This window comes from Hyla sarda, chromosome 1 (genome assembly GCF_029499605.1).
Source record: "Hyla sarda isolate aHylSar1 chromosome 1, aHylSar1.hap1, whole genome shotgun sequence".
Lineage (NCBI taxonomy): Eukaryota > Metazoa > Chordata > Amphibia > Anura > Hylidae > Hyla > Hyla sarda.
Genome location: NC_079189.1, coordinates 43,504,431 through 43,648,609, shown reverse-complemented (window position 1 = coordinate 43,648,609; position 144,179 = coordinate 43,504,431). Strand labels below are relative to the sequence as shown.

At 42.2% G+C, this 144,179-nt stretch overlaps 1 protein-coding gene and 2 long non-coding RNA genes across 4 annotated transcripts in view; 1 reads left to right on the top strand and 2 right to left on the bottom strand.

Moving 5' to 3' along the window:
• Nucleotides 1-38,804: 38,804 nt before the first annotated feature.
• LOC130300728 (uncharacterized) lies at nucleotides 38,805-71,500 on the bottom strand. Its single transcript, XR_008851560.1, has 5 exons — nucleotides 71,411-71,500; nucleotides 54,727-54,910; nucleotides 52,934-52,995; nucleotides 39,461-39,666; nucleotides 38,805-39,369 (listed from the first exon to the last, which is right to left on the bottom strand). It is a non-coding gene; the product is annotated as an uncharacterized LOC130300728 (long non-coding RNA).
• Nucleotides 71,501-78,053: 6,553 nt separating this feature from the next.
• On the bottom strand, nucleotides 78,054-99,068 carry LOC130300712 (uncharacterized). 2 transcript variants are annotated; one of them, XR_008851543.1, is made up of 5 exons: nucleotides 98,912-99,068; nucleotides 85,553-85,657; nucleotides 85,313-85,444; nucleotides 85,065-85,204; nucleotides 78,054-78,498 (listed from the first exon to the last, which is right to left on the bottom strand). It is a non-coding gene; the product is annotated as an uncharacterized LOC130300712 (long non-coding RNA). The 2 variants fall into 2 exon arrangements; XR_008851549.1 differs by lacking the exons at nucleotides 78,054-78,498; nucleotides 98,912-99,068 and adding exons at nucleotides 78,716-79,170; nucleotides 92,983-93,137.
• A 37,996-nt stretch (nucleotides 99,069-137,064) lies between these two features.
• The window catches only part of NKX1-1 (NK1 homeobox 1), an 8,736-nt gene continuing 1,621 nt past the window's right edge, over nucleotides 137,065-144,179 (top strand). Inside the window, exons 1-2 of the mRNA XM_056551565.1 lie at nucleotides 137,065-137,522; nucleotides 143,895-144,179. The exon at nucleotides 143,895-144,179 is cut by the window's right edge and continues 1,621 nt beyond it. Of these exons, the coding sequence (XP_056407540.1) occupies nucleotides 137,084-137,522; nucleotides 143,895-144,179 (724 nt within the window). The 5' untranslated portion in view covers nucleotides 137,065-137,083. The remainder of the gene's footprint in view (nucleotides 137,523-143,894) is intronic.

Sequence of the window (144,179 nt, the reverse complement as noted above, 5' to 3'; positions counted from 1 at the left end):
ATCTGTGAGTTCCAATCCCCCTACCCTGATGTCTCACAAACGAGCTGCCAACTTAAGTGACAAACTTGTCAAGTCCGATATATCCACCAAACCATTTTCATCACAACGCTACCTGACAGTGCAAGCTAAGGGATCCTATCCCTGCTACAATTGCATAACCTGCCCCCGTATGATCAAGGGTACTCACTTTACACACCGAACTACTGGTCAACAATTCCCTATTAAACACTACCTAACATGCTCCTCTAGATTCGTGATATACATCCTTCTCTGCCCATGCCAACTCCTATATGTGGGAGAAACCACAGGTGAATTAAAAGTTAGGATGAACCAACATGGGTACACGATTCGGAAATCCAGAGGGGACTTACCGGTCTCCAAGCATTTTATGGAGGCCAGACACTCCGAGCGGGATCTGAATTTTGTTCTCGTTGACCAAAAGGGCGGAGATCACACTCTTTTGCTCTTGAAACGAGAATCAATGTGGATTCACAAACTTAATACTTTACGTTCACATGGTCTTAATGTAGATTTTACTATTCCATATAATCTCACTTGATCCCATCTCTAGTCAGCGGTAGATTGTAGATTGTAGATAGTCTAGATAGGTTGGACCTTAAGCTATATGTGTATTTTAACCTCTTTCCCTTTTCCCTTCCTCTAGAGATGGCACTGGAACTCCCTACATGGAAACTGTCCCTTTCACCCATTTTCCCAATTCACGGAAGGACCGGGATGCACTACCCACGACCTTACAGCCTACTGCCTCAGTACACTCACACTGGTGATGCCATGCGTTTAGTCTAACAAGTTGGTGATGCTATGCCCTTTATCTTTCCTGGTTGTGCTTATGCCAAGTTACTTTGTCTTGCCATTGTCCCGCTTTTCCCCAGGTGACCGTATGAGTGGGTGGATGTCGGAATTGGGATCATTTTGTGGCCTCTCCATGTGGGTTTCCTACATCCAGCGCCACCCCTAGTAAGATTTAATGAGTATTTTCACTGTACACTTTCACTACACTCCCTTTGGGATTATACACTGTATATACTTTGATTGTATTTTGCATATTGTACTGCCTTTGTTTGCCTAATTACTTCTGTATTCCATGTGCCCCACCTGAACTATGTATACTAATTAACCAATCACGTTTGTGCACATATATGCAAATGTACACTTGTTTGTTGCTTGAAAATGGTTACAATTGTGTAACCGAAAAGTAGCCACACTGTGATGGAGTAAAGCTGCTCCTTCACCTCATCTTCTGAGTGCTATGGTAATATTTTGCTCTGTATACATCCTGGCCCTCAAACCGGGACCGTGTACCTACAGCACCCAAATGCAACCAATATTGACCAGAGTGTTGCTGCTTCTCCTTCTCCAGTGTGTATCTATCTATCTACCTTTTATCTATTTACATATATATATCTCATATCTAGCCATCTATCTACCTACAGCCTTAGCTCCAAGTCTATATCTATGTTTCTCCTACCTAACTCTTGCCCAGATGTTGACGTACAACAGATACAGATCAGAGTAGCAGACAGGATGTCACTAACAATATGGCACTATGAATACACTGTATGATGTAAGTATGAACAGATATGAGAAGTCTATTGCAGTAAACCAGGTATATTTCAGGGCAGTCATAATGAATGTACTCATCTTTCTCTTGCCTTTGGAAGCATTCGTCCCGGTGGGATTCCTCTTCCGTGGGATTTCCAGGCTGTTGGTCCCAAAACAATCACACCCACTCAACTATCTGCAAATGAATAATTATTGATCTTTTGCCAGAAGTCATTTGCTGCAGATTCTTTATCACAGGAGGTGACACGACTGAGCGCTGGAGCTCCACATGATGACTTAGACACCTCCAGGAAACTGCTGCAGAAAACTAGTGGTGAGACCATCACATTCTACACTTTTTCCTGCTGCTTACAGCTGGCTTACAAAAGTGTTCTCCTGTATTTTAAAAAGGATGGTGCCTAGATCTCTTGTATGCCTCTGGGCCAGAAACTGATATGGCTGAACAGGGTACATCATGCCTACCAGCCTCTAAGAAACAATTATTCCCACTGCTTCCACTGCCGGTAATGACCATCATTAGACTTCAATATAATGCCAGTAATTTAACCAGGGGTGGACTGACAACACTCAGGGCCCCCTGCGATGCTCTTCTGCTGGTCACACTTCTGCCCCTATTCTAGCAAAATCCCTCCACCAGCCCTAGACACAAAATAACAAATTTTTATATATAAGAAACACTTTAAGGTAGGTAAAATAATTTTCCATGGCCAATAATACCAGTATCCAATGAATAAATACTGTATACACTACCACACAATAACTGTATAATATCGCCATATTGTACTGAATAAAACCACTATACACAGACCAGTATACTATACAGGATCTGTATACTACATAAGTGATTACTTACAGGACCATATAGTGGTAGATATCAGCTGTACACAGGATCTGTCTACCATATAAGTGATAACAGTTACATCAAGGGACTCACAATTACATATTTTATGATCGGCGGCATCCTCTTTACTTTTCTTCTCCATCCGGATCAGACTGCCATATCGATTTCTTAACATCTGCAGGACAAATATGTTAGACTGTGCATTTTTCCAGTGCCCTCCCCTCCTCTACACAAACTTCCCATCTATAGGCGCACAAACGGTAATAATGCCCTCCTTGGTATCCTGCACAGTAAAAGGGCAGGAAGGTAGATAGCCAGTTAAATAGTTAACTAGGTAGGTAGAAAAGGAAGCCAGATATGTAGGTAGGTGACTAGCAAGGTAGGTAGGTTGCTAGCTAGGTAGATAGGCAGCCATGTATTAAGGCCAGGTATGAACATAGTTAGGTAGCCAGGTATGTAGGTAGGTAGCAAGATATGTAGGAAGGTAGTTAGGCAGCCAGGAATGTAGGTAGTTAGATAGCCAGGTATGTAGGTAAGCAGTTAGGCATCCAGGTATAAAGTTAGGTAGCCAGGTAGTTAGTCAAGTAGGTGGCCAGCACCCCCCCTCCACCCAGGGCAGATCCAGAGTCTAGTCTTGGGAGGGGCACTATCAGAGTATTTTGTGTTAGCGGACAGAAAATAAGGTGTTGCTTACGGAAGTTACAGGTAGGTAATGTCCCCAGGAGGTAGTGGCCCCTAGTAGATCATGCCCCCAGGTAATTAATGTCCCCCAGGTAGGTAGCCCCCTCTAGGTAAATCCCCCAGATAGCTGCCCCCTGTATGAAAACCCTCTATGTAGGTAGTAGGTAGCCCCCCTATTAGTTTGGTAGTTTGTCCCCATATTAGCTAGGCAGGAACATAGTAGACCGTCCCTCACATTAGGTGTAGGCAGCAGAGCTTCCTCACATTAGGTGTAGGCAGCAGAGTTACCCCATAGTAGGTGTAGGCAGCAGAGTTCCCCCATAGTGGGTGTAGGCAGCAGAGTTCCCCCACAGTGGGTGTAGGCAGCAGAGTTCCCCCACAGTAGGTGTAGGCAGCTGAGTTTCCCCACAGTAGATGTATGCAGCAGGGTCCCACCACAGTAGGTATAGGCAGAAGAGTCCTCCCCCCCCCCCACAGTAAGTGTAGGCAGCCGGGTCACCCCACAGTAGGTGTAGGCAGCGGGGTCCCCCCATAGTAGGTGTAGGCAGCAGGGTCCCCCCCCCCCACAGTAGGTGTAGGTAGCAGGGTCCACCCCACAGTAGGTGTAGGTAGCAGGGTCCACCCCACAGTAGGTGTAGGCAGCAGGGTCCCCCAACAGTAGGTGTAGACAGCAGGCCCTCCCCCCCAAGTAGGTGCGGCAGCAGAGTTTTTCCCCTAGCCCCCCCTTTCTGGTAGCTGTAGGCAGCAAAGTTAGAGTCCCCCAGAGTAGGTATAGGTTGGTGCCTGCACTGTGTGCTGCGTGGGGGCGGAGGTCACGTCTCCTCTTTGTAGGCTGCAGATTCTCCTGTATTTGTGTGTACCGCACATACACCAGAAGGCAGCACTGTCTGCCTGGGGAACTGGGACAAGTGTCCTGGATCCTCAGTAGTGGCGGCGGGCCCTTTACCTGGCCAGGCCCTCGGTCCACGTCCTATCAGACCAGCTGGTCAATCCGCCCCTGCATTTAACTGCTTAAATCCAAGAGCAATAGCGAGTTCAAAATTGAAACAGTTTTTGGCGCAGATCCTTGGTGTTTAGTGGTTCGTTCAGCGCCCCCGCAATATAATGGGGGGGGGGGGGGGTTGTGATCAGTTGTGAGGGCAGCCTGGAACTATTTTTAGGACAATGTATGGTAGAATCCTCTTGGCATTATTTGTATTGGGAGATTATTTGGGTACTGTATGGTAATATTTTGTGGACAATGTATAGTAGTGTTATCTTTTGGCAACTGTACGGCATAACTTAATGCAGGGTGTCAGGATGGTCAGACAGGCCAGGTCACCAACACATAGGCAGATATGACCAAAAAAACAGCAGATAAGGGGTTAACCAGCAAAAAGTTCAAAACGAAGAGGGCAACTTAGTACAAAATCACAAACAAGAGGCAATGTCAGGACAGTGCAGGATCAAAACTAGAGCAGAAAAGTACCAAGTCAGCAGGCAAAGGGATGATAAGGTCACACGCAATTATCAGGTCACAGGCAAAGGTCAGGATGCACAGGTCAGGTCAAAGATAAACAAAGAGCAAGAACGGAATACCGGAATAGCCCTCTAAAGGTATACTTGCTTGTACTTTTAAAAATCAGGTGTATTTGTAGAATGTCTAAGCTAAGAATAACACACTTTTTAAGTTATCCCCCCCTACACTGTTTTCAGTTACAAAAACTGCAAAATGATCCAAGATACAGCATCTGTTGTTAACCCCCACCAATTATATCACTTATGAGAGGCAAAATTCCTTATCGTACTGCAGATACATTGCTAGTTTGCGCATAAAAACATGTTTTCTCGGACCTATCAAATCTTCTTTACCAACTAAACCTTTAGGTTTTTTTTTCCCTTGGCATAAGATTTGTTCAAGGGACGTAATAAAAGTCAGGAAGATATAATACTAGGAGCAGATTGAAAGAACACACCGCAGATGAGAAGATAGCAAACTACACTAGGGTCATAAAGATGTTAAAAGACGTGTTCAACAACAAACTACAGCTAAAGGTACAAGAATGGGAAAAATTAGACAATGTTACAGGGAGGGCAGAGAACTAAAATATTTAAAATGTGGCTACTATCGACATCTTCACTTTCATCATACATCTAAAATGTTAAAATTGTCAAATGACTCACAAATATATAAATGACACCTGATGTTCACGGTCATTCTGGAAAAATGGACCGGTGTATCTGGTTATATGTTTTTGTAAGAGTCATGTGCAAACTGTAACATTTTAGATGTGCCTTACAGTGGCAGCCCTGATTAGCAGGGGCGTAGCTATAGAGGTTGCAGAGGTAGCAGTCGCACCGGTGCCCTGGTGCATAAGGGGGCCCCAAAGCACATCTGCTCCATAAGAGACCAGTATTATAACTGGCATATGGGGCCCTGTTGCATATTTTGCATTGGGGTCCACAAACCACAAGCTACGCCTCTGCTGTTTAGATTGCTCTCACATGTGCACAGACCATTTACTAAAGGTAGGGAGCCACCTCTCTGCCTCTAGCTATTGCAGCACACACGCAGCGCAGTGAGCCTGACAGGCCGACACTCACAGTGCATGTGCTTCAATACCCATTGATGGCGCATGTGCAGGCCTGAAGAAGAGCAGGCCTGATGTCAGAGAAGAGAGGAGTTGCTACCTGGGGCATAGTCAGTTCTTCATATATGTCTATTTTAGAAATTAGTAAAATCATTCTGAAGCATAGTTTGTTTGTTTTTTTAATTGCTTTGTGCCATCCTTCTGTTATTCCTCCCCATCAACAACTGGGTGTTACAAGTCATGTAGCACCCAGTTACATGAAAGCTCATAATCACCTCAGTTGTTGAAAAGAAAGCTCATAATCACCTCAGTTCCCCCGCAGTCATCCATTTTTTCTCCAGCTTCTTTCTGCAGCCACTAGAGGCTGCAGAACGGTTCTCTACCTGCATGCATGATGACATCATCATGCATGCAGGTAGAGAACCGTTCTGCAGCCTCTAGTGGCTGCAGAAAGAAGCTGGAGAAAAAACGGATGACTGCGGGGGAACTGAGGTGATTATGAGCTTTCTTTTCTTTTCTCCTTGGGGGTGGGACTAACTACAGGGGGCAAGCTAACAACAGAGGGCACTGAATACAAGGGGAAAGCTACAGGGTGCCCCTAAATATAGGGGCAAGCTTACTACGGGGGGGGAGGCTATATACTGGAGGAAATCTTCCTAAAGAAGGGCAACCTAACTACATGGAGCCCTAAATACAGGGGACAAAAGCTACATTCAGGGGGCAAGCTAACTACAGGGGACCATATAAACACAGACCAGCTAACTTAAGGGGGGCGGCTATATATACAGGGGGAAAGCTACCTACACATGGCAAGGTAAATACCGGGGGGGGGGGGGAAACAAGCTATCTACAGCTTATTTTTCACATAAGGTATGTGTGGTAAGGGGGCAATGAAAGGGCAGATGTTATTACCCTAGGGGCAGATGGCATTAACCCCTTGTGTTTGTGATGCCAGGGTGTGGTTATCCTCTACACCACCCGAGGTATGGCCGCTGGTTCCTGGGCCAGGCGCAGGGCAAATAATCACTCCGATGCAAGGTTACAGAACAACGGGAGCTTTACTGAGGCAGACAGATGGGCCCAAGGAGATGACCAGTGACTTTAGGAGACTTGAGGGCTCACTGGGACTTGACTGACTAGACTTCTCCCCTGTGGTTGCTTACCAGGTTTTGACTTTCACCTGAAGGGGTACACGCTTGATGGAAGCGTGGCTGCGTGATTGTTACGCCGAGCGCTCCGGGTTCCCGCTCCTCCCCGGAGCGCTCGCTACACTCTCGCTCCCGCAGCGCCCCGGTCGGATCCACTGACCGGGTGCGCTGCGATACCGCCTCCAGCCGGGATGCAATTCGCGATGCGGGTGGCGCCCGCTCGCGATGCGCACCCCGGCTCCCGTACCTGACTCGCTCTCCGTCGGTCCTGTCCCGGCGCGCGCGGCCCCACTCCCTAGGGCGCGCGCGTGCCGGGTCTCTGCGATTTAAAGGGCCACTGCGCCGCTGATTGGCGCAGTGGTTCTAATCAGTGTGTTCACCTGTGCACTCCCTATGTATACCTCACTTCCCCTGCACTCCCTCGCCGGATCTTGTTGCCCTTGTGCCTAGTGAAAGCGTTCCCTTGTTTGTTTCTAGCCTGTGTTCCAGACCTCCTGCCGTTGCCCCTGACTACGATCCTTGCTGCCTGCCCCGACCTTCTGCTACGTCCGACCTTGCTTCTGTCTACTCCCTTGTACCGCGCCTATCTTCAGCAGTCAGAGAGGTTGAGCCGTTGCTAGTGGATACGACCTGGTCACTACCGCCGCAGCAAGACCATCCCGCTTTGCGGCGGGCTCTGGTGAAAACCAGTAGTGACTTAGAACCGGTCCACTAGCACGGTCCACGCCAATCCCTCTCTGGCACAGAGGATCCACCTCCTGCCAGCCGGCATCGTGACAGTAGATCCGGCCATGGATTCCGCTGAGGTGCCGCTGTCAAGTCTTGCCGACATTTCCACGATGATCACCCAACAAAATCACCAGCTGGCATACTTGTCCTCCGTGACACAGCAACTGAAGTCACAGTTACAGCAGATGCTGTCACTGACACAGCAGCGGCAACTACAACAACCATCTCCTCCGCCGGCTCCTGCAACTCCTCCGCAGCGTCCGGCGGCTCCTAACCCCTGCTTGTCCCTGCCGGACAAATTTGATGGGGACTCTAGACTCTGCCGTGGTCTCCTTTCTGGAAAGGCCTTGTCTTGGGCCACACCGCTCTGCGACCACAATGATCCTGCCACAGTCACAGTCCAGTCCTTCTTTGTTGAGGTCCGTAGTGTCTTCGAGGAGCCTGCCCGAGCTTCTTCTGCCGAGACTGCCCTGCTGAACCTGGCCCAGGGTGTTTCTTCCGTTGGCGAGTACGCCATTCAGTTCCGTGCTCTTGCTTCCGAGTTGTCCTGGAATAGTGAGGTCCTCTGCGCGACCTTTAAAAAGGGCCTATCCAGCAACATTAAAGATGTTCTGGCCGCACGAGAAACTCCTGCTAACCTACATGAACTCATTCATCTTGCCACTCGCATTGACATGCGTTCTTCCGGATGGCGTCTGGAGCTCCGCCTGGATATGGACTTTGTTCGCACAAGGCGTTTTTTCCCCCCGACTCCTCTCTCCTCTGGTCCTCTGCAATCCGTTCCTGTGCCTCCCGCCGTGGAGGCTATGCAAGTTGACCGGTCTCGCTTGACACCTCAAGAGAGGACACGACGCCGCATGGAGAATCTTTGCCTGTACTATGCCGGTACCGAACACTTCCTGAAGGATTGTCCTATCCGTTCTCCCCGCCTGGAAAGACGTACGCTGACTCCGCACAAAGGTGACACAGTTCTTGATGTCAACTCTGCTTCTCCACGTCTTACTGTGCCTGTGCGGATATCTTCCTCTACCTTCTCCTTCTCTACTATGGCCTTCTTGGATTCCGGATCTGCAGGAAATTTTTTTTTGGCCTCTCTTATCTACAGGTTCAACGTCCCTGTGACCAGTCTCGCCAGACCCCTCTACATCAATTGTGTTAACAATGAAAGATTGGACTGCGCCGTGCGTTACCGCACGGAACCCCTCCTAATGTGCATCGGACCTCTTCACGAAAAAATTGAGTTTTTGGTCCTCAGGTTCTTTGGCCCCAAGAAGAGGGGGAGACCCAAGGGGGGGGGTACTGTTACGCCGAGCGCTCCGGGTTCCCGCTCCTCCCCGGAGCGCTCGCTACACTCTCGCTCCCGCAGCGCCCCGGTCGGATCCACTGACCGGGTGCGCTGCGATACCGCCTCCAGCCGGGATGCGATTCGCGATGCGGGTGGCGCCCGCTCGCGATGCGCACCCCGGCTCCCGTACCTGACTCGCTCTCCGTCGGTCCTGTCCCGGCGCGCGCGGCCCCGCTCCCTAGGGCGCGCGCGCGCCGGGTCTCTGCGATTTAAAGGGCCACTGCGCCGCTGATTGGCGCAGTGGTTCTAATCAGTGTGTTCACCTGTGCACTCCCTATGTATACCTCACTTCCCCTGCACTCCCTCGCCGGATCTTGTTGCCCTTGTGCCTAGTGAAAGCGTTCCCTTGTTTGTTTCTAGCCTGTGTTCCAGACCTCCTGCCGTTGCCCCTGACTACGATCCTTGCTGCCTGCCCCGACCTTCTGCTACGTCCGACCTTGCTTCTGTCTACTCCCTTGTACCGCGCCTATCTTCAGCAGTCAGAGAGGTTGAGCCGTTGCTAGTGGATACGACCTGGTCACTACCGCCACAGCAAGACCATCCCGCTTTGCGGCGGGCTCTGGTGAAAACCAGTAGTGACTTAGAACCGGTCCACTAGCACGGTCCACGCCAATCCCTCTCTGGCACAGAGGATCCACCTCCTGCCAGCCGGCATCGTGACAGTGATTAGGCCTAGGTCTCCCTCAGGACACCAGACACTCTCAGGTCTTGACTGTACTGCTCCTCTCACTCATCTCTCAGAACTAGCTCCTCCCTTGGTTTATAAGGGAGCAATTTGGAGGGGTCCTATAGGTCACCCACAAGTCACCTGGTCACTGACACCTTCCCTGGTTACATGACTTGGTAACAACATTTAAAGGCACATTAACATCAGAAAGACAAATTAACAAATAACATAAGTCATAGTTAACCATTTAGGGTCTGTAAAATGGAGGTGGACTCTGGGACACTGAAACAGAGTCAGACAAACAGGACGGAAAAGGGTACAGGAGAGCAACTCCTGTACTGGGCCACTACATATGCTTTATATTTGATTTTATCATATTGTAATTCTATTATTGTGTTGTAGATTTTTATAACTCAGTTTGAACTATTCTACGCACCATCAAAATGCATTTATACCAAAATAACTCACGTTGAACACCAAAGAAACCCATTTAGAAACACTTTCTCATATCTTGACAGAGCAAAATATTGCTTAATGATTTAAGGCCGATCTCTGAGCAAACTTCCTATTTCTGTAAAGTCTCTCATGAGCTGATGGTATTTTTTCCTGTGCTTGGTAATATGGCATATAATCAGATTGACGCCATTTCTTTGTCACAGGCATTTATAGTTAAAGGGGAACTATGGTGGGGGAAAAAAAATTCAAATCGACTGGTGCCATAACGTTAAACAGATTTGTAAATTAATTCTTTAAAAAATCTTAACCCTTCTAGTAGTTATCAGCTGCTGTATACTACAGATATACTTTAGAGAAATTTGTGAAGATCTTTTCAGTCTGACCACAGTGCTCTCTGCTGACACCTCTGTCCGTTTCAGGAACTGTCCAAAGCAGGAGAGGTTTTCTTTGGGGATTTTCTTCTAATCTGGACAGTTCCTGACATGGACAGAGGTGTCAGCAGAGAGCACTGTTGTCAGACTGGAAAGAACTTCAAAAATTTCTCTGTAGTATACAGCTGCTAATAAGTACTGGAAGGCTTCAGATTTTGAAATAGAAGTAATTTAGAAATCTGTTTAACTTTCTGGCACCAGTTGATTTGAAAACATTTGTTTTCTACTTGTTTCCACCGTAGTTCCCCTTTAAGTGTATTGTAGGACTTTTCCAATAAAGTGTCTTTCATATGAACTTTGAAATTAGTTAAATAACAGATAATCATTAAAGAAAGTTCTTCATGCATTTAACTAGTTGCCGTATAAGGACGTGCCGGCTCGTCCTGAGGTGTTAATAGCCGACATGCGGCCGGCTATTAACCCTTTAGATCGCCGCTGTCAAAGTTGACAACGGCATCTAAAGGGACATTTTACCACTTAAAGACGCAGGGCTTATCCGTACGCCCCCGTTCATGAGTCCTTATGGTCTCGGGGCATACAGGTACACCCTGCGTTTCTCTGGTCTCTGCCGCTCGCCGGGAGGGGACCGGACCAGGATGCCTGCTGAAATCATTCAGCAAGCATCCTGGCACATCGCTGAGGGGGGTTATGAGACCCCCCCATGTGGGAAGACCGGCGATCTGCGGCGATTCTGAGTCATACGGGCCTCCGGTGACCCGGAAAATAAGGGGGATTGGGTGTGTCCAAGACACCCACGATCCCCCTGAAGAGATAGGAGTGAGATGGCAGGGGTGCCACACCTCCTATTCCTGCTATTGGTCGGTCAGAAGCGACCGACCAATAGCAGATCGGGGCGGGGGGGGGGGGGGGTTTAAAGCTCGGTTCCCCGGCAATGATGTGCGGCTGGCTCCCTGGTCCCTGGTGCAGACTACGGAAGTCGGTGAGTTGCTAGCAACATTTGGAGGGCTACAGTTTGGAGACCAATATACAGCTGTCTCTAAACTGTAGCCCTCCAGATGTTGCAAAACTACAACACCCAGCATGCCCAAACAGCAGTTTGCTGTTTGGGCATGCTGGGATTTGTAGTTTTGTAACAGCTGGAGGGCAACAGTTTGGAGATCACTGTGCAGTGGTCTCTAAACTGTGGCCCTCTAGATCTTGCAAAACTACAACTCCCAGCATGCCCACACAGCAGTTTGCTTTCTGGGCATACTGGGATTTGTAGTTTTGCAACATCTGGAGGTCCACAGTTTGAAGATCACTGTGCAGTGGTCTCTAAACCGTGGCCCTCTAAATCTTGCAAAACTACAAATCTCAGCATGCACGAACAGCAAACAGCTGTCTTTCCATGCTGGAAGTTGTAGTTGCGTACCTCCAGCTGTTATATAACTACATCTCCCAGCATGCCCTTTGGCGATCAGTTCATGCTGGGAGTTGTAGTTTTGCAACAGCTGGAGGCACACTGGTTGGAAAATACTAAGTTAGGTAACAGAACCTAACTGAACGTCTTCCAGCCAGTGTGCCTCCAGCTGTTGCAAAAGTACAACTCCCAGCATGCACGGTCTGTCAGTGCATGCTGGGAATTGTAATTTTGTAACAGCTGGAGGTTTACTCCCCCACCATGTGAATGTACAGGGAATATTCACATGGGCGGGTTTAGAGCGAGTTTCCTGCTTCAAGTTTGACCTGCGGCAAATTTTCCACCACAGCGCAAACTCCTAGCGGCAAACTCCTAGCGGGAAGTGTCAACTACCGCCTGTGTGAATGTACCCTAAACTGCAATGCTCAGAAGAGATGGAGCGCCATTGGGCTTTTGGAGAGAAAATTTGTCCGAAATTGAAGGCCACGTGTAATTACAAAGCGCCCATAGTGCCAGACCCCCCCCCCCCCCACACACACACACACACACATCAAGAAGTCGGGGGCCTTGTGCGTTTACAAAGCCCCCTGTGGTGCCAGAACAGTGGACCCCCCACATGTGACCCCATTTTGGAAACTACACCCCTCACGTAATGTAAAAATGTAAAATTTAATTTTTCATTTGCACAGCCCACTGTTCTAAAGATCTGTCAAACGCCAGTGGGGTGTAAATGCTCACTGCACCCCTTATTAAATTCTTTGAGGGGTGTAGTTTCCAAAATGGGGTCACATGTGGGGGGTCCACTGTTCTGGCACCACAGGGGGCTTTGTAAACACAAAAGGCCCCCGACTTCTATTCCAACCAAATTCTCTCTCCAAAAGCTCAATGGCGCTCCTTCTCTTCTGAGCAGCAGAGCACTTGACATCCACACATGGGGTATTTCCATACTCAGATGAAATGGGGTTACACATTTTGGGTTGAAGCTTTTCCTATTACCACTTGTAACAATGTAAAATTTGGGGGAAAACCAGCATTTTAGTGAAAAATATTTTTTTTTCTTTTACACATCCGACTTTAACAAAACGTTGTCAAACACCTGTGGGGTGTTAAGGCTCACTGTTACGTTCCTTGAGGGGTGTAGTTTCCAAAATAGTATGCCTTGTGTTTTTTTTTTTTTTTGTTTTTTTTGCTGTTCTGGCACCATAGGGGGTTCCTAAATGTGACATGCCCCCCAAAACCATTTCAGAAAAACTCACTCTCCAAAATCCCGTTGTCGCTTCTTCCCTTCTGAGCCCTCTAATGCACCCACAGAACACTTGACATACATATATGAGATATTTCTTTACTCAAGAGAAATGGGGTTACAAATTTTAGGGTGATTTCTCTCCTTTTACCCCTTGTAAAAATTTAAAAACTTGGTCTACAAGAACATGGGAGTGTAAAAATGAAGATTTTAAATTTTCTCCTTCACTTTGCTGCTACTCCTGTGAAACACCTAAATGGTTAACACACTTATTGAATGTCATTTTGAATACTTTGATGGGTGCAGTTTTTATAATGTGGTAATTTATTGGGTATTTCTAATATGAAGGCCCCTAAATCCACTTCAAAACTGAACTGGTCCCTGAAAAATTTTGTGAAAAATTGGAAAATTGCTTCTATACTTTGAAGCCCCCTGATGTCTTCCAAAAGTAAAAATATGTCAACTTTATGATGCAAACATAAAGTAGACATATTGTATATGTGAATCAATATATAATTTATTTGGAATTTTCCATTTTCCTTATAAGCGGAGAGTTTCAAAGTTTAAAAAATTTAAAATTTTCATAAAATTTAGCAATTTTTCCCCATGAAATGATACAAGTGTCAACAAAAATTTACCAATAACATAAAGTAGAATATGTCACGAAAAAACTATCTTGGAATCAGAATGAAAAGTAAAAGCATCCCAGAATTATTAATAATTAAAGTGACAGTGGTCAGAATTGCAAAAAAGGGCTGAGTCCTTAAGGTGAAAAACGGATTTGATTTACAGTGGATATGTTGTTTTATTTTATACTGTGCATTGTCTGGTTGTTCTAGTATATAATATATGGGTATTTTGTTAGTGGTAGCTTTACCTGCGCTGCAGTTTCTACAAGGAAAGAAACCTTTATTTTGAAGGAGGAAGGTGGATGTTGAGTTAGCCAATTTTTTTACACTTATTTTTGACCGTGGGAGCTATTTGGTTTCCCAAATTGGAAGCCTTTTTGAACACAAATGAAGGTTTATTTTAAAAAATAATAAAACGCCATTGGGATCCATAAAAAAACGATAAAACAATAGGTAACCTAATCCCAACTAAACCTTCATTTGTGTTCAAAAGGCTTCCAATTTGGGAAACCAAATAGCTCCCATAGTCAAAAATAAGTGTAAAAAAATGGCTAACTCAACATCCACCTTCCTCCTTCAAAAGAAAGGTTTCTTTCCTTGTAGAAACTGCAGCGCCTGTAAAGCTACCACTAACAAAATACCCATATATTATATACCAGAACAACCAGACAATGCACAGTATAAAATAAAACAACATATCCACTGTAAATTAAAGGGGGTGATATACGGGATCCTATGCCCATGCAAGAAAATATATGTGGGCCGCACAAAGAGGCAATTAGGAAAACGAATAAAGGAACACCAGTATAATATTCAGAGAGGATATGTAGGACACCCTCTGTCCACACATTATCTTGAAAAACATAACCAATCATTCACAAACTCCATATTCTTTGGGATAGAAACTGTAACACCCCATTGGATGGGAGGTCAGGTAACTGCATGGCACAACTTTCAAGAACAGACTCTAAATGGATATATAACCTAAACTCCATGATCCCACACGGACTTAATCATGAATGGGAACTCTTTGGATTCTTACAGTAGTTTACAGGAAGATGCAGTATGGACAATGTATGCCTATTATAACTAGAAACTTTATTGTGCATCAACTTCATTATTTTTATTTATATCGGAGTATGTTTTTCTATGCGTTTTTTCAAGCGTTTTTCACTCGTTTTTTCAAGTATCCCTAAAGAACAAAGTGGGGATATTTTGGAAAAATGTGAGCAGTGTAAAAATACCCCCTTGCTAAGGAACAAATAAGAATACTTCATCACAGGCCAATAGTAGTTTAACTAACATGAAGAACCAGATCAAAAAAATTAATGACTAAGGTTCCTAACTCTAAATGAATAGACAGCGAACACTAATTGGTGATCCAGTGGTCCACAAAGGGTTAAGACTCCGAATTACTGCGCTACCGCATAAATAACATCAGAGTCTCCTCTCAATCCATTCCTCCTGACGAAGGAAACCGAATGAGCAGTTTCCGAAACGCGTTGAGGTGTTTGGGTACAGAGGAGCGCCTGTAGTGACGTCACTATGGTTCATACCCGGAAGTCGCAGGCAGCACGGGCTAGAGACGCCGCCGGCCGGGGCGTACTCGCCCCTGCAAGGAGAAAACCAACAAGAACCTCAAAAGAACTACCGGAGAACACCACGGAAGGCAACGGCATTATTCAGACAAACAGAATAGCAAGACACGGACTGGTAAAGTTCCCAAACTAACAAATAAGGATTATTATTGTTTAGGGCCGGTAGGGTGAAATACTGCGTATATACAAAACCATACAAAACAGTACAAAGAAACCTACCGCAATTTTTTTGGGTTGTTTAGTTAATGGGATTTGAGAACCTGGTTTAATACATGAAGGACAGCCATAAGTAAAACTCTGGACTTGGGAATCTTTTATACCAACATAAAGCATATACGGCAGGTATAGCATATAGAAACAACACTGTATGCGATTATCCCCAATCCATGTGTACAGATTTTGACTTATACTAATTTACTCTCTCTCCAGCCAAAAATAGCGCAGCTTCAGAATTGCAGTTATACCACATCACTCAACCTACAGCAACTTCTTTATACAGGTACGACATTTACATATTGCAATAAATCCGTATCAGCGCGAACTATATATGTTATTAATTTACAAATCTGTTTAAGTTTCTGGCACCAGTTGATTTTAAAAAATGTCTGCCATCAGAAATTTTGGGGGCCACCTACCCTTAAAGGTAATGTGTCACCATTTTATTTTTTCAATAAATAAAATTGTTCTATCACGATAAAGCATTTCATTTATGTATTTAGCTTTAGGACAATGTAGTTTTCATGTTATTTATTAATAAAGTGTGTACCGGGGACGGCCATATTGTAGCCTCTTTGTGGTGTGTCACTTCACAACACTTACACGGTTGCTTTGTGGCAGGCATAGGAAAGTTAAGGCTGAGAGGGTCTCATAGAAAAGCATTGACTGCACAGGCTAGGTGAAAAGAAAGGGGGAGCTAGAGCCATTTTCTTGAAGTCCCTGAGGAGCAGTGACTTATCAATGGAGCAGAAAGGATCAGAGAGGTGGATGGGGAGGGGCAGCACACAGTCCCACACGTTACACAGTCCTGCCTTGGTCTCCTCTCAGCTCACTCTGCAGACATCAGACAGGAGAGATTATACAAAGTTTAGAGCTGCAGTCCCTCCCGCCCTCCTTCCCCCCCCAACCCCCCCCCCCCCCCCCCCCCCCGCTGACCTCTGTGACCTGCCTGTCAGTCGTGATCAGCTCCCTGCACAGCCCCGACCTCCTCAATGTGTAGACTTCCTCACTGATTGTCACACACAGCTTTCCAAGGCTCATGATCTGCTTAGCACTGAAACATTTCTGGCCATTAAGGAGCCTGGGAAAGCTGTGTGGCAGTCAGACCCTATAATGACTCATGGCCCCGTAATGATAATAGAGCCTGACTGTCACACACAGCTTTCCTAGGCTCGTGAATGTCCAGAAAGGTAAAAGTACTAAGCATATCACATGTCATTCAGGAGCCTGGGAAAGCTGTGTGAGATAGTCAGGCTCTGTTATCATTACAGGGCCATGTGTCCTTACAGGGCGTAACTGTAACACACAGCTTATTTAATTATTATAAACGTTTCAGTACAAAGCATATCATGTGCCCTTCAGGAGCCTGGGAAAGCCGTGTGTGACAGCCAGGCCCTGGACAATGAGTCATAATGGGTCAGATTTAAAATTTCCATGCAGACATTCACTAGACAGCGGATCACAAACAGAACATGCTGGTGCTAGGCCCTCTTGGAAATGCGTTGTCTCATAGACAGCAATGCATTTCCGTGCAGAGTCTGCAGAAAAAATAGACATGTCTATTCTTTCTGCGGAGCCTGAAATCAGGATTTCCGCAGCAGAAACAACTGCAGCAGAAATTCTGCTGTGATGTTACGGGATATGCATCTCACAGTCCTATCAGCTTGAGTCCCTGCACGTCCCCAGGGCTCACCTGCATTGTACCCCTATAATCTGTATAATTTTTTATTACGTGTAAAGGACCTTTGATATGGTCACATGGTTATTGATCACATGATAATGATTGTCATATGTTAAAGTCACATATTTTGTTACCCAGAGAGCACCAGGTGACCAGATGACCCACAGCTAGCCTATGGGCTCCTTGCTCAGCCCCCTTTATAAGAGGGGGAGTTATTACAATCTGCCTCTTCCACAACACTTTCTGCTGAGGTCAAGTCCAGTCCAGACGTCTCAGAGCCAGTGTCCAGCACATCTGGAGGCCTCAACCTAAATTACAGGCAAAAATCAGTAAGTCAAGTCATCTCTGTCTGCTGTCACTATCTTCAGTCAAGTCAAGTCTATTATAGTCAGCATGGCTGTCCTAAAGTCTGTCAAAGTCATTGCAAGTCCCAGCAAGCTGCGAGGTCCCTTGTGTTACTGGTCACCTCTCTGGGATCCTGGCCTAGCTGTAAAGACTGTACTATCTGTCTACCTCAGTAAAGCTACCGTTAACCCTAACCTGGCCTTGGACTCTTATTTGCCCTGCCTAACTAGGACTAGCGGTGCTACCGTTCGGGTGGTTCTCTGTAAAACCATGCCCTGGCGTCACGAACATTTAGGGGTTAACTCCATCTGCCCCTGGGCTACAACATCTGCCCCATACACCTCACATTGCACCTCCATGGCACACCACAGCCCACACGGTGCAGCAGAATCCTATAGTGTGTGCATGTGTCTCTGTATGAGCGTACATGTGTACCTGACTGTATTTAGTGTGCATGTGTCTCTGTATGAGTGTACATGTGTACCTGACTGTATTTAGTGTGCATGTGTCTCTGTATGAGCGTACATGTGTACCTGACTGTATTGAGCAGACATATATACCTAATTGTGTGCATGTCTCTGTACTGAGCATACGTTTATACCTGATTGTACTATGTGTGCATGTGTATGTGTCTCTGTACTGAGCATATGGGTATACTTGACTGTACTAAGCGTGGGTGTCTCTGTACTAAACATATGTGTGTACCTGACTGTATTGAGTGCGCACGTGTCTCTACTGAGCATGCATGATTGCAGTTTTTTGTTGATGGGTTGCAAGCTTTGCTGCAGGGTAGCGGGTTGTCTGCGGGTGAGTCGCCATTACCTGTGTGGGGCGCAGCGAATATGTTTGGGGGGCAGGTGGCTCCGGGGGTAGCGGTAGGTGTGGCTCCTGTAGGCAGCGCGGGGGTTAAGCAGGTGGGGACTCCCCCTGTGGTGGCGGCTTCTGGGACCGGTGGGGGGTTAGGTTGGCGGACGCTGCTCGGGGGGAGGTTTATGTGTGTTTTGAGGGCCCCTTAGGCGCGCATCTTAAGGCCGAGGGGAGGGAAAAAATTTGGAAGCGGGAATACATGGATATTTTTTCGCTACTCCCGCTTGAAAAATTTAACCTAGATAAGGTTAGACCGGATGAGTCAAAGCGGATGGAGAAGGTGGAGGACGAGGAGCGTCGGCGGTATTGGCTGATACCGCGGACCTTCTCGAATTGGCTTCAGGCTTTCGCTATTTTGGCTAGCTTGGTGGGGGAAAAGTCGCCTGAGCATTGCTCCGGTCTCTATTGTTATATGGATGCGGTGGGGAGGCATACAGAGTGTACGGGGGTTCGGCGTGGCTTCGGTACGATGAACAATTTAGGCAGAGTATGGCGGTGCATCCGGATCTGCGGTGGGACCATAAGGATATAGGGCTGTGGATGCGGCTCATGGCGGCTCCGCGCAGTGGGGGTGGCTTGCAGTCCTTTCGAGACGGCGCCAGAGGGGCTGGGTCCGGGACCGGGCGGGAGGCCGAGGGAGGCAGTGGTGAGGGCGTGTCGGGTTTGCAAATTGCAGTTGCGGGAGGTCTAGTCTTTGTTGGGTCGTCTCAATTTTGTGTGCCGGATCATGCCTATGGGGAGAGTTTTTTGCAGGCGTCTTGCTGCGGCTACGGCGGGTGTTTCTCGGCCAAACCACTGTGCGATTTTCGGTGGGGTTGCGTGCGGACCTAGGGGTGTGGCAGGAATTTTTGGGTCGGTATAATGGGCGTTCGGTGGTGATGGGGAGGCCGGTGTCTAGTGTGGATTTGGACTTGTATACCGATGCGGCCGGGGGCTGCGGGTTTGGGGCCTACCTTCAGGGTCAGTGGTGTGTAGGGCAATGGCCGGGTGAGTGGCGGGATGCGGGGTTGACGAAAAATCTTGCGTTCCTGGAGCTGTTCCGATTGTGGTGGCAGTGTTTGTGTGGGGTGAGATGTTTCGCAATCGGAAGGTGTGCTTCCATTGTGATAACATGGGGGTGGTCTTGGCCATTAACAATCAGACGGCGAATTCTCCGCCTGTGGTTACATTGCTGCAGCATTTGGTGTTGAGAGTGTTAGAACTTAATTCCCAGGTGGTGGCGTTGCATGTACCGGGGGGTGGATAATTCGGTGGCTGACGCTCTCTCTCTCGTCTACAGTGGGACCGTTTTCGGGAATTGGTGCCGGAGGCCGAGGTGACCGGCCTTCCGTGTCCGGAATGGCTGTGGCGACTGGTTTAGAGGTGGCGCTTGCTTTGGTCTGTCAATCAGTGTGCCAGGATACTTGGGCTTCTTATCGGACTGGGAGAAGCTGGTGGGGCAGTTGTCATTTACGGGCGCCCCCGCAGATTGGGAGGCAGCCTTGTTGTTTTATATTGGTAGGGCGTTTTGCGAGGGCGTGTCTCCGGCGGGAATTGGTCCACGGATGTCGGCTTTGCCGTTTTGGTTTAAAGTTAGGGGTTTGCCGGACGTATCTAAGTCATTTTTGGTTCGTCAGGCGTTGCGGGGGTTTCGGAAGGGGGCGGTGTCCAGGGATCTGAGGCGCCCGGTGACTTTTCCGCTTTTGTGTCAGTTAGGGGTGGCGTTAGGGGGATATGTTTTTTGGACTATGAGTGTCGTTTGTTTCGGCTGGCGTTTGCTTTGGCTTTTTTTGGGGCGTTTCGTATTTCGGAACTGGTGGCCCCTAGTCGGCGGCGTGTTGGGGGTTTACTTTTTCGGATGTTAGTCTGGCTGACGGGGTGTTGCGGTGTTTGCTGCGCCATTCCAAGACGGACCAGGAGGGTCGCTTGGCGGCTTTGCGGGGCTCGGATATGTGTCCGGTTTTTTGTTATGCAGCGTTTTTGGAAGTGCGGGTGGGGGTTGTGGGTCCTCTTTTGGTACATGCGGACGGGGGTTTCTTATCGCGTTTTCACTTTGTTGGGGTTTTTCGGAAATGTTTGGCAGCGGTGGGTTGCGTTGCACGGGATTATAGCTCTCATTCGTTCAGCATTGGGGCGGCCACCGAGGCGTCTCGGTGGGGCTTGGGTCCCGAGGTCATTCGGTGGATCGGGAGGTGGGAATCGGAGAGGTTTCAGTTGTATGTCCGTCCTCATTTGGTGTGATTGCTGTGTGTTGTGGGAGTGCGGTTTGTATTTCGTTCTTGTTTTTTTTTTTTTGTCTTTCAGGTGGCGGCCTGGGACTGATTTGGTTTGTCGGCCACTCCTATATAGTGAGGGGAGGGGTGCGGGCCGGTGTTTGACCGGCAGGCCGGCAATTGGGATTGGCTAGTTCGGCGGGACAGGTCCACTGGTTGGGGAAGGGCGGAATGCGGTGGGCTGAATTGTTGGCCAGGGTACATTTCTTTGTCCAATTAGACAGAGCCCCTGATGTCCTTGTCATACACCTGGGAGGTAAAGATTTGGGTGTGCGGAGATCTCGCGATCTGATCAGGGACATCAAACTAGACTTGCTGAGGTTGTGGTCGTCTTTTCCAGGCCTGATAATTGTGTGGTCCGAGATGGTGGCTAGGGGTAAGTGGAGACAGGCACGGTCGATTGTTGCCTTAAATAGGGCTCGGATAAAGATTAACAAAGTTGTTAGCAAATTCGTAGCCCGGAATGGGGGCCTAGTGGCGGTGGCAGGAGAGAGACCTGGAGGTACATGTGGATGGCATGGAGGTGATGGGATACAGTGTGAAGGTGGGCTGGGAGCAGTTCCCAGCCCAATGGAAAAATTCTTCAAGGGGACATGGGTCCCAGGATGGTCGGGGGGGCCTCACAAACGGTGCTCCTGTGCAGGTGCTCACGGCTAGGAGTAAGGCCCATTCTAGTTTGGGCTTGGTAACAGTGCCTTCAGGTCCTCCTCCTCCTGTATTAGGGACATGTTAAATTATGTTAAATTATGTTTAAGGATGTTTATACAATGTTTTATGTATGATGTTCATACAATGGTTGCCTTACAACATTTTAATTGTGTTATTTAATAAAGGGGCTGCTGTGGCCTTGTTACCACCAACATTGTGTCTGTCGTGTTTAAGGTAAGGGGTTTTATAGGGACACTTGATGGTTGGTTTGGGAGATAGGCCATAGCAGCTATAATATCCCCAAGTCATGTAGGGGGAGATGTTTACACTAGACTGTGAACCATGGAATAGATCTGTTAAAATGTCATCCACTGGTATTGTAATATGCTACAGATTTTTTTTACCTGGAAAATCCGCAGCAGATTCTTCCTATGTGAATATACCATTAGCCTGTAGCAGCTGTACCACTATTCAGTCACCAATAAGATGGCGCAGCACAGTGGAATTTCTGTCCCTTGTCTTGCACAGACATAAGAGGAAGGGAGGTGTGAGGTCACCAGCAGGGAGAGAAGTGGGTCAAATTTGCATCATCCAAGTTTCAAGTTACTTTCTTCTAATTTTAGCTCCCTCTACTGGAATATAAAAAAATAAAAAAAACTTTAATAATTATTTTTCATATTTTCTGACAAGTGATTTTTTTTTTTTAAAGATTTACAAAAATATTAAAAACATGTAAACAAATGTATTTAAACTTGAAGAAAACAAATTATAATTTGGTGACACATTCCCTTTAAGTTTGCCCTGAGTGCCCACCCCCAATTTTATTTTTTTTCTATTATTTTCTTTAGCACCACAAATTAATGAAGACAGAAAAAGTGAGTCAGACCCTTATCGGTGCTTTCAGTAAAAAAATTGCCTTCCACCATGACAAGGTAGACTCTTTTGAGCAGGACCCTACACTAACTACACTACCATTTCTAATCTGCCCTAGCAATCTTTCCCTGGCACCCAGGTGACTGACAGGTGACAGGTGTTCTTATTGGAGTCTTCACTTCACCTTTTCCTTCTTTCAGAGCCATGACGACTTCTTTCAGCTATGACTTCTCTCCACAGAACCTGTCAGAAAAAACATTTTAGGCTCTGGACTTTTCCAGCACATAAAGTGCCCCATACAGTAATAATTCCCCCTTGGTGGTCTACACAGTAAAGTGGGTAGATAAGTGGGTTGGGGGTAAGTAGGTACCGTATTTTTCGCCATATAAGACGCTCCGGCATATAACACCCAATTTTGAAGAAGAAAAATCTAGAAAAAAAGGATTCTGAACCAAATACAATGTAAAGTATAGGACAGTGATCTTCAACCTGCGGACCTCCAGATGTTGCAAAACTAGCACGGGCATGCCAGGAGTTGTAGCTTTGCAACATCTGGAGGTCCGCAGGTTGAAGACCACTGGTATAGGAGGCAATACTCACGTGTCCCCGCCGCTCCGGACCCGTCACCGCTCTTCACCGCTGCCCTGGATGTCGCCCTCAATCGCTGTCGCCCAGGGGTATCCCCGTCGCTCCAGAACGTCTCTGCTGCCCGGTATCCTCGCTCTCCGTTGCCGCCATCACGTCGCTACGCACGCCGCTCCTATTGGATGACGGGGCGGCGTGCACGACGACGTGATGACGACGAAGGAGAGCGCCGGCCATGCTGGGGATCCAGACACGGAGATGTCATTCGCTGATCGGACACCGAGGAGGCAGGTAAGGTCCCTCCCGGATTAGTGCCACTTTCACTTCAGATGCGGCGGTCAGCTTTGATCGCCGCATCTGAAGGGTTAATACAGGGCATCACCGCAATCGGTGATGTCCAGGTATTAGCTGCGGGTCCCAGCTGTTGATGGCCGCAGGGACCGCCGCGATAGGACAGGGTTTTAATGTGTATTTGCCGTATAAGACGCACCAACTTTTACCCCCCAGTTTTGGGGAAGAAAAAGTGCATCTTATACGGTGAAAAATACGGTAGGTCCTCTTCACATAGTTTTACCCATTATGTATGTGCCACTTATATACTGGATCAACCCCTTTTACTCTCTCCTCCCCTCTTTCTCTTCACCAGTCCCAGTGAGAGTTGTTTTTATTTTCAAATTTCAGAACCAATAAGCTGCTAAATTAGGTGAAAGGTCCTGGATAGGCAGAATTAAGCTCCTCCTAAAAAAAAACTAAAAAAAAACTCTTTAGCCTTTACTTTCAATATTTTGTCTTTAGACTTTTCTCCTAGAATTTATGTTTTCTTTTAACAGAAGACTTCTTTAAAAAAAAATCGTACTTGTTATAATACATAAAATGCCGAGATGTGGCGTTAGCGCCAAGGTGAGTCACACACATGACATTTCATTTCCAGGGGTTAGCAACATAAAAGGCTCTGATGTAAGAGGGAGGAGTTAGGGGCCCCTTGAGAAAGTGGTTCAACGAAATGACGTAGGGGAACAGAGGAGCATGACACTTATGGGTGAGCACTCAGTAGGGACTCATTAGGAATAAAGGTTGAACTTGATGGACTCTGGTCTTTTTTTGACCTTATGAACTATGTTACTATGTTACTAAGGCACTTTTACTTAAAACTGGGTCAACACAACTGGGTCAACACAGTTGGCGGACATTGGTGGCCATAGCATAGTTCAGTGGTAGACAGTTCTGCCCACCTATGATTTATATGTTTTATTTCTAGAGGCGTTTTCTTTATTCCAATACTCTGCGATCTCACTGCAATATGGACTCTACCAATGGTATAGGTGATGTCCTACCCTGTAATATGTAAATAATATGTGCATTTGTTGTTGCTGATTATTATGCTTCTTTGTTATGTTTGGATTCTCCTGTAGAAATAACTGTCCAGTTGCTGTGAGCTGTTTTAGAATTTGATTGAGTCTAATTATTACTAATAAAGTGTGATATTTATTTATTCAAGTAGTTAGTGAACTCTTTTTTTCTTGGTATACAATATTTGGTTTGAGTTCAATTTAATCTAATTTACTGTGTAGGGTCATGGTACCGGTAGACACTATGGAGTCAGTATGACAATTTATGCAATGAAGTGTCAGGGTGGATTTATTTATTTCCTAACAAATAAAAAATACCCGTTGCATTGGGGAAAAAAATAATAAAATGTTCCCCAATAAGGAAAGCCATATTTTTTTATCACTCCGCTCCTAAACATCTTATGCACTATCCAAAGGATAGGGGATAAGATGTCTGATTGTGGGGTCCGGCCACTGGGAACCCCGCGATCTCCAGGCCAGTGACCACAACATTAATTTGTGAAGTCACGCCATGCCCCCTCAATTCATGTCTAAGGGAGGGGGAGTGACGGCTAGTAGAAAGCTGTCACGCCTCCTCCCATACAAATGAATGAAAGGGACGTGACTGCTGTGGCTGCCTGTCATCCAACATGGAGCTGAGTTTACTCCATGCACCAAATGACCAGGTGCTGCATTGGAGATCGCGGTGAGTCCCAGTGGCTGGACCCCAACGATCAGACCTCATATCCCAAATCGTTTGGATAGGGGATGAGATGTTTAGGAGTGGAGTACCCCTTTAATATGTTAGTCTCAGCCTGTATACAAGGTACAGGACGTGTTTTGGCTAGGCAAGCCTTCCTCAGCTTTCTAAGACATCTTAGATTATACAGCTGAGGAAGGCTGCCTAGCTGAAAAACACATCATGTTCCTTGAATTAAATTTAATTTGTTGAGTGCCAAGACTTCTTGCTTTAATTCTCTACTTTGAGCTTTTAGAACACTTCTATAAGTGCAAGGTCTGCAGATTTCTCGAATGCATTGTATTGACTCGATCTAAGTATATCATGTCACTTATTGCTGGTTATTGGCCCAGGATCTTTAAGATCCATGGATTGGATAACTCTTAGTCTATACCACTGGTCATGCCTCAGACAATGTAGACTACGTAGGTGTTGCATATAAAACTAAAATAGAAAGTGTCCCAACAATATAACTTCCCAACCTGAAATCTGAAAAATGCAGAAAAAGCTAAGCAAAAAAAAAAAAACTGAAAAACAAAAGTCATTAGCAAATTAAAGTGGCGTTCAATGCATAATAGGTGTTACATGCCTGGTGAGGCAGTTGTGACAATAAGGCAATAGAGGGAACGTATAATAGTTCCAGGACTTTTAATTTGTGACTAATTTGTTGTACAATGAGGTTGCCGCTCTCTAATTGTGATTGCCATTTTAATTTTACTCATGGCTGTGCAACTAACAATGTATGGGCCGGTAATTAGAATTAATTGGACTTTCACCTGCATATTTCTATTAAGCGCTCGAATTTAGTCTCAAAGCTTGAAGGCTTCACTCTGAAAGATGCTGAATACACTTAAGCAAGTTCAATTATGCCAGACTGAGTAATCTCCACATTAAAGTGTAATTTACCCGTTCACGTATTAAGGCTACATTCATTTTACATTGTGTTTTATTTAAGTATGGGTAGGGTAGGGCCAGATAATATATGGTGAGTGAAGCCTCCGAAAAAGCAGCACTTTTATTAAGACAACCCTTGGCCACTGTTACTTTATATGGGGTATATTATAAGTTCACTGCCATAACCACGTATCGTATCAGAGTAGCTTGTTAGTGGCTACAAAGAACCTGGACCGCACACCCTGACAACTCCTTCCTAGCTACATTTTCAATATGTAATTGACCCTTTTCTTTGAAAGAACGATCCTGTAGAAAACTATTATTTACTTAAATGGGCACTGCTCAAAAAAAAGGAACTTTTTTTTATATGGTAGAGACATATCAAAAATTTTGATTAGTCAGGGTCTGAGTCCCGAGAACAATCTGGGATCAGTTATCGGTAGGGGTCTTAAAGGGGTCATCCGGGGAAAAATTCTGTATCCAAAGAATAGGGGATAAGTGTCTGATCGCGGGGAATGCAACTGCTGGGACCCTCCACAATCTCCTGAATGGGACCCCGGCTTTCTGAGAGGTGCGCATGCTGCAGGCGTCAAGTGCTCCATTCATTTCAATGGGAGTACCGGAGATCCCAAAGTATAGCACTCGCGTTTTTTCAGCTCACCCATAGAGAATGGATAGAGTGAGTGCCATCTGCAGCATGTGCTCCTCTCAGAGAGCTAGAACCAGGAGGTTAAAAGGAGTCCCAGCTGTCTGACCACTTGTGATCAGACACCTTTCCCCATGCTAAGGATAGGGGATAAGTTGTTTTTCACCAGCCGACCCCTTTAACACTCAGACCCCAACCAAAAGACCTTTCGATGTCCCTAGGACACGTCAAAAGTTTTTACTATACACAGGTACTCTTTTTGGTATTATCTCAAAAAGATTTTTATGTTACTGAACATAGTTATTTAGATTTTTATGTTACTGAGCATAGTTATTTTGGTAGTTGATAAGGTTGAGAAAAGACGATGGTCCTTACGTCAAGCCTACACCCCTAGTGTGTTGATCCAGAAGAATGCAATACACCATTATGTGTCAAGTTGCTCCATACTAGAGAATTATTAATTATTTCTTGATTTCAGATATGGCAGAATAAATCCCTAAACCAGCATTGTCTCCAGAAACCCAGTACCCATAACTTGTGGTATTTTTTTCAAGAAAGGGATCCGGGCTCCTCTTGAACCGGCAATTTGTTCCCAACTGTAGAATGTTAGCAAATTTGAATGTACAGCATTGCTCCAGTAGTTATGTATACCACCACTAGGAGTCAAAATAAACTTATTGTTGCACAAAAAAGGACAATTATAATACATCAGTTGTAGCATGGTACATTATATATAAGAAAAAAAAGTTGTACTGTATTGTGGAGTGTACAAAATTACTACATGAAGGGATTTGTATTATTTATTGTTTTTATATTATTGTATAGTTTTTTTGTCTCCCAAAGGAATTTATCTCTTAATATTTCAATATCCTTTATTGCAAATAAAATGCTTGACTATTTTTCAGGCCTGCCTGGGATCTGCGTTGATACCATCTGTCCATTCCCCTGGCTTAGAAAGGTCAGCTCGCAAAGCAGCTGGGCGCTCATGTGTTTCTAATGGATCACGCCCCTTTGAATTTAAAACGTATACTTTAATTACTTGTAATCCTTGATAAGCTATTAGGATGGCAGTGACATAGCTTTTTTACTTGGTAATAGGCTTGTAACCTAACAATGTACTGTAGATAGTAAAATGTATATTCTAAATATATATTCTGTAATATATATATATATATATATATATATATATATATATATATATTTGATTTGTGTTTGTGTATGTGTGTGTAATTTTTTTTCAGTACCAGCATGTAAAAAAATTATTTTAGTCCAAGGTTGTTCAGAAAAAATGTTGTTACTGTAATGCCATTCACCCCTCTCTGCCAATGTGCCATAGTGCCTGTTCCCCTGCAGTGGCATTTGCTTAGTTTTCAGCATCTGGACCATGCCAGTGCTCTTTCCTCCTCCAACATGTCCTCCATGCCCCTCTAAGCTGCTATCTTCCTTCTGCTCTTTCTCGTTCTGCCTTTAAAGGGTAGCTCTCATCAAAAAAACTTTTGATATATTATAGATTAATGTATGCAGAATAACTTTACAATTGCATGTTATTAAAAAATATGCTTCTTTCTATTTAATTTTCCACTTTGAAGAAATGACCACTAGGGGTCTCCCTACCAGTCCTGGCAGCAAACATTTCAGACTCATGCTGGAGTCCTAAACACTACGAGCTGCCAGTCTGCTTTGTTCACAAAGGAGAACACTCAGAGCTGCCAGCCTGCTTTGTTCACAGCCTGTTTGGCTGTGAACAAAGCAGGCTGGCAGCTCTGAGTGTTTAGGACTCCAGCATGAGTCAGAAATGCTTGCTGACAGTACTGATCGGGAAAAATACAATAGAAAGAAGCATATTTTTCATTAACATGCTATTGGAAAGTTATTCAACGTTCATTAATCTAAAATATATCAAAAGTTTATTTGATGAGAGGTACCCTTTAAGAGCTGGTCACATGCGCCACATTTAAAGAGCAAATGTACACATTACTATTTCTTTCCCCACCCATCCACGCTTGGAATCTTCTATCTAAGGAGAATCTTTCCAGTACCTTGTGCCTGGGCGTTGATGGTTCCTTATGTTTTAAGCAAAGTTTTGCTTGACCCCTTCTGTGTTTCCTAGTTTTTAATTCACCTTGACCCATTTTGTACCATACTGACTATCGTGTTGCCAACCTAAATTGCTGATCCAAAACTGTGCCACCTGCCCCGACCATCTACCTGTATTGAACGACATCTCTGCCTCTACCTTTCCGATTCCACAGTGTATGGCTCGGACTGCTAACTACACTTACCTGCATGACCCACTGATGCCACACACTGGTCTGAGCAATAAAGATAAGAAGAAAAAAGCCCCTTCACATCTGTGTTGCAAAAACTTTCAGGTCTGTTACACTGAGGGAGCAGAATAAACATGGGAAATGCCTGCTCAGCCAATCACTGGCTCAGGCGGATCACCACTGTTACCAGGGAGTCACTGAGTGGGCACTTCTTTTGCATCAGGATGGAGAACAGGATGCTCCCTGCACCAGCAGGGAATCAGTAGCTGGTGAGTACATGTTTAATGTTTCTTTTCTAGAAACCCAACATCACAATGTGTTGAAGAAACTGGACTTAAAGTTATCCCACAATTGTTACAAACTTAGGCTCCTTTCACACTGCCGGTATGCTCCGGCAAATTCAACTCCCCTTTTTTTTTTCTCTGCAGTTTGCCGGCCGTAATTTTTCCTGAGCATACCGGCAAATAACGGGTCCCGATGGACCCCATTGTATTCAATAGCAGCCGTTATTATTGGAGAGAAAGGCCGGAGAAAAAGACGGTGAAAGCACTATTTTTTCTCCGACTTTTCTCGATCCTAAAATAACGGGCTTTACACTGCCGGCAATGGGAATGTAGCCAAATAGACGACATGGAGTTGGATATCCGGACAAGCAAGTACCTACCTCTATTCAAGTTTGTCCATTATTCCTCAGTTTCCTAATGATTTGGCTGAGACAACCCAGTCATAAGTTCAATAATTTGGTCCAATTGTCAGTAGAACAATAACTCAACTGACTTTTCACACAAATATAGTAAAGTTCATGGGGGAGATTTATCAAAACCTGTGCAGAGGAAGAGTGGTGCAGTTGCCCATAGCAACCAATCAGATTGCTTCTTTCATTTTCCACAGGCCTCTTTAGAGGCCTGTGGAAAATGAAAGAAGGAATCTGATTGGTTGCTATGGGCAACTGCACCACTCTTCCTCTGCACAGGTTTTGATAAATCTCCCCCATGTGGCTGCATGGTATCGGGTCATCAGGTCAGGGTGGGGACAGTTCGTAGACAGCCTGGTGAGTGATTGTATGGTATGACTTGCCTGGTACTCAGCAACTCAGCCTAACCCCCCCCCCCCCCCAGTTGAATCTCTCCTGGAGGCCTTAGTATGACTGTCTACTTTCCTTACTAACAATAAATACACTTCCGCTGAATTTACTGGGGATAACGTATTGTGAGTAAAACCCTCATCTACACTAGGTAAGCGCAAAATTTTGATTTCAGGGGAAATGTAGAAATAAAATAAGGAAAGGTAACATTTTATATGGTCAACGCCAGTGTATAGATCGAAAACCATAATGAGTGATTCAGTATTTCTAACATTTATAATAGCCGGGCCACATAGAACTGACTGTGGCTGTTGGAAAAATAAAAAATAAAAAGCATGGAAGCGTTGTGTAATTTAAAGGAAATTTGAGAGAATGGTCCATTCGCCTCTCTATTTTCTGGCCTCCCTATAAGCTCTGCCGTAGACCGCTCACACATCAGCATGCAGCATTCTCTTTCCCAACCTTTCTGCAGAAATTAGCTGACACGTTGGGTACAGATAACGGAGAGCTGTAGCATTAAGACTTGAGGAAGCATTAATCTTTCCTAAATTAAAATCTGTACCACAGTCTTTAAAATTGAGGCCACCATGGTTCAGTTCTGTTTGACCGCCAATTTTGATAAAAGTGTTTTAAGAGAGGTAAGACATAGATAAATTGCCCACAGCTGCACAACAGCGGAAAGGGTAAGTGTTTAGTATACCGCCTCCAATCATACTGCGGTGTCAGCCACATGCTTACATAAAATGCAAAGCAGACGGAAAATACACTGTAATGTATTTATCGGATGCGATACAGACACTCCTCTGAAGGAGCTATGTGGCTGGGAGCATTTACAGAGACAAAGATAAGAGTGAAGTATAAAAACGCATATGATCATGTATTTTTTCAAATATATATAATTAAATACATTTTATATATATATATATATATATATATATATATATATATATAGTTGCATGTAAAGTGCGTTTTCATTACTACGTAGTAAATATAAAATTTTTAAAGAACCGAAATGTTAAAATAAAAGTAAAAAAATTATAGATATATAATTAGGACAGATTTTATAAAAAAAAAAAAAAAAAAAAAAAACAATAAAGCATGTATAACAAAAATATTAAAATGTAAAATAAAATGTGTGGATATTTATGACAAATAAAAAGTAAAAATATATTATATATATATATGTGTGTGTCTATATATGCATATATATTATTAATGAATTATAGTTGAATTATAGTATGAATTATACAAAATATTACTTCTTAATATATATACTTATACATCACTCCAGGATCCCTACTTCTTAGATAGGGACCCTTGGTAATAAACTGATTTGGAAAAAAAGGGTGCTACTGAGACCCCCTATAATCATCTTTAATCTGAGGGGAAATCTGGCAGTAATTTTCCTGCAGTGCCTCCACAGGGGGCATGAAGCATTGCACGATGCACATTCAAATCAATGGATTGTCTGTGTTAGGCTGGGTTCACATCACGATTTTGCAATACTATTTTCCATCAGGTTTTTTTTCCAAAACCGTATGGGTCTAAAAACGGACTGAACCGGATTGAACAGTATGAGAAAAAGCAAACCGTATGCGTTTTTTAACCGTATACGGTTTGAAAAAATGTATCAGTTTCCGTACTGTTCCATACGTTTTTGGCTGTGAAAATCCGATTTTGTCAAGCAATTTTGTACATTTTTAAATAAAGATTTCATTGTTTAATTGACTTTGAAGTCCAAAGCGCATGCGCAATGCAAAAAACGCTTACGGTTAACCGTATTTACCCGTATGGTTGTACGGTTCTCATTGACCTCCATGTTTCGAACAGGACCAAAAACCGTGGTCGGACACGGTTTTCAGAATGGGAAAAAAACATGTTGGCAGCAAACCGTATGCACCCGTATGCATTCTGATGCATACGGTTTTCAATGATTTGTCAATGTAAACGTCAGAAACCGTATACGGAAACCGGATTGGAAAATCGTGATGTGAACCCAGCCTTATACAGGACAGGGCATGCCCTACAGAAAACAAAAACAATAGTGTTTCTACAAATGGGTAAACAGAGAACCCCCTCAACCTTTTTTCAAAATTAACTGTTACAGAGAATAAGTTGAGAAATTTTGAAATTTGCATTTCTTTTTTAATATATATATATATTTTTATTCATGAAGAATACACTTAAAAGTACTAAGGGGAATGGCGTCCATAATCTTATTACTGTGATGTTCTCATTGGCATGATTTCAGCGTCTTGTTTAAATGCACAGTTACATTTATGGTCTGAAAATTACACAATAAACTGACAAAATTGAAGCAGTTTACTGTAACCACTTTCCCGATAGCACTTTTAAGTTCATTATAATAAATTGATTAATATTTCTCATTTTCACCTACTAAAATATTTAATTTCAACTTATGCTCATTTCATTTTCTTCTGCTTGGTGCTTTTAAAACCTGAATGGAAATTCTGGAATGCTAATATATCATTATATCTGTATACTATGAGAACACAATTATTTGTCCCAGAGAATGGGTCATCTTTCCACATCGTGATGTTAATATCCATGTTGGCCCTGCAAAATCACTAAAGCATACATGATAGTAAATAAGGAAAGAACTTCAACATTGTATGCAATACCGATCAATAGGAGGGTGGATATTTATGTTACTTGTAGCTTCAAAGGCCCCCGGAGTAGACCAGTGATAATGCCTGTTAGGTCATTCCATACAGTATTTAGGCTAGCTATAGACATTAGGTAGGTGTCAGTCAAATTATTAGACAAAGTTTGATCATGCATGGTATAGATATATGGCTAACTTTAATATCAGATAAGCCCAGGGAGTATCGATAGTATTCAGAATATTGGGCAGACTAGATGGGCCGAATCGGTCTTATCTGCCGACACATTCTATGTTTCTATAAATTGCCCCATTCAGTTTGTTCAGATTTAGGAGAGGATAGTAATCCGATGCCCCACTCCTCTGTTGGTGACTTACTTTTAGAACAAAACATAGAAATGTAGAAACATAGAATGTGTCGGCAGATAAGAACCATTTGGCCCATCTAGTCTGCCCAATAAACTGAATCCTATCAATAGTCCCTGGCCCTATCTTATATGAAGGATAGCCTTATGCCTATCTCTATCTTGCATATGCATGTTTAAAATCCCACACTGTATCTGCAGTGACCATGACCAAGGATCAGACATGTTGAAATCCAACTGCCCTATCATTCCCCCAACTTCTGCTGTAGGTGTAAAATTTTTGAAAAACCCATACACATTACATGGGCATCTGGACCCATCTACTTCTGATACGGCTGACATAAATCTAATGTGTATGGCCAGCCAAACAGATTCTTCTACATTTTATATGCAAAGACTTCCTCCCTGAGTCTGCTGTGCTGTGCATGATCTCTCCATCCAATCACTACAGGCTGTTCTGTAACTCTTTTTTCTTTGTTTTCATGCTGTAGTCTGATAGGACAGGAGTGAGCACCGAAGAATGCTAGTCCTGCCCTCACTTCCTGGACTTTATCCATGCCTGTGCTTCAGCGGGGACAAAGATGATGATGCAGAAGGACAGAATTATGTATGGTATAGGGACCCCTAGTATAATTTCTGTTTAAAAAAAAAAAGACACAAAATATAAGAAAAGTTAATGTTTTGTTAAGATGTGCCCATTTAAAATGAGCACCAATAAAAGCAATTAGTTAAACAACAAAAAACAACTTAAATGGGCACTGTCATGAACTGTTTTTTATATGTTGTAGTAGTTGCAGCGGGTGCGTGGCAGGGTTCGGGGGAGCGGGTTGCACAGCAGCCGCAGCCATGGCCGTAACAAAGATATTGTTTTCAACACAGGGTGCCTCCAGTTGTTTCACCACTACAACTCCCAGCATGCCCTGACAGCCAATAGATGTCAGGGCAAGCTGGGAGTCGTAGTGGTGAAACAGCTGGAAGTACAGCTGGAGGTACACTGTATAGATGAGCTAAGGGCAGAAGTTGGCCCCGTGCAGGCATCAGTGACATTGCGCCTGCTGGGGAAGTCTGCTTGGTAAGTGAGCCCACTACCAGGTAGACAAAAAGGCATTTCTAAGATAGTTAAAAAAAAAAAAAGGCAGGGAGGGGGTTAGGGATAGATGGGCAATAGGCAGGGACAGAAAAAAAAAAAAGGATGGTGGGAGCTACTCTTTAAAGGGGTAGTCCAGTGGTGAAAAACTTATCCCCTATCCTAAGGATAAGGGATAAGTTTGAGATCGCGGGGGGTCCGACCGCTGGGGCCCCCTGCGATCTCTCTGTACGGGGCCCCGGCTCTCGGCCGAGATAGCGGTTGTCGACCCCCGCACGAGGTGGCGGCCGACACGCCCCCTCAATACATCTCTATGGCAGAGCCGGAGATTACCGAAGGCAGCGCTTCGGCTCTGCCATAGAGTTGTATTGAGGGGGCGTGTCGGCCGCCACCTCGTGCGGAGGTCGACACGCCCCCTTCCCGCGGGCTGTCGGGGCTCCGTACAGGAGATCGCAGGGGGCCCCAGCGGTCGGACCCCCCGCGATCTGCAACTTATCCCCTATCCTTAGGATAGGGGATAAGTTGCTCACCACTGAGTCACCACTGGACTACTCCTTTAACAAATATGTTGAGCATAAATTGCTTTTATTTATTTTACTCATTAAAACTGTAAATATGTAATGCTTAAAAAAAATGATGGACACCATAATCAAACCCACCAGACCCCATCATGAATCACATTTTTCTGTTCCTATGTTAGAACAGAAAAATGGGATACAGAACAATGATGAGAAATTTTTATTTTTTTTGGTAATTTATTGCCATTTTGAAGATTTTCTCCTTCAAACAATCATAAATATAAATATTGATTATTTAATGTTTTGTCCACTCTCAATCTAATGTCTCCATGAATCCCCAATGACTATTCGACTGAATGCCCTGAATGCTGTGTTAAAGGGCTAATACAAGGTTTATGACGGAGAACACATGGTAATAGGGTTACTAGTAGTCAATTTAAGGTCAAGTGCTTCAGAATTAGATGTGAACTATGTCATTAGAAATATAAGGTCAATGTCCAACTGGAAAAAGATGCTCACTGATCTATTGAGGTTTTGAAGTGAGGCTTTATTCCCAGTTTTTTATTAACATGGAACATATATTTACAATTCTATACCTATTTTAATACGTTGTATTAAAGGGGTACTCTGCTGCTCAGCATTTGGAACAAAATGTTCCGAATGCTTAGAGCCAGCACCGGGAGCTTGTGACGTCATAGTCCTGCCCCCTCATGATGTCATGCCCCGCCCCCTCAATGTAAGTCTATGGGAGGGGCGTGACAGCCGTCACGCCCCCTCCCATAGACTTGCATTGAGGGGGCGGGGTGTGATGTCATGAGGGGCGGGCTATAACGTCACGAGCTCCCGGCGCCGGCTCTAAGCATTCGGAACATTTGTTCCAAACGCTGAGCAGCGGAGTACCCCTTTAAGAGCAGTTCATTAACATATGCCAGAGAAATCTGGATTACAGGTCAGCCCAAAAGTGGAGAAATCAAGTTATGTTTGTCTAGCAGGGACTAAAGTCGGCCAAACTCGCCACCAGTGTCAGTTCCTACTGGCTCACTAAGGTTTATAGCGGCCTCCCGACTCTCCACTGACGGATGACATGCTTTTTTGCTGCCCAATCCCAGATGGGCCATGACCAGAGCAGTCTGGCTGCAGTTTACCCCTGCCCTCCTCATAGACAACACAGAAAATGAAAATCTGTAAATCCCATAAAATTTGCTGTGATAAGCCACACCTTATATTGGAGCCCTGCATCCATATCTAGGATCATTGAGGACCTCCAAAATAACTTCAGATACCCATTATGCTGCAGGTAATTGTGGCCCCACTTTTCAACACCATATAAAATATATCTGTTTGCCAAAAATATGTATATCTGTTAAAAATGCATTAAAGAAGACATCTGGTCAGTCAAAAAAATGTAGGCTTTTACATCATTTCATAACCTTGGGTGCCCGGATTCCATCTGTGGTTTTTTAATTTCTCTCTGTTCCCCCCAGTTTTTTAAATATCGGAATTTTATGATTTGGTTGACTATCTATTCTTTTTTACTGAATAGTAAGATGGGCAGGAACTTTGTTGCAAAAATGGGGTGTAAATGCTAGGTGTAAAGCGCCAATGGATTTTGACCCGCTGTGCCACTTAGCAGTTTGGCTTTGGGTCAGACTTGGGAGCAGAGTTTAAGTATCCCCCTGGTTTTCACTCTGTATCCCTCTCCTGGATGAGGAAGCTCTGGGGATACAGGCAGGATGGGCGAGCCAACTATGTGGATGGTATAGTGCAGCTAACAGTGTCCAGTTTAACAGAGCTGACTAGGTATAGTAGCAGAGCTGAATAGCTCAGAATTTGCCAGGTGGTGTTTAGCTACACTATTGCTCAGGCACCACAGTAAGAGAGGAGTGGTCTCATTTAGTCGGTGCCCAGCAGGGATTGGAGGAGGACAGGAATCAGGGATGCACACAGCCTAAGCACCTATGCGGCACCTACAGGGAGCGCCAGAAAAGTCAACGCATACGACAGTACCAAGGAGGATGTCTGGAGCCTGCAGGAGCCAAACGTGCAGCTCAGCCGAGTTAAGCAGTAGTAGATGCTGCACCCCTGGACATGATATGACACCCCCTGTTTCCCTAAATCACACCCACTAAACATGATTCTTTCCCCCTCAGCCCCCTTATCACACCCCGTGAACCTTGTATTTACACTCCATTTTGCAAATAGGTTCAAAACTACTACTTCCAGCATGCCCATGCAGCCAAAGGCAGGTGCGTAGTTCTGCCATATTCTTGATCCCTTCTATATAAAAAAATATACAGATGCAAAACAAAAACTGTCATGTAAAACCATTCTGCCATAGCATTAGTCCCCATGAGTGTCCGGGGGGGACAACATTTCCTTGATCATTTAGTTTTTGTTTTATAATGGATCTAAAGAATGACTTTGATATTGTAATCTGCCGCCACGGAGTTAACAAACAACCAATTGTGTCATTTAGATGTGCGCTACATATCATGGCTGCGGCTGAACGTACCTACAAAAATAACCATAAACAGTCGGCACACACTGGCGGCACTTGCGGTTATAAAAAAAAGTAATTGTGCATGGAATGAGAATTTACAGCGCAATTGTAAAAGGGGATGACGAGCCGGAAATTAAAGACACACAAGTGGAAATAAAATACTGATAAGAGAGCCTCATTCCCCTCTCATGGTGCAAAATGTTGGATGCATTTGATCTCTGAACATTTGTCTTTGTGTTAGTTGAAGACCATTTGGCTAAAAAAAATACCAATGTTTTTTACAGCTTGATGTAGTGTAATTATAGAAGAGATACAGGACGCCTTTGCTTCACATGTAGTTAGAGGCATCAAAAAGCTTTATCTGCGCTCCTGCTTCCGTAATTCTATTACAGCTAAGGTTCGGGGACGCCTTCAGCCCACAGACAAATGACAAAGAGTAAAATACAAACGCTTAGGATAGTTGAGCCGCATATGTTTGTTTATGAAAATTTTGTTCTCAGTTTTACTCGCTGCGCTCCATATTATATCGGCTTTACTGTTAGCCAGGAACTCAAAACGTTGCAGTCCTGCCTCTAGTCATGCATAGTATTTGTATATGTGCTGGTTATAATTCAGGTTTATAAAAACAGAGCTGATTTCTTCCTAAAACAGCACCACTCCTGTGTGGTATTGCAGCTCAGTTCTATTGAAGTGAATGGAGCCAAGTCGTAATACCACACACAACCTGAGGACATGAGTGGTGCTGCTTTTTGGAAGAAGTGAACATGTCGTTCTGTTCCTGGATAACTACTTCAACTTCTTCCCGATGGAGTACTTCTTTAAGCGGTTGCCCAACCCAAAATAAATATTCGAGCAATGTCCCAAGGCAATAAAATAAAAAAATGCTGTACTTACCTCCCTCGCTCTCTGGCAGCCTCTGGTGCCCATTGTTTTATTTTTTTTTTACACCCACTAGGGCACTTAAAGGAGTAGTGCAGTGAAAAATAACTTATCCACTATCCAAAGGATCACGGTGGGTCCGACCACTGGGACCCCCGCGATCTTCTGTATGGGGGCCCGGCAGTCTGCCGGAGGCCATTCTGACCCCCGCAGGAAGCCGCAGCCGACATGCCCCTTCCATATATATATGTGGGATACATGGAAAGGCATGTCGGCCATCGCTCCGTGCGGCAGTCGGCAAGCCCCCTTCCAGCAGACTGCCGGGGCTCCCGTTCAGGAGATCTTGGAGAGTCCCAGCGGTCGGACCACCCCCCCGCGAGGACTATCCTTTGGATAGGGGATAAGTTATCTTTCACTACACTACTCCTTTAACTATTAAGGAGCATAATAGCTAGCAGAATACACTGCAATACTAGTGTATTGCAGTGCATTCTACTTTTACTGCCTTATTATTGCACATTGCTCCTGGTATGAGTATTCCTAGTAGAGGTATTTACATGGCAGAAAAAACAGGCCCTTCTCTTTGCCATTGGCTGCCATGTTAACCACTCAACATCACATGATTGTTTCATAAAGAGAGCATTAGAGGCTTTCCTCTTTTTAGTAAACTGTGGCATTCACCATGTTTGGAGCAGGCTTAGCTCCTGGGCCTGCTCCATACTCCTCTCCTTTATAACTTTATGTACATATGGGTCAATTGTCAGAGGGGTTAAAGAGAAACCACATGGTAATGTCTGTACAAAGTGGGGCTTAGAGAAAGGTGACAAGCTGGGTACCATGTTGTGGTTCATGAGGGGGTGGGGGTAGTAGTGGAGCATATCAGCTGTAGACCCTGTAATCAACGTATTTTGGGGGGATCCTTGTAAAAAAAAGGACATCCCCTAATTAGTGGGGAAGTCAATGTAGCACTAATCTTCCAATAGAAGACAACTGAGTCAACTCAATTCAACTTACACTCCATTGACTAATATTAGCAACACTGACGAAATACATTATAAAAAAAAAAGCAATGGGCCATGGTTCTATGAATTGCTATAGAAAAGATTGCATAGCCCGATTTGATGGATTTATTGTGAAGAATATTTGAAATGACCATAAAGCAATGCATTGTGTAAATTTAGAGTACAGTCACCTAGTTAAGTCTGGTAATATGTGGAACTAAACTGTTGTCCGTTTCCAAGGAAAATTAGCAGAACTTTGAGAGGAGCCATGTATATATACTGTATGAGTGGAGAAAAAGACATAGTAAAACCCACAAAATTAGCATAACATAAGAAAAACAAGTAATATAAAAAGTTTCTAAACTGGTAAAATGTTAGTGAAATCACTGGATGACTTTAAAGCTTCTTAACCCAGATGCCCAACTTTGACTCCATAAACTCAATGCGCAGAACTGCCGCATCGTAGAATAAATTTCCTAATTTTTTTCCTCAGTTGTATCAATCTTTCAATGTTATTTTTCCATTCTCCATCCTATAAGCTTCCATGAAATTGTCATTTGCTGTACTAACTATAGGGTAACATCGTCCAGATTTTGGTGGGGAGATGGAATGGATTTGCTACATGAGGTAGAGACCAGCTTCAGTCCACATTGGCTTTTCTGGCTGTTAGACATGGCTGTAAATAAGAGCTGGAGAGAGATTATTAAGGTAAAGTGGTCAGATAGAGTTCTCATACCTAATCTGCATTGCTTATCTCAGTCAGACACTAGAACTGTCTACCTGTCCTCCATGCATGTCCAACATCTTGATTGCTTTGCTGTCGTTGCCGTTCTGGCTGGTGGCTTTCCTTCCCTGCTATGTGGTAAGCAATTACCATCGCAAACAGATGTCACCGGTCATGATCACATTGTAGAAAACCTTTAAGCAGGTCAATTTCATGGCGTTAGACATGCCACCTCTTCTGAATTGAAGTCGATATATTCTGCCTGACAAGATATATATATACAAACAGTAGGAATATGTAACTTCGGTGCTGTATTTGGTACCTATTGGGGTTTTTTTGCCCAATTTTTCCAGAGTTAATGCAACAATTTAAATATTTTTTAGAACAGATTTAAAGGGCACTTAAATAGACAGCCATAAGGAATTTATTACAACATTTGTCTTGTCGCCATAGATGCGGCTCAGAGAGGGAAAATCCCAAAATGAAAAATACTTTCATGCTATGTAATAATCAGCACCATATCTGATTCACCTACCATAATAGATGTCCAAGTATCTACTACACCGTTCGGTCAACATCTGTATTGCTGCGCTCACCTACCTACCTCCAAGCAAGTATGCAACTTATTAAAAGGCCAATAGCTCCAAAAGTCTCTACCACCTTCCAATGGTCAGCTGCCCTGGGGCTATAAGGAATCTTTCCCCTTTTGCTCTGGGCCTGAGCAATAGGGCCCCTTAGGTGCTGGTTTATTGACCACAATGGTTCGTCTGCCATCTGTCTGATCTTCTGTCAATCTACCATAGTAAATCCAGCCTTTAAAAAAAAAAAATACTATGGTGCTAGGGTGAGGGTAAACTATAAAAAAAAAAATTGCATATAGTAGAAGAACAGAGCACTCACCCAGACTTACTTGTGATAGCTTCTTTATTGTTCACTTGAACATTTTACCTGGCCTGACGAAGCGCCTCGGCACCGTAATGGCCCGTCGCCAGTCGATACCCCCGCGTCTCCACCACCTGCCTCCCTGTGAACAATAAAGAAGCTATCACAAGTAAGTCTGGGTGAGTGCTCCGTTCTTCTACTATATGCTACGAGTTCTGCTACTGCGGTTTTGTACGTGTCAGCACCTGTACAGACTCACCATAGCTTCCAGGGAGCCGTATACTGCATTTCTGGAACAGTGTCGTAGAGCCTTTCTCATTGCACCAGGTAGTGCCGAGTACACTTCTTTTAGAACTTTATAAAAAAAAAAATACATACTTACCTAGACCCAGTCCCTCGTTAGTTTAACGAAGTTCTCTTTCGTTTTCTTCAGGTCCCACGATCTTCTGTCTTCTTCCTGCTTCCAACACAAGTACTTGAAGTAGGATTTGCCGGCTCACCTAATTATTGGCCGCAGCCGCTTCCCATCTTGGCCAGTGATTGGCTGAGCGGGCAGGTCCTGCACCCAGTGCTTGTCTGGGAAGCAGGAGGATGATTCTAACAGAGACTACTCAAGCAGTAAAAAAATAATAATAATGGGAATTAATTGTGAAAAACCTACTTGTAGGGGTAATTGGTGAATAAAACACAACCCCTTAGACTCTGTTAACCTGTTTAGCCCTGCATCAATTCCATTAGTAATCCAATGAGTCTATGCTGTATTGTTGGCCTCAAGGACAACCTTTCAGTTCTAACTTTTTCCATGGGGTGAATATATTATTGTGTAGTAGCAATATGGTTCCCATCAAGCTGAACCACACATAAAGGGCCCTTTTTGGGCCACAAGGAAATGAATGGATGGCAATGGCAAGGTAATAGCTTATTAGTTTTAGACCTAGACTCCCCTGAGACACAAAGACTAAACATACACAGTACTGTGCAAAAGAGACACAAAGATTAAATATACACAGTACTGTGCAAAAGCAGTTGTGGTGGGAACAAATGCTACCAAGTAAGTAAGTTTTGAAAAAGAGAACAGTTTATATTCTTTTTTGTTATCAGTTAACAAAATTTAACCTGAAAGAACACCCTATCACTTAAAAACTGCGTCAACTCTTCTAGGTAGACTTGCTCATGGTTCTTGAAGGAACTTGGCAGGAGGTCTTTCCAAACATCTTGGAGAACTAACTACAGATCTTCTGTGGATGTAGGCTTGCTCAAATCCTTTTGTGTCCCCTTGCCCTTGGTAAACAATTATTTGTTTATTTTGTTTGGCCTGCACCAGTGCCCCTATGGGTGATTTGCACCTATAAGTGAATAGGGAAATGTATAGAGGTAGAGGTTCCTGTATGGGGCCCTTTTAAGGGTGGCAAAATAGACCCACAGTATCTATGTTGTTTAAGTGTTGTTTTACTTATCAAGGGTGTCTATCCTGGTCATTATGTTTTAAAGGGGTACTCCGGTGGAAAACATTTTTTTTTTTTAAATCAACTGGTACCAGAAACTTAAACATGAATACCACAGAGGAATACCACAGAGCAAATTATTTTCTTTTTTGGAACACAGTGATCTCTGCTGAATCACGGGCACAGTGCTCTCTGCTATCATCTCTGTCCATTTTAGGAACTGTCCAGAGCAGCATATGTTTGCTGTGGGGATTTTCTCCTACTCTGGACAGTTCTTAAAATGGACAGAGATGTCAGCAGAGAGCACTGTGCTCGTTATGTCAGCAGAGAGCACTGTGTTCTAGAAAGAAAAGAATTTCTTCTGTAGTATTCAGCAGCTAATAAGTACTGGAAGGATTAAGATTTTTTATAATAAAAGTAATTTACAAATCTGTTTAACTTTCTGGCACTAGTTGATTTAAAAAAAAAAAATAAATAAATAAAGTTTTCCACCGGAGTACCCCTTTAAATATTGAAGAGTAAAATGTATGTTTAGGTAGTAATAGCAGTGTTATACCTGAAGCTGAATTCCCGTACACCTATATTGGACAATTAACTGACCCAACTTTCCCTGTTTTATTTGCTACATCAGAATTATCCAGTAGTCATAATCAGCAGAGCAGTATGAAGCAGCAAACACAAGAACAGGTCAGGGGCCTGAAATAAGATTGATGAGAAAGGAAACACCAAATGAGAACTAAGGACCAAGTTACAAAAATCTAGGCTTTCCTACACCTAGGACAAATTTTACTTGGTTGAACAAGACCTAAATACCTTGGCTGAGTAAGACAGGCTTGTTTCTTACTTTCCTTGGGACCCAACACCCATAGCCCATGTTTCATTAGTCCCCTTTAGTTATGCTCCGACAGAAACAAGGATCCAGAATAAGAAGCCAAAACTGAAAATAAGTCAGAAGAACAGGCATAATCCAAACCACATCAGACTTGGTCAGTGTATGCAATGAGTCCTACAAACTATTTATGACCCAACCAATACTGACAATTGCTAAAATTGGGTAGTATGTACCATTTTAGACAAAACTTTGGGCTAAAATGTTATTTTAATAGGACTGTATGTCTCCTTCTTCACATAAGTAAGGCCTCATGCACATGGCAGTGCTGCAAGATGCATTGGGCATGCCATACAACACCTCTGCATAATACCATATTAAAGGGGTACTCCCGTGGAAAACTTTTTTTTTTTTTTTTAAATCAACTGGTGCCGGAAAGTTAAACAGATTTGTAAATTACTTCTATTAAAAAATCTTAATCTTTCCAGTACTCCTTAGGGTCTGTATACTACAGAGGAAATGGTTTTCTTTTTAGAACACAGAGCTCTCTGCTGATATCATGACCACAGTGCTCTCTGCTGACATCTCTGTCTATTTTAGGAACTGTCCAGAGCAGCATATGTTTGCTATGGGGATTTTCTCCTACTCTGAACAGTTCTTAAAATGGACAGAGATGTCAGCAGAGAGCACTGTGCTCGTGATGTCAGCAGAGAGCTCTGTGTTCCAAAAAGAAAACCATTTCCTCTGTAGTATTCAGCAGCTAATAAGTACTAGAAGGATTAATATTTTTAATAGAAGTAATTTACAAATCTGTTTAACTTTCTGGCACCAGTTGATTTAAAAAAAAAAAAAAAAGTTTTCCACAGGAGTACCCCTTTAAAGCGGTGGTCCAGATTATTTTATACAAAAATCAAATATTAACAAATAAAATCAGCATACCCCTTCCTCGCAACCCATATAGTCCAGAAATTAGTGCTCTGCAATCCTGGCACACCCGCCAGCACTTGCTGTAAAATCTGGTCACTTCCTGTTTTATGCATGCCTCCACACACAGCCTAAGACTACATTTCCCATCATGCCAATCATCACTAAGCACGCCCACTGAATATGTATATTCATACAACAGGGAGGTGCCGACTAGGTAGAGGGAGGTGTGGTGATGGTTTTGGTGATGTGAATCATGACATCCCGGGCCATCACAACTCCCTCATAACCAGCCTGACATGCTCCACATAAATGTAATGGAAGAGCGCAGTGATATGACTTAATGTCTCATACAGGGTTTCAAACCCAGATGGGTGCTCAGCTCCAGGACCCGACCTCCGATCCAGAATGAAGTAGCCAAATGTAGAGGAAGAAGCGGCACTCTGAACAACGAAATAGTGAAAAAGATAATTTTTTTTATTATCCATCTAGTTACAGCAATGTTTCGGCCTTGAAAAGGCTCTTTGGTTGAGCCGAAACGTTGCTGTATCCAGATGGGTGAATACATACACTTGTTTTTTTCAATATTTGGATGTTCGAAGTGCCACTTCTTCCATTACATTGGGCCTGACATGCTGATTTTAGCCGAACTGCTCTCGGATTCCGGCAGAGGAGAGAAAAAAAGTGAATTACACCGCTTTGTCAGCTGACAAGCAAGTACTGACAATATATACATTTAGATGTTACAGTCATAGAAATTAAAAAAAATGTCATTGGAGTACTCCTCTGGAAAACCTTTTTTATTTTTTTTTCAACTGGTGTCAGAAAGTTACACAGATTTGTAAATTGGGGTCACCGAAAAAACACTAAGATTTAACCTTTATTAAATTACATATAAAATAGCAGAAAAACCTGCTCAAAAAAAACATCAACAAAAGAAAAAAGAAAAATTGTGTGAAGTGACTATAAGGACACCATTGGGGGTCCGCATCACACCACCAAGATAAAAAGATAATAAGTAAGAACCTAGTCAGCCAGTGATATAATATAGGTACAATATACTCGTCCTCACTAAAGGTGGGGGTATAGGTAATTTGTAAATTACTTCTATTTAAATTCTTAATCCTTCCAGTACTTACCAGCTGCTGTATGCTCCACAGGAAGTTCTATTCTTTTTGAATTTCCTTCCTGTCTGACCACACTGCTCTCTGCTGACACCTCTGTCCTTATCAGGAACTGTCCAGAGCAGGAGCAAATCCCCATAGCAAACCTATCCTGCTCTGGATAGTCCCTGACATGGAGAGAGGTGTCAGCAGAGAGCACCGTGGTCAGACAGAAAGGAAATTCAAAAAGAAAAGAACTTCCTGTGGAGCATACAGCAGCTGATAAGTACTTACTGGAAGAATTAAGATTTTTAAATAGAAATAATTTACAAATCTGTTTACATTTCTGGCATCAGTTGATAAAAAAAAAATGTTTTCCAGTGGAGTAGCCTTCAAGGACATATTATTCCATAGAGGTAATGCCTACTATATGCAACAAACAAGTGAGTGATCCAGCTCACCTTCCCTGATGTACGGTGCTCGGACCGGTGCCCAGCAAGGCATCCAATATTGAAGAAAGAATGTACGGAGGGTCCAGCACTTCGTTGCAAGCAGCTTTATTGAACATACATCACACCATAAAAACAACAGTCAGTCAGACATGTTTCGAGTGCAAGCGCTCTTCCTCGGTGACCGAGGAAGAGCGCTTGCGCTCGAAACATGTCTGACTGACTGTCGTTTTTATGGTGTGATGTATCTTCAATAAAACTGCTTGCAACGAAGTGCTGGACCCTCCGTACATTCTTCCTTCAATGCCTACTATATACAGTGACAGTAGCCATGTGCCAATGATGTATAAAACGGCTAGACTAGATTGTAAGCTCCAACAAACAGGGACCTTTGAGCCTGCATTATAGAACATGACCGAATCGGTTGAACTTGGATGTATGTTGAGCCTCTTGGGGAAGAGCTGTCTATTGAATCCAAATATTGCAAGACATTCGACAATCAAGTACTGTATTCTATACAAAGGTCATATCCCCGGTGATGGTAAATAAATTCATCGGGATCGAAGAACATAATGATTAAAATTACCAGAACAGCAAAATATGAAACCGGGAGAGAGAGCTCCCATGCCAGAATTCGGCGGGATGGCGAGAGAGAGAAATAAATCAGTATTCATTTAGCTCAGAGTCAGGAACTCTACTGCGCTTCTTGGGGGAGCTGTCACTGTTGATTTATCTGACCTGTGATGTGCACTATCACCAGCTGCTTCAATACTTATGACATAATTCAAACCTTATTGAAAGTCCCAGTCATTGGTTTTCATTGTTATAGTTTCTGCCGCTGTCCGAGGTGCTGGAATTAACCTCTGGTAAAGAGTGATTGCTTCTATCGGAGATGTAACTGTACTTTTAATGCTCGTCCCTCAGGTCGGGGGGCCACGGAAGAGCCGCGGCGCCATCACTTAAAAACATATTGTTTACTGACATTTAAAGAACACACATTGACAGTTTGACACCTATTTTATTGACCTATTAAAGAGGTTTTATATGTTAGACAGCCACCTAGTAAAATTCAGGCTATGCTGACTGAAGTCATAGAGGGGGGATCCCAAATCAGGTCAACTGGTGTTATACACACCATACCCAATGGTTTCAGTAGGAATGCTTTATTTTTCATGAAAATGATTATTTACATTGTACCTCCCCCCCCCCCCCCCCCAGCAGTGACATCGGAACTTGGTTGCCCCTATAGTTTCAGCAGAGGTACTCCGGAAGAAAACTTTTTTTTTATTTTTATGAACTGTTGCCAGAAAGTTAAACAGATTTGTAAATGACTTCTATTAAAAAATCTTTACCCTTCCAGTACTTATTAGCAGCTGTATGCTACAGAGGAAATTCTTTTCTTCTTGAATTTCTTTTTTGTCTTGTCCACAGTGCTCTCTGCTGACACCCCTGTCTGTGTCGGGAACTGTCCAGAGCAGCATAGGTTTGCAATGGGGATTTTCTCCTGCTCTGGACAGTATCAGCAGAGAGCACTGTGGACAAGAGAAAAAAGAAATTCAAATAGAAAATAAGGTAATTTCCTCTGTAGCATACAGCTGCTAAAAAGTACTGGAAGGATAAAAAAATTTTTATAGAAGTAATTTATAAATCTGTTTAACTTTCTAATACCAGTTGATTTGAAAAAAAATGTCCACCCTTAGACATCTTATCCACTATCCAAAGGATAGGGGATAAGATGTCTGATCGTGGGGGTCCCACCGCTAAATGAATGCTGGGTGCAGCAGGGAAAGCATGGGGGCCCCCAGCGCTGGGACCCCTGCGATCAGATATCTTATCCCCTTTCCCTTGAATAGGGGATAACATGTCTGCGACGGAGTACCCCTTTAAGTCTATGTTAACATGGCACGAAATGCATTGCTGTCTATGGAGACAGAGCGTTTCCAAGCAGTCCTAGCGCAAGCCGAACATGCAAATCTTCAGAATGCCTACCCGTGTCTACTTTATAATTCCTGGGACCCACAATTCCCATTAACTCATTATTATTATTATTATTATCTTTACTAAAAACAATTATAGAACAACCAGGTATTGAACACATGACCTAGAAGATGACTGAGGACATAGCTAAGGATAAAGTGGAACTGGTCCATATATGTCCATACATACTCATCGTTCTGTCCAAGTATTAGACTAATGCATACAGTAAGTCCGCACTATAACCATGGACTCTATAGAGCAGTGTTTCCCAACCAGGGTGCCTCCAGCTGTGGCAAAACTACAACTCCCAGCATGTTCAGACAGCCTCCGGCATTATAGATTCCACCTTTCAGCAGAACCCACCATCGGAAGCCCATTTGTTGAATAGGACTTATGACTTTTGGTGCAAATTCGGCATGGAATAAGCGCCATTTTGAACAGCGCGGATTTGCTTAGGAATTCGCCAAAAACATTTTCCTCATGGAATTTGCTTAGTGGGGGAGATATATCAAACCCTGTCCAGAAGAAAAGTTGCCCCGTTGCCCATATCAACCAATCAGCTCACTTCTTTAATTTTTAACAAGGCCTCTGCAAAATGAACAAAGCAATCTGATTGGTTGCTAGGGGAAACTGGGCAACTTTTCCTTTGCACAGGTTTTGATAAATCTCCCCCAGTGTATCTAAAACTCAACATAAATGTGGTGCAACCCATGTATGCCAATTTTTGTGCAAATAGATAGTCTGCCTCTATGGGGCCTGTCTTTTTTTTTTTTTTTTAAAGTAAAACTGCGTTTCCTAAAAAAGAAAAAAAATAAATACACTAAATTCGGAACTGATGACATCACTGAGCGAAGGCGTGGCTTGAAGCTCGAGGTCAAATAGATATTCTATAATAGGGCCCCTCAAAGTACCAAATGCCATTCATCATACTGGTGTTTTTGGGCCCCTGGGTCACCCTGGCTCGGGTGGGTGCAGCTCTCACCTCTGTATCTCTTCTAGCTATTATTTTGGTATAATTCACTCATATCAATTTATTTTTACACAGCACTAACTTTTTGGAGCCAACAAAGAAGCTTCAGGCCCTCCACCACACGATGTAGACGGGTCCACTTTACCATGAAGCAGTATCTTAGCTCCGTCGTCTTCTCTGCCATTCCAAGCTTTTTGTCCCCCCCTTTTTGTGTGGCTGTAGCTTTAATGAACATGGCTTTTGTGATTTTCTTTGTCTTTACATTTTCCGCACCTCAGGCTTTTAAACACCTTTCTTCAGCTTTTTTTTTTCCGTTGTTGTTGCCGTAATGAGGGCAAGTGATGCTATCTTTCTTTGCACAATGCTACGGCACAATGATGGCTAAATAAACAGCAAAAAGCTCATAGTCCCCAAGGGCCGTTTCCAGTAATTAAAATCAATAGGATGTTGCTTGAAGCATCTCTTTAACCTCATCAACGTACAGCTTTCTGAACAAGTGATTGTAGAGCAAACAAATGAACTTAAAGCCCCTGTGGACAAAACACAAGGCCCCCTTTCCCCCGTTCCCGCTCCACTCGCTGGATATTAATATTAATTGATTTCAATTTTTTCAGATTTTTATCTTTGTCTTCTTAAGCCACCTACCCAGCCCCATTATCTCTTAATATAAAATGTCATGTCTACTCCCAGAGGTTATGGGAATTAAGCTTTTCTATTGATCTGCCATTTAAAATCAAAATGGGACTGTTAGGGACTCAAGGGCATTACGGGGGTAGGGTACACCTGCTCACAAAATCAGACTGGTGTGCCTCACCATTATAGTAGTTGGATACTAATAAAGACGGTTGAACGTGTATACAAATATTAAAACATTTATACAATTTAAAAAAGGTTTCCAGTGTATGAGACAGAAAAAGGTATCACTGAAAAGTAGCATATTTCTAAATGCATTGCATTGGAACCACATAGATGACATATAAGGGGTTGTTTGGTGGAAAACAAAATCTATTTTCAAGTACCCTTTTGGGCTTTCTAACTTAACAAAACAATGAGCATGCTGGGAGGTGTAGTTTTGCAACAGTTGGAGGCACACTGGTTGGAAAACAATGGTCCATTGTGCTCAGCACCACAAGCACTATTACCTAATACAATCAGGTAAGTATAGGCTAACCCATCCAATTGTCTCCCTGTCACTGCAGTTCCCAACAGCAGGGTGCAGATCCTGATGGGTTGTGATGTGGTAGACATGCAGCACTAGACCTGTCCAGACGTCCACTTTGGTCCAACTATTTGGCTATGGGGCCCTTGTTCTATTAGTCCCCAAAGACAGGAATTCTCCTTCTTACTTCCAAAAATAGGTCTGTAGGTAAAATCCTGGCCCGGATTTTTTGCAGGAGCTGATATTGAACCAAGCTGTCTTGGATTACCCTTTACTTACAAAATCTCACAAGGGGAGAGGCTAGTACTGCATTCGTCTTTCCTTCACACTCTACACTCAACCCACCTGAAATTTACTCTCAGTAGAGAGGTTGGACCAGGGCAAGCTTCTTCTTCCTGGAAGGTTCTCAGTTGTTTGCATGTGTTAACCCTTTGTGCTCTCAGCCTTGCCTAGTACAGTTACAACATTATGAACAGTATGAACCAGATTGGTAGAAAGCAAAATATAAATAAAAGGGCCATTGGACAACACAAAACCACAAGTTTTCAGGGATCCCGGTGGGACTCTGCACATGCTGGAATCAAAAAGTTGCTAAAATAAAGTATGTACGCTCTTTTGACTATGAGGTGTTGAAGTGCCGCAGTTTTTTCTATTGTTTTCCTCTCTATATTACTTTGAGCTTCATGTTATTGGAGGTCAGCCGTATAATGAACTATACAGTCTTTATCTTTGTATAATTTAAACCCAAATCTCCATCACAGTAAATGGTTTCCTTCTGTCTTCTTCATCCTATTGCAGCTACATATAGGCACACGATTTCCTTTGGTGCCCAGTTTCCTCTTTCTTTCCCACCCATCACAGTTTATGATGATGGATTAGGAAAGTCTGAGGTATGAGCAATATTAAGTATTATATCAGGTCTCCTGAGTTTCCACCTTAATAGGTCACTACATCCCTCCGCTCATCACCCGGTTACAGAGATGCGCACACGCGGCTTCCCATAAGTAATCACCTCAGTTAGAGAATTAACTTTGGGCTGGCAAATATAATACCATAATAGATGGAAGGGGCACTCAGGGGCTTGTATAAATCATAACTGTGACATGGGGGCCATCATTAGGTCACACAATGTGGCTTTGTAATGATAGCACAGAATGTATCACTCTTTAAATTAGAAGGAGCTGCTTCATTGGAACAAGCCATTAACACCCGGAGAGGGCAAGGAGTCTTAATCACCTCCTGCTTACTTATTAATCTATGGTAATTCAACGTTTCCAGCTCTAAGGTCAATGTCTAGGTGAAAATGGGCTTTTATTACATTAGTTTATGTTAGTATATTGTGAGTTATGCAAGTCAAGACGTTAAATGTAAACAGTCTATCAGAATCTATTTATTTATTTATTTTCAGACATTTTGGTTAGGGGGTGGGACTAAGGTAGAGCTTAGCTTCCTAGGGCTGAGCCAAAACATTCTAAGCCCTGCCCCTTTTCCACATAAATGTCTTTACCTGCACTAGCACTGGATAAAAAAAAAATGGCAGGGGGACGTAAATTGGACCTGTATAAGAGACTCCACTTTCTATTTTCCACCAATTGAGTTATCCAAGGAATAGGAAGACCTATTAAGGTGAAAACTCAGCTGATGCTGATGGGACCTGATGCTGATGGGACCGCAGAGCCCAAAGCCCACTCACATTATACTTATGTTGACTTATTTTACATTTTTCAACGTAGCAGCCATGTATTGTACATGAGTAATCCACTGCCATATAGTCTGGCAACAATTTTCTATTGTCAGATCCACAGCAAAGGCCTGCAGTGTACTGACAATGGGAAAAAAAAACAGTTGTTGACAGAAGGGTTCTCTTCCTTTTGTCGGAGATTCCAGTTGGCAGAATATCCCTAGTCACCTTTTAACATAAGCTACTTTGCATAATTTTTTTTGCATATGTCTTAGGAAGCAGTGCCTGGCCTATAAAAGTCCCTACACCTGCTTGGCTGTCTTCCCAAGGACACATATTACCTACTCCCTCAATTGAAATATATGAGTTTGTTTTAGAAGTAGCAGGAAAATTCTTTTGGTAACCGAGTATTTTCAGAATCTGCCCTTTTCCCACTTCAATTCCTTACAAAGGTTTTCCGAATTACAATATTTATCTACTATCTACAGAATAGAGGATACATGTCAGAGACCCCCTGATATCTGAAAAACAGGGCCCTGAGTCTTTTTTTTTTTTTTTTTTTATGGAATTGCTGTCTAACCGAGTGCAGAGATCTCCCTCGATACTTTTCCCTTATGCTTTGGATGGGGCATAAGTGCTGTAACCCTTATACCTCTTTAAAGGGGTTGTCCTGCAAAAGAAACAACCTGTGTATGGTGTCAAATATAATACAGCTACTTGCACCTCCATAAAAGCTGTGCTATCTTGCTCTCTTGTAAGCTGTGACATCACATCCCAGGCTGTGAATGCAAGAGCTTCCCTCCCCTCCTGCCTGCTGGGGACGAGACCAGTGATGTGAGGGGAGGAACTGATATCACTGCTTATTAGATTGATGGCTCCTTAGATAAGGCAGCAGGGGGCCTGTTCTGACAGAAACTACTGTGACTGAGAATGGTTTCCTGCTGCCTTATCTATTGAGTCATGAATCTAATGAGCAGTAAGATGTGATCCCCCTTTCACATCACTGGTCTTGTCCTGAGCTGAAAGAATGGGAGGGGGGAAGAGAGATGGGACTGCATTCACAGCCTGTTATATCACAGCTTACAAGCCAGACAGCACAGCTGATATTGAAGTTCTGTGCACTATGGCTCATAATATTATATAAGTAAGTTGCTTTATTACACATACATAGGTTTTTCCTACCCCTTTGGTTTTGGGTTGATAGCAATAGTGTGTCTATTCATCTGCTTGGAAAATGTCTAATTCTCCTATTGTCAATGGAGGGGTCCAACTGCAAACAGTGAATGGTACTGACACAGTCCTTTCCTAGCACCACAGTGTCTTCATTGTAGCCATTGGCATGGTAAAAATGGTAAGACCCCACTTATTGGGTAATCCTACAGGTATTCTACCATTGTCTACAATGAGTAGAGAATTCTTGTGTGAAAAATGTATTTTTTTTCCATATGAACCATTAGCTTTTTTAGATTTTTGAGATTTGTCTTAAGTTAAATGTCTTATTTTCCTCTTTCAACCCTACATGACCTCCTCCGACATGTAGTTACAGAACAATCATAGATTTCATGTTTTAACCAAAGCTCAATAACAGTGCTGTTCACCCACAAAACATCGGCACAAGATTTCCACAAGGGAAATGCACACACTGTACGGTATATAATTGCTCAGAAGACTTCCCTGACACATGAGGTATTAGCTCCTGGTAGCTTCAGGGTTTGTGCCGCTCATAGAAATAAGACGAGCGTGAATGAAAGCCATTTAGTATTAGCCCACCCTTACCGAATCCTCACATTATATAAGAACAATGTTTTTTCTGTAAATGCCAGATCGCAAGAAAGGGCCTGTGATTTATGTACTACTCCATTTTCAGATGGGTAGCAATAGACGTTAAAGTTCTCTAAGGACAATGTTCTAGATAGATCAATTTTCTGATATACAAGAGCAGGTATCTCGAAAATGACTCACCCATCAGTCAGTACCTAGCACCAGTGCTGGGGCCGTATATGCTGCAGAGCCATAGTCAGGCTAAGAAAACTACAACATATGGTGCTATGAGACGGGAATGTAGAAAGCACCTAGAAAATGTTTTTTACAAATATTTATGTATACATACTGTCACGATCCCACCATTTGATAGACGTGTTTCACCAGAGCTTCCATCAGAAAGGTGAGCTCCTATATTTAGAGAGTAAAGACCAGAGCTGATTAATTAAACATTTAATCTGAAAAAAAGGTATCACAGTGCTAAGTATAAAAAACAAACAAATGACATACAGGTACAAAAATATATAAAAGAGTTCGTAAAGACAAGTTCAAAAAACAAAAAGAAAGCCCTTACAGCATAATGGTATAACAGTCCTTGTGAGTGAAAGTCCAGCTGTATCTTAGGATATTGTTAGTTTTTGCCACAGGCTTGAACAAAGGTTTGTCCAGCATCTCAGTTTTATATTGGTTTTTTTTAGGAGGGAAAAGGGAATTCATCTGACCCCACAAGGTGGGGGGAGGGGGACTGCCATCCCTCTTTCCTGGACCCTTATCTTAGTTTGTTTTATGATGTCCAGAGTGCCTGACTTCAAAGGAGGTATAACTAACACAGACAGACAGACCCCGCCAATAAAACTGGAATACACAAAAACAAATACAGTCTGAATGAACCCTCACCCATGCCTTAGATTATACATTATACAAAAATACAATTATAATACACATGTATGATTCCATAATCAGGCCTTGGACCTGACACATACATATTGGCCCTGATTTACTAAGAGTGGAGTGTTTATTCTGGAGTGATTTTTCAGTTGCACGTTTTTTTTGTGTCGCACTAGTCAATTGTGTCGCACAAACTCCGCTAAGTCAAAATGGTTTAGACCATTTTTGTTTGTTTAAAAATGTTTTCATGAATCAAAAGTATTCATGTGTTATAATTTTTCAAACATTACAACAATTATCCTTGTGAGCTTGGGTGTTAAATTGATTTAAACCTAATATTACAAATGTGTTAAAAAGAAAAAATATATATATCAACATTAACTATCACAAAAGCATTCAATATTTTATTCATAAAAGTGTTGAACTGTACAAAATGTTTTTAAGTTATAAAACAAGTTACTTTCACACAAAACACAATGGCAAACAGTCCCTTTTTAGAAATCACTCAATTTTTGGAATTTTATTCGGCCTCTTGGCTGTTGGGTATTGTGTGAGGCAAACTCACACTTTTTCTCAAGTGATTTCGGAAGTACTTCGAGTATTTTTTGTTTTTTGTCGGTAAAACGCCCATTTTTGCATAAAACACACCCATTTCAGAGTGAAAAAAAAAAAGTGTTTTCTAAAGTGTCGGTTGTGCGACAAAAATTTAGGCACAATAACCGAGAAAAAGAGTCAGTTGGACGTTAGTAAATGAGGGCTATTGTGTATGGGCCACAATAGGCATGAGCCCCATAACCAGATGCACCAAAAGCAGCTGCCTCTTTGGCCTTCCTGTTGTCAGTCTAGTCCCACCCAAAGCCACCACAATATTACAGTTTCACCATCTGGAGGGAGATTTACTACTATGGAGACTCAAAAAAAGACAAACTAATATTTATTAATGGATGTTAAGGGCTACTGTATATATCACAACCCCACCTCTGCCTGCTACGAGCAATGATCTCCTAGATCGGCAATCATTTGTTGAGCCTATTACATGGCTCGGGATCGGGAAAGCTGGGCTACATGAATAGTCACTTTATCTTTTTTGTGGCCCTTTACTTCTGTCATTCGTTGGCTGCATGTGTCCTATTACACAAAGTGCAGCCAATGAACAACGATTATTAAACAATGTCAATAGCATGCAATAAGCTAAATAACTCATAATTGCCCTGCATAATAGGGCCTAAAGTTGGTACGACTAAGGCTACATACCGTGGCCGAAATGCGTCGCCTGTTCTCCGTGTTGGCTGATTGCTGAATAAACTTCTAAGTATTGCTTGAACTACCACGCTGGACTCTTCTTTGTCTACTGCTACTTTCTTGGACTGGGGTCCGGTCCTGTCCGTGTCGTAGTGAGGGCTAAAGGGCAAGCTGTGTCCACTACTTCTGGCAGGGCCTAAAGTTGTAGCAAAATGGTAAAAAAAAAGGATGTTTGAGATTAGAAGACTGTGGATGCTTTCTTCATGAAACAGTGCCACCCATGTCTTTGGGCTCTGTCTGGTATTGCATCTCAGCTTCATTTTGTGTGAAGGTTCAATACCAGATAGAGCACTTTGACAAGATTGGGGCATTATTCCGCTAAATCAGTAATATAGCAACAAGTCTGTTGTCAAAATATTCTTCTTCCAGAAATAGTGCCACTATTATCTATATGTAATTGTAGCAATGGGGATAAGCTGCAATACCAGTCTATTGACAAGAGTGGCACTGTTTCTGGAAAAAAATGTAACTTAATTTCTGGCAAATAAGTTTGGCTGTTGGATTTTTCCCAATTTAGATATCTTGGTTCATGAAGACTGTATGTGATTTTTGGGTCAGATTAGAGATCCACATCACAGCCCTCAAGGCCCACCAGCAGTCCAGGATTAGAATTTTCCCCTGTTTTATTCCTGTGGTGTCCCGGTACCATATTGCATACCGTACCTTGGTTAGGGGTCCCCAAAGTCAGAGTTCCTAGTAACTGTGGGGTTCCGCTTCTTTAGTCATCCCCTAGTCACCCCTCATATAGTTAATATATTGCTAAAATAAATGTAAATACTGTATAGAAAGTGTATACTTACCTTGCGTGGCGTCGCAGGGCCTGCGGGTCATGTGACTGTAGTTTAGCCCCTATGATAGGTAAAAGGACCTTTGGAGGTTCTGGGTCATGTGATATCCACAATGCCTTGTAAAGCTGATTGACAGATGGTGGCGACCAATCCTAAAACGGCCAGCCCCTGCCCATATAAGGGAGCTGCAGCCAATAGACGCTCTCTTGTGCTCTTGTTCCTGTGCTCCAAAGCAAGCAGCCTCTCTTTGCTCTTGGGTTGCTGACACTTCATGAGGAAAGACCTCCGCAACTTACAACAACTGCTACTGGGCCAAAGCCTGCCGGCCTCGGCTCGAATCAAACAGTGAGTTCTTACAAACTTCCCCGCTACTTCTAGCAAGGACCTTGGACCTAAACATAACCCTAAATCCAGCGGCTCTGCGCATACTAAATCCTACTAAGCTAAATAACTTACAAAAGTCCCAACAATACGTCAATCTCAGCTAAGCTGTACATAGACTTTGTTATAAAGACTGTTCCTGTATTCGCATGTTCCAGAAAATCTTCAGTAAAGTTTATGCAAGTTTTCAGCAAAGCTCTGGTTTTGGACAATACTTTATTCTGCATCTACCTATCGCTCTTGGGAAGGGTGGCGATAGGCCAAGCCATACAGCATTTAACCCTCACCCTGGCGTCACGACTGACAAGAGTCAATTATAACTGTGATATACCTCACAGCAACACCCCAACTGCCCTGCACCCCCCCCCCCCCCAAGGCACCACATTCCAATGAAGTAAGTGAAAAATTATGGAATGTTGGTCGGTCTTCAGGACTGTGTTGGTGATCACCACGATCAGACACTTAACCCCTATTCTGTGGATTGGGAATAAGTTGTGTTCCCCTTTAGGAACTCCATGAAATTTAAACACTATCTAAGAAATTGCAAAAATATTTTTACCTTTTTCATCATTTTTACTAGTGATAAGCGGCAGGGGTCATATTTGAATTTTTGATATTTCGCGAATATATGGACGAATATTCGTCCTATGTTTGCGAAACTCACATATTCGCTATGTTCATTCTCTTTTTTTATTATGGGAAAATTTATAATGAAATTTGCATAGTGTGCATGCCCGATTATATCTTTCACCTAAAAGAAGGGAGGGATCAGCGTCCTCAGACTGCAAGTGCCGATATTCACAAATATTTGCATATTAGCATATGCTGAAAAAAAAATAATATATATTTGTCATTACGAATATATATATATCACTATGTTCTAAACATTTGCAAAATCGTGAAGTGCTGATATTCGCGGTAAAAATTTGCATTTCGAATATTCATGCTCAACACTAATTTTTCCTTTTAAACTTAGATAATTGAAGCTAACCAAAGACCTACATGGCTATCCTGATGGTAGATTTTTATGACTTATCCATATATATCCATATATATGTTTGATTGGTAGGGGTCCCACAGCTCAGACCCCTACATGTCATGGAAATGGGGACTTTGTGGCCTCTTTTGTGAATCTGGCTGCAACACTGTCCTGTATAGTTTGTGACTATGATTCCAACAGGCAAGCTAGCATGCCTCTGGTCAATAGGGTTCCAATGGTGGAACCCATAACTATCATACGTTATTGACATATTTCATGGACATGTCATGAATATCCATTGTCAAGTTGATGGTTAACTATAATTCTTACACCTTCCGAAATTTAATGATCAGAAAGTTTCTTCTGTTTAGTCTTTATATGTAAAGAATCCAATATACTGAGCCTTCTCTAACTCCTTGAATCAGGAAATATCTCCTACACCCTGAACAGGTTAACAAGAGTGATGGTGACAAATAGCATCTGGAAGAAAAACACTTATGAAGTTGACAAAATGGAAGAAATATGGCATTAGGATAAGATCCAGGGAGTGTAGTTGGCTAACCCTTTCACTGCCTGAAGGGTTATGGAGCCTGAATGTCAAGCGGTGCTGAAACATGAATCCCCCCGCGCTGCTACGAGAGGTAGAGAACCGTAGATAAGACGGAGAATCATCAAATAAGATTCTTGCCCTATGTCAGCAAAGGAAGAATTCATTTAGCAAGCACAACCTTCAGAGGTAGCTGTATTGTAAAGCATTGTAATGGCTTAGTGTGAACTTGAAAATACATTGACTGGTTATAATTTGATTGAAGAGATTATAAATGCGGATTGGGCGATTAGACAATATCATTTATCTTCTTGAAGTGTGACTTGATACAATGTCTATTAAAGTGTCATCTGTTAAAGCTGAAGATCCGCAGACAAATGTTAACCTTATCGGAGTTAACAATTTAGATAATTTTACACAATTATATTAAAAAATCAAGTTCACAATGTTCCGGAGAATCTCCGGTGTCCGCTCATGTGCCACGTGGGAAATGTGCTGACTAAAGGCTCCTTCAAGGTAGGATATGATTTATACAGCTTTATATAGTTTTCTATCTTGCAAAAGGGATTTTTAGGATTTCTAGTTTAATCTAATATTTTTGTTCCAAGTCGACAATTATAACTGATGTCAAGAAATTTTTATTTATTTTTTGCCACAAGATGGCAGAACTTATTTAAAGACGTGTTGTTGATACAGCCAGTTTAGCATGATGAGTGAAAAAAAACATTATTAGTTATCAAATTTTTTAGCACGAAAAGGCGCTTAACATAATTCACATGTTCTTTGGCAAACTTCAGACGGGCCTGTACATGTGATTTCTTGAGTAGGGGGACCTTGCGGATGTTGCAGGATTTCAGTCCTTCATAATGTGTTACCAATTGTTTTCTTGGTGACTATGGTCCCAACTGCCTTGAGATCATTGACAGGATCCTCTTGTGTAGTTCTGGACTAATTTCTCACCATTCTCATCATCATTGAAAATCCACAATGTGAGATCATCCATGTAGCCCCGACCCAGGGAGATTGAAAGCTATTTTGTGTTTCTTCCATTTGTGAATAATGGCACCAACTGTTGTGAACTTCTCACCAAGCTGCTTGGCGATGGTCTTGTAGCCTATTCCAGCCTTGTGTAGGTCTACAATCTTGTCCCAGACATCCATGGACAGCTCTTTTTTCTTGGCCATGGTGGAGAGTTTGGAATCTGATTGATCACTTCTGTGCACAGGTGACTCTTATACAGGTAACAAGCTCGGATTAAGAGCACTTCCTTTAAGAGAGTCCCACTAATCTCAGCTGTATTAAAGATACCTAGGAGCTATAAATCTTGCAGATTCATAGGGGATCAAATACTCATGTCACTGAGTAACATGCAAATCAATTCATAACTTATGTGAAATGCATTTTTTCTGTCTTTTTTTGTTGTCATTCTGTCTCTCACTATTTAAATAACCAAATATTAAAATGATAGACTGGTTATTTCTTTGTCAGTGGAAAAATGTACAAAATCAGCAAAATGATTCTTTCCTTCACTGTATGTATGCATCCAGTGCGATAGATTTTACATGGGAGGGCTGGGCTGCAATAACAAATAAAACAAACTTTAACTCACCTTCCTGCGTTCCCCCGTTTCTCCGGTATCTGGTTCTGTTCCTCCGCTGCTGCAGGTCTATGAGCTCGAAATGTCACAGAGCCGTCAGCGTATCGCCGGCCGCAGCGATGTGCCGCCTTGGCTGGTGATAGGCTGAGCAGACTGTCATGTAAAGGAGCCCAGCCAGAGCTCCTTTTCATGACAGTTCGCTCGCACAGGCGATACACTGACGGCTCCGTGAAGTTCCGAGCCCATAGGCATACAGCACCGGAGGAACGGGACCCGATACCGGAGCAACGGGGGAACACAGGAAGGTGAGTTAAAGTTTTTTTTATTTGTTATTGTAACCCGGGCACAGAGAGATGTTTATGCTGCATATCGCCTTTAAGAAACTGTAGCAATTCGGGGACTAATTGTCAGGTGGATTTCGGTAGGTCATATCTGACAGGATACGCCTCTTATGTCAGATCTTTACCATGGCCCATTCCATCAGGTGAGGTTACAGCATCCAAAGTTCCAATGGAGAGATGGCCTGGCATAGAGGCATATGGCCATCTTTCCATTCATTTCCAATCTAGATGCTTGGCAAAAGAAGGACTGCATAGAAGGACAAACATTTCCTTTATCAGTTCTTTAAAATATACTATGTTGATGTCCTAAATGTCTAAGGGTAGAGTTACATATATGCGTTGTCTAGCTTTGGCGAAACTGGGCGAAAATTGCCACAACTGATGCCAGAAGTGCATCAGTTGGCATCAGTTGTGCCTCATCTGGCATCCATTGTGCTACGTTCCCCTGTCTGTGCCGGTCCGGTGAGTCCAATCGTCATGCCGGATGATTGTGAACTGTCCCATTCGAATTAACAGGATCAGTTCTTGCTTCATTTTCCCTCCGGTGCATTTTCTGCCGTGCCGGAGGGGGAAAAAAAACTGATGACGCATATATGTAAAGGAGGCCTAAGTTGGGGGAAAAAATTGAATATTTTGCATTATGGATACAGGACATTGTTCAGGAACATCTACCAAATAGAATGTTCATGACAAGTGGGAATTTGCAGTTTCAATATGACAGTGCCCGACCATGCAACACTCATCATACTTTAACCTGCGATTCCTTCCTTTCTCATCCTGCTTTACCTGCCGATCACAGTGTAAGTAGCTTCTAAATGTCAAACCTCAGAGACAATAAATGGCTAAACTGTGACATCATATGTGAAATAAGGGACTACAGCTTGTAAGGAGAAGAAGAATAGGATTTTCAATGGCGCAACTCACAGAATCCAGAGTCTGTTAGGATAGGAGAATTTTCAATTAATTCAGGTACAACGCGTTTCAGTCCCTATGATTCATCCTAGGACCCCTTTTTATGAAGAGGGTATAGGAAGCCTTTATTTCTAATGGGATTGTTCTGTAACCGTTATGCTATCCCAGATGTAAATGGCTTTAAATGATGAATGGCGATATTATCGTAGTGTCTTAGATTCTGTGATGTTTTATCGCGAGTCATATAGACTTTTTGTCATGAAAAACACACTAAGGGTATGTTCACACTGAGGAATTGGAGAGGAATTTCCACAAGTAATTCTGCTCGCTTTTTCCTCTCCAAATCATTCAGCAGTGAAAACCCCATTGTTGTACAGAATTTCTGCCCCTCAGTTCACACTGAGGAATTTCCTCAAGAACATGTTCTTTCTTTCAGGCGGAATCAGCGTCGTTCTCCTATAGAGATCAATGTTATATTTTTTTTTTCAGTCCGAAGCATTTCCACGCGGAATTCGCGCGGAATTCGGGCAGAATTCGCGCGGAATTTCCGCGTAAAAAAAAAAAGAGAGATACTCCTCCTCTTCTCCTCCTCCACATGAAACCTGCATTTCCGCGCAGAATTCCGCACGATTTCCGTGCAAATTCAGCGCGATTTCCGTGCAAATTCAGCGCGAATTCCACGCAAAATCGCTGCTAAAAAAAGAACTGTATTTTGGGGTGGAAATCTTCAGCGTGATTTCCGCCCCAATTCCTCAGTGTGAACATACCCTAAGGGTTTTTTTAATGTCAAGACTTTTATTCAGTTCATGTTCCAATATAGTATTGGAAGTATTATAAGATTTTAAGACTCCCATTTGTTTATCATTACTATTTATTATTTTTTACTAATTATTACTAATCACTGTCTAATTATTACTATGTATTAATTGATGTCTAACGTTTGTTTATTTATTTATCGAGTCAACCTTATGGGGTAAATTTATTAACACTGATTTTTCTCTTGTCAGCCTTAGGCCATGTTCACACAGCAGAATTGTATTGAATTATAGCGCTTCGCTTGTGGTGCTGAACACTATAGACCAATGTTTCCCAACCAGTGTACCTGCAGGTGTTGCTAAACTACAGCTCCCAGCATGCCCGGACAGCCAAATTGTCCGGGCATGCCGGGAGTTGTAGTTTAGCAACAACTGGAGGCACGCTGGTTGGAAAACACTGGAATGGACCCTTTGTTATCATCACCCGTTGCGCGCATTCTTTGCTATATATATATAAATATATATATATATATATATATATATATATATACAGTACAGATCAAAAGTTTGGACACACCTTCTCATTCAAAGAGTTTTCTTTATTTTCATGACTATGAAAATTGTTCATTCCCACTGAAGGCATCAAAACTATGAATTAACTCATGTGGAATTATAGACATAACAAAAAAGTGTGAAACAACTGAAAATATGTCATATTCTAGGTGGAAAGTGTCCCCAAGTGCAGTCCCAAAAACCATCAAGAGCTACAAAGAAACTGTCTCACATGCGGACCACCCCAGGAAAGGAAGACCAAGAGTCACCTCTGCTGCGGAGGATAAGTTCATCCGAGTCACCAGCCTCAGAAATCGCAGGTTAACAGCAGCTCAGATTAGAGACCAGGTCAATGCCGCACAGAGTTCTAGCAGCAGACACATCACTAGAACAACTGTTAAGAGGAGACGGTGTGAATCAGGCCTTCATGGTAGAATATCTGCTAGGAAACCACTGCTAAGGACAGGCAACAAGCAGAAGAGACTTGTTTGGGCTAAAGAACACAAAGAATGGACATTAGACCAGTGGAAATCTGCGCTTTGGTCTGATGAGTCCAAATTTGAGATCTTTGGTTCCAACCACCGTGTCTTTGTGCGACGCAGAAAAGGTGAACGGATGGACTCTAGATGCCTGGTTCCCACCGCGAAGCATGGAGGAGGAGGTGTGATGGTGTGGGGGGGCTTTGCTGGGGACACTGTTGGGGATTTATTCAAAATTGAAGGCATGCTGAACCAGCATGGCTACCACAGCATCTTGCAGCGGCATGCTATTCCATCCGGTTTGCGTTTAGTTGGACCATCATTTATTTTTTCAACAGGACAATGACCCCAAACACACCTCCAGGCTGTGTAAGGGCTATTTGACCAAGAAGGAGAGTGATGGGGTGCTGCGCCAGATGACCTGGCCTCCACAGTCACCAGACCTGAACCCAATGAAGGCAAAAGGGCCAACAAGTGCTAAGCATCTCTGGGAACTCCTTCAAGACTGTTGGAAGACCATTTCAGGTGACTACCTCTTGAAGCTCATCAAGAGAATGCCAAGAGTGTGCAAAGCAGTAAACAAAGTGTGGTACACCTCAGGGACAGTAGGGTATTTGGGTTGTTGCATTTCTGAGTTATAAAGGGCGCTGTTAACCCTTGTCACTCGTGACGCCAGGGTGAGGGTTAAATACTGCAATGGTGCTGGGCCTATCGCCACCCTTCCCAAGAGCGATAGGTGAATGCGTAATAAATGGATTGTACACAACCACTGTTTAACTGAAAACTTGCTGGAACTTTTACTTGCAATAGCAATAACAGCCCAGATAACAAAGTCTATTTGTAGTTGAGCAGCGATTGACAGTTGGTTGGGATCAGATAAGCTCAGTTTAGCTTTAGGAAGATTCTGTTGCATAGATCCGCTGGATTTAGGGGTGTGTTTAGGTCCAGTGGTCTTGCGGAGAGTAGCGGGGAATTATAGATATACAACCGCTGTAGTATAAGCCGAGGCCGCAAGGCTTTGGCCTAGTAAACGTACTTGTAAGTTGCGGAGGTCCTACCTCATTCAGAGTCAGCAACCCAAGAGAGCGAACAATGGCCGCAGCTCCCTTATATGGGCAGGGGCTGGCCGTTTTGGATTGGTCCATAACAACTGTCCCTCACCGTTACATGGCATTATGGGTGAACACGTGACCTAAGAACCACCTAAGGTCCTTCAACATACCATAGAGTTCTGAGTAGCGGATCACATGACCTAAGGTCCTGCGACGCCAAACAAGTGAGTAATGAAATATACATATTTACAATGACAATATTTATAAATATTAACTTACTAAGGGGTGACTAGGGGCTAACTAGGGAATCAGACCCCCACCAAGGCACAGTATGAAATACGGTGCCGGGACACCACAAACCCCCTTACTTAAAACAAGTCGACCCCGACGCCTGTCCCCTAAGGCAGAGGGACTAGGACAAGGATGAAATTATTAAACATTATATACATTTTGACAAACTTTTCTTTTAATCTGACTAGTATCCTTACTAGACAACTGTGAAGCTTACTAGACATTTATGTAGCTATCTAGACATTATGAAGCTATCTAGACATTATGAAGCTATCTAACATTTAGTTTCTAGCTCCTTAGACATTTTTTATAGCTCTCTATACATTTATGAGGCTAATTAGACATTTGTAAAGCTCACTAGACATTTATAAACAGCTCTTTATAACCTTTAGTCTCAAGCTGTCTAGACATATTTGAAATCTCACCACATTTTTTCTTTTGCCACAATGAGTCACCTGTTCACAGAAGGGTATTGTCACGATGCCGGCTGGCAGGAGGTGGATCCTCTGTGCCAGAGAGGGATTGCGTGGACCGTGCTAGTGGACCGGTTCTAAGTCACTACTGGTTTTCACCAGAGCCCGCCGCAAAGCGGGATGGTCTTGCTGCGGCGGTAGTGACCAGGTCGTATCCACTAGCAACGGCTCACCTCTCTGGCTGCTGAAGATAGGCGAGGTACAAGGGAGTAGGCAGAAGCAAAGTCGGACGTAGCAGAAGGTCGGGGGCAGGCGGCAAGGTTCGTAGTCAGGGGAGATAGCAGAAGTTCTGGTACACAGGCTTTAACACACAAAACGCTTTCACTAGGCACAAGGGCAACAAGATCCGGCAAGGGAGTGCATGGGAGGAGGTTAGATATAGTCAGGGACCAGGTGGAAGCCAATTAAGCTGATTGGGCCAGGCACCAATCATTGGTGCACTGGCCCTTTAAGTCTCAGGGAGCTGGCGCGCGCGCGCCCTAGAGAGCGGAGCCGCGCGCGCCAGCACATGACAGCAGGGGACGGGAACGGGTAAGTGACCTGGGATGCGATTCGCGAGCGGGCGCGTCCCGCTGTGCGAATCGCATCCCCAACGGCCATGACAGTGCAGCGCTCCCGGTCAGCGGGACTGACCGGGGAGCTGCAGGGAGAAAGACGCCGTGAGCGCTCCGGGGAGGAGCGGGGACCCGGAGCGCTAGGCGTAACAGGTATAATGGATTGCCTGAAGCTATCTACCAATAAGTTTAGCTGCTAGGGTCTATCGGCTACACGCTACTTACCCCTAGAACACAACAATATAACCTTACCTAGGTTACCTTTAGAAATACGTGTTTAATTTAGCTCGCAAGAGCACCTACTGGCCAGGTAGAGCATCTCACACACGTAATAAAGAAAAGAGAAAGTTAGTGTACCTAACAGTGGCAGGAATTGAATATCAATAGGCTACAATTCCTAAAGTGTTTCTTGAGTGTGAGACATGTATTATTTTTTTTTGATGTACTGTAAAGACTTGAGGGAGTGCATTTAAGTGAGCTATTTGAGATACTATGTGTGAAAGTACTGCTTAAAGTTAGTCTTGGTATCTTAAGGGTAGTTTACTTTGTTATATATTTTTTTTTTTTCTGAGACAGGTGCTAGCGATTGGCGACTGGAATGCTACTCTCGGAGGAGCCGGGAGAGTCACCTATTTAGCAACTACTAAAACACCTTTTTAGTATTTGTACACATTTGTATGTACATAGAAGAATTATTTACGTGTTTTGTTTTTAGTGTACATGTGCATCTAGCGGACATTTTTTTCGTGTACAACACTTACTTACTTTTTATGTACACAGACACAAAGCTATCTTTTCTGTGTACAAGAACCATATACATTTTTATATTACAAGTTTTCACATTTATTAACTCTCCAACAAGGTTCAGGCGCATACACCTGATAAGTGCCATTTTTAGCAAGAAAGTCTTATGGATATAGGGATATATACACGAAACTGGCGTGTAAGGATCTGCAGTCCACCTACACTAGGAGTCCAGTGATAAACACGGCCTTACCACAATCAGCCGGGCACAAAACTTACGAATCTCCTACTGGCTAGAAGTCTCTTGACCTGATGGTCAGGCACAAAGCTTAAAGGGGTACTCCGCTCCTAGACATCTTATCCCCTATCCAAAGGATAGGGGATAAGATGTCAGATCACCGGGGTATCGCTGCTGGGGACCCCGGGGATCGCTGCTACAGCACCCCGCTATCATTACTGCGCAGAGCGAGATCGCTCTGCACGTAATGACAGGCAATACAGGGGCCGGAGCATCGTTACATCACAGCTTCGCCCCTCGTGACGTCACGGTCCGCCCCCGTCAATACAAGTCTATGGGAGGGGGCGTGGCGGTCGTCACGCCCCCTGCCATAGACTTGCATTAAGGGGACGGGCCGTGATGTCATGAGGGGCGGAACATTGACGTCACGCTGCTCCGGCCCCTGTATCACCCGTCATTACGCACAGAGCAAACTCGCTCTGTGCAGTAATGATGGCGGGGTGCAGCAGTGGCGATCCCCGGGGTCCCCAGCAGCGGGACCACGGCGATCTGACATCTTATCCCCTATCCTTTGGATAGGGGAAAAGATGCCAGGGGCGGAGTACCCCTTTAATAGTTACGTTGCTGAACTTGAAACTGGAACAATCTTAGCATAGTCCTGCTAGGCACAATCTCTTGAACTTGGTTACTGGAAAACAAAAGTGGTTAGTAAAGAAAAGCTACAGTCATTACTTTACAGTCCTTCAGAAGCCATTTTTCCGAACTCTTCTTGTTCCTCTCGTAGACCCCCTAGCTCTTCCAACATCAGGGTCTGGCTGGGTGTTAATATAACTCTCCCACACCACATTGGTGAGAGTAGAATGGGTAACAGTGGGATTCAACATGAGCAGGGGCTTACTGGTCGGGATCAAGGTTGGTGCATAAGGTTTTAGCCCCATCTCCATGCCAGGAGTGGGCCAAAGCACTTTCGTTGGTACGCTGGAATCAGGCAAACTCTCATTGCTCCAAGAGGGCCTAGGTACATACGTTGGTACCCTAGAAACAGACAAACTCTCATTGCTCTGAGAGGGTCTAGGTATGGTCTTTGGTGCCCGCAATTTGGGCCTACTTTCTTGGTCTTGAGCAGGCCTTGGCACTTTGCTGTACGAAGAAGATGACTGTTGTTGAGGAGGCTCCTCTTCCTTGAGTACGATGATGGAGGCATCAGGAGCAGACCATTTCGGCCTCAGGTTGAAGGGATCCGATTCCCAATCTGTAGACGGAAAGTATTTGAAGGGAAGCTGTGTTGGGGCTGTTGGTCTGGTGACCGCTGCAGCCCATTCTCCACGCAGGCTCTGGACGGGGGTTTACTCCACTATCTCACCAACCTCCAGAGAGTAGAACTTTTTATGAAGATATGGCCTCTGTACTGCTCGCCGGTTTACGAAGATGGTTTGCCATGTATGGCAGTCTAGGAGTGTCCCATAACCACTGACCTTGTCGAACGTGGCCACAGTTGCTCTTCGTCGTTCTAAAGGCTCCTCCCCTTCTCGGGGATGATCCCACTTGCGGATGAACAGTGCTTCCATTTCTTTAGTGTTCTCCTGATAACGAATTCTCTCCTCAGGAAGCAAATGCACATGCTTAGGGGCGTACAGTTCTCTGTGTCGGGCCTTTAATTTGTCCATCAACTCAGCCAGCCCGGCTTCCTGACGGGCCCTTTCTCTTCGTGCAGTTGGGATTGCTGGGAGTGGCTTTCCAGGTATAGGTTGTAGAACCGCGTGCATATATTCAATGAGTCCTGGCTCGTCCCCAAAAATCCACTGGGACAAATCTGGTGAGCGCGGTCGTGTACTCGGCAAGCTGGACAGGGGTATTTCAGGCTCAGGTCTGGAGGAGGAAGAAAAGGCCGCCTCTGGTGGGGTACTCACTGCAGACTCCTCCAATGTAATTTTGGCCCACGAGCCCCAGGTCCTGTGGTGAGGGGACAATCTCACTGGCGATGCTACTCCAGGTGTCCCAGCGCAGTCTTCTGGAGGTGTATCCGGCCGGTCATCATCATCATCGGGCAGTGCGGGAAGATTGCAGGCCCCCTCTTCATCCAATGACAACCGCCTCAGACGGTCGGCAATATCCTGGAACAGTTGGGCTGCGACCGCCACAACTTTCCGTTGCTCCGGCGCCATTTTGATCATTTTGATGTTCTCACCACATGGAACGCTGCTCTATTAAAATAAAATGTTAATGATACCGTACGGTGAACGGCGTGAACAAAAAAAAAAAGTCCAAAATAGATGCTTTTTTTTATAACATTTTATTCCCCCAAAAAATTAATAAAAAATGGATTAAAAGTTCTATATAAGCAAATATGGCATCAATAAAAAGTACAGATCACGGCGCAAAAAATTAGCCCTCATACCGCTGCTTATAAGGAAAAATGAAAAAGTTATAGGTCTTCAAAATAGGGGGATTTTAAACGTACTAATTTGGTTAAAAAGTTTGCGATTTTTTTTAAGCGCAACAGTAATAGAAAAGTATGTTACCATGGGTATCATTTTAATCATATTGACCCAAAGAATAAAGAACACATGTAATTTTTACCGGACAACTGGTCACGCAAAAAACAAGCCCTCATACTAGTCTGCTGATGAAAATATAAAAGAGTTATGATTTTTTGAAGGCGAGGAGGAAAAAACTAAAACGTAAAAATGAAATTGTCTGCGTGCTTAAGGCCCAAATGGGCTGCATCCTTAAGGGGTTAAACTTCCCAGCTCGGCACGATTTTCTTGCAATGCTGGGAAGTAGCTCTCAGTGAATAACTCCTGCCTGGAGCCGCCGGTGCCACATAGAATCACTACTCACTGTCTACACAAGAAGGTAAAGTACTCACACTCTGTACAGAGCGGAGCCCAAGGTGCCACAGGAAGAGTCTGGGGACGGGTCACATGATTAGGTCACATGATCAGAAAGCAGCAGCGCTGATTCTAGCGTACTACAGTGATGTTTGTGCCACTGGACCCTGCATCCAGCATGCAGCCTCCTCCAGCCATCCATTCCAACATCACCAGGAGCATCATACAATGAATGGCAGGTACAGCTAGAGTGACTTTTAGGTTAAAAAAAATTGCACTGTAGCAAAGCTCAACTATTGCTCTTTAATGCAAAGTGCTCTATAAAGTACTGGAGCTTTGGTGGTCTACAGTGCAGATGTTGGGAAACTACAGTTCCCAGCATGCCTGCTCCTGTCAGACAGTACACATTGGCCCTCATTTACTATTGCAAACCTGACATGTTTTGTCGGGCTGTGCGCCAGAATTTAAAAAACCTGTCTAACTCTCCATTTTACTATGAAAACCCCAAAAAGGGATGTGGTCATCAGGGAAAGGGGGCGTGGTCACAGGAAAGGGGCGTGTTCCCGACATTTTCACAAAAACCCAACATATTTACTAAGGTTTCCACATGAAATGTGGTGGATTTGAGCTGAGGAAAACCCGACAGATCAGAACATGTGTAAAAAAAGCAAAGTGTAGTGAAAGTGGAAAATGTAGGGAAACCTTAGTAAATACCGTGGAAAATAAATTGTAGCGAATTAAAACCCACAAAGAAACCTACACTCCACTCTTAGTAGATCAGGGCCAATGTGTCTGTTCACATTATGCATTTTTAGGATGTTTTTGTTGTTCAAAGCCATGATAAAAATGTATAATGTGAACATAGCCCTTATGGCAGTATGTTCCCAAACGGGGTCTCAAGCTGTTGCTAATCTACGACTTCCATCATGCCCGGACAGCCTTTGAGGGTTGTAGTTTTGCAACACCTGGGCGGGCCATACCTCTCAACCATCCCCGATCCGGCGGGACATTCCTGTATTTGGGGTCATGTCCCATAGTCCCGAAATGGCCCCTTCATGTCCCGTTTTTAATTTACTTACTGATGGCCAACAGGGGTCCGCTGGGACCGGCAGCCACTGGCACTTTAAGAGAGCAATGGCTGCCGGGAGGTAGCGCCACAGGACGTGCAGCGTGCAGGCACATCCTATGCTACATCAACATCCTACCCAAGCGTCAGAAGAGGCAGCAGGACAGATGGAGGACTGGAGCGCGAGGAGGAGTCTAGGCCTCAGCGTCCATGGCAGGTATCTGCAGCTTCTGTGCTCTGTAACTATCTTATGGGGGTCTGCTACCTACAGGAAGGGGGGAGGGCATCTATCTAAAAAGGGTCTGCTACCAACAAAGTGGGGGGGCATCTTTCTACAGGGCGACTTCTATGAACGAGTGACATTTTTCTACAGGGGTTCTGCAACCTACAGGGGGGCATCTATTTTCAGGGGGTCTGCTACCTACAGATGGGGCATGTATCTACAGGGGGGCAACTTTTTGCAGGAGGAGCAACTATCTACTGGGGAACTGCTACCTACGGGAGGGCAATTATTAACAGGGTGGCAACTATCTACAGGGAGATTGCTACCTACGGAAGAGGGGCAGCTATCTACAGGGGACTGCTACATAGAGGGGGGGAAACAATCCTGCAGGGGGACTGCCACTTACAGAGCAGCTGCTAGCTAAAGGGGAGTGGGCAACTATGACAGTTTAGAGCACTATAGGTCTTGGAAAAGTGCAAAGCCTAAAATGTTTTTTTATTTCTCCGGCAGGTTCTGCAGAAATGAGTGGTCACTGTTAGAAATGATCATGATGGCCTCAGCTGGATGGAGCAGGAAAAGGAAAGTGAACGACTCTGATCGGCAAAGAGGTCACCTGTGTCACAGGATGTAACTGTATTATGGACATTTATCAACGGGTTTAGTTAGGTTTTCTTTACTATAATTGTGGCAAAATTGTCGCAACTGCGACTACGGGATTCTTCGTGCGACATTTTGACTGGAAAGCGAGAAAAGCAAGTTTTCCCAAAATTAACTACGTAGTAATAATTTTAAAATGGACTACGGGTAGTCAGGTATTTATTAACTGCGAAAGTCGCAACTGCGCAAAAAAAAGTCGCAACAGGGTTAAAAATTGACTAAATTTACTCCAGCTCAAACATGGAGCAGAAAAAGCTACTACCAAAATAAAAAAGGAAAAATTGCTTACGTGAAAGAAAATTATCAACAGGCTGAAACCAACTGATAAATAAGTCACAGATAAGCAAAAAAAAAGTAAAGAAAAAAGTACTAAAAAAAGGAATACATAAGCAAAGATTGATAAATGTCCCTCTATGTGCTCACTCATATAATCTGTAGTGGTCATGAAGGGGGATGGTGTCAGTCAGTCGCCTGTGTATGGGAGGTTCTCCTAAACTCAGGTGACAGACTGACAACATTATTGCTGTTAGGGTGCATTTACACAACGTTTTCTTCATCTGGCTGTAAAATGTCAAAACTGGGTGCTCCGCATCCCAGCCGGACCCGGCCCGCATCTCATTAATTTGAATGAGTCGACTGGAGTCAGATAGTGACTCCGGTCGGCTAATTTTTGCCCCGTGTCTGGTATCCCCATATCACAGTTTTCAGTCGGGCCATAAAACCGGATATGGGGCAAAAATTAGCCGACCGGAATCACTATCTGACTCCAGTCGGCTCATTCAAATTAATGAGATGCGGGCCGGGTCCAGCTGGGAGCGACCGGTTTTGACATCTCCCAGCCAGTCCGTTTGAAGAAAACATGGTGTGAATGCAGCCTTAAATAGGTATTTCCATTCCGCATGTACAGGTGTGGTTAGGGGCGTGGCTAAGGGAGTGGTCAGGGGCGGGGGGGTGTCCCAATTTTCTCTCAGCAAAAGTTGGGAAGTATGATGAAGCTGTACTGTATGCATTTATGATAGTGGTTACAAACTGGTTGGTTAAAGCCTAAAATATGTATTTAAAACTGTACTGTAAGTATCTCTGGTGACTAACAGGTGGATTATAGCCTGAAATCTGTTTTTTGTTGCACCTAAATAAAATTTTGGTTTTAAATATTCTATGAAATCCAGGACTTACAGAAATCTAATTTTTTCTTCTTATGTTTTTTCACTATACTTTTCCCTGTGTGAAAGGTCCAGGAAGGATTGTAGTAAAGGTACATTGGGGGAGATATATCCAAGTTGAGTTGCCCATAGCAACCAATCAGATCGCTTCTTTCGTTTTTCAGAGGCCCTTTCAAAAATGAAAGAAGTGATCTGATTGGTTGCTATGGGCAACTCCGCAACTTTTCCTCTAGCTATGGTTTGATAAATCTTTCCCAATGTCTACAGGGCAAAGCAGTTGGGTCTACGTGCTGCTTCACTTACAGGGTTTCACCAAACAAATATATAGAAGGTTTATTATCTGCCTTGTGGAACAACAAGAACCTTAAAGGGATACTCCGCTGCTCAGCGTTAGGAACAAACGGTTCCAAACACTGGAGCCGGCGCCAGAAGCTCGTGACATCATAACCCCGCCCCCCCCCATTACGCCACGCCCCGCCACCTCCCATAGACTTGCATTGAGGGGGCGGGTTATGATGTCACAAGCTTCCGATGCCGGCTCAATTTGCTCCAAACGCTGAGCAGCGGAGTACCCCTTTAAAGAATACCTGTGTCATATATCAGAAAAAAACTATGCCTATGTATGTTATTCACTAGGTCATGCAGATGCTTTACATGTCTTTTTTATGTGTCTGGCTTCTGTATGCGGCTTACAAAACCTCTGTTCTGCTGATCCCTCATTCTGACATCCACTGCTCAGGAAGGGGCATGTCCGAGGCAAGCACTGAACCCACCCTCACTCACCATGCATCCACTTCCTCCCTGAGTCTGCTGTGCTGTGTTGGGTCTCTTCATCCAATCACTACAGGCTGCTCTGCAACCCCATCCTCTCTGTTTCCATGCTCCAATCTGATAGGACAGGAGTGGGCGCAGAGGAGTGCTTGTCTGTCCCTCATTTCCTGGACTTTGTCTTTGCCTGTGCTTCAGCTAGGACAAAGATAATGTTGCAGCCTGGCCGGATTATGTTCTGGGTGGTATGGGGACCCCTAGTTGTCTTTATCATAAGCCATGATTTATATAAAAAGGAGATTTTAAAAAGAAAAAAAGCAGCAAGCGCCCCTAGTGTAGTATGTCTCAGATAGCAGGTGGTAAGCAAAAATGAAATTGCACTTAGCAAGTTGTGTTGAGCTGAGGGCACAACACCATACAACATTTTACACACAAAGGTACCAGGTCCTGCAGCCTTAATCCCTTCGGCAGAAGCCTCGGCTTGTCCAGCTAGGTACAATGTGAAAGTGTGCACGTTACCTGACTAAGGGCTCATTTTGAGCCAGAAACGCGTTGTTGTTTTTTTTCTAAATAAACCTGTTAAATCCTAATCTGAAGATCTGAGATTTTTAATGACAAAATCAGGACCAGCACTACTATAGATCCAGTTTTCTACCCATCTCACTTTAACAAAAAGGAGATTAATGGTCTATTCACACGTACAGTATTCTGCACAGATTAGATTTCAATGTAAACTGAATGACTGAACACAGCTAGAAATCCTGTGCATCAAATCTGCGCAGAATACTGTACGTGTGAATAGACCCTAACTTTTTTTATAACGCATATTAGTGTGGTGTCCCGGTACCGTACCTAGTGTAGAGGTACCCAAAGTCAGAGTAACTACGTTCAGGTAGGGTTCCTCAGGTGGGACAGCCCCTAGTCGCCTCTCCTAAAGTCTATCTCTAATGTTAATATATATTTATATATTTAATAATTATATATTCTATAGCAGTGATGGCGAACCTTTTTGAGCCCGAGTGCCCAAACCGTAACGCACGCCAACTTTTTTTCCCTCAAAGTGCCAGCACAGCAATTAAATCAGAATACTGATGTGTGTGGGTTGATGTATGTTTGAGGGGTGCTGTGTGTGTCTTTGGGGTGCTGTGTGTGTGTGAGGTGCTGTGTGTGGGTGTGATGTGTGTGTGAGGTGCTGTGTTTGAGGGGTGCTGTGTGTGTTTGTGGGGTGCTGTGTGTGTCTGTGGGGTGCTGTGTGTGTTTGAGGGGTGCTGTGTGTGTCTTTGGGGTGCTGTGTGTGTCTTTGGGGTGCTGTGTGTGTCTGTGGGGTGCTGTGTGTGTTTGAGGTGTGCTGTGTGTGTCTTTGAGGTGCTGTGTGTGGGGGTGATGTGTGTGTGAGGTGCTGTGTTTGAGGGGTGCTGTGTGTGTCTGTGGGGTGCTGTGTGTGTTTGAGGGGTGCTGTGTGTGTCTGTGGGGTGCAGTGTGTGTTTGTGGGGTGCTGTATGTGTTTGAGGGGTGCTGTGTGTGTCTTTGGGGTGCTGTGTGTGTGAGGTGCTGTGTTTCAGAAAACTCTCCGGTTGTGGACAAGCTATTCTTCTTATCTACCTCCCTATCGCTCTTGGGAAGGATGGCGGTAGGAAAAGCGTTATTGAGGAACCCTCACCCTGGTGTCACGAATAGCAAGGGTTAACAAGCACCCTTTAATTACTGCACAACTACACTCCCCATACCCTACACCCCCCCCCCCAGGCTATCACATTAGAAAGATTATTGTTTTGCCAGATTATACAACATATAAAAAGTTTTTCAGTCTGAAGGTGCCCATTTAATGCGCATGTCTACATTCTCCTGAAAATATGGACTACAGTTATTTGTGTTACGCAGATAAAAGGTGCATACTGGCAACAATTCGACTAGAAAATGATTCCTAAATGGGGTTTTCCAGTATTAGAAAAACATTGCTGATTTCATCCAAAAACAGCACTACTCTTGCCCACAGGTTGTGTGTGGTATTGCAGCTCAGTTCCATTGAAGTGAGTAGAGCTAAGGTGTAATACCACACATAACCTGAGGACAGGTGTGGTGCTGTTTTTTTTTTTAACCCCTTTTAAGACCACTTTCCCACAAAGGAATTTGGTGGAAAAATTCAGCGCGGAAATTCTGTTGCAGCAGAGTCCCTTTGTTTTTAATGGGATTCTGCTGCACCGTGCATACTGTATAATTTCTGTAAACATATGGTATGACAATTTTATTCCAGGTTACGCGGAAAGATTTGACATGTCAATTCTTTTGGAGGAGTCCACTCGGAAATGCATTGCTGTCTATGGAGACGGACCATTTCCGAGAGGTCCGTGCCTGAGTCAGTGCCTGCCGCAAACATAATTTCCAACTGAAAATTTTCCAGTATATTTCCAATATTCCGCAAAAATTATGCTGTGTGAATATAGCCTAATAATTACCCTCACATAAAATGATGACAATTTTTTTTTTTGTTTGCAATCTGGTAGCATAGGCCCCCTAGAGTAACCAACATTCCAATAATGAATGCTAGTAGCATTTGGAATAAATTGCCATTTTTAATCACAGATTTAGTCATGCACAAGGAAAAATCATATACACCAAAATAGGGCTACACATAGGAGCCAGACATTTCCTCTAAAGCCCTGTTTAGACCAATAGCGCCTTCTTTCAAATTTTCCACCCTTAGCACTGACTCGCACTGTTATCAATCCCAGCACTGTTGGTGGACCATAGGGACTATGTAATCTAGGACCAGCCTGCAGGCCCCTCATTTAGAATCTCATTTGACCTGAAAATAGCCAGAAACCACAATGCTGCATTATACCTGAGGCTTGCGCCATTGATTCATCTGCCATAAACAATTTCATTACTGATCGCTAACGCTCAGGGAGGAATTGTAACTTATTGACCCATCCAAGAATTCCCCTTTAGGGCAGGACACCCTTCCTCCTTTATTATGCAGCCATATTAGTGAGTTTTTGTTTTCTATCAATATCTTGTTACTTAGTTACAGTTAAAACTGTAATTTTATTTTTTTATAAAAAAAATAAAAATTTCTAGGGATGTCCCGATACCATTTTTTTAAGAACGAGTACCGATACTTTCATTTTAGTACTCGCCGATACCAAATACGAGTACTTTTATTTTAAAGGGAATCTGAAAACCAGGGTGACCCGGTCTCTCGCGCTGCTTACCGTGCTGATATGTGGGGTCCTTGTTGTGCGCAATGTAGGCGGCTGCTGTAGTATGAGCCAAGATTTCTCTCTTCTCCATTGGGTAGAACAGGGAATTTGCATTGGTGGCGAGACCGATGTCTCCGCAGCGATTGCGCCGATGATCACATGGTGAGCAGCGGTAGAAACCAGTGGCCGGCACATCTACCTATAAATTCAAGTTAGTGCAGGTGACTCTGCTGTAAGATTGTCTTTAATAGTAGGTAGCATCCCCTTGTAGGTAGTATAGATAGCTGCAGACATTAGTTAGCAGGGCCTCCCTTGTAGCCAGCAGGTAGTATCCCCTTGTAGGTAGTATAGATAGTTGCAGACATTAGACAGCAGGACCCCCACCCCCTTGTAGCCAGCAGCCCCCCCCCCCTTTGTAGCCAGCATACCCCCTTTGGAGCCAGCAGGACCCCCCTTGTAGATAGCAGTCCCCCTTTGTAGCCAGCAGGACCCCCCTTGTAGACAGCAGTCCCCCCTATGTAGCCAGCAGGACCCCCTGTAGACAGCAGCCCCCCTTTGTAGCCAGCAGGAACCCCCCCCCCTGTACACAGCAGCCCCCTTTTGTAGCCAGCAGGACCCCCCTGTAGACAACAGCCCCTCTTTGTACCCAGCAGGACCCTCCCCCCTGTAGAAAGCTGCCCCTTTGTAGCCAGCAGGACCCCCCTGTAGACAGCAGCCCCCCTTTGTAGCCAGCAGGAACCCCCCCCCTGCACACAGCAGCCCCCTTTTGTAGCCAGCAGGACCCCCCTGTAGACAACAGCCCCCCTTTGTACCCAGCAGGACCCTCCCCCCTGTAGACAGCTGCCCCCTTTTTAGCCAGCAGGACCCCCCTGTAGATAGCCGTCCCCTTTTGTAGCCAGCAGCCCCCCTTTGCAGTTGCTCACTGTCCTCTGCAGCCCCATTCTCATCACTGCCGCTGACTCGTTCTGCTGTCCGCATTATGGCGTGTTATGGAGGAGCATGTGACATGCACGTCACTCTGCTTCCTCCGTAGCGTTACGCTGGGCGCAGTGGAGTGACGTGTATGTCACATGCTCCTCCATAAGACGCCATAATGCGGACGGCAGAACGAGTCAGCGGCAGTGATGAGAATGGGGCTGCGGCAGTGATCCGAACCGGAGGACGTGGCAGTGATGCGAACCGGACGAAGGGGCAGGGAAGCACTACACCAGGTATCGGATTTGGTATCAGGGACATTAGATGAGTCCCCGATACCATGCAGATACCTGGTATCGGCCCGATACTAGTATCGGTAATGGGACATCCCTAAAAAAATCAATACATAGCTTGTTTTTTTTATTTTTATTTTTAAACTGTGATGTATACGGTACTCCTTTGATGTCCACTACATGAATGAATATGTTGAATGTTCTTTAAATGGGCACTCTCATTAAATTGCTATTGCACTCCTTATGGTAAATAAAAAAAATCTTTCTAATGCACGTAATGTATGTTTTATTTTGTGTTAAAAATAAGCGGCCACTAGGTGTCTCCCTACTTGTCCAGAGCACATTTCCCCCTATCTTTTGCTCAGACTTTCGACTTTTGCTGGCCTGGCAGATGTTCAAAATCAGGAAATGCTAATGGAGGGTGTGCAGCCTTATCTAATCAGTGCTCATCTCACACTGAACTGCTCTGGGCTGAGTGAGGGAGGAAGTTCTCCCCTGTATGGCTTCAGATGATGTCCCGCCTGCTGTGTAACTCCTCTTTGAAGTCTGTAAATCTGACTTGAGACTGAGCAGAAAATACAGAGCAATATCAAGGTAGAAAACTAACAAATAATAAAAATAAAGGCAGGGGGTGGGTTATCATGAAGGGGGCAGTGAACTGGGAGGATTATAACATTTTACAAGATCATGAGAGGTTCTCTTTAACTTGCAAAAGGTTAGCAGGTTTCACAATGTGGTTGAGCATGCAGTTAGTAAGAGTAACCCTGGCATTGGGGAGTTACCTCCCTACTACTGCATTCTGGTGGGTTGGGAACCCTTTGGGGGACTTCAAAGTAACAGCATTGTTAGCTAAGCAGCGGTAGGGAAACTGGCCCATCAGTCATGTAAAGGGCGCCACCATTCACACACAGCAAGCTGAGATATTGAAAGTGTAACACAGAATTTATTTTCAATTTTTATATATTCATTTTATAGTATTTCACTTATACTTAAAATTAGACAGCGCTTTTAATGTTATTTCGATTGTTCCCAAGACCATTAAGATAGACCTTAATTACTGTAATTGGGTCATGTGATCACCAGTCTGACCCACAGAAAATCATGGTGCTTAAAGGGGTATTCCAGGAAAAAAAAAACTTATATATATATATATATATATATATATATATATATCAACTGGCTCCAGAAAAGTAAACAGATTTGTAAATTACTTCTATTAAAAAATCTTAATCCTTCCAGCAGTTATCAGCTGCGGAAGTTGAGTTGTTCTTTTCTTTCTGTCAACAGTGCTCTCTGCTGGTTGACACCTCTGCTTGTCTCAGGAACTGTCTAAAGCATTAGAAGTTTGCTATGGGGATTTGCTCCTAGTCTGTACAGTTCCTGAGACAAGCAGAGGTGTCAGCAGAGAGCACTGTTGTCAGAAAGAAAAGAACAACTCAACTTCAGCAGTTGATAACTACTGGAAGGATTATGATGTCTCCTTGAAGTCCAGTCCAAAAATTAAACAATTTTACTAAATATTTTTTTTTCTTTTGTAGAATGTCAATTTCTTTTTGCAAATATGTTTTTCAAAAATTACCAAATTTTCAAAAAAAAAATTCTCTTAAAGTCAGTGACCTGGAATAATATCTGTTCTCAGAGATTGTTTTGCTGATCAGGACCATGAAACAAAAAGATTCAGCCCCCGGTGATGAAAATATGTCGCCGTCCTGACCTTTTCTCATTGAACAAACAGTTTCATTTGTAGGGTCTGGTGTCCTTACGAGAGCAATCAGCCCAATGCCAAGGTTCACCCGAAAGTCTAAGTGCCTCTCGCCCTATCTATTTAGAGAGTGGAGAAGTGGAGTGGAGGCACCACTGCCTTCAATGCTTTATCCTTTGACAGTATCCATCTTTCCAAATTGATTTTTGATATCCATAGTGACCTGGAAGAGAGACACAGCGATAACTCTGAGAAAGTGGAAAACAATGTAATTCTCACAAATATGAATTACTTGCTGGCAGGTTAAATCTACTGTGCAATGAATTATGTGACCCTGGAGCTTCTATAATTCTTTTCGTATTTTATAGACTTGTGAATGGGCCTTAGAGCTTTGACAAGCACTTAACAGCCAAAATCAGTCCTAAAACAACTCCCTCGAACATTGGATTTAGCCGCCTTAAGCAGAACGTTGCCAGTCACTTTCCCTCGTGAAGCCGAACATGACATTTATTCATTTCAACAGCCTTCGACTAGATTTGCTGATTTTATTGTCATTTTTTTATTTTTATTTGATTTTTTTTTTTTTGTCATTTTTTGAGTTATGTCTAACAAAATGACAGATTTATTTTTTTACTTGATTTATCAATTCTATCATTCTAAAAGGGAAAAAAAAAGTGAATGTGTTTCCATTTCATGCTTCTTTCGTTACCCTATTGTCTTCTAGAATCTTATTGAATCAGTTTGTGATTTTTTTCGATTCCAACTGAGACAAATTGAAGTGACCACTGGGTTTTCTTTCGAGTCGTCTGCTTTACTCTCCAGTAGGTCATTTACTTTATGGTGAAGGGAACAAAGACCAGATAATAGATCTTTTGTGTTGCCAAAAAAGTCCTGTCTATAAAAACAAAGCAAAAGTATCAAACACATGTAAAATTATGAGATTTTGGAGTCAAAAATCAAGATGAAGACCCCTTCAATAAAAAAATTTTACATGCCACCAAAAAGGGAGACATTTGGTATTTGGTCAAAATATAACATTTTTAAAGGGGTACTCCCGTGCGCCAGCATTCTGAACATTTTGTTCAGAACACTTGGAGCGGGCTGCCGTGATCGTGATGTCAAGTCCACGCCCCTTGTGACATCATGCCACGCCCTCTCCATTTATTTCTATGGGAGATATAAATGAAGGGGGCATGGCGTGACGTCAGATTGCTGAGTTCTAATGTGTATAGCCAGCTTAACTCATAACTCCATGGCACTAGAGAGTTGGGAGGCCACCATACACATTAAATGGTGGGCCCGTCCCACCAAGATCAGTGGGTTCAGCTGGCACGTATATAATTTGTATAGCCAGCGTTAAGCGTAACTCCATGGCACCAAAGAGTTGGGAAGCCTCCATACTCACAGAGGCGTGCACACATAGACAAAGGGGGCTTGAGCCCCTGACCTTTTGATGCCTCTCTGTCAGGTGCCCCTTTTGGTTTAATATGGTTTAGTATATCAATAAAATCTTTTATGTGCAGGGCCGTCACCATGCGAGGGAAGGGGGGTGTTTTGGAGGCTGTACTGAGTAGTTTCTCTGCCCCATCCTCTGGCGCTCCTGAATTGCACTGTGCATTAAAGGAGAGCACGGGATTCAAGGGCTGCAGCTCCTGCTTTAAAGTGTACCCGTCAGATCCAACAAAAAAAAACTTTTTTTTTAATATATCACTCAGTACCTAATCCTGACCATTACATCTCATTACAATATTGGTGTCTTAGTTGGGGGGGGGGGGGAATTAACTCCTTAAAGTGCAAATGTCATGGATATTGTACCCCCTAGACTAGTACCATAATAGTATAGATGATATAACGTGCAATGCAGCTGTACCTTTGGCTGCTCTTTATCACACTTTATCTGCCAGAAAATAGTTCAATCGTGCGGTCAGCAACAGACGGATAGGCGTGGCCGGGGTTCGCAATGCCCCGCCTCCGCCACGCCTATCCCCTGTAAGTGAGCGCTGGGACCGCTGTGTGATTTACACACAGGTCCCCAGCGCAAGCGCCTCAATGTTCATGATGTGCGGGCCATGACTCCACTGAGCCTTTACATATTATGTGAACCTTTATGATATGCAGTGCCCGTTCTCTTCTTTCTTCTCCTGATGCCGGAGACGCACTGCTTCTGCTTTCACTAGAGGCAGAGAGAAAACGCTCACTCCAGTCTCTGGCTTAGAGAAAACGCTCACTCCCGTCTCTGGCTTAGAGAAAACGCTCACTCCAGTCTCTGGTTTAGAGAAAACACTCACTCCCGTCTCTGGCTTAGAGAAAACGCTCACTCCCGTCTCTGGCTTAGAGAAAACGCTCACTCCCGTCTCTGGCTTAGAGAAAACGCTCACTCCCGTCTCTGGCTTAGAGAAAGCGCTCACTCCCATCTCTGGCTTAGAGAAAGCGCTCACTCCCGTCTCTGGCTTAGAGAAAACGCTCACTCCCGTCTCTGGCTTAGAGAAAGCGCTCACTCCCGTCTCTGGCTTAGAGAAAGTGCTCACTCCCATCTCTGGCTTAGAGAAAGCGCTCACTCCCGTCTCTGGCTTAGAGAAAACGCTCACTCCCGTCTCTGGCTTAGAGAAAACGCTCACTCCCCTCTCTGGCTTAGAGAAAGCGCTCACTCCCGTCTCTGGCTTAGAGAAAGCGCTCACTCCCGTCTCTGGCTTAGAGAAAGCGCTCACTCCCATCTCTGGCTTAGAGAAAGCGCTCACTCCCATCTCTGGCTTAGAGAAAACGCTCACTCCCGTCTCTGGCTTAGAGAAAGCGCTCACTCCCATCTCTGGCTTAGAGAAAGCGCTCACTCCCGTCTCTGGCTTAGAGAAAGCGCTCACTCCCATCTCTGGCTTAGAGAAAACGCTCACTCCCGTCTCTGGCTTAGAGAAAACGCTCACTCCCGTCTCTGGCTTAGAGAAAACGTTCACTCCCGTCTCTGGCTTAGAGAAAGCGCTCACTCCCGTCTCTGGCTTAGAGAAAGTGATCACTCCCGTCTCTGGCTTAGAGAAAACGCTCACTCCAGTCTCTGGCTTAGAGAAAACGCTCACTCCCGTCTCTGGCTTAGAGAAAGCGCTCACTCCCGTCTCTGGCTTAGAGAAAGCGCTCACTCCCGTTGTCTGCCATCAGCGCTGTGCACCTGTGCAGTGCTAGAGGCAGGAAGCGAGCGAGGTCTCTACCTCTAGTGAAAGCAGAAGCAGCGCGTCTCCGGCACCAGGAGAAGAAAGAAGAGGAGAATGGGCACTGTATATCATAAACGGGCACTGTATATTATTGCTGACCGCACGATAAAACTATTTTCTAGCTGATAAAGTTTGATAAAGAGCAGCCAAAGGTATAGCTGCATTACAATATTTTCATTATTTATACTATCCTGGTATTAGTCTGGGGGGTACAATATCCATGAAAGCTGCGCTTTAAGGATGCTCCTGTTTTGACCTTAAAGGAGTACTCTGGCAAAAGAAAAACGTACCCTATCCATAGGTGGTCTGAACACTCACCGGGATGGGACCCAGGCGCTCACAGTAAGGAGCGCGTGTCATCAACCAGTTGAACGCGCTTTATTCATTCCTACAGTAATGAATGGTGCAGCACGTGCTCCTCACTGAATGCCGGGGTCCCGTCTCGGTGATCGTGGGGGGCCCCAGCGGTCGAACCCCTCACGATCAGCTACTCATCCCCTATCCTGTGGATAAGGGAAACATTTTTTTGCCAGAGATCTTCTTTAATGGCCAAGCCCATTTTTAACCCCTCAGACCAACACCATAAAGCAAAGATTATTACTATTGCAACGCAGCCATACTTTCGGCTGGTGTTAAAAAGATTGTATTGTGTGGGAGCTTTTGTTTTGGTACCATTTTTTTTTGCGATACATGCTACCTTATGTTATTTATTTATTTTACGTTTTGGTCCAAAATTTGAAATTCTTGGGCTTTTTTTTATTTTATTTAGTTCACCGTGCAGGATAAATAACATTATTGTTTTATTGTAAAAGTCATTAACACCTTGGGGACCCAGGGCATGCGCGTATGCCCCTGTTCCCAAAGCAGCAGAGTGCTGAGAACACTGATCAGTGCTGTGCTATGGCATAGCATTGATCGGTGTATGCAATCAAAAGATTTAAAAAAGTGTAAAAAAAAAAGTGTAAAAAAAAGTTAATAAAAGTGAATTAACCCCTTTCCTAATAAAAGTTTAAATCGCCCTCCTTTTCCCATTTTTTTAATAAAACAATGTAATAAAAAAATAAAAATAATCATATTTGGTACCGCCGCGTGCTTAAATGTCCAAACTATTAAAATATAAGGTTAACTAAACCGCATGGTCGATGGCGTACACGTAAAAAAATACCAAAGTCCAAAATTGTGCATTTTTGGTCACTTTATATGCCTTAAAAATATCAATAAAAAGCTATCAAAAAGTCCCATCAAAACAAAAATGGTACCAATAAAAATTACAGACCACGGCGCAAAAATGAGCCCTCATATAGCCCTATATGCAGAAATGTAAAAAAAGTTATAGGGATCAGAAGATTATTTAAAGTAGTAAAATAAAATGAAACCTACCTAAATTGGATATTCTTGTAAACGTATGGACCTACAGAATAAAGATCAGGTGTCATTTTTACCGAAAAGTGTACTGCGCAGAAATAGTCCCCAAATGTAGCAAAATGGCGTTTTATTTTTTTATTTCATCCCACAAATATTATTTTTTTGTGTTTCGCCGCAGATTATGTTATAAAATAAGTGATGTCTTTACAAAATACAATCGGTAATGCAAAAAACAAGCCCTTATATGGGTTTGTAGGTGCAAAATTGAACGCATTATGATTTTTAGAAGGGGATAAGGAAGTGCAAAAACTTAAGTCAATAGCTATTATGTATAGGTTAAGTTTTTTTTTTTTTTATGAGACAGAGGGGGAAGGAGCGTGTGTTATAATTGGAGGGCGTGGGAGTGACAGGATTATGAGGGGATAAAAGGGGTTACCTGGTGGGAGGTTCTCTTTTTGTGAACTATACCCATTCTGCAATACATAAAAAAATCAACCTCTACTCACCTTCAGTGTTCCCTTGGTGCCTCCGGGGTTCTGCTCCAGTCACCAGTGCACTCCTCTTCCTGCTTCTTGGGCCCAACATGAATCGCTTTGGCCAGTGATTGGCTGAGTGCAAGTATGACACGTTGAACCCAGGCCGGGGACTTCTTCCTGGTGCCAGGGCCCAATGTGTCATACTTCTTCTCAGGAAAAGGATCGCACCAGGGACCAGGACACTAGAGGCACTGTGGGAGTGCTGGAGGTGAGTAAAGAATAATGGGGGAGATTTATCAATATTTGTGCAGAGGAAAAGTTGAACAGTTGCCCATAGCAACCGATCGCTTGTTTCATTTTTCAGAGGCCCTTTTCAAAAATGAAAGAAGCGATCTGATTGGTTCCTATGGGCAACTGGTCAACTTTTCCTCTGGACAAGTTTTCATAAATTTTCCCCAATATTCTTATATATTGCAGAATGGGCATCATTCACAATAAAAAGAAAAAAAAACTCCCTCCAGATTACCTCTTTCATGTCATGTGTGGCTATGTGAAGGGCGAGGGTGACAGTGTATGTAGGAGCCCTCTCAGTAGGTCTCATAGGGAGGTCCCCAAATTTATTGCTACAACACAAAAAAAAGTGCCCTTTTTGCATTTGAGCCCCTGCTCCCTAAAATGTCTGTGCACGTCCCTGCATACTCATTGGATAGTGGGTCGGTCCCATTGACCGGTTGGTAGGTCCAGCTGACATGTCTTTAATATGTATAGTCACCTTAATTTGAAACTGGTCTTCCCAAATACCATGTATAGTTTATAATTCTGCTGTCCTGTTCTTCAGAACTTCCACTGCTGCCCTTCATTGTCTACATCATTCCATCATGGATCCTGGTGCTGGATTTTGCCTTCTCCCGGCTGCTACAGAAGGATATATGTATATATATATATATATATATATATATATATATATATATATATATATATATGCCTGTAAGGCTAGGTTCAGACTATGGAATTTCCGGGCAGAAAATTTCCGCCCGGAGATTCTGAGTGCGGCCAGCGCTGACTGAATCAGTCGGCACTTGGACCGCGCGGACACTGCAGTCCCCAATAGACTGCAATGTGTTCTGCGCGGATTTCGGCCAGAAGAAAGAGCAACCCCATTCTTCAGGCGGAAATTTCCAAGCGGATTTTCCTTTCACAAATTCTGCTTCACAAATTCCGAAGTGTGAATTTGTGAACGGAAACCCATTCACTACACTGTACATTTTAGCAAGCGGAATTTCCGCCTGCAATTTCAAAGAGGAATTGCAGGCGGAAATTCCGTAGTCTGAACCTAGCCTAACAGTCTTTTGCCTGTTGTACAACTCCAGCAGCTAAGCAAACACCTATATTCCCTGCAACCCAAGGATTACGGCACCAGATAGGGCCTTCTCTGCTTTTCAGTTTTGAGATATATATATATATATATATATACTTCTTGGATTTATGTTCTTAGGGAACATATAAAATAATGTAAGTTGTATAAGTTTTCCTAGAAAAGACTAGAGACAGAGCCACTCTTGTCCACAGGCTGTGTCTGGCATTGCAGCTCAGCTCAATTTAAGTAAACCCAATGACAATAATGGGAAAAAAAAGTATGTTAGATGTACTGGTAAAATAATTTTTAGACCAGCCAAAAACTAACTAATGTCCATATTCATTTTACATAACTATGGAAAATGTTATAAAACCTTATGATAACATATTACCAGGTATCAATGTGTATGAAGAAACAGGGATGGAAGAAGGTGTTCGCCCTTGACGTGACCTTGGAAGGTTGGTGGATTTGCCCAACGTAGTCTCTCGATTCCTCTTAGGTTTTTACATCTTCTCCTCCAGGTGGTGTTTACTATTAGGTGATAGAAATTGATATGGCATTTATATTGTGTTGCGGAGAAGCCGTGGTAGATTGCAAGTGTATTAAGGCGCTTCTCATAAATATGTTCTAACAGCTTACCCAGTGTAATTGGCTCCCTTAAAAAGATTTAATCTTATTTAAAGTGAATAATGTCCCTTCTTTGTGTCCTTCGTAAGAAGCAATACGATTTTATTTCCTAATGGAACGCCGCTCTATCTGGAACTGATGAACCTGTGGGGGGAAGAAGAGATATTTTTGGTGGCAAATTAGATTGGATCTGGATGGTGCACGAGGAGTCCCATCCACATACAGGCAGTGATTCAGGAAGTCTGCAATTACCTCTGTGGAAGATGCCTCAAGATGTACAGTAGTAGCGCCTCCTACAGTCATTGGAATGCATCAGGTTCGCCGGATGCCTGTATGAGTCGTTCTACAGTTCTGAACCTTTGTAATGTATTAAGATATTTTGCTTACAAGATTATTGGGTTCATGATCTTTAACAGCAAAAACAAAAAAACAAAAATGTAGCTAGCACCAAAACCCAATAGACAGGTGCACGCTGCTGTGGCAAGTACAAACATGTAAAAAAAAAAAAAGAAAATGGCAGCAGCACACTTGGTCAACAAAATGGAGGCTCTCAGCGCACTTTTTGATCAAAACGTGTCCCCCCCCATCCACCACTCGGAGGTGGGCTCATATCGGATGGGACCCTAACACTAACTTACCTCTGTTGGGCATACAGCCTCTGAATGGGTGACATGCTGGATCCACTATCAATCCAAACCACCTCCTGTGAAATAGGGGAGGGGATGCACGGCTACAGAGGCCTGTGTATTGGGTTTAGGTGCTAGCTACATCCGCGTGGTGGATAGGGACACGTTTTGATCAAAAAGTGCGCTAAGAGCCTCCATTTTGTTGACCAAGTGTGCTGCTGCCATTTTCTTTTTTTATATGTCATGATCTTTAACCTGTTAAGGACCCAGGGCGTACCTGTACGCCCTGAGTCCGCTCCCAATCTATAACGCAGGGCCACGGCGTGGCCCCGCATCATAGCGGGTCGGGCCCGGCCTCTAACGCCGCCCGGCCTCTAACACCGCGTCTAAAATGAAAGTGAAACCATGCCGGTTAGCTCAGTCGGGCTATTTGGGATAGCCGCAGTGAAATCGGGGCATCCCTAACAGCTTACAGGACAGCGGGAGGGCCCCTTCCTGCCTCCTTGCTGTCCGATCGCCGAATGACTGCTCAGTGCCTGAGATCCAGACATGAGCAGTCAATCGGCAGAATCATCGATCACTGGTTTCTTATGAGAAACCACTGATCAGTGAAAAAGATCAGTGTGTGCAGTGTTATAGGTCCCTATGGGAGCTATAACACTGGGGAAAAAAAGTGAATAAAGATCATTTAACCCCTTCCCTATTAAAAGTTTGAATTACCCCCCTTTTCCCATAAAAAAAAAAAACTGTGTAAATAAAAATAAGCATATGTGGTATCGCCATGTGCGGAAATGTACAAATTATAAAATATATAATTAATTAAACCGCACGGTCAATGGCGTACGCGCAAAAATATTCCAAAGTCCAAAATTGTGCATTTTTGGTAACTTTTTATATCATGAAAAAATGAATAAAAAGAGATCAGTAAGTCCTATCAATGCAAAAATGGTACCGCTAAAAACTTCAGATCACGGTGCAAAAAATGAGCCCTCATACCGCCCCATAAACGGAAAAATAAAAAAGTTATAGGGGTCAGAAGATGACAATTTTAAACATATACATTTTCCTGCATGTAGTTTTGATTTTTTCCAGAAGTCCGACAAAATCAAACCTATATAAGTAGGGAATCATTTTAACCGTATGGACCTACAGAATAAAAAGAAGGTGTCATTTTTAACAAAAAATGTACTGTGCAGAAACGGAAGCCCCCAAAAGTTACAAAAGGGCGTTTTTTTTTTTTCCATTTTGTCTCACATTGATTTTTTTTTCTGTTTCTCCGTAGATTTTTGGGTAAAATGACTGACGTCATTACAAAGTAGAATTGGTGGCGCAAAAATAAGCCATCATATGTATTTTTAGGTGAAAGATTGAAAGAGTTATGATTTTTTAAAGGTAAGGAGAAAAAAACGAAAATGCAAAAACGGAAAACCCCGGGGTCCTTAAGGGGTTAAACATCATGATATTGTAGGTCCAACATTCTGTGCTAATATATTTCTTAATGCAAGGCTAGTTTCACACTGTGACAGCAGGCTCTACTTTATGTATACATTAAATAGTCCCTTTTGACCTACTGAGGTCAAACGGGTGTCGTTTTTGCCTCTTTTTAAGACTTATGCAATAGGGTCTTGCTTTATGGAATTGTGCGGACCTCCATGCCATCCCATTGAGCTGGATGTAGTAAAAGGGTGGCTAGGTGGTTAGCACTGTTACCTTGCAGTGCTGGAATCCTAATCCCACCAAACACAATATCTTTCAAGAGTTTGTATGTTCTCCCCATGTTTTTGTGGCTTTCCTCCCACGCTCCAAAAAACATACTGATAGGTGAGTTTAGACTGAGAGCTAGAGATGAGCAAACTTACAGTAAATTCGATTCGTCACAAATAGAGATGAGCGAACTTACAGTAAATTCGATTCGTCACGAACTTCTCGGCTCGGCAGTTGATGACTTTTCCTGCATAAATTAGTTCAGCTTTCAGGTGCTCCGGTGGGCTGGAAAAGGTGGATACAGTCCTAGTAGACTCTTTCCTAGGACTGTATCCACCTTTTCCAGCCCACCGGAGCACCTGAAGGCTGAACTAATTTACGCAGGAAAAGTCAGCAACCGCCGAGCCGAGAAGTTCATGACTAATCGAATTTACTGTAAGTTCGCTCATCTCTACTGAGAGCTCAAAAGGGGACCGGGACTGATTTGATTGATGCCAAGCAGTGGAATATTCTGGCACTATATAAGTTATGGAATTCTTATTAGATTATATAGAACCTTTTACTTTGGGACCACATGTATGGCGGATGTCACTTCGTGGCATAAGCATATATTGGATGCACAGGCATTTTTTTCCAACCAGTGTGCTTACAGCTGTTTTAAAACTACAACTCCCAGCATGCTCGGACGGCCTTTGGGATTCATGTGTACATCTGTGTGTAGTGGTTGTCTGTAGTGTACAGCTTGAATCTAATTTTTCTGATACAGAACTCCAAATCTCCAAACATGACATTGAACTAAATGATAAAATTCAACAACCACTACTAGGGAAAGCTTTAACCCCATTTGCATTTTCATTTTTTCCTCATCACCTTCTAATAATCAGAACGCTTTCAATTTTGCACATAAAATTCCATATGATGGCTTATTTTTTGCACCACCAATTTTACTTTACAGTGACATTAGTCATTTTACCCACGGCAAAACGGAAAAAAAATTTATTGTGCGACAAAATTGAAGAAAAAATGTCATTTTGTAAGTTTTGGGGACTTCCGTTTCTACGTAGTACATTTTTCGGTAAAAATGACACCTTATCTTTATTCTGTAAGTCCATACGATTAAAATGATACCGTACTTATATAGGTTGGATATTGTCGTAGTTCGGAAAAAAATCCTAACTACATGCAGGAAAATTTATATGTTAAAAATTCTCATCTTCTAACCCATATAACTTTTTTATTTTTCCGCGTACGGGACGGTATTTTTGTATTGATCGGACTTTTTCATCGCTTTTTATTCATTTTTTCATGATATAAAAAGTGACCAAAAATACGCTATTTTGGACTTTGGAATTTTTTTGCGCATACGCCATTGACCGTGCGATTTGATTAATGATATATTTTTATAGTTCGGACATTACCGCACGCGGTGATACCATATATGTTTATTTTTATTTTTATTTACACAGTTTTTTTTATTGGGAAAAGGGGGGTGATTCAAACTTTTGATAGGGAAGGGGTTAAATGACCTTTGTTAACTTTTTTTCCCCACTTTTTTTTGCAGTGTTATAGCTCCCATAGGGAGCTATAACACTGCACACAATGATCGCTTATGCTGATCCCTGCAAAGCCATAGCTTTGCATGGATCAGCGAGATAGGGGCTCGATTGCTCAAGCCTGTAGTTCAGGCTTGGAGCAATCAATCCCCGATCGGACGCAGCGGACACAGGTAAGGAGACTTTATCGCGATGTCCCGATCAGCCTGACTGAGCTGCCGGGAAGAGTTTACTTTCACTTTCAGACGCGGCGGTCAACTTTGATCGCCGCGTCTGAAGGGTTAATAGCGTGCGGCACAACGATCGGTGCCACGCGCTGTTAGCCCAGTGTCCCAGCTATGAATAGCAGCCAGGACCGACCCGGTGTGATGCGGGGTCACGGCTGTTTTAAACACCGGGTCCGGGCTCAGGGCGTACAGGTACGCCCTGAGTCCTTAAGAAGTTAAAGAGTAGTCTAGTGAAAAGTATTTCCAGTCCGTTGTGTCCGGTCTCCATAAAAAAAAAAAAAAAAAAAAAAACATTAAAGGGGTATCCGGTGGAAACCTTTTTTTTTTTTTTTTTTTTTTTTTTTTTAAATCAACTGGTCCCAGAAAGTTAAACAGATTTGCATATTACTTCTATTAAATAATCTTAATCCTTCCAGTACTTATTAGCTGCTGAATACTACAGAGGAAATGATTTTCTTTTTGGAACACAGAGCTCTCTGCTGATATCACAGGCACAGTGCTCTCTGCTGACATCTCTGTCCATTTTAAGAACTGTCCATAGTAGGAGAAAATCCCCATAGCAAACATTTGCTGCACTGGACAGTTCCTAAAATGGACAGAGATGTCAGCAGAGAGCACTGTGGTCATGATGTCAGCAGAGAGCACTGTGTTCCAAAAAGAAAATAATTTCCTCTGTAGTATTCAGCAGCTAATAAGTAATGGAAGCATTAAGATTTTTTTATAAAAGTGATTTACAAATCTGTTTAACTTTCTGGCACCAGTTGATTTAAAAAAAAATAAAATAAAAAAAGTTTTTCACCGGAGCACCCCTTTAACTCACCTTCCTCCATTCCCCCTTAGCGCCGCTATTGCTGTTCAATCCTCCGGTCCGGTGTTCTTCCTTCTTCCCTGTGCACGGATCGTCACACTGCGCTCAACCAATCACCGGCCGCAACAATGTCCCGCCTCGACCGGTTATTGGCTGAGTGCAGTGCCATGTAAGGAGCCTGGGCAGCAGGGAGAAGGTGGTGCCCAGACTCCTTACATGACAATGCGCTCAGCCTATCACTGGTCGAGGCGGACATTGCTGCGGCTGGTGATTGGCTGAGCGCAGTGTGACGATCCGTGCACACGGAAGAAGTAAGAACACCGGACCGGAGGACCGAACAGCAATAGCGGCGCTAAGGGGGAATGGAGGAAGGTGCGTTAATGTTTGTTTTCTTTTTTTTTTTGCAGCCCGTGCACAACGGACTGAAGATGCTTTTCACTAGACTACTCCTTTAATAGTTTTTGAATACTAGTTTTTCTATTGAGTCCAGCAAATACATATGATGCAGTAAGCTCCCCCCTAGTGGGGGCTGCAGGCAAACAAAAGTTCATTGGATTTGGAGCTCTGTATAAAAAATGGAAAAAAATTATAAAGAATTGCTTTATTGACAATACATTTAATAAATTTACCAGCACAGAATGATAATTTTATACAGGAAATAAAAAAATTAGTATTGTTTGAGTGGAGATGTCATTGTCCTAAAACAAGAGTGTCAGAAGAAAAAAAAGAAAGTATTTACACCATCCTCTTACTCCAGTTTATTTAAAAAAATATTTGGCAGGATTCAGGAATTTTCTGTACTCCTGGCTGAAGTCTCTCAGACCCCCTACATGCTGGAAAAAATCGGCAAAATCCACCAATTTCAGTGGAATCAGCGGACTATGTAATGGGTATGGGGTATTTACTGACTGCTCCAAAACAAGTAAATGCAGGAGAGAGAAAAATCATTTAATCTACATTTAAACTGACCGATTCTATTGTTCTTCAATAGATGAACCACTGCCAGAGGAGTCAGGCAGCAGCCCATCCCTCCACTCAGAACACAGAAACATTCAGCCAAACATTCATGTATATACGGGGGATTGTATCCTCCCACCCCTTGTTGGAAAGAAGTTTGGCATGACCCAGTTGTTTCCTTCTTGCCTGATAAAGTTAAGCAGCCAATAGAGACTGTAGGTACCACCCACGAGGAAGGAGATTAGGCAGCCTGAGCCCAGCCATCCCACCACCAGTAAGACCCATAGTTGGATCCACTTCTATGGTACATATGACCTTTACCACCTTACAGTCAATAATACCAATAGTCTAGTCTGGTCTCCTTATATTCATAAGAAATGGCACAAATGGCTACAGCCACTTTGTTTGAGGCACCGGGTTGAATGTTGATGCTTCCTAAATTCCATATAGGAGATGTATGGCAAACTTCGAGGAGGATAGGAATTCCGGCGCTGACCAAGGAGGAGACAATGGAGCCAGGTGTGTAACGAACAGATTTAATCCAATGCGACGCGTTTCACTGCGCTTGCGCTGTTTCACCATGCCTGATGATGCCTGATGAAACCGCGCAAGCGCGTTGAAACGCGTCGCATTGGATTAAATCTGTTCGTTACACACCTGGCTCCCTTGTCTCCTCCTTGGTCAGCGCCGGAATTCCTATCCTCCCCGAAGTTTGCCATACATCTCCTTACTGTTTTTAGGAAGGCTGCAGACCGGGATCCTCTTATCAAACGCATTTGTGTGGGAGTGCACACAACCTGGCAGGGCGAGCCTTTACCTTTTCCCTCCCCTCCCACACACCTGTGATCCCGTTGATTCTCCACAAGGGAGCGCCTGTTTTTCTTTGTTTTACGTAAATTCCATATAGTCTGTTCAGGTTTTTTTTCTGTCTGTTTCCTGTGCAGCCACACGACTCTATACTCTATACCCCATCTGAACCTTTCGCCACGTGTGCGCAGAAAACTCAATGTAAATGTCACTTAATTTACATGACAAAGTGCGGCCATTATTTAAATATGACAGAATGCCTCTGAGAGCAATTTCGGAAAATTATTAAAACAATGTTGTGAGTTAAATGTCAGCGTTCGGTAATTATGTTTGTGTTAATTGTTAATTAGAGGCATAATGGAGGCAGACTTAATTAATAATCGCTCCGTATGTGGCGGTGAGAAGGGGCCACAGATGGGCCGCACACACACACTCTCTGCGTGCTTTATTTATTGTTGACTGAATCAGCATGTTTTTTTTAATGTTTTACCTTTGCCTGTAATTCCCCTTTCTTTGCTGGCTAACGGCAAGTAAATGTAATATTCTATTAAGTAAAGACATTCTACACTAAATTCTACTAATTGTGAGTGCAAGTAGTTGTAGTTTATTTTTTAGAGAAATATTAGAATTATTGTAATTTTTTAAGGAGTTGGCTCCTTTCTTTCCCCCACATAGGTATGAAGGGCTTTGGCCTGGTCATCTAGAATAAAAGTTAAAGGGGTACCGTATATACTCGAGTATAAGCCAAGTTTTTCAGCTCGATTTTTCGTGCTGAAAACGCCCCCCTCGGCTTATACTCTCCGCCTGTCAATTCCTTCTCAGTGGTCTTCAACCAGCGGACCTCCAGATGTTGCAAAACTACAACTCCCAGCATGCCCGGACAGCCATCGGCTGTCCGGGCATGCTGGGAGTTGTAGTTTTGAAACATCTGGAGGTCCGCAGGTTGAAGATCACTGCGGCCTTCGTCATCATGCAGACCCCCCTTTAGTTTTCTACTTACCTCCCCTCGGTGGAAAGGAAGGGTAAGCTGGTCCGGGCCATCTATGCTGCAGGGACCGTCCAGTGGGGAGGGTTAGTCGTTCCGGGCTGTCCATCTTCCCCGGGAGGCCCTCTTCTCCGCTCCAGGCCGGCCCCGGACTAGTGACGTTGCCTTGACGACGACGCTCAGGGACATCCGTGCGCATGAACGTCCCTGTGCGTCGTCGTCAAGGCAACGTCACTAGTCCGATGGCTGTCCGGGCATGCTGGGAGTTGTAGTTTTGCAACATCTAGAGGTCCGCAGGTTGAAGACCACTGATGAAGGGATTGACAGGCGGTGATGATGAAGGGGGGGGATGATGACGAGGGTGATGATGACAGGGTGATGATGATGTGTGTTAATGATGGGGATCTGGATGATGACTTGGGGGGGATGATGTTTTTCACACCCTAGTCTTATAGTCGAGTCAATAACTTTTCCTGGGTTTTTGGGGTGAAATTAGGGGCCTCGGCTTATATTCGGGTCGGCTTATACTCGAGTATGTATATATATATATATATATATATATATATATATATATATATATATATATATATATATGGTATTTTTTTTTTTTACAATGCTACAGGGGCTGTAAAGTTAGTGTAGTTCATCATACAGTGTCTGTACCTGTGTGTGATGGTTTTCTCACAATTCTGTGATTTTCGCCCCAATATTTATTTTTAACAGCATACAAAATTACTCAGGTCTCGGGATTTCGCAGGTTGCAGCGTGTCGAGACCTGACATCACTAGTCAGGTGATCAGAGGTAGCCTGTCCTGCTTCAATGGGTGGAGCGACCGCTGGGTGGGAAAGAGATAATTTAGCAAGAGCTGTAGGCACCCTGGTTAGAAAACACTGGTCTTTTTAATGGAATGCAACTCATTTGTGTTCCAATGGGTGGGGTGGCTGATTTGTGGGAGGGAGGAAAGGGAACTCACACTTACAAACTATGGAACTATAGGTCTTGTAGTTTGAGAATGAAATCCAACATGAGATACCCAGTTCACAAAAAGATAGCCAAAGTGTTATGGTAATTTCACAACATGACAAGCACAGATCCTTCCTAAGCATGTCCATTACTGTCTGGCAGGTAAGTACTAAAATCCCCTTATGTTGGAGAACCCCTTTAAAATGTAAAATTTTGCATAATGTCACCTGCCAGAAAGAACATTCTTTGACTGATGTATGCCTAAAGGAAATGGTATCTGCCAGCTTTATTTGCTGCTAAGAGCGGCAGACACTGTTGGATAACTGTTAGGCTATGTTCACACATTGAGAAATTGACAAGGAATTAACAAGAAATTTACTTGCATAATTCCGCACCGGTAATTAGCTCCAATTCCTCCTTGGTTGTAAAGTCTCATCGACTTCAATGGTCTTTCCGGCCATTGGAATTAGCTCAAATCAAATTCCGACACGGAATCGTATTCCGACAAAAGATTGAACATGTTCATTCACAACAAGTTCTGTAGATGGATATTTGCCGAGAAAATCCATTGAGCTTATGATATTGGATGACGGAAGGATGACAGCAGAGATGGGAGGGTATTGATTTTGTGGCAGACAGTGACCTGTGCATTCGTATCTTTACATTAATGAGGAAAGGACTGACTATGTCATGAAGTGGGTAGAAAACAAATACTGTGTCGAGCATGAGATCATGGGTATGACAACAGCAGCGGATGTATGCTGACTTTGTGTAAGGCAGTGACCAGTGAATTCATATGATTATATCAGAAAGAAAAACCTGTCCAGAGGAAAAGTTGCCCATAGCAACTAGGGTTGCCACCTGGCCGGTATTTTACCAGCACAGACGGTATTTTGGCCACCCTTAAGGTATTTTTATATTAAAAAAATACCGGCAATGAAATGGCCGGTATTTATCCAACCAATCCTCTAACTCCCGGACGGTTGCACCATAATCTATACCAGTGTTTCCCAACCAGAGTGCCTCCAGCTGTTGCAAAACTACCACTCCCAGTATGCCCGGACAGCCGACGGCTGTCCGGGCATGCTGGGAGTGGTAGTTTTGTAACAGCTGGATGCACCCCTGGTTGGGAAAAACTGACCTATTCTATATACTATTATATAGATCAACATGCTGGGAGTTGTAGTTTTCATTTGGGGCAGCTGCTAAGCCAGCGGCTGCACCAAGGCATGCTGGGAGTTGTAGTCAGTAACTTACTGCAACTCCCAAATTTAATTAACAAAAGCGATCAAAAAGTCACATCAAAACAAAAATGGTTTTGTTAAAAACTGTCCAGGACTCCTGGAATGTTGCACCATAACCTATACCAGTGTTTCCCAACCAGAGTGCCTCCAGCTGTTGCAAAACTACCACCCCCAGCATGCCCAGACAGCCAACGGCTGTCCGGGCATGCTGGGAGTGGTAGTTTTGCAACAGCTGGAGGCACCCCTGGTTGGGAAACACTGACCTATTCTATATACTACTATATAGTTCAACATGCTGGGAGTTGTAGTTTTCGTTTGGGGCAGCAGCTAAGCCAGGGACTGTATCAGGGCATGCTGGGAGATGTAGTTAGTAACCTACTACAACTCCCGTATTTAATTTTAAAAAAAGCGATCAAAAAGTCACATCAAAACAAAAATGGTAGTTAAAAACTGGGGCGCAAAAAATGAGCCCTCACACAGCCCCGTCCGTATAAGGAGAGAAAAAAAATTTAGTTATAGGGTCAGAATAGGACAAAATTTCCCCCCTGCATATGTGTATCCTGTGATGTCACGCATGTATAAAGAATTATGCAAATTAGCATGGCCGATATTTTTTTGCAAGAAAGGTGGCAACCCCAATAGCAACCAATCAGATCGCTCCTTTCATTTTACAGAGGCCTTGTTAAAAATTAAAGAAGTGATCTGATTGGTTGCTATGGGCAACTGGGCAACTTTTCTTTTGGACGGGTTTCGATAAATCTTCCCCAGAGGGTTTGTCATGAAATAGGTAGGGAACAACTTATAGATGGTGGGAAGAACAGCAGCAGGTGACTACAGCGCTGATCGTGCGGGAGACACTGACCTGTCCATTCATATGATTGTATTAGTGATGTCTAGTGATGAGCAGCAGGGGCCATATTCGAATTCGCGATATTTCGCGAATATATTGGTGATTATTTGTCCTATGTTCGCGCATATTCTCTATGTGCGTTCACTTTTTCTTCATGCGAAAAATGACATGGAAAATTCGCATGTGGAAAAAAAAATATTCATCATTACGAATATATAGCTCTATAGTCTAAATATTCGCAAAATCGCGAAGTGCCGATATTCGCGATAAAAATTCGCATTACGAATATTCGTGCTCAACACTAGTGATGTCCCCTAGAGATGAGCGAACTTACAGTAAATTCAATTCGTCACGAACTTCTCGGCTCGGCAGTTGATGACTTTTCCTGCATAAATCAGTTCAGCTTTCAGGTGCTCCCGTGGGCTGTAAAAGGTGGATACAATCCTAGGAGACTCTTTCTTAGGACTGTATCCACCTTTTCCAGCCCACCGGAACTAATTTATGCAGGAAAATTCATCAACTTCCGAGCCGAGAAGTTCGTGACGAATCGAATTTACTGTAAATTCGCTCATCTCTAATGTCCCCTAATAATTTCCATGTTCATATCCCAAACATGAAAACCCGTCACTTACCGACTGTCTCGTTTTAAATGAAGTGTCCAAACAGAACCCTGTGAAAGAAGGACATCAATAAGAATCCTCTTTTTCTACCCCGCACGTTCCGGCAGGCTAAGATTGGGAACACAGGAGGCGGCCAGAAGTTATTTCACATGAAGGATGGGGCGAGTCAGCGGCAGTGTACACACTTTCAGGGGCCTGTATTTTTTACTAACGTGACAGGAGCTCAAATGAACTGAGCTGAATTCAGTGCGACCATAAAAGCGGGCCCAGGTTCCCCTTACAGCTGTTTTATTTCTTCTATCAGCAATAAAAGGTGTGTTTATCGAGCGCCATCCTTTAGCTTCTCTGCTTTTTTCTCCCCAAAGCAAAAGACTCAGTCATGTCAGAGATGGCCTCAGCAGGTACCTTATCAATTCTGCTCACTAACTAAACTGCTAGATGGAATGACCCCTTCCAGGCAAGGGTAGGGTATTCACCTTACAGAATTAAAGGGATTTTTATATATATATATCAACTGGCTCCAGAAAGTTAAACAGATCTGTATATTACTTCTATTAAAAAATCTTAATCCTTTCAGTACTTATGAGCTTCTGAAGTTGAGGTTGTTCTTTTCTGTCTAAGTCCTCTCTGATGACACGTGTCTCGGGAACCGCCCAGTTTAGAAGCAAATCCCCATAGCAAACCTCTTCTAAACTGGGCGGTTCCCGAGACGCGTGTCATCAGAGAGAACTTAGACAGAAAAGAACTACCTAAACTTCAGAAGCTCATAAGTACTGAAAGGATTAAGATTTTTTTAATAGAAGTAATTTACAAATCTTTCTGGAGCCAGTTGATATATAAAAAAAGTTTTTTCCTGGATAACCCCTTTAAACTTCTCATGTTAAACTTTTCCTTTTGCTTTGAAGGGTGTTTGTTTGGGGAGACAAAATTCTCTTTGTATGGAAACATGTCCCCAAGCAAGTGGAGCCCTACTACCCAATACTGGTACTGATGCTGGATATTCAAAGGTACTGTATAAGAAAAATGTTGCATAAAAGTTGCCATTTCGCATACTCTGCATGCACCATTCAAGACTTCTTAAAGGAGTACTTCAGTGGGGGAAAAAAATGTTTTATTAACTGGTGCCAGAAAGTTAAAAAGATTTGTAAATTACATCTATTTAAAAATCTTAATCCTTCCAGTACTTATCAGCTGCTATATACTAAGTTGAGTTGTTCCTTTCTGTCTGACCACAGTGCTCTCTGCTGACACCTCTGTCCATGTCAGGAACTGTCCAGAGCAGGAGAAGTCATTCCATGTTTCCAATCAGTAAAAGAAAAAAAAAAACAGAAGCCAAAAAGCAAGGGCCAAATAATGTATGTGGCACATTCTTACATTCCTAGGGTTGGAGGTTATTGATAACATCCCTGGTGGTCTAGGGTGTCTTAGACGTTAATGATAACATTTCCACTGGTCTAAAGTGGCTTGGAGGTTAATGAAAATATTCCAGGTGTCTAGGGTGGCTTAGAGGTTATTGATAACATTCTTGGTGGTCTAGGGGGGGGGGGTGGAGGTTATTGATAACATCACTGGTGGTCAAGAGTGGCTTAGAGGCTAATGATAACATCCCTGGTTGTCAGGGGTGACTTAGCGGTTAATGATAACCTCCCTGGTGATCTAGGGTGAGTTGGAGGTTATTGATAACATCCGTGGTGATCTAGGGTGGCTTAGAGGTTCATGATAACATCCCTGGTGGTCTAGGGTGGGTTGGAGATTATTAATAACATCCCTGGTGGTCTCGGTAGGCTTAGAGGTTAATGATATAACCCCAGGTGACTTGGGTGGCATAGCTGTTAATCATAACATCCCTGTTGGTCTAGGGTGGATTAGAGGTTAATAACATCCCACTGTAATCTACAGTTGCTTGAGGTTAATGATAACATCCCTAGTGTTTAGGGGGCTAAGAGTTTATTGATAACATACGTGGTGATCTAGTGTGGCTTTGAGGTTAATGATAATATCCCTGGTTTTTAGGGTGTCATAGAGGTTAATAATAATAATGGGGGAGATTTATCAAAACTTGTGCAGAGGAAAAGTTGACCAGTTGCCCATAGCAACCAATCAGATTGCTTCTTTCATTTTTAACAAGGCCTCTACAGAATGAAAGAAGCAATCTGATTGGTTGCTATGGGCAACTGGGCAACTTTTCCTCTGCACAGGTTTTGATAAATCTCCCCCAATATCCCTGTTGGTCTAGCGTGACTTAGTGGTTAATACATTTTTATACCTGGTAAACTTTGTGGTGTGAAGCTTTTAAGGGTTAAAATCCTGTTGGTCTGGGTTAGCTATGGAATCAGTGTCTATTTCCCTGGAGATCTAGGTAAGTAGATGCACTCATCCCTGGTGATCCAGGGTAGGGAAGAGGTTAAATCATAGCTGGTACCCAATGACTAACTCATCTCTCTTTGATAGTAATGTGATTTGTTGATTAAGCTTCCTTAGCCTTAGGCGAGATTCACACTGCATTTACCAAGTACCTTGTAGATACGGGTTGGCATTCTGATAAAAAGATGTTCCAATGAATACCATTAGATTATATACCATTAGACTATATACCATTAGACTATATACCATTAGACCATATACCATTAGACTATATACCATTAGACTATATACCATTAGACTATATACCATTAGACTATATACCATTAGACTATATACCATTAGACCATTTACCATTAGACTATATACCATTAGACTATATACCATTAGACTATATACCATTAGACTATATATCATTAGACTATATACCATTAGACTATATACCATTAGACCATTTACCATTAGACTATATACCATTAGACTATATATCATTAGACTATATACCATTAGACTATATACCATTAGACTATATATCATTAGACTATATACCATTAGACTATATACCATTAGACCATTTACCATTAGACTATATACCATTAGACTATATATCATTAGACTATATACCATTAGATTATATACCATTAGACTATATACCATTAGACCATTTACCATTAGACTATATACCATTAGACTATATACCATTAGACTATATACAATTAGACCATATATCATTAGACTATATACCATTAGATTATATACCATTAGACTATATACCATTAGACCATTTACCATTAGACTATATACCATTAGACTATATACCATTAGACTATATACCATTAGACTATATACAATTAGACCATATACCATTAGACTATATACCATTATACTATATACCATTATACTATATACCATTAGACCATATACCATTAGACCATTTACCATTAGACCATATACCATTAGACCATATACCATTAGACCATATACCATTAGACCATATACCATTATACTATATACCATTAGACCATATACCATTAGACCATATACCATTAGACCATATACCATTAGACTATATACCATTAGACCATATACCATTAGACCATTTACCATTAGACCATATACCATTAGACCATATACCATTAGACCATATACCATTATACTATATACCATTAGACCATATACCATTAGACCATATACCATTAGACCATATACCATTAGACTATATACTATTAGACCATATGCCATTAGACCATATACCATTAGACCATATGCCATTAGACTATATACCATTAGATTATATACCATTAGACCATATACCATTAGACTATATACCATTAGACTAGATACCATTAGACTATATGCCATTAGACTATATACCATTAGACTATATACCATTAGACTATATACCATTAGACCATATACCATTAGATTATACATCATTAGACTATATACCATTAGACCATATACCATTAGACTATATACCATTAGACTATATACCATTAGACCATATGCCATTAGACCATATACCATTAGACCATATGCCATTAGACTATATACCATTAGACTATATACTATTAGACTATATACCATTAGACCATATACCATTAGACTATATACCATTAGACTAGATACCATTATACTATATACCATTAGACCATATACCATTAGACCATTTACCATTAGACCATATACCATTAGACCATATACCATTAGACCATATACCATTATACTATATACCATTAGACCATATACCATTAGACCATATACCATTAGACCATATACCATTAGACTATATACCATTAGACCATATGCCATTAGACCATATACCATTAGACCATATGCCATTAGACTATATACCATTAGACTATATACCATTAGACTATATACCATTAGACCATATACCATTAGACTATATACCATTAGACTAGATACCATTAGACTATATGCCATTAGACTATATACCATTAGACTATATACCATTAGACTATATACCATTAGACCATATGCCATTAGACCATATACCATTAGACCATATGCCATTAGATTATATATCATTAGACTATATACCATTAGACCATATACCATTAGACTATATATCATTAGACTATATACCATTAGACTATATACCATTAGACCATATGCCATTAGACCATTTACCATTAGACCATATGCCATTAGACTATTTACCATTAGACTATATACTATTAGACTAGATACCATTAGACCATATACCATTAGACTATATACCATTAGACTATATGCCTTTAGACTATATACCATTATGCTATATACCATTAGACTATATATCATTAGACTATGTACCATTAGACTATATACCATTAGACTATATATCATTAGACTATATACCATTAGAATATATACCATTAGACTATATTCCATTAGACTAGATACCATTAGACTATATGCCATTAGACTATATACCATTAGACTATATATCATTAGACTATATACCATTAGAATATATACCATTAGACTATATTCCATTAGACTAGATACCATTAGACTATGTACCATTAGACTATATACCATTAGACTATATACCATTAGACTATATACCATTAGACCATATGCCATTAGACCATTTACCATTAGACCATATGCCATTAGACTATTTACCATTAGACTATATACTATTAGACTATATACCATTAGACCATATACCATTAGACTATATACCATTAGACTATATGCCTTTAGACTATATACCATTAGACTATTTACCATTAGACAATATGCCATTAAACTATATACCATTAGACTACGGTATATACCATTAGACTATATACCATTAGACCATATACCATTAGACCATATACCATTAGACCATATACCATTAGACTATATACCATTAGACCATATACCATTAGACCATTTACCATTAGACCATATACCATTAGACCATATACCATTAGACCATATACCATTATACTATATACCATTAGACCATATACCATTAGACCATATACCATTAGACCATATACCATTAGACTATATACTATTAGACCATATGCCATTAGACCATATACCATTAGACCATATGCCATTAGACTATATACCATTAGATTATATACCATTAGACCATATACCATTAGACTATATACCATTAGACTAGATACCATTAGACTATATGCCATTAGACTATATACCATTAGACTATATACCATTAGACTATATACCATTAGACCATATACCATTAGATTATACATCATTAGACTATATACCATTAGACTATATACCATTAGACTATATACCATTAGACCATATGCCATTAGACCATATACCATTAGACCATATGCCATTAGACTATATACCATTAGACTATATACTATTAGACTATATACCATTAGACCATATACCATTAGACTATATACCATTAGACTAGATACCATTATACTATATACCATTAGACCATATACCATTAGACCATTTACCATTAGACCATATACCATTAGACCATATACCATTAGACCATATACCATTATACTATATACCATTAGACCATATACCATTAGACCATATACCATTAGACCATATACCATTAGACTATATACCATTAGACCATATGCCATTAGACCATATACCATTAGACCATATGCCATTAGACTATATACCATTAGACTATATACCATTAGACTATATACCATTAGACCATATACCATTAGACTATATACCATTAGACTAGATACCATTAGACTATATGCCATTAGACTATATACCATTAGACTATATACCATTAGACTATATACCATTAGACCATATGCCATTAGACCATATACCATTAGACCATATGCCATTAGATTATATATCATTAGACTATATACCATTAGACCATATACCATTAGACTATATACCATTAGACTATATACCATTAGACTATATACCATTAGACCATATGCCATTAGACCATTTACCATTAGACCATATGCCATTAGACTATTTACCATTAGACTATATACTATTAGACTAGATACCATTAGACCATATACCATTAGACTATATACCATTAGACTATATGCCTTTAGACTATATACCATTATGCTATATACCATTAGACTATATATCATTAGACTATGTACCATTAGACTATATACCATTAGACTATATATCATTAGACTATATACCATTAGAATATATACCATTAGACTATATTCCATTAGACTAGATACCATTAGACTATATGCCATTAGACTATATACCATTAGACTATATATCATTAGACTATATACCATTAGAATATATACCATTAGACTATATTCCATTAGACTAGATACCATTAGACTATGTACCATTAGACTATATACCATTAGACTATATACCATTAGACTATATACCATTAGACCATATGCCATTAGACCATTTACCATTAGACCATATGCCATTAGACTATTTACCATTAGACTATATACTATTAGACTATATACCATTAGACCATATACCATTAGACTATATACCATTAGACTATATGCCTTTAGACTATATACCATTAGACTATTTACCATTAGACAATATGCCATTAAACTATATACCATTAGACTACGGTATATACCATTAGACTATATACCATTAGAATATATACCATTAGACAATATGCCATTAGACTATATACCATTATGCTATATACCATTAGACTATATACCATTAGACTATATACCATTAGACTATATACCATTAGACTATATACCATTAGACTATATATCATTAGACTATATACCATTAGACCATATACCATTAGACTATATACCATTAGACTATATATCATTAGACTATGTACCATTAGACTATATACCATTAGACTATATATCATTAGACTATATACCATTAGAATATATACCATTAGACTATATTCCATTAGACTAGATACCATTAGACTATATGCCATTAGACTATATACCATTATACTATATACCATTAGACTATATACCATTAGACTATATACCATTAGACTATATGCCTTTAGACTATATACCATTAGACCATATACCATTATACTATATACCATTAGACTATATGCCATTAGACTATATACCATTATACTATATACCATTAGACCATATACCATTAGACTATATATCATTAGACTATATACCATTAGACCATATACCATTAGACTATATACCATTAGACTATATACCATTAGACCATATACCATTAGACTATATTCCATTAGACTAGATACCATTAGACTATATGCCATTAGACTATATACCATTATACTATATACCATTAGACTATATACCATTAGACTATATACCATTAGACTATATGCCTTTAGACTATATACCATTAGACTATATACCATTAGACAATATGCCATTAGACTATATACCATTATACTATATACCATTAGACTATATACCATTAGACTATATACCATTAGACTATATGCCTTTAGACTATATACCATTAGACTATATACCATTAGACCATATACCATTAGACTATATACCATTATACTATATACCATTAGACCATATACCATTAGACTATATATCATTAGACTATATACCATTAGACCATATACCATTAGACTATATACCATTAGAGTACGGTATATACCATTAGACTATATACCATTAGAATATATACCATTAGACTATATACCATTAGACCATATGCCATTAGACCATATACCATTAGACCATATGCCATTAGACTATATACCATTAGACTATATACCATTAGACTATATATCATTAGACTATATACCATTATACTATATACCATTAGACCATATACCATTAGACTATATATCATTAGACTATATACCATTAGACTATATACCATTAGACTATTAAGTCTATTCACTAGTGACCACGTTCAGGCCATTTCCCTGTTATAATAAATGGCGCCATGCTTTTGAGTCACACTAAATAAACACATCACTAGAATGGGAACTCTAGGATCAACCTGAGAGTGGAGCCAGAGAACAGTTTACTTCAATGACAATGCCACTATCTACAGCAGTGATTCCCTACCGGGGTTCTTTTTTTTTTTTTTTTTTTTAAATCTCCTGCCCCCGCCTGCGCACCTGTGAATCACAGTGGCGCAGGGGGGAAGGGAAGCCTGCGTGTACGTGCGCACACAGCGTCCCCCTCCCCCTGCGACGCCGTAAGTGAGTCACAGGCGCGCAGACCAGGAAGGGGATAAATGTGAATTGGGATTCCCGGACCCCCGGATCAGCTTCCCAGCCCCCCGGACCAGCTTCCCGGCCCCCGCAGAAAGAAAAACAGCTCATCTTAATTTAGGTACTGCACCCTCTCCCCTCTGTCACCCCTGGCCACCCCCTTTGTCAACCCTCTGTTACCCCTTTTCACCCTCGTCCACTTTCCTGTCATCCATGTCCACCTTGTCCGCCTCTGTCACCCATGTTCACCACCCCTCTGACCACCCCCCAGTCTACCCAATCACCAATGTCCAACCACCTCTATTCACCCCTCTGTCCCTTTGTCACCCCTGTCCACCCCTCTGTTACCACCTTGTTACTCCTGTCCACCCCTCTTTTACCCTGTCACCCATGTACATGCTTCTACAACCATCTGTCACCCATGTACACCCCCCTGTCACTCCCTACGCCCCCCTGTCACCCATGTACACTTCTCTACACCCCTCTGTCACCCATGTACACCCCTCTGTCACCCACTATGCCTCTCTGTCACCCATGTACACCCCCCTGTCACTCCCTACGCCCCCCTGTCGCCCATGTACACTTCTCTACACCCATCTGTCACCCATGTACACCCCTCTAAACCCCCCCAAACACCCCACTGTTACCCAAGTTCACCCCTCTGTCACCCGTAAGCCCCCCTGTCACCCATGTACACTCATCTACAACCATCTGTCACCCATGTACACCCCTCTGTCACACTCTACACCCCTGTTATCCATGTACACTTCTGTACACCCCGTACACCCCTCTGTCATCCCCTACGCCCCTCTGTCACCCATGTACACTCCTCTGTCACACCCTACACCCCTATGTAGCCCATGAACACTCCACTTCACCCTGTACACCCCTCTGTCACCCATGTATACCCCTCTACACACCTGTCACCCATGTACACCTTTCTAGACCCCTCTCTCACCCATGTACACCCCTCTGTTACCCATGTATACCCCTCTACACACCTCTCACACATGTACACCCCTCTGTCACCCATGTACATTCCTCTACACACCTGTCACCCATGTACACCTTTTCTACACCCCTCTGTCACCCATGTACATTCCTCTACACACCTGTCACCCATGTATACCTTTCTACACCCCCGTCACCCATGTACACTCCTCTACACCCCTCTGTCACCCATGTACACCTTTCTACACCCCCGTCACCCATGTACACTCCTCTACACCCCTCTGTCACCCATGTACACCCCTCTAAACCCCCCAAACACCCCACTGTTACCCATGTACACCCCTCTGTCACACTCTACACCCCTGTTATCCATGTACACTTCTGTACACCCCGTACACCCCTCTGTCATCCCCTACACCCCCCGTCACCCATGTACACTTCTCTACACCCCTCTGTCACCCATGTACACCTTTCTACACCCCCATCACCCATGTACACTCCTCTACACCCCTCTGTCACCCATGTACACCCCTCTAAACCCCCCAAACACCCCACTGTTACCCATGTACACCCCTCTGTCACCCCTACGCCCCTCTGTCACCCATGTACACTCATCAACAACCATCTGTCACCCATGTACACCCCTCTGTCACACCCTAAACCCCTGTTATCCATGTACACTCCTGTACACGCCGTACACCCCTCTGTCACCCATGTACACCCCTCTGTCACACCATACTCCCCTATGTTACCCATGAACACTCCTCTTCACCTGTACACCCCTCTGTCACCCATGTATACCCCTCTACACACCTGTCACCCATGTACACCTTTCTACACCCCTCCGTCACCCATGTACACTCCTCTACACACCTGTCACCCATGTACACCTTTTCTACACCCCTGTCACCCATGTACATTCCTCTACACACCTGTCACCCATGTACACCTTTCTACACCCCTCTGTCACCCATGTATACCCCTCTACACACCAGTCACCCATGTACACCTTTCTACACCCCTCTGTCACCCATGTACATTCCTCTACACACCTGTCACCCATGTACACCTTTCTACACCCCCCTGTCACCCATGTACACTCCTCTACACCCCTCTCTCACCCATGTACACCCCTCTGTCACCCACTACGCCCCACTGTCACCCATGTACACTCCTCTACACCCCTCTGTCACCCATGTACACCCCTCTAAACCCCCCTAACACCCCACTGTTACCCATGTACAACCCTCTGTCACCCCTACACCCCCCTGTCACCCATGTACACTCATCTACAACCATCTGTCACCCATGTACACCCCTCTGTCACACCCTACACCCCTGTTATCCATGTACACTCCTGTACACCCCGAACACCCCTCTGTCACCCATGTACACCCCTCTGTCACACCCTACACCCCTATGTTACCCATGAACACTCCTCTTCACCCGTACACCCCTCTGTCACCCATGTATACCCCTCTACACACCTGTCACCCATGTACACCTTTCTACACCCCTCTGTCACCCATGTACACTCCTCTACACACCTGTCACCCATGTACACCTTTCTATACCCCTCTGTCACCCATGTACACTCCTCTACACACATGTCACCTATGTACACCTTTGTACACCCCTCTGTTACCCCTTTACACCTATACGCCCCTGTATTCCTCTTCACTGGAGGCTGATGCTAGAAAAGTGCAGAGCCTAATAGGTTTGTTTGGCAAGTTTAACCGTGAAGAATTGTGGCTGGAAGAAATCGTCATGATGGCTTCTCCATGAAAGAATTTTTCCCCCGAGCTGAAAAAGGTTGGGAAAACGTATCTACAGGGCAGGGGATATTACTATCTACAGGGGGCTGCTACTACCAACACAAGGCTGTTACTACCTCTAAATCTCTGAATCTATATTAGCTTTAAAAGGGTATTCCGGCTTTATACATAGTCACGCCCCCTCCCATAGACATGAATGGAGCGGCGTGAGGTGATGTCACTAGGGGGCGTGGCCGTTACGTCACCGTCACAGAAGCAGCACCCGACACAGAATGCCAGGGGCTTCACCGAGATTGCAGGGGTCCCCAGCAGCAGGACCCCTGCATTCATTCATCTTATCCCCTTTGGATAGGGGATAAGATGTATAAAGCCGGAATACCCCCTTAATCTGTAAGGGAACTACTATCCGAAGGGGACTGCTGCTATCCGGGGGGGGAGGGGCTACTACTATCTACAAGGGGGGCCACTGCTATCAATAGGGGACTACTGCTATCTACAGGGGACTGGAGGATGCTATCTACGAGGAGGAGGGCTACTACTATCTACAAGGGAGGCCACTACTATCTATAGGGGACTGCTGCTATCTACAGGGGACTGCTGCTATCAATGGGGGGCTATTACCATCTACCGGGAGGGCTGCTACTTCATACAGGGAGTTGTTACTACCTCTAAATCTCTAAATATATATTTGCTTTAGACACACAGGTGTGAGGGAACACTTACTGTCTGTGCTGAACTCATGATTGATTAAAACTTACTCCCAAATTAATATTTTTTTAAACAAATACATATGAAACAAATTTTTAGTTTTGTTTAAAATGTATTTGTTTTTTAATAAAATTTGTGGTTAAGTTGGGAATAATCACAAGGTAACCCATGACACACACACATATATATATATATACATATATATATATCCATGCATGTACAAATGAGGCTATATGTATCTAAAGGCAGTGGTGTTTCATGGATTTTAGGCTGTAGATTAGATTTCTCCTTTCTCATTACCGGCCTTAATAGACCCTTCAGACCTCATTCCAGCCTTAGATACTATCTGACCCGTATAATTAATTAATTATAGCCCAAATATTATAGATTATTAAAAATAGCATAACTAATAGTGTAATATCTCAAGCTGTCCACTTTAATAGTCAACATTGTCTTGGTGGGTCTTATCAGCCCGGGACACCCGGTGAGAATATTGATTTCTGGTAATTTTACCCATCATCTGCCATCCTGATGTGTAATTGTCAGATTTTCACCAGAGTCAGAGCTCATTTGAAATCGTTAAACCGTCTGCGGTCTCCTCGGCAGCTCCAGCGCTCCCCTCCCTCCATGTCTCAGGCGAAAATAAATGGAAGAAACACAAAGATGAGGGGCTTTACTAGTACAACATTTGACTCGGCTGTTTTTTTTTTCGTTTTTTTTTTTATTGTTGAGTCTATGGATTAAGAGATTTTTTCTTTAAGGAGCCTCAGGGAACATTTCCCCTTGAAGGTTTATTGGAAGACCTAGTGAGAGTGCTAAGGAAAGAGAGCGGCCTTTGTGGTCATCTACCAGGACAATCATCCCCGTGATGTCCTTTAGGGGAGCGTCACCTTGGCCCTATCTAAAGAAGATGCCTCGAGGGGCTGCTCAAATTGGGTTTATCTAATGCTACATAATGGGGATCTTTAAGGAAATTCTCTTTGTTTCTCATTTTCTAATTAAGATTACCCCGGCCGGTTGTTTTGTGCTTATGGAGGAGATGTTCCCCCGTGATAGTGTTAATTGATTCTCTCGCTGTGTATAGAATAAACACCGGGGGGAGACTTTATGCAAAATCCACATAATCTGGCATTCTTCCCTGACAACGCAGGAAATAACGTAACTAAATCTGGACATAGCGGCCTAGGTACTGTATTCGGATGATACAACCAATACGAGAGTCATGTGCACGGTAGCTTAACAGTATCAGTGCAAAAAACTATAGTACAGATGTAGCAGCACATCTGCATTGTCATAACTCTCTGAATGAGGGGAAGGCTACACAACAACGTTCGCAGGATCGCTTTGTCGCACTGCTGTATCGCAGTTATTGCAAGTGTAAGTGGTTGCACCCACCATTTGCCAGAAATCCTGGATCGATGCAGCAGCTCGACACGTCAATCTTTGGAGGTGCTACCTGTCGTAGCCATAAGAATTTTTTTATAGCGCCAACATATCTTGTAGCATTGTACACTTGCCATAACTCCATTTGAAATGAAGCTTTAATTAGGTCTTTGGAATGTTTGTGAAACCGGAGTATGTGGAAGAGGAAACCTACGCAGGTAGGGTGTACACCTCTGGTAATTGAGTAGGTTTGCCTGCTGTCCTATGTAAAAATATGTAGAGCCAAATGACAAATTCAGCTCAGTTCCAACTGTGTCATGATTTGAATGCCACATTCAAAATGGTGGGGGTTTTTTTTTTGGGGGGGGGGTATTTTAACAATTGCATTAATTGATGCATTTGCAGGGCTGAATTGAGGGCATCATAGGCCTGGTGATGAGGATTTTAATGGGTAGAGTTTCCTGTGCATGCAGCGTGATATACCGATGCTGCTTGTACCAGAAGTCCCAGCCCGCCCCTCTGCTCAGCCACTTGCTCAGCCACTGGCGCTGCATGCTTTATTTCAACTGTGTGTGCGTCTTAAGCTCCTCTCCACCTTTCCAACACTTCACTCCGCCTGCAGCTCCTTTCCTTTCTGAGTTTCTGGTGCAGGCAGTGTGGTACATACTTACACAGAAAAAGAGGAATGGAGCTGTGGGGGACTTGAGTAACATAAGAATGGAGAGGAGCTGTGGGGGAGGCATGTGATAGGTTAGTAGGGTTTTTTTTTTTTTTCCTTCCTCTGGCTAAATATCTTCTGGTAGACTGGCCCAGCCCACCCCTGCGCTCTGCCAATTTTCAGCTGCATCAGCCACTACCTTAATCCAGCCCTGATCTCATGATGTTAGGTACAATTGTAAAGAAAACACAAAAACACCAGCATAAAATCATGCTTGAAAGTAGTTTTACAGTAGTAGAATACCCTTAAGAAAATGTAAAATGTCACCTGGATTCAAAAGCTTAGACACATTAAGACTGGTGTTAAAGGGGTTCTCCAGCATTTTGCTAAACTTCATATCCTGCTGGAGTCAAGAAAAAAATTGAAAAGAAAATTATACTTACCTAGCCCAGGTTCCCTTGCAACTCCCCTTTGGTTAAATCCAGTCTTCTTCCTGCTTCAGAGAAAAGCAATTTGTGCAGGACCCGCCAGGGGTCAAGTCCTGAAAAAAAAGGGTTGGAACTTACCCAAGATCTCCACTCAAGGGCTAGTCCTGCAAGACTCCTGTTAATTGGAACGGTTTTCCTGCTGTGGAAAAAGTGCAGGACTTGAGTCCTGGGACCTGCCCATTCAGCCACTTGCACTTGTCTAAGATGCAGGAAAGTGATCAGGGAACTGGACAGAGCTAAACAGGAGCTGAGGAAGACTAGAACTAGGTAAGTATCGTTTTTTTTCTATATTTTCACAGTCCTAGCTGGATGTAAAGTTGTGCAAAATGCCAGATAATCCTTTTTCGTAAAAATTCCTCTGGCATTAGATGTCCATGCATCAGACTTTTACTGGAACTGGAGTATTTCTACCATAATATACACCAATTTATGGCATAAGTTACGTTAACTCCACCATACCGACTCCAACTAAGACCTGCCAACCCTTGTTGGCAAGTCATTTTAGATAGAGTTGTCTTTAAAATAGTCAGTCATGTAGAAGATAGGGCGATAAGGCACTCACCGAACCGCAGATTCTGTAGGAAACTTCAAGCTTTATTTGGCATGTAGAAAATCCAACAATACAGGTACACAGGGAGTTGGTAGTGGAACAAGTGAGGCTGGGGGTGTTCACAGGGGCGGCAACGTGTTTCATGCACCACAGCGCTTCGTCATAGTGCGTGAAACATGTTGCCGACCTTGTGAACTCCCCCAGCCTCACCTGTGATTTTCAGCTTGAAGTTTCCTACAGAGTGAGTGCATTATCCCCCTATCTTCTACATGACTGATTATTGTTAGAATACTTATTTTCTGGATAAGAGCACCTCCTTAACTCTGATACAGCGCATGTACTGGTACTTCTGCTATATTCCGCTCATATGAGCAATATTGGCGGTGCCAGGCATTTATTTTCCTGTTTGTTGTACCTTTTAAAATAGGCCTTCTATCCATGTTGGGCCTCTACTACGAAAAGTAAATTTTATCCATTTTACAGATAAGATTCTCTTTCAGGGCCTTTTATTGGGAAGCGACCAGTTTAATGGGCCCTTTGAGGACCGGGCGGAGAGGCTAATTTGGGCTTGTAATTCTAATTCACACGAGAATATTAATATAATAATGAAGAGGTTCCTGGACGCATTAGCAGCAATTACACTCATTACAGTCCTAACCTGGATTCCCATGGGCCTTTAAATCTTTGCGTACAAGCCCTGTGTACCCAAAGCGAGAGATATCCTCCTCATAATCTTTTGTTTTTTTCCTTTCACGTTTAACCCTCGGTGGTGGAGTTAATTAATTTTCGGAGCTCTCCCAGTTCCCACTTTAAACATTATAATGCGTGACAGCTTTGTTTCAGCTTAGGAGAGATAAACCACAGCGGGGAGGCTCGTCCACTCCAGACATAAATTAGTCGGAGGCTGCGGTGTCTATGGACGTTCAGTGGATTTTCTCTAATGAATAGACGATCGATACAGAAAGCTCATCCCATATACAAACACAGATGGCAGATCGCTGGGCTCATCATGAAGGAATGTATGAATTGTAGGATCTGTCTGAAATGACTAGAAAATGGAATATCACGAGTCTACATGTATTTGGTAAATTCTGTGTTCAGATTTTTTATTCTTGGAAGACGACTTGGAATCTTACAAAGACCCCCTGGTGATCGGGCTCCACCTCCCCAAACTCCTCAGGAGAAGCTGCGTCTGACTTTAACTCCGTTCTATATATGGCTACCATGTAGCATTACATGCTCTTCATTTGGAATGACACATCATTTTGTGGTTGAATAAACAACTTTTATGGATTTTTCCTCACAATAACACAAGTGGTTCCAGACTTGGGCCAGGGACCATGCAAAACTACAAAGGGCTCACCAAAGTCAGGTTGCACTCAAAGTGACCTTTGCCCATCTTACAGCATCACTGTGGAACTCTGGGAGGCTACCCCCTGCCTAAGCCTGCCCCACGTAGGCGGGGTTGCACCAGTACTTAAAGTGTACCTGTCATATTACAGAAAAAAATAATGCTTATATATGTTACTCACTAGGTCATGCAGATTCTTTTATGTGTCTAACTTCTGTATTTGGCTCACAAATCCCTCTGTTCTGCTGCTCGCTCATTCTGACATCCACTGCTCAGGAAGGGTTGTGTCTGATGAAAGCACTGAGCCTGCCCTCCCTAAGTCTGCTGTGCTGTACGGGGTCTCCATCCAATCAGGCTTCTCTGCAACCCCCTCCTCTCTGTTTTTATGATGCAGTCTGACAGGACAGGAGTGAGCACAGAGCAGTGCTACCTCGCCCTCACTTCCTGGACTTTGTACCAGCCTATGCTTCAGCTGGGACAAAGATGATGCTGCAGCCAGACAGGATTATGTTCTTGATGGTATGGGGACCCCTAGTGGTCTTTTCTTCAAGCCATGATTTCAATAAAAAGGATATTAGAGAGGTGAATCTTTTGCCAAGATGTAAAGTGCCCATATAAATGGGGTGTTCCAGCACCCACCAACTTATGCTCTATCCACATGAGATAAGCAGTGGTGTACAGGTATGGCACATTCCCTTGGCACCCCCACAGGGGGTTGCGGGGCTTGGCTCTGCTGTCCATTTGTCATGGAGACCCAAGTGACTGGTATTGCCGCTGCCTACCTAAACTGTAGGTGCCTACAAGGAAAGTAAAAGATCTTCACTTCTTGGCCCCTAAGTGGACCCTGAAGGAATGCTGGGATGTCATCTTCTGCTTGCAACATCCCCTCTTAGTGAGATGAGCAGAAAGTGAAAAGCCAAAGGTTTGGTGAGGGGGGGGAGGCACTAGGTACACTTCTGGAGATAAGTGTCTGTTCACAGGGGGGTCTTGACTTGCTGAATGGAGCAGCAAGTCAAGCATGCGCACCCCCATTTCTGTCACGATTCGGCTTCCAGGTAGTGGATCCTCTGTGTCAGCGAGGGATTGGCGTGGACCGTGCTAGTGGACCGGTTCTAAGAGGCTACTGGTGTTCACCAGAGCCCGCCGCAAAGCGGGATGGTCTTGCTGCGGCAGTAGCAACCAGGTCGTATCCACTAGCAACGGCTCTACCTCGCTGACTGCTGAGAAGGCGTGGGACAGAAGGACTAGGCAGAGGCAAGGTCAGACGTAGCAGAAGGTCGGGGGCAGGCGGCAAGGTTCGTAGTCAAGATGGATAGCAAGGGTTCAGGTAACACAGGCTTTGGACACACTAAACGCTTTCACTGGCACAAGGCAACAAGATCCGGCAGGGGAGTGCAGGGGCAGTGATCAGATATAGTCTGGGAGCAGGTGGGAGCCAAAGCTAATTGGGCCAGGCACCAATCATTGGTGCACTGGCCCTTTAAGTCTCAGAGAGCTGGCGCGCGCGCGCCCTAGAGAGCGGAGCCGCGCGCGCCAGCACATGACAGCAGGGGACCGGGACGGGTAAGTGACCTGGGATGCGATTCGCGAGCGGGCGCGTCCCGCTGTGCGAATCGCATCCCCGATGGCCATGACAGTGCAGCGCTCCCGGTCAGCGGGACCGACCGGGGCGCTGCGGGGAGAGAGACGCCGTGAGCGCTCCGGGGAGGAGCGGGGACCCAGAGCGCTAGGCGTAACAATTTCATTCATTCTCTATGGAGCCACCAAAGAAAGTTAAGCACTGTATTGGGCTAGCTCCGGCAGCACCATAGAAAAAAAATGGAGCATTGGGTCCCTATACATCGCTGCTTCTTTGACACTTCAGCTCTGAGCATGATCTAGTTCAGACAGATTCCCTTTAGATATAATAAAAGGTAATAATGATAATAGTATAATAGAATAAGAACTGTACAATAATAACACTGAGAAATTTGGTTGATTGAAGAGCCAGTGGTCAAGGATTTATCTGATAATCTGGATGGGTAACAGCAGGTTAAAGCCTGGACAGCATGGACATGTCAGCATGTGAAGGTCAGTGTTCGGACAGGTTAGTGGATTAGCGTATTTGTAACTAATGTTGTTTACTTCACCATTAGAGCTTTGTTTTTTTTGTTCTGGAAATGTTTTTACAGATCTGCATTAAATGGTGAGAGTATAATTCCATCTGTACATGCAGCTACACAGGGATTCCATCTATATATGTATCTCATATCTATCTATTTATCTATCTTCTACCTATCATATTTATCTATATATCTCATATCTATCTCATATGTTTCTATATATCTATCTATCGATCTATCTTTCTATCTCATATCTATTTATTTATCTATCTAGCCATCTATTTCATATGTATCTTTCTCATATCTATCTATTCATCTACAGTGGGGCAAAAATTATTTAGTCAGCCACCAATTGTGCAAGTTCTCCCACTTAAAAAGATGAGAGGCCTGTAATTTTCATCATAGGTATAACAACTATGAGAGACAGAATGAGAAAAAAAATCCTTAAAATCACATTGTCTGATTTTTAAAGAATTAATTAGCAAATTATGGTGGAAAATAAGTATTTGGTCAATAACAAAAGTTCATCTCAATACTTTGTTATATACCCTTTGTTGGCAATGACAAAGGTCAAATGTTTTCTGTAAGTCTTCAAAAGGTTTTCAAAAATTGTTCCTGGTATTTTGGTCCATTCCTCCATGTAGATCTCCTCTAGAGCAGTGATGTTTTGGGGCTGTCGCTGGGCAACACGAACTTTCAACTCCCTTCAAAGGTTTTCTATGGGATTGAGATCTGGAGACTGGCTAGGCCACTCCAGGACCTTGAAATGCTTCTTACGAAGCCACTCCTTCATTGCCCGAGTGGTGTGTTTGGGATCATTGTCATGCTGAAAGACCCAGTCACATTTCATCTTCAATGACCTTGCTGATGGAAGCAGGTTTTCCCTCAAAATCTCACGATACATGGCCTTATTCATTCTTTCCTTTACACGGATCAGTCGTCCTGGTCCCTTTGCAGAAAAACAGCCCCAAGCATGATGTTTTCACCCCCATGCTACAGTAGGTATGGTGTTCCTTGGATGAACTCAGCATTCTTTCTCCTCAAAGCACGATGAGTTGAGTTTTTACCAAAAAAGTTCTACTTTGGTTTCATCTGACCATATTACGTTCTCCCAATCCTCTTCTGGATCATCCAAACTTCAGATGGGCCCGGGCATGTTCTGGCTTAAGCAGGGGGACACGTCTGGCACTGCATGATTTGAGCCCCTAGCGGCGTAGTGTGTTACTGACGATAGCCTTTGTTACTTTGGTCCCAGCTCTATTCAGGTCATTCACTAGGTCCCCCCTCCCCCCCCCCCTCCCCCCCCCCCCCATGTGGTTCTGGGATTTTTGCTCACCGTTCTTGTGATCATTTTGACACCATGGGGTCAGATCTTGCGTGGAGCCCCAGATCGAGGGAGATTATCAGTGGTCTTGTATGTCTTCCATTTTCTAATAATTGCTCCCACAGTTGATTTCTTCAAACCAAGCTGCTTGCCTATTGCAGATTCAGTCTTCCCAGCCTGGTGCAGGTCTACAATTTTGTTTCTGGTGTCCTTCGACAGCTCTTTGGTCTTGGCCATAATGGAGTTTGGAGTCTGTTTGAGGTTGTGGGCAGGTGTATTTTATACTGATAACAAGTTCAAACAGGTACCATTAATACAGGTAACGAGTGGAGGACAGAGGAGACTCTTAAAGAAGAATTTATAGGTCTGTGAGAGCCAGAAATCTTGCTTGTTTGTAGGTGACGAAATACTTGTTTTCCACATTAATTTGCAAATAAATTCTTAAAAAATCAGACAATTTATGGATTTTTTTTTTTCTCATTCTGTCTCTCATAGTTGAGGTATACCTATGATGAAAATTACAGGCCTCTCTCATCTTTTTAAGTGGGAGAACTTGCACAATGAGTGGCTGACTAAATACTTTTTTGCCCTACTGTATATAATATGACACACAACAAAAGCTTGAATGGTGGATGCCATTCATTACATGGGGCACTAAATAATGGAAATGTCCCAGGACAAAACCTCCACAATCTTTGAATTTCAGTGGTTTTATCTCTTACTCTCAGGTTGTTGTTGACTCTACAAGGACCCCAGGACTGTGTTCACTTCACACAGCTCACACGAAATTTTTGCAATTGATAAATAACTTAAAGTCCAACTTCATACCGTAACAAGAGATATGTCACTAATATTCCCATTCTTATTTGTAAAAGCCCTTCTGTATTTTTCTCCTCTCCTACCATGCTTTGTTTCATTCCCATGACCACAGGACCTCAAAGCAGCCAATGCTCCACTACACACTGCTCATCAAGATCCCTCCTGAAGCAAGCCCCCAAAAGAAGCCCATTCATGCCCCCAGAAGAAACAGCCCACTGATCCTACCAGAAGAAGCCCATTAATACTCCCAGAAGAAGCCCATTAATGTTCCCAGAAGAAGAAGCCTACTGATGCTCCAAACAGAAAAAGCCAACCAGTGCTCCCAGAAGAAGAACCCCACTGATCCTACCAGAAAAAGAAGCACACCGTTGCTCCCAGAAAAAGAAGCCCACTGATCATACCAGAAGAAGAAGCCCACTGATGCTCCAAGAAGAAGTAGCCCACTGATGCTCCCAGAGGAAGAAGCCCACTGATGCTCCCAGAGGAAGAAGCCCACTCTGGCCTCCAGTTCAATAATAATATGCCTCCAATGGACAAGATCCAGGCCTGAGAGATTTCTAAGTCCAATCACAAATGTACTTGTCATCACATGCTGTTGATCTGCACCGAGCTCCTTTCACCAAACCACACGCTTTTTATGCTCCTCTATGTCCTTCCTATAAGAATTTTGGTGCGGCGCTCTGGCATCACAATGCACATATCCATGCAAGGCTCTTCCATACACCTCATAGTAGTCCTGCCAAGTACCATGACCCTTCAATCCAGCAACCCAGAAATTAAAAGGTGCCCAATTACCAATATCACAGATACACAGCATTATATTCACATTCACATTGTATTTGTAGTGGGTATACACATCAGCTTAGGTGTAAAGTTTCATGTGATCAGAAGTCCAGTGGGTGTTACTGTGATGATGAGTTAGTAGTTCTTAGAGGTCACAGAAACCTGAGTGGCTCCATTAGTCCTTCTACAATCCCTAGGCTGATGCAGTGACATGGGGACTGCATCAATGCTGGTAGTAATAGTGATATGTGGTAACTTTCACCCATTAGTGAGGGTGCAAACTGATAACTCCTTCTGCTCTCCAGCTCACTCTCAGAACAGTACTAGTTAGTGGTACCTCTCATATGGAAATTCTTAAAAGCATTACACTTTAACTATAAACTTGGCTCAGGGTTCTTAGCAGGAGCTGTAGACATCCCAGACACCTCTCCTTCTCTCAGTCTGAGCACTTCCTCTCACTAGAGAGGCTAACTCCACACTGCCTGACATCCTTCCCCTTGAAGGGCCAGACTAAAGCAAGCTCCTTCTTTCCTTCTGGTAGATTCCTAGCTATGTTACAGCACTATGAACAGTGTAAACATAGGAAAACATTATACAATAGTACAAAACAGATATTAAACAACATTAATGAAAAAATAAGGCACCTGCTGGATGACACCCATGCACAGGCACGACAGGGATTCCAGTGGGACACTGCATGTACACAGCAATAATAGTGAACTATTAAACTTTTTTTTTTTTTTTTTTTTGCAGTCTCAGAAAATAAAATAGTCTCTTAAAGCGCGCCAAGCTGTCTTGTCACCTGAAAGAGGACTGTATCTTTACCCCCCTTATAGGTACCAGCAGCACCCAGCACCCCACCATTCAGCTAAACTGGCTCAGGGGTCAGTAGCACAGTGCCATACATTTGCCAGGAGCACTACTCTCAGAGGTGTTTAAGGAAGTAGTGTATGTTTTAAGCACCAGGTAGGTCTATATTTATCTATTTGTATATTATTATAATAATACATATGTTTTTTATTTTAATTATTGTCTGTTGTGCTTGTTCTTGTTATTATTTATATGGATTTTTAGAAAAATGCTATAATTTTTTTTTTACCCATTTAAGTTCCCCCAAATAATTTGCAAATTCTGGTAGCCACTCTACCTCAACATAGATGACTCTACAGCAATCTCACACTGGATGGATTTCCACTAAAACAGTTCTCCTCTCCCCAAATAGTCATTGTCAGAGTGGTAGAGCGCCTCAGTATTGTGTCACCTAACACCTGCATCAATCCCTCCTCACTCTGTCTGAATCCATCACATTGCCTCTGAATCAAACTAATTGAATTAGCGCCATCAATAGTCATCAATAATATTCAGCCCTTTAGCAGCTACAACAAATTGGATGAATGTGTTTTCAGATTGTAGGATTTTAGGCCATCGATCGCAGAGCTGATAATACCGTAGCCTGCTTAGATCTGCTCTAATTGACAGACAGACATTGACGGATGTCATTATAATGTATCCATAAGGTAATCCCGCTCGTAAGGTTACTATAAAAAGGATCAATCAATGGTTGGGAATGGTACGTGGCATGAAATATGTTCTTGTGGGCCTGCGTCTATAGTAACTGTATTACCGAGGGTGTCAGGCTACGGGAACATCAAACCAGGTTGTACCATGACTAATATATGGACCAGACTCAAAAATTCAATACAGTTACTATAGTGTTATAAATTGTATGCTATGATGGGTCGATATCCTTCCAAAGTGGGGTCTGAGGTACGGGGAGGAAGTCTGTTAAACCTAGAAGGTGGGTGCCTGTAAAGAATATATGCGCTCTATCAATCCTTTTATTATACACCAATGGCCCACTAATATTTGATAAGTGGGGGGTCTGACTACCAGAACCCCTTTTCATTAGCGAAGTAAATGTGCCACAATGTTCTGTTCATTGTTTACCTAGGCATAGCACTGGAGAAAATGTGAGAAACTAAACTGCAGTACCAAGTATAGCCACAATGATATGTATGGTGCTGTGCCTGGAGTAGTCCAAGTCAGCTGAGGCCAGTAATTCCTCTGTGCAAATGTAGAATAGTGTCAGATGTAACAGGGTGGTCTTGCAAACCTGGTAGATACCCCTGTGAACCTGTGCCACCTCTGAAGATAGGGGTACTCTGGGTATAGTTTCTCCGGAAATACCCATCCAATTAGCTTAAACTCTACAATGGAGGGCCTACACAGGTTGTTTCACTATGGTGCAGATATTGCCAGACATTACTCCCATTTTGCGGCACAATAGCCTTTGCACAGGGTGTATGCTAAAGAACTTTTTGTGACATGTTTAGACACGCAATACTTACTCCGGCTGAAAACCCTCAAAGAGATTAGTGTTCACAGTAGGGCCCTTGCACAGCTGGTTCTCTACTTCTGGCTAGTAGATTTTCCTTCTTGAAGCTGGAAACAGGTTTCTTGAAGAAAGATGCCCACACAGTGTGGACTGGAGACAACCTTAGGTGAAACCTCCAAACTCTGCACAATGCTTTGATCACTTTGCTCACATCCCATATCTGTCTTTGGGTGCATTCACACTGAGTAATTCAAGAGTAATTTACTTAAGTAATTCCTCTTGAATTCTCCTCTCCAAATTGATGCACATCTCCTCTGCCCATTGACTTTAAAGGGATATTCCGGGCAAAAACATCTTATCCCCTATCCAAAGGATAGGGGATAAGATGTCTGATCGCGGGGGGCCCGCCTCTGGGACCCCCCGCGATCTCCCTGCAGCAGCCCCATTCTATGCGTAGCTGTGTCTGCAGTTTTGGAAACCGCCGGGCTTCCGAGACTGGGACGTGACGTCACACCACGCTCCCTCCATTCATTTCTATGGGAGGGGGCGTAACGGCCGCAACGCCCCCTCCCATAGACATGAATGGAGGGGGCCTGTCTCAGAAGCCCGGCGGTTTCCAAAACTGCAGACGCAGCTACGCATAGAATGCGGGCTGCTGTAGGGAGATCGCGGGGGTTCCCAGCGGCGGGCCCCCTGCGATCAGACATCTTATCCCCTATCCTTTCGATGGGGGATAAGATGTTTTTGCCCAGAATACCCCTTTAATGTTATTTCCGCTGTCCTGTTAACACTGCGGAAATTCTGCTAGCAGAATTAAGACACAATTTCTTTCCGCTTGAAGAAAGAACATGCTCATTCTTCAAGCGGAATCCGCGAGCAGAATCCAATAGAAGTCAATGGTTAAAAAAAATTCTGCCCGACATCGTTTTCAAGTGGAATTCAAGCAAAATTTGAGCGGAATTCAGAAAAGTACAGAAAATATCCTCCTCCTTCATTCCTCTTTATTTCCGCATGGAAATTCCACTTGAATTCCGTTCAAATTCCGCTTGAATTCCGCTTGATGGAGAAGCCAACAATTTCCTGACCGAAATTATTCCTGGTGAATTCCTCTTGCGTCGTGTGAACGCACCCTTAGGCTAAAAATTCTTGCTAATCGAACAGTTATTGGTTCTCTTGTGCACACAAGTCTTGGTTATCTTGCTTAGGGTGGTTTCACACCATGTTTTGTACTTACTGTTCCCGTATACGGCTGGGAGGAGGGGGTGAGGCTTAATCGCGGCGCCCGCACTCAGCCGTATAGGGGAACCGTATTTAATGCATGTCTATGAGCAGACCGGAGTGAACCGCAGCCTCCGGTCGGCTGCGTTTTCGGCCGTATGCTTTTGCCTGCGGTCGGGAAACCGCATACGGCTGAAAACGCAGGCGTGGGCGCCACGATTAAGCGCCCCCCCCCCTCCTCCCAGCCGTATACGGGAACCGAAGGTACAAAAACGTGGTGTGAAACCACCCTTACAGCAGGCTGTAGCCGAAACGGGCTACTAACTAAGCCTAAGCTTTGCTGCCTGGACCTAGCGGGTTAAACTGGCCTTCCTAGCAGAAGCAGAGTAACAGTGGGGCAAAAAAGTATTTAGTCAGCCACCAGGTTCTCCCTCTTAAAAGATGAGAGATGCCTGTAATTTTTGATCATTAGTATACCCCAACTATGAGTGACATAATGAGAAAAAAAAATCCATAAAATCACACTGTCTGATTTTTTTTTAATTTATTTGCAAATTATGGTGGGGAAAAAGTATTTGGGCACCTGTTTGAACTTGTTATCAGTATAAAAGACACCTGTCCACAACCTCAAACAGTCACACTCCAAACTCCACTATGACCAAGAGCTGTCGAAGGACACCAGAAACAAAATTGTAGACCTGCACCAGGCTGGGAAGACTGAATCTGCAATAGGCAAGCAGCTTGGTGTGAAGAAATCAACTGTGGGAGCAATTATTAGAAAATGTAAGATATACAAGACCACTGATAATCTCCCTCGATCTGGGGCTCCACGCAAGATCTCACCCCATGGTGTCAAAATGATCACAAGAACGATGAGCAAAAATCCCATAACCACACGGGGGGGGGGGGGCCTAGTGAATGACCTGCAGAGAGCTGGGACCAAAGTAACAAAGGCTACCGTCAGTAACACACTACACCGCCAGGGACTCAAATCATGTCTGGGCCCGTCTGAAGTTTGCTAGAGAGCATTTGAATGATCCAGAAGAGGATTGGGAGAATGTCATATGGTTAGATGAAACCAAAGTAGAACTTTTTGGTAAAAACTCAACTCGTCGTGTTTGGAGGAGAAAGAATGCTGAGTTGCATCCAAAGAACACCATACCTGCTGTGAAGCATGGGGGTGGAAATATCATGCTTTATGGCAGTTTTTTTGCAAAGGGACCAGGAAGACTGATCTGTGTAAAGGAAAGAATGAATGGGGCCATATATCCTGAGATTTTGAGTGAAAACCTGCTTCCATCAGCAAGGGCATTGAAGATGAAACGTGGCTGGGTCTTTCAGCATGACAATGATCCCAAACACACTGCCCGGGCAATGAAGGAGTGGCTTTGTAAGAAGCATTTCAAGGTCCTGGAGTGGCCTAGCCTGTCGCCAGATCTCAACCCCATAAAAAACCTTTGGAGGGAGCTGAAAGTCCGTGTTGCCCAGCGACAGCCCCAAAACATCACTGCTCTAGAGGAGATCTGCACGAAGGAATGGGCCAAAATACCGGGCAACAGTGTGTGAAAACCTTGTGAAGATTTACAAAAAACATTTGACCTACAAACAAAGGGTATGTAACAAAGTATTGAGATTAACTTTTGCTATTGACCAAATACTTATTTTCCACCATAATTTGCAAATAAATTCTTTAAAAATCAGACAATGTGATTTCATGGATTTTTTTCTCATTATGTCTTTCATACTTGAGGTATACCTATGATGAAAATTACAGGCCTCGCTCATCTTTTTAAGTGGGAGAACTTGCACAATTGGTGGCTGACTAAATACTTTTTAGACCCACTATAGGAAAGATATGCACACTTTTCTGGCTTGAAACAGACTGTAACTAGGTGAGTAAACTTCTCTGACCTGAGTCAGACTACTCTTGTTTTGGGACCAGCCCCCTGGGGGGAGTGGCTTGGATTAAGGAACTCTTCCCTCAGCCCTTTCCAGAAGTTTCCACATAGAAACTTGGGACCAGTCCTCTGCTGAGAGGGGGTTGGATTTGGAAACTCCTTTGTCAGCCCTTTCCAGAAAATTCTAAACAGAAACTGGGGAGTGTCATGTGACCAATGATCCACTCATATTGTACAAAGTAACCCCCATAAGTGGTAGTAAAAGTGCATATGTTACACTTTACACGTATGTAACACCTCAGTGCATGGAATGGCGGTGTAACATATAAAATAGCATCAATACATGTTAACTCAAGATACTGAAAATACAGTCCAAAGGGAAAAGTCTCCATGCACTACTGCATTTCTTCAACAATAACCACTACCCCTCCCTCCCCCGCAACAACAAGGGAAAGTTAAACAGATAATTGGACATTAGATCAGGAAAGGCACAAGATTAGGCAATTTAACCCCTTCTGTACCTACATGTAACTGAACAACAGACACCGTCAATGCAGCTCATCTGTTGTTGTAAGGCGACATTCACTGCAGGAAATGAGACCCAGGACAATGAGAAGTGTGCCGGACCCTCGGGCTAGTCCGGGTCCTTAAACCTTCATTTCCATGTCAAAGACTCACGTCCCAATGCAAACACATGGTGTCATTTCCACCACTTGTTAAAACCCCATGTCTGTCTGCTTAGTCCTCATAATAGTACTGGACCCCCCAACATGATCCTTCCCACCTGTTCTCCTATTTCCATTGTGATGCCATGACTCCTAAGTGAAATTTAGAGTTGTGGTGGGGTGGGGGGGGGGTCAATTTATTTACCTTATATGTTCAGAGGATAAAATAAAAATGGTCTATCTATGAGCTGCTATCCTCCTAGATTCAAAAGACCAGCAAACATCTCAAGAGGGTCATGACATCAGGTCAACAACCTCTCCTCACAAGAGTCCTCCAGAGCATCAGATGATCATTCTAGTGGCTTTCCACTTTGGTTAATAGAATGTGTGGACCCCCTCTATAATGCCTATAGATACATGAAAATGGGTCACCCATCAGGGCACTGTCACTGGCTCCATCATGGTTGCACAGTCTACCTGTCTAGATTGGCGACAAAGATCCACTTTACACTTTTTTGTCCTTTTGTAAGGCTGAACAAAACCAACTTAGGAATCCATTTAACAATTCTGTGGTCTATTTGTATTTACAAGAAACTGAATTGTCCACATTGGGCATCGGAACAATGCTCAATGTGGACAATTCTGGTTCTTGTAAATACAACTAGACCACAAAATTGAGTTGGTTTTGATTAGTTTGGTTTAGTTTTTTCACTAATGTATATTGTCTTTAGCCTAAAGAGGGCTCGAGGATCAGGAAAAACATGGCTGCTTTCTTCCAATAACAGTGTCACAGGTGTCCTTGGTATGATGTATTAGCTGATGAGATGTAAAAGGGATGAGATGCAATACCACACAGAACCTGAAGACAGGTTTGGCGCTATTTTTGTAAGAAGGCAACTTGTTTTTCTAATCCAGGACATCCTCTTTAAAGGAGATCTACAGCAGAAAAAAAATTATCACCTATCCACAGGATAGGTGATAAGTGTCTTATGGGTAGGGTCCAAACGCTGGGACCCCCCCCACCCGATCTCCTGCAAGGCGCCCCAGGATTGCCACGGCTCTCCCACTCAGGAGGCGTGTCGGCCACAGCATGATGTTGCGGCCGACACACTACCTCCCTGTATCTCTATGGGAGAGGCAGGAATGCAGCGTTCGTGCATCCCCGCCTCTCCCATAGCGTTGTAGGGAGGGAGGCATGTCCGTCGAGCTCAATTAGCTTGACGCTACACACATTAGCTGGTGCACAGCCCGGCAATGCCAGGGCCCCGTTCGGGAGATCACAGGGGGCCCCAGCGGTCGGACCTCCCGCAATCAGACACTTATCCCCTATCCAGTGGATAGGAGATATGTTTTTTTGCTGCAGATGTCCTTTAAGGTAAACTTCAGATAATGGAGCCAGTTATTATTATTATTATTATTATTATTACTATAATGAATTATTTTATATTACAGATTCATATTCTGGATACACTTGTGTTTATTAGGCCTTAACCCCTTAAGGACCAGGCCATTTTACACCTTAAGGACCGGAGCGTTTTTTGCAATTCTGACCACTGTCACTTTAAACATTAATAACTCTGGAATGCTTTTAGTTATCATTCTGATTCCGAGATTGTTTTTTCGTGACATATTCTACTTTAACTGGTAAAATTTTATGGTACCTTGCATCCTTTCTTGGTGAAAAATCCCCAAATTTGATGAAAAAAATGAAAATTTTGCATTTTTCTAACTTTGAAGCTCTCTGCTTGTAAGGAAAATGGATATTCAAAATATATATTTTTTGGGTTCACATATACAATATGTCTACTTTATGTTTGCATCATAAAATTGACGTGTTTTTACTTTTGGAAGACACCAGAGGGCTTCAAAGTTCAGCAGCAATTTTGAAATTTTTCACAAAATTTTCAAACTCACTATTTTTCAGGGACCAGTTCAGTTTTGAAGTGGATTTGAAGGGTCTTCATATTAGAAATACCCCATAAAAGACCCCATTATAAAAACTACACCCCCCAAAGTATTCAAAATGACATTCAGTAAGTGTATTAACCCTTTAGGTGTTTCACAGGAATAGCAGCAAAGTGAAGGAGAAAATTCAAAATCTTCATTTTTTACACTCGCATGTTCTTGTAGACCCAATTTTTGATTTTTGCAAGGGGTAAAAAGGAGAAAATTTTTACTTGTATTTGAAACCCAATTTCTCTCGAGTAAGCACATACCTCATATGTCTATGTTAATTGTTCGGCGGACGCAGTAGAGGGCTCAGAAGGGAAAGAGCGACAAATGGTTTTTGGGGGGCATGCCGCATTTAGGAAGCCCCTATGGTGCCAGGACAGCAAAAAAAAACACATGGCATACCATTTTGGAAACTAGACCCCTCAGGGAACGTAACAAGGGGTAAAGTGAACCTTAATACCCTACAGGTGATTCACGACTTTTGCATATGTAAAAAAAATATATATATTTTTTACCTAAAATGCTTGGTTTCCCAAAAATTTTACATTTTTAAAAAGGGTAATAGCAGAAAATACCCCCCAAAATTTGAAGCCCAATTGCTCCCGATACAGAAAACACCTCGCATGGGGGTGAAAAGTGCTCTGCTGGCGCACTACAGGTCTCAGAAGAGAAGGAGTCACATTTGGCTTTTTGAAAGCAAATTTTGCTCTGGGGGTATGCCGCATTTAGGAAGCCCCTATGGTGCCAGAACAGCAAAAAAAAAACACATGGCATACCATTTTGGAAATTAGACCCCTCGGGGAACGTAACAAGGGGTAACGTGAACCTTAATGCCCTACAGGTGTTTCACGACTTTTGCATATGTAAAAAAATATGTATATTTTTTTTACATAAAATGCTTGTTTTCCCAAAATGTTTACATTTTTAAAAAGGGTAATAGCAGAAAATACCCCTCAAAATTTGAAGCCCAATTTCTCCCGATTCAGAAAACACCCCATATGGGGGTGAAAAGTGCTCTGCTGGCGCACTACAGGTCTCAGAAGAGAAGGAGTCACATTTGGCTTTTTGAAAGCAAATTCTGCTCTGGGGGCATGCCGCATTTAGGAAGCCCCTATGGTGCCAGAACAGCAAAAAAAAACACATGGCATACCATTTTGGAAACTAGACCCCTCGGGGAACGTAACAAGGGGTAACGTGAACCTTAATACCCTACAGGTGTTTCACGACTTTTGCATATGTAAAAAAATATATAAATTTTTTACCTAAAATGCTTGGTTTCCCAAAATTTTTACAATTTCAAAAAGGGTAATAGCAGAAAATACCCCCCAAAATTTGAAGCCCAATTTCTCCCGATTCAGAAAACACCCCACATAGGGGTGAAAAGTGCTCTGCTGGCGCACTACAGGTCTCAGAAGAGAAGGAGTCACATTTGGCTTTTTGAAAGCGAATTTTGCTCTGGGGGCATGCCGCATTTAGGAAGCCCCTATGGTGCCAGGACAGCAAAAAAAAAACACATGGCATACCATTTTGGAAACTAGACCCCTCGGGGAACGTAACAAGGGGTAATTTGAACCTTAATACCCTACAGGTGTTTCACGACTTTTGCATATGTAAAAAAATATATATTTTTTTTTTACATAAATTGCTTGTTTTCCTAAATAATTTTACATTTTGAAAAAGGGTAATAGCAGAAAATACCCCACAAAATTTGTTAGGCAATTTCTCCCGAGTACGGCGATACCCCATATGTGGCCCTAAACTGTTGCCTTGAAATACGACAGGGCTCCAAAGTGAGAGCGCCATGCGCATTTGAGGCCTAAATTAGGGATTTGCATAGGGGTGGACATAGGGGTATTCTACGCCAGTGATTCCCAAACAGGGTGCCTCCAGCTGTTGTAAAACTCCCAGCATGCCTAGACAGTCAACGGCTATCTGGCAATACTGGGAGTAGTTGTTTTGCAACAGCTGGAGGCTCCGTTTTGGAAACAGTGGCGTACCAGACGTTTTTCATTTTTATTGTAATCCTCCGCCCATGTGAGTGTACCCTGTATGTTCACATTGGGGGGGGGGACATCCAGCTGTTGCAAAACTACAATTCCCAGCATGTACGGTCTATCAGTGCATGCTGGGAGTTGTAGTTTTGCAACCGCTGGAGGCTCCGTTTTGGAAACAGTGGCGTACCAGAAGTTTTTCATTTTTATTGGGGAGGAGGGCTGTGTAGGGGTATGTGTATACGTAGTGTTTTTTACTTTTTATTTTATTTTGTGTTAGTGTAGTGTAGTGTTTTTAGGGTACAGTCGCACGGGCGGGGGTTCACAGTAGTTTCTCGCTGGCAGTTTGAGCTGCGGCAGAAATTTTGCCACATCTCAAACTTGCAGCCGGATACTTACTGTAATCCTCCGCCCATGTGAGTGTACCCTGTACATTCATATTGGGAGGGGGGGGACATCCAGGTGTTGCAAAACTACAACTCCCAGCATGTACGATCTATCAGTGCATGCTGGGAGTTGTAGTTATGCAACAGCTGGAGGCAGACTACTTTGGCTGGGGATGCTGGGGATTGTAGTTATGCAACAGCTGGAGACACACTGGTTTGCTACTTACTGGTTTGCAGTAACCGACAGCCAACGGGCATGCTGGGAGTTGTAGTTATGCAACCAGCAGATGCACCACTACAACTCCCAGCATGCACTTTAGCTCATTGTGCAAGCTGGGAGTTGTAGTTATACAACAGCTGAAGGTACACTTTTCCATAGAAAGAATGTGCCTCCAGCTGTTGCAAAACTACAAGTCCCAGCATGCCCATAAGGGAATGCTGGAAGTTGTGGTGGTCTGCCTCCTGCTGTTGCATAACTACAGCTCCCAGCATGCCCTTTTTGCATGCTGGGAACTGTTGCTAAGCAACAGCAGGAGGCTGTCACTCACCTCCAACGATCCTCGCCGCACCGGTCAGTCCCTCGTCGTCGCCGCCGCCGCTGCTCCTGGGGCCCCGATCCCAACAGGGATGCCGGGGATCGGGGTCCCCAGCACCCGGGGTGCACGTCCCGCACCCGCTCACGTCCTCCGGAAGAGGGGCGGAGCGGGTTGCGGGAGTGACACTCGCAGCAGGCGCCCTGATTGGTCGGCCGGTAATCCGGCCGACGAATCAGGGCGATCGTGAGGTGGCACCAGTGCCACCTCACCCCTGCAGGCTATGGGTGTTCGGGGCCGTCTCTGACGGACCCGATCAGCCAATAATTCTGGGTCACCGGGTCACTGGAGACCCGATTGACCCGGAATCCGCCGCAGATCGCTGGACTGAATTGACCCCCCTGGGCGATATGCCCCGTTGCCTGCTGAATGATTTCAGCAGGCATCGGGCACCGGCTCCGCTCCAGATGGTTGCGGGGGCCGGTAAAACACATGACGTTCTCATACGTCATGTGTCCTTAAGGACTCGGAAATGGAGACGTATGAGAACGTCATGTGTCCTTAAGGGGTTAAACAGGTATTCCGACCATAGACATTGGACTTCGGTTACCAATTTCAGTGGGACCAGCTAACCATATAATATCTATCCAATGTTCATTTGGCAGATGTTGAGTTAAAAAAGGACATTCCCAAGCCATTGTTCTCAAGGCTGAAAAGATGATGTCAAAGGTATCTGACAGCGGCTTACCCCCTTTCCACATGCACTGAGCGTGCATGTGTATATGGGAAGTTTATTAGGGATAACTGCAGAATGAGTATAGCCGGCTTTAGTCCCATGGGAATCAGCAGTATAAATCAGACCAGCAAATGTAGAAACAAACCAACAAAAATTATGAAGAAATGGATAATGTTCTTGTATAATTCTATGAAAAATGGATTCTAACTACAATTTTAAACACTATTTTTTACTGGAATCACACATGCAGGTTTTGATGCAGGTCCTGATCATGTGCATATAATTATTATGTGTCTCAGACCTATATTACCAGAGATATAAGTATTTATCTATGGTGAGTTACGTTTTCATTGTGCAGGCTGGAGGGGGCGTGTCAGTCTGTCTCCCTCACAGGAGCAAGCCTGGGCAGTCAGCCAATCAGTACTCTCTACTCTGTAACCCTTTCCTCTCTGGTTTAATGCTGTGTCATGTTACACAGAGGAAGATGCTTGGAGTTTGCCTGCAGTAATCAGAAGACATTATGGTGAATTCATAACAGGATAAAATGTATAAATATAAGAATAGATCTTTATAAAATGAGTGCAAGGATTTTTTAGATAAAAGTACAGCATTTTTATGAATACATGTTCTATCTGTTTTATCTTCTCCTAGTAAAGCTGGATGCTAATCAGCATAGCTGGTACTATGTGTGTCATTCATCTTTCACAGACTCCTGAATGTCTGATCAACTTCTTTGTCATTCAGGAGTCCGAGAAAGCTTTGACTATTTCAGCATGCTGGGAGTTGTAGCTGAAGCTGCAATGTTTCTAAATAACTGTGTTAGAGCAGTGTTGCCTCCAGCTGTTTTAAAACTACAGCTCCCAGCATGTCCACACATCCTTTATCTGTAGTTTTGCATACACAATAGAAATCTCCTATACTGGATACCGGTATGCTTTACGGCCGGTATCCAGTATGCTGTAAAATCTAGACTAGTCTGTCTGGCTAAAAGACAGGCGACCCCTAGTGGTGGCTATTTTGAGCTTGAATTTCAGGTGAAAATTAAAAAAAAAATTAACAGGTGTATATTGTGAAATGTCATATTATAATGAGTCCTGTAATATATGAAAAGTTTTTAACAATGACAGTGCCTTTTTAAGATTAAGCTAAAAAGTCTTATATAAAAATGAAAAGGTATATGTTTTTGACTCACACTTTGTGCAAGGATGTATCTTGCGTTGTTTTGACTTTGTATTGGAAAACTTCAATAAAAATTTACAGTTAAATAAAAAATAAATGAAAGGGACATCAGACATTCAGCATAATGGTTACAATTCCTATAGAATAGAATATTACATTTACAATATAAGGAGATAGATAGATAGATAGATAGATAGATAGATAGATAGATAGATAGATAGATAGATAGATATGAGAGATAGATAGATATGAGATAGATGATAGATAGATAGATAGATAGATAGATAGATAGATAGATATGAGAGATAGATAGCTATGAGATAGATATGAGATTGATAGATAGATATGAGATAGATATATAGATAGATAGATAGATAGGTAGATATGAGATAGATAGAGATAGATATGAGATAGAGATATATATATATATATATAGATACATAGATAGATAAATAGATAGATAGATAGATAGATAGACACCAGTGCACAGCACACAGAGTATTGCCCCCATTACCGTCCTGTGATCACTATCAGACCCCTCTATACTTAGATCTTTTTTTAAGCCTTTTCAGACCATTTTATACAAAATCAGTTTTTATCAATCAGTATAAAGGAAACCAAATGTAGATTTCTCAGGGTAAAGAAATCCCATGGAGATGGAGGTTTGTGAGGAGGGAGGATGAGAGAGATATTACCTGTCAGAACTCATACAATACTGAGCCCTCACAGGTCGCCTCCTGCACCACAGATAACACAGGATGGCAGATGGATTGAGATGCAGCAAATGAGCCTTTAATTGACAATCAATTGTGATTAGAAGCCATAGAACATCTCTGCACCCCCAGAGGTTACAGAACACCCATAGGTGATCATATGTATAGTGGGCACTGCGCCTATGGGGGCTGTCACCTCCATCCACCCCTCATCACTAGAGAGGACATGACTATTACTAGAAACTCATTAGGGAGAGGAATGGTGTATTCATAGAATGTATCAGCTGAGGAATAGAAATATCTAGTACTGCCACAGATGGTAGATAGATAGATATGTAGATAGATAGATAGACAGACAGATAGACAGACAGATAGATAGATAGATAGATAGATAGATAGATATGACATGGATAGATAGATAGATAGATAGATAGGAGATAGATAGATAGATAGATAGATAGATAGATAGATATATAGGAGATAGATAGGAGATAGATAGATAGATAGATAGATAGATAGATAGATATGAGATAGATAGATAGATAAATATGAGATAGATATGAGATAGATAGATATATAGATAGATATGAGTTAGAAAGATAATAAAAAAAATAGATGATAGATATATCAGATACATTAATAGAAAGACTAGATAGATTAATAGAAATGTCAGATGAAAGATAGATAGATATGTGATTGATTGATTGATTGATTGATAAATAAATAGATATGAGATAAATAAATAGATATGAGATAGATAGATAGATAGATAGATAGATAGATAGATATGAGATAGATTATAGATAGATAGATGATAGATAAATAGATAGATACTGTATGAGATAGATGGATAGATAGATAGATGATAGATAGATAGATAGATAGATAGATTATAGATAGATTCATAGATCATAGATAGACCAAGAAAAGGTGAGTGATATCACAAGGGACAAGTAATTTCCCGGACCCAGATAGTTAAGTGTAGCCCCCTCGCCCCCTCCTGGCCCTGATAAGTGATTTATAATTTGCAGATAATGCCGCCCTAGCCTGGGTGCAGGGGGGGAGCGGGTCCTGTAATCAGCCGGTGCAGCTGCAGGACAGGAGATGAGCAGTGATCTGCACTACTCCCCAGAGCCCCTGTCATAGGGAGGGGGGTCATTGTGTCCCACCCTAAACTGCTTGTGTCCTTGTTTTAGCCCATTATCCCTTAGAACTTTTAATTTCTGCCTTCTAAAGGATGATTGCCCATGATAATTACACAGAGCCCCCGAGTGTGGGGGGGTCCCGGGGAGGGGTCTGCATTCTCCTCCAGTACACAGAGGGGCAGAGCTTGTCATTAGATCATGTAGAATAATAATAATAATAATAACAGATCACCCGGAGATATAACACAGTACTGTGTATTTATTTATATGAATATGTTAGATACTTTCTTATCCCTTATTTATGTTTGTAATTATAGACATCGCGCTCAGTGTGATTCCTGACACATAGGATTGTTAGTTACACTTCTGTATATAGATCTGTAATGTATTTATGTCACCCTGAGAAATCAGGGGCACTGGGGCTCAAAAGGTCCCACAGTGTAACCCCTAAATACAGTCCTCTTATTTATAACGATATCTATCTCCTATCTATCTATCTATCTATCTATCTCATATCTATCTATCTCATATCTATCTATCTCATATCTATCTATCTATCTATCTCATATCTATCTATCTATCTCATATCTATCTATCTATCTATCCATCCCATATCTATCTCACATCTATCTATCTATCTATCTCATATCTATCTATCTATCTATCTCATATCTATCTCCTATCTATCTATCTATCTCCTATCTATCTATCTCATATCTATCTATCTATCTCCTATCTATCTATCTATCTCATATCTATCTATCTCATATCTATCTATCTCATATCTATCTATCTCATATCTATCTATCTATTTCATATCTATCTATCGATCTCATATCTATCTATCTATCTCATATCAATCTCATATCTATCTATCTCATATCAATCTCATATCTATCTATCTCATATCAATCTCATATCTATCTATCTCATATCTATCTATCTATCTATCTATCTCATATCTATCTATCTCATATCTATCTATCTATCTATCTCATATCTATCTATCTCATATCTATCTATCTTTATCATATCTATCTATCTCATATCTATCTATCTATCATATCTATCTATCTCATATCTATCATCTATCTATCAATTTCCTATCTATCTATCTATCTCATATCAATCTCATATCTATCTATCTCAAATCTATCTATCTATCATATCTATCTATCTCATATCTATCATCTATCTATCAATTTCCTATCTATCTATCTATCTCATATCAATCTCATATCTATCTATCTCATATATATCTCATATCTATCTATCTCATATCTATCTATCTCATATATATCTCATATCTATATCATATCTATCTATCTCATATCTATCTATCTATCTATACATCGCCTATTTTTGTTTCATTCTTTTCTATATTTTACTATAACTATAATTTTATATTTTTTATCTCATACATCTATCTGATGTTTATCTATGATTTCTAAACAAAGATTCTGTAAAATATATAATATATCTATTTATCTATCTCATGTCTATCTTTTTACTTATATTTTTGTTTTATGCCTTATCTTTTGTTTTCGATCTATTCTGTGTAATCGCATCTTTCCATTTATCATCTCTTACGTTAAAAATAATGTAGATGATTAGATAGATATGATATAGATAGAAAAATAAATAGATATGAGACAGATAGATGATAGATATGAGATAGATAGATAGATAGATAGATAGATAGATAGATATGAGAGAGAGAGATAGATATGATGTAGATAGAAAGATAAATAGATATGACACAGATGATAGATAGATAGATATGAGATAGATAGAAAAATAAATAGATATGAGACAGATAGATGATAGATATGAGATAGATAGATAGATAGATAGATAGATAGATAGATATGAGAGAGATAGATAGATATGATATAGATAGAAAGATAAATAGATATGACACAGATAGATAGATATGAGATAGATAGAAAGATAAATAGATATGACACAGATAGATAGATAGATATGAGATAGATAGAAAGATAAATAGATATGACACAGATAGATAGATAGATAGATAGATAGATATGAGATAGATAGAAAGATAAATAGATATGAGACAGATAGATAGATATGATATAGATAGAAAGATAAATAGATATGAGATAGATAGATAGATAGATAGATATATAAATAGATATGAGATAGATAGATATGAGAGATAGATAGATAGATAGATAAATAGATAGATAGATAGATATGAGATAGATAGATATGAGAGATATGATAGATAGATAGATAGATAGATATAGATAGATAGATAGAGATAGATAGATAGAGATAGATTGATAGATAGATAGATAGATAGATAGATAGTCCAAAATAGAAGCGGCACATCCACAAAGAGAAGTAAATGCCACCCAATCTACTCTAGATAAATAGATATGAGATAGATAAATATGAGATATGTGATAGATAGATATATAGATATATAGAAAGGTTTTATACATATTTCTGTCTTCTGGTTCCCTTCCTCTTGGTGTCTGGCAGATGATTGTGATATATATGATTTCTGATTATTATTAGACTTCTCCATAGTGTTTTGGGTGATGTCCCCCTGATATTTTACCTTGTCACATAGTCCTGTTATAACCCATGGAGGCTGCAGCCGGGGAAGGTGTCGTCCTATCTGATCATTGTGGAGAGAAGTTCCTTCTATTATTGATCCTGGCAATTATTTAAGAAGAAATCCCATCACCTCCCACTTCTCCAAATAAGGCTATTTAGATGCTGCACAGATGAATGGAGGCTGGAGCTGCTGAGGCAGCCATAGGGTATCACTCAGCATCCCAGCCCACAGTCCACCATCTGCTCCTGAGGAGGACACTGCTGCCTCATGGCGAGGAGCTTCATGGTCCTACAAGAAGGAGCAAGTCCTTAGACCACAACCTGCTCAGTGATCTCTACAAGAAGAGACCACAACCTGCTCAGTGATCTCTACAAGAAGAGACCACCACCTGCTCAGTGATCACTACAAGAAGAGACCACAACCTGCTCAGTGATCACTACAAGAAGAGACCACAACCTGCTCAGTGATCACTACAAGAAGAGACCAAAACCTGCTCAGTGATCTCTACAAGAAGAGACCACAACCTGCTCAGTGATCTCTACAAGAAGAGACCGCAACCTGCTCAGTGATCTCTACAAGAAGAGACCACAACCTGCTCAGTGATCTCTACAAGAAGAGACCACAACCTGCTCAGTGATCACTACAAGAAGAGACCACAACCTGCTCAGTGATCACTACAAGAAGAGACCACAACCTGCTCAGTGATCACTACAAGAAGAGACCACAACCTGCTCAGTGATCACTACAAGAAGAGACCACAACCTGCTCAGTGATCACTACAAGAAGAGACCACAACCTGCTCAGTGATCTCTACAAGAAGAGACCACAACCTGCTCAGTGATCTCTACAAGAAGAGACCACAACCTGCTCAGTGATCTCTACAAGAAGAGACCACAACCTGCTCAGTGATCACTACAAGAAGAGACCACAACCTGCTCAGTGATCTCTACAAGAAGAGACCACAACCTGCTCAGTGATCGCTACAAGAAGAGACCACAACCTGCTCAGTGATCTCTACAAGAAGAGACCACAACCTGCTCAGTGATCACTACAAGAAGAGACCACAACCTGCTCAGTGATCACTACAAGAAGAGACCACAACCTGCTCAGTGATCACTACAAGAAGAGACCACAACCTGCTCAGTGATCTCTACAAGAAGGAACACAACCTGCTCAGTGATCTCTACAAGAAGAGACCACAACCTGCTCAGTGATCACTACAAGAAGAGACCACAACCTGCTCAGTGATCTCTACAAGAAGAGACCACAACCTGCTCAGTGATCTCTACAAGAAGAGACCACAACACACCCCAAGGTGTAGGGCCATAAGGGCTGACCAAACCCCACCAAGTGGTCACCTTCACATAGAACGACCCAAGGACACTACAGAAGAGTCCATGGGAGGTCACACAAGGTGTGGAGGGACACAAGTCTGACCAAAGGAACTATACAAGATCGAAGTCACCTCCAGGGTCCTAGACAGGTGCAAAGGTCCCAGTAGGTGTTGAGGGACCCAAGTCTACAGTCATCCAAGGTCCAGCTGACCTCACAGCTGCCTCTCACACTTGCTGTCATATTCCCGGTACTATGAGTCCCTTGTGGTTCTCCAATATTTAAGCTGGAAAGAAGAAAAAAGTTTGCAAGACAAGGAGCAGCAGAATCCCCCCCCCCCCCCCCCCCCCCCCCGAGAGCAGGGACCGAGCAATGAATGTGAGTAGGGACAAGGCTCAGGTAGACATCTCCATGCCCCAGGCACAGGCAGCAGTGGTAGTAGAAGCAGTCTCATGCACCCTGCACAGTGGGGAGATCATGGACGAGCAGAGACTGTCAGCCAGCGACCACCCAGTGTATGGCTGCCCCAGGGACAGGCAAGGGGACAGTCAGAATGGCAGCACTCCAGGACAGGAGGGCATAGTGCCAGCCCCACCGGTGCTCCACAGAACCACTTCCTTCTCGGTCCTGGACATCCTGGACCCTAATAAATTCAACAGCAAACAGAGGCATTGTACCCTGGTGTACAGCAAAGCCAGTGACTATATACTGAGGGCAGAGGACAAGGAAGAAGAGGTGGCCATAGACCTACCGAGCCACAAACCTTTCCTAGAAGACTTCGACAACTGCAAAAAGTCCCCAGATGTTCTAAGTAAGTGTCTTCCCTAAGTATCTTTCTATCTATCTATCTTTCTATCTATCTATCTATCTATCTATATATCTCATATCTATCTATCTCATATCTATCTTTCTATCTATCTATCTATCTATCTATCTATATATATCATATCTATCTATCTATCTATATATCTCATATCTATCTATCTATCTATCTATATATCTCATATCTATCTATCTATCTCATATCTATCTATATATCTCATATCTTTCTATCTATCTATCTATTTCATATCTATCTATCTATCTAGATACAGCAATACAAAAATAGTCGCAGCACTCCTTGGAGTGCTGCGACTATTTTTGTACTGCTGTATCTGGATTGGGGTCTCAACCGGGCCCAACTAGTTGCTTGGACCCTCTTATCTTTTACCATTTTTTGCAATTTTGCCTTTTTGGTTCTGCGGCTTTCCAAGTATTTTTTTTTCTATCTATATATCTATCTATCTATCTCATATCTATCTATCTACTGTATCTATCTATCTATCTATCTATCTCATATCTATCTATCTATCTCATATCTATCTATCTCATATCTATCTATCTCATATCTATCTATCTCATATCTATCTATCTACTGTATCTATCTATCTATCTATCTCATATCTATCTATCTATCTATCTCATATCTATCTATCTACTGTATCTATCTATCTATCTATCTATCTATCTCATATCTATCTATCTCATATCTATCTCATATCTATCTATCTATCTCATATCAATCTATCTCATATCTATCTATCTACTGTATCTATCTATCTATCTATCTATCTCATATCTATCTATCTCAGTGGTCTTCAGCCGTTGGCTGTCCAGGCATGCTTGGAGTTGTAGTTTTGCAACATCTGGAGGGCCACAGTTTGAAGACCGCTGATCTATCAGATATCTATCTATATCTCATATCTATCTATAAATTTATATTTATTTATATTCATATATTTATCTATTTATCTTCTGTAACTGTCCCTGACACTTTCACTGACATGTCACTTATGTAATGCATTTCATTACATGACACCCTTTGTTAGAACTACAAGTGGCAGCATGACCTGTGACTATGATATTTACACGATGGATTTCAACCTGTTGTTCCTGTATATATTAAAGCCAGAGATGATGGGAGTGATTTGTTATATTTAAACTTTTTATGAATGACATTCTGGGAAATAACCCCTATGGTCTCAGATCTATACAGACAATATGTGACTTGTAGTTCCACAGGATGTAGTATGGATGTTATAAGGTATCAAACTGTTTCATTCTCTCCAAAAAAACACAGATCCTTTGCGAATCTGTGACATGACATGTTGGGAGTTGTATTTCCCTAATATGTAGTTTATTTTTTTTTATTTTTTTTTGTTAAAATGTATTCTAGAGTATGATCTAGAATGGCTTGTGGTTTTATAAAAATCCTATGTGTAGTATGACATGTCAGTGACAACTCAATAAAGAGTATGCTGAGAGTTGTAGTAGCACAATCATCAGGGGGATTTTAGGAGACACTTTGTCTATTATGGAGGGGGGTGGATTTGATTTTCTTGTGTTTTTTCAGGAGAAATCTGAATAATTGTGACAAAATGTCGCTTATCTGTAAGAAAACAATTACATTCCTTCGATTACATCGAAAGGAGATTGTGCTGAGCAGCAGCGGAGGGGATAATGGGGGATCGGCCCCTGGTGCCAGCAGAGCTCGCCCGATCGATATCCTATTATCGAATGCTGCATATCTCTTACCAGCAGCCTCCACCCCCCAACATCTACATTATAGGGGTCACAATCAGGAGAATGACTCCATTACTATCCATTACACTGATGAGCAGGGGCTGAGGGAGGCATCCCAACCATCTATCGGGGCGACATTGTATGTACATCGTATGGTTCATCTCTGCAATCACACATATAGTAGATAGATAGAATGATAGATAGATAGATAGATAGATAGATAGATAGATAGAATGATAGATAGAATGATAGATAGATAGAATGATTTATAGATAGATAGATAGATAGATAGATAGAATGATAGATAGAATGATAGATAGAATGATAGATAGATATATAGAATGATAGATAGATAGATAGAATGATAGGTAGAATGATAGATAGAATGATAGATAGATATATAGAATGATAGATAGATAGATAGATAGAATGATATATAGAATGATAGATAGATAGATAGACAGAATGATAGATAGAATGATAAATAGATAGATAGATAGAATGATAGATAGAATGATAGATAGATAGAATGATAGGTAGAATGATAGATAGAATGATAGATAGATATATAGAATGATAGATAGATAGATAGATAGATAGAATGATTTATAGATAGATAGATAATTCCTTGAAGTCATAGCCCACATACATTCATACCAGTGAGAGTTTTACCTGGATTATTTTATTTTTCCATTATGTTGTATTATGGGGCAATATATTAAAAAAAAAGAACTTTGTAGAAATTATAATTAGCAACATAAATACATCTAGATATATATACATATTCATTTTCCTACATGATCTTTTCTACTTTTAGATACTTGTTATTTTTGTAAATTTTTTAGATTAAACGTTAAGTTTTAGAGGTTCCCTTCTAGTTTTTTCAGTTTTTTGTATTATTGGGAGATCTAATTTATTTATCTTTAATATCAGTGTTTTATATATACAAGTGCAGACACAATATTAGTTTCATCATGTGAGAGAACAGAAAAATGCTAAAAATAACCAAAAATATATTTTTTACCATTTTGTATCTTAGTATTGTATTATAACATAGAAAATCCTGTAACAATGATTTTGGTTTTGATTTGATTTCTATATATAATTTATGGATAGAAACACTATAAAATACTTAATTATTAGGATACATTACAGGATAAATTATTTATATATATATATATATATATATATATATATATATATATATATATATATATAGTATTATTTTTCTTGCTATTATTATTATTATTACTATCATTATTTTGTAGCTCAGGCGTTAGGATTGGCAGATGATGTTTCTGACAATTTGGAGAATAGGAAACATTCTTTAAAAAGCAGTGATTGATTTTAAGGTTTTCCTATAAAATGAAATTGTACTTTTGCAACAGCTGGAGGCACCCTGTTTGGGAAACACTGATACAGATGGTCATTTTGTGATCACTTGATGTGTGCATGTGTGTCATCCTTCGACTGATCACAAATTATATAAATAAATAAGTAAATAAACAAATAAAATAAATTATATATATATATATATATATATATATATATATATATATACACACACACACACACACACACACACACACACACACATATATTTATATGTATAAAAGTTCAGAAGTCAACTAAACAGTTAACGACTCTCATGTCTCTATTGATAAATATTGACTATTGATAACCCTTAGAGATCCCAAATAAAGACTATTGGAATTTGATTTGCTATTATTATGCTTTTTTTTATTTTTATTAATTTCCTTATTTGATTTATTATATTTTTACTCGATAATAGTAGTAATAATAATAATAATAATAATTAATTTCTCTTAATAATTCTTTTGTGGGGCATTTCATTCTATTTCATAAATATTTGTTAGCTGCTATGATAATAGAAAGGCAGTATATTAAAGGGTATATTGAACTCATCACAAGAATAAAAGGAATTAAAAGAGAATAAGATTATTAAACAATAACAATTCTGAAAATAAAACAATAACAATTCTGTAAAAAAAATAATACACACACACAGATATCATTATTCTTGTAGTTTTGTAATAATAGGTATATCCTGTGTCTATGTCCATTATTTGTAATAATTCCCAGACTGGTTGGTAGCAGACATGACAGTGTGGTGGAGCAGCAGTGGTTGCAGGCAGTACACGTGTTATCAGTGCTGTGCAGTCATGCAGGACCCCAGTCATTGCCTCCTGGCTGCACACAACACTACATTGTGTTTCCTGTGTGTGTATATATATATATATATATATATATATATATATATATATATTCAATTTTGTATAATTTCTTGTATATATATATATATTATTTTGTATTATTTTTTTGTGTATATATATATATATATATATTATTTTGTATTATTTTTTGTATATATATTATTTTGTATTATTTTTTGTATATATATAATTTTGTATTTTTTTTTATATATATATAGATATATATATAATTTTGTATCATTTTTTGTATAGATATATATTGTATTTTTATATATATAGATAGATAGATCGATACATTATTTGTATAATATTTTGTATATATATATATTATTTTGTATAATTCTTGTAAATATATATATATTATTTTGTATTATTTTTTGTGTATATATATATATATATATATATATTATTTTGTATAATTTTTTGTATATATTTTTTTGTGTATATATATATATATTATTTTGTATTATTTTGTGCATATATATATTATTTTGTATTGTTTTATTTATATATATATATATATATATATATATAAATAATTTTGCATAATTTTTTCATATATATATATATGTATTATTTTGTATAATTTTTTGTAAATACAGTATATATATATATACATAATATTTTGCATTTTTTTGTATATATATATATATATATATATATATATATATAGATATAGATAGATAGATATATTATTTTGATAGATATATAATTTTGTATAATATTTTGTATGTAAACATATATATACACACACGAAGCTATATGGACAGGCTGAGTTGTGCCCCTACTACTCAATATGGTCCATGCAGCATTACACCATTTCATGTCACATTATATCACCATTAACCCCTGTTCTGAGAACAATATCATTATAACGAATTTAATATTATTACAAATAATATTTATAAAAATGTATCAGTCATAATAGAAGCATGAAATGCTAAATAATTATTATTATTTTGATTATTACTGCCCTACCTATTTATACAGTCTTAATAATAAACTATTCTGCAGGGAAGGGATAGTGGATTAAGGTTTTTTGCTGACATATTGTCCCAGGTAAACCCACTTTAGTAACCATTTCACCTATTAAAGATGATTTGTCAAGTTCCCTGATCCTCTCTTGTAGATAGAGATCACAGCCATCACTCACTGTGAAGCAGAGTGTATTGTCGGTGCAGTATACATGTGCACTGTGTGTATGTACATTGGCACTATGTGTGCAGAATTCTGTTATAATTCATCACTGGACTGATATAGTGTGCACATGTGTCCCTGACACTATATCATGTATGCCAGGATATAGATCAGTGTTTCCCAACCAGGGGGCCTCCAGCTGTTGCAAAACTACAACTCCCAGCATGCCCGGACAGCCTTCGGCTGTCCGGGCATGCTGGGAGTTGTAGTTTTGCAACAGCTGGAGGCACCCTGGGTGGGAAACACTGATAGAGATGGTCATTTTGTGATCACTTGATGTGTGCATGTGTGTCATCCTTTGACTATGACCACATGTTATATAAATAAATAAATAAATAAACAAAAACAAAAAAATATATATATAGATATATATTTCTAACATATGTGTATATATATATATACTTCTAAACATATATATATATATATATATATATATATATATATATATATATAAATATATTTCTAATATATGTGTGTGTATATGTATATATATATATATATATATATATATATATATATATATACTTCTAAACATATATATATAAATATATTTCTAATATATGTCTATATATATATATATACTTCTAAACATATATATATAAATATATTTCTAATATATGTGTATATATATATACTTCTAAACATATATATATATAAATATATTTCTAATATATGTGTATATATATATATACTTCTAAACATATAGATATATATATATATATTTCTAATATATGTGTGTGTGTATATATATATATATATATATATATATATATACTTCTAAACATATATATATAAATATATTTCTAATATATGTGTATATATATATATACTTCTAAACATATATATATAAAAATATATTTCTAATATATATATATATATATATATATATATATATATATATACTTCTAAACACACAAACACACACACACACACACACACACATATATATATAAAGTTTAGAAGTCAATAGAACAGCCTACGACTCTCATGTCTCTATTGATAACTATTGATAACCCTTAGAGATCCCTAATAAAGACTATTGGAATGTGTTATTCTTTTATTGCTATAACCTATAGATGATGTCTCCTTCTTATAACTCTATATGGCTTTTTTGATATGGTCCTGGATGACTTGATGACAACCAACATGTAGCTTTAGCTTGTTGTCTAATGGTAACTTTCTCATTACAGAGGATGGGGAGTTGTACCAGCAGGCTGGAGATGAGTGCCAGAACCAAGACTTCAGCCCCAGCCATGGCAGTGACCTGGAGGAGGAAGATGAGGATGAAGAAGATGAAGAGGTTTGCAGTGAAGAAGGCAACAACTCCTCCTCTTCTGGTCCAGTGGACAGGGAGCCTGGTGCTGGTGTTGGGTCCTCACAGTCTGAAGATGGCCTGGCAAGTCATGGTAACACTCCTGGCTCTGGGCAAGTCAACTCCAAGACCCAACAGAACCAAGGGCAGAGCCAGCATGGCA